Source organism: Schistocerca gregaria, chromosome 5 (genome assembly GCF_023897955.1).
Source record: "Schistocerca gregaria isolate iqSchGreg1 chromosome 5, iqSchGreg1.2, whole genome shotgun sequence".
Classification (NCBI taxonomy): Eukaryota; Metazoa; Arthropoda; class Insecta; order Orthoptera; family Acrididae; genus Schistocerca; species Schistocerca gregaria.
The window spans coordinates 471683199-471827377 of NC_064924.1; the positions used below are offsets into that span (position 1 = coordinate 471683199).

At 44.4% G+C, this 144179-nt stretch overlaps 1 long non-coding RNA gene across 1 annotated transcript; it reads right to left on the bottom strand.

Moving 5' to 3' along the window:
- Window positions 1–7259: 7259 nt before the first annotated feature.
- Window positions 7260–58358, bottom strand: LOC126272097 (uncharacterized). The gene is made up of 2 exons (XR_007549178.1): window positions 58124–58358; window positions 7260–8054 (listed from the first exon to the last, which is right to left on the bottom strand). It is a non-coding gene; the product is annotated as an uncharacterized LOC126272097 (long non-coding RNA).
- Between the last annotated feature and the right edge of the window lie 85821 nt (window positions 58359–144179).

The following is a 144179-nucleotide window of genomic DNA, read 5'->3' on the forward strand; positions in this document are numbered from 1 at the left end:
GGCGGTTTTTTGGATTAGAGAGTCTCAGACAACCACAGAACGGGCGTCTAAAAGGGGCAGGTAAAACACAGTAAGGTAGTCGTAGAAACAATCGATAGTGCAGTTGTAAATCGATGTAGCTGTGTTAGGAAAGAACAATTACTTAGTGAGCCCACTCGACGCGTAAATTGTTGCGAAACCTTACTTGACGTCTTAGCAACAAATAATCCTGGACAAATAGGAAGTATCATGGCGAAGACAGGCAGTATAGCGTGAGAGCCTACTTACCAAGTTTGAAAAACTGGCTGGGAATATACAACGCTCTTAGTATCGCACTCCTAGGGATCGTGAGGACAAGATTAGGTTAATTAAAGCACACACACAGGCATTTAAATAAAAACTCTTCCCGAGCTCCGTACATGAATTGGATGGGACGTAACTGGTACAGCATACCGGTCTGTCATGGACTTAAAAGTGGTTTCCGAAATATATATATGTGCAGCTGTAGCTGTAGACTGCCTTTTGCAGGCACACCTCGGACATCCTCTACTGTCTGGAGGCACTTTGGTCTACCTCGTCATCATATGAACGAAGAGCGCCCGAAGCTGGGGGCCAACGCCTCCTGACAACCTGCAAGACAACTCTCACCACCCAGGAGGAGGAATTGCACTCACCAACCCGCTAGATATTGGTTTCAGGAGTGGAATGGAATGGAATGCAGACAAAGGAGGAGGTAAGCTTCCCTCTGATAACGGAAGCAGCTGGAGACTACAGTGGTGATTCGACAGACAGCAACGTTTGTAGGTAGCAGCTCAAATTTTTGCTTTTGACTTATAGGATCCTTCTTTCCTGTTTGTCACTGTGTTGGAGTTAGATACTTTGATAGTATATTGTTAGGATCCGAGGGCCGAATCAGCAACTCTGATAACGTATACTCTGCAATTTACCACAGCATGGAGCCCTGTGCGCAAGTTGAAGCATTTAATTTGCCCTATTCGGCACCAAAAAGAGCATTACGCCAGCCAGTGCTGGGAGTGGGACTGGTTTAGACGTGGGAGACAGTGGGTGCCTAGAAAGCTTATAAACAGGTGTAAATAAGAATTTTATGGAGTGAGGAACTGTCAGGTCGGACTACCAGCACGTGTAGCAACATGAACAACAAAAATTGAGTTTGTAATTAAGTAGGAAATATCTAGCACAGATATATTTCGAATACTTAGTACATTATTTACTAGGACGTAGGAAAACCTGCTAGTATGACCTCCACATGAATACTAGTTAGCTACCAAATTTAACTTATGTACGAACAGTGCAAGTAGAGTGATCCACATGTTACAACGGTACCGAATTTTAAGGATATTCTTTCTTTGCATCAGGCGACACTAACTCATAGCTCCAATACGCTGAGATACCACAGATATACGGGATGGTTTTAATGAAAATTTCGCTCCTTGACAGGGGCCCCATGAAAAATGAGTGGTCGAAGAACAACGAAACTTTGTGCTAAGATTTATAAGGACATATGGAAGTGAAATGACGGATAATCCTTTGAATGAAACATTTGTGCGACTTATAATTTGTTAACGGCGTACTATGTTTCCGTCAAAGTTACTAACGTTGCTCACTGTAACGACTATCTGCATCCATGACAGCCTGGAACCGCACGAGAAATACCATTTCGCAACTTTAGCACCACTTTCCTTACAATGGACCATGGAATGTTCAACTGTCGTGACACAGCTCGTGCACTGCATGAAGATAGCACACTGCGTCCGGCATTCTCAGCAAATGCAACAGTAACTATTTCAAATATGTGGCGCAACTGACTCCTAGAAGCAGTTCCCAAATCGCCAGTAAGTTCGAGATTCCCAATCATGTTCTTCAACCCGGTGCAGGAGGAGGACCTCTCTGTATTCCTTCAATGCGTCGATACCCGCGAAGAACTGCGGCACAACTGCTGTTGTCTTGATAAAACAGTTTTACGAATGATGTCCTACGTAACCCCTTCAGACATGTTTACTACCTGCAGTTGTTTCAGACCTATGTCGTCGCACCAGTACCGGCGCCTAACGGCAACTCATGACAGTAATCATTCTAGGAACGAACCTCACGTTAAAACACACATGCGAGTGCGCGGCGATTGGTCAGTGCTCGTAGCACACGATCACGGGTATTATTGGGCACTGGAAGTAGATATTAACTATGTATTAGAAATTTTAAGCTAAATTACGGCTTATGAGACAGACGTTCTAAGCATTAACTGACAGCTATGGTCTTGCTGATCACTATGCTAAATGCTTACGTCATGTACTTCTCATTCCGAATCTCAGTGTACAGTCGCTTTCACTGAAAAGTTCTGTGCAGAACACTGTAGATAGTTCTTAACGGTACGTGTCCGTTTTCTTTGTACCTAAATACCATCAATTTCTTCGTTAAACATTAAATACCGAAACGTTTAATATTTTGTCTTTTTAATAAATGAAGAAATTGTATAGAATCATCATAAAACTATCAACAAAAAATGCAGTTGTGGTAGTGTAATGGACGGAGTAACTGACTTGCATATGCAAGATTCTGGGTTCTATACCACTAAGTGTTTTTTTTATATTTATCGGAATGACATTGATGATGTGCACATGAGAGTGAATGGAGTTTGCGGAGGAAACTCAACCTCTGTAACAATGCACTGCCCACTACTCGTCAGTTTGTAAGTGGGGATCTTCCTGTACAGGAACACTCAATTATACACGGGTTGAGAAACATACGGAGGGAAGGAGAGCGCCGCCAGGGATCCAAACCTACAAAAAGGAAAGGGAAAGAATAGTTACTTTTTATATACACTAGCATATATTGAGGTATGGGTTGTTACTATGAGTAATCCTGTTTTTAATTGTTTGGAGTATGTTGATTGTTTGGAGTATGTTGATTTGCCTGGAAAGTATTTGTTCCTTACGTACTGTGTTGGTTCAGTTTAAAGTCAAAATAGAACTTCCAGGTGGTATGTCTTGTCCGTTATGATATACAGAGTGAGTCACCTAATGTTACCACTGGATATATTTCGGAAACCACATCAAATACTGATGAACCGATTCCATAGACCGAACGTGAGGAGAGGGGCTAGTGTAATTGTTTAATACAAACCATACAAAATTGCACGGAAGTATGTTTTTTAACACAAACCTACGTTTTTTAATGGAGCCACGTTAGTTTTATTAGCACATCTGTACATATAAACAAATACGTAATCTGTGCCGTTTGTTGCATTGTAAAGTATTAATTACATCCGGAGATATTGTAACCTAAAATTGACGCTTGAAACCTCCGACGTTCAGTTGCGTGTTGTAACAAACACGGGCCACGGTCGGCGAGCAGCATCTGCAGGATCATGTTTACGAAGACGACCGTGTTTACGAGTGTGGCTGTAGTGCACTGTTGTGGTCTGGTCTAGCTGTTGCAGTGTCCGCATGTAGCGCTTGCTGCTATTGATATTCTGCATTCGTCTCCGCACGCAGAACAACTGTAGAACACCGTGTTACCAGACGTCTGCGATAGTATAGTGTTGTAGGAACTGTGACCATGGTGTATTCGAACTCTGAAAAGGCGGAGATGATACTCATCTATGGCGAGTGTCAAAGAAATGCAGCTGAAGCCAGCAGGGTGTATGCAGAACGGTACCCGGACAGAGAGTATCCAACTTGCCGCATATTGCAAAACATCTACCGCCAACTCTATGCAACAGGTATGGTCGTAGCACGCAAACGGGTACGTAACAGGCCCGTCACAGGAGAAGCGGGTGCAGTTAGTGTGTTAGCTGCTGTTGCCATGAACCCACACATGAGTACACGGGACATTGCGAGAGTCGGTGGACTGAGTCAAAGTAGTGTCATGCACATACTGCATCGTCACCGCTTTCACCCGTTTCATGTGTCGCTACATCAGCAACTACATGGTGATGTCTTTAATCATCGAGTGCAATTCTGTCAATGGGCATTAACAGAGAATGCGTTGCAGTTCTACCTGTTTACCGATGAAGCGGGTTTCCCAAACCACGGGGCAGTGAATCTACGGAACATGCATTACTGGTCCGTGGACAATCGTCGCTGGCTCAGACAGGTAGAGCGACAGCGACCGTGGACTTTAAATGTATGGTGCGGAATCATTGGCGACCACCTCATTGGTCCTCACTTCATTGCAGGGGCCCAACAGCTGGAACATACATCGCGTTTCTACAGAATGATCTGCCAACGTTGCTCCAAAATGTCCCACTGGAAACGCGTCGACGTATGTGGTATCAGCATGATGGTGCACCTGCACATTCCGCAATTAACACCAGGCGGACCCTTGACAGGATGTTCGACGGGCGTTTCATAGGACGTGGAGGACGCATAAATTGGCCAGCCCGTTCTCCTGATCGTACACCTCTGGACTTCTTTCTGTGGGGTACATTAAAGGAAAATGTGTACCGTGATGTGCCTACAACCCCACAGGATATGAAACAACGTATTGTGGCAGCCTGCGGCGACATTACACCAGATGTACTGCGGCATGTACGACATTCATTACGCCAGAGATTGCAGCTGTGTGCAGCAAATTATGGCCACCACATTGTACATCTATTGGCCTGACTTGTCGGGACACACTATTCCACTTCGTAATTGTAAACGGAAACCACGTGTGTACGTGTACCTCACCCCTCATGGTAATGTACATGTGAGAAAGACCAATAAAAAGGTGTTAGCATGTGGACGTAATGTGCTGTTCCAGTCTCTTCTGTACCTAAGGTCCATCACCGTTCCCTTTGGATCCCTCCGTAATTCGGTGCTCTCCGATACACATGATCGAACAGCGGAAGAGTGGTACTCATGCGTCAACTTTTGGTTACAAAATCTCCGGATGTAATTAACATTTTACAACGCAACAAACGGCACTGATTACGTATTTGTTTATATGTTAAGATGTGCTAACAAAACTAACGGGGTTCCATTTAAAAAACGTAGGTTTGTGTTAAAAACACACTTCGGTTCATTTTTATGGTTTGTATTAACCAATTACACTAGCCCCCTCTCCTCACGTTCGGTCTGTGGAATCGATTCGTCAGTATTTGATGTGGTTTACGAAATATATCCAGCGGTAATGTTAGGTGACTCACCCTGTGTACCTTGCGCTGGACAGGACGAAGCGTAGTGGTTAATTTTTTATACGTCGTGTAATCTAAGATGTGTGGCTTATATTCTACTTCGTAGATTATTTTGGGTGGGGTTAATTATTGATATAACTGCGGGTGGAGCTCCAATATTTTGCCGAAACTGATGTAAATGTTACTAAGATTAAGGGAATCCCTCTTCCTGATTATGTATATATATATATATATGAGAAGACTCGTCTGTTGTCTTTGGTGGGTTGTGCACATGATAGCTTACTTGTGTAAAAAATTGATTTTGAAACGTCAATGAACTCAGTCGAATGCTCCATTCGCATTCATGTCCGATGTCTTAACTCTCTTCAGGTTGTACTAACTGAAATTTTCAACATTAGTGCAGGATCGATTGCAAAAATTATGAAAGTGCAATAGTAGATTAACTGCTCATGTACACTATCTAATCAGTACTAACCGGACACGCCTGCGTAATGCAGAATCGAGCACTACATGTCACGAGTTGTGGATATCTCAGAGTTGCCCGCCCGCCAGCACAAAATGTGGCAAGGAGTATTATTGTGTTAGAAAAGAAGCTGAAACAGCAGAATGGTTCAACCAGGAGAACTCAATAACTTTGAAAAGGGTCTAGTTATTGGTTGTCAACTGAGTCACAAATCCATCGGATATTAAAACCCTTACAAATGTGCCTAAGTCGGCTGTTGTCTGCGTGTTTGTGAAGTGGAAACGTGAAGGACCAAACAGACTTAATGAAGACGCAAGCCAACATCGTGTACTGATGGAGAGGGACCGTTGAGTGAGTGAGTGAGTGAGTGAGTGAGTGAGTGAGTGAGTGAGTGAGTGAGTGAGTGAGTGATTGTAAAGTGCACGGTAAAGAACGACGCCACTGGACAGTGGCTAAATGGAAACAAGTGGTGTGGAAAGATGGATCACTCTATACTCTGTGGCAATACAATGAAAGGGTTGGAGTTCGGCCAATGCTAGGAGAACGTACGTAGTAGGGCGCGGAACCTACGAGGACAGGTAAACCATCGGCGACGCATCAGTTCCGGTGGTAAGCAGAAACTGTATGGCACTGTGGGTATGAACTCAGGTCATGTTCTTATCTCAACGTCACTGAAATGGTAAGACTTTGGTACCATTTAATATCTGAGGCAATTGTTTGATATATCAAGATCAGCCATCAACCCATCCACGCACCAGAAGCAGTTCTATACAGTACATTTTAGGTCAGCATGCAAGCTGATGTCGCGTCATCCACGCATGTATGGCAGTTTGGGTTACGTTTGAAAGGATGTCACTTATTATCCCGCCCAAGCATCGTTGTCACTTGTGTGAGTAAAAATTAACAGGAAAACGAATGTCACCTTGTCTCCCCCTCCCCCCTACATCTGAGCACATTAAAATGGCGAGAAACCCCTCCTGATCACTTCTCTCTGTATTATAGTTGCATGAGCCTCGTCAGAGGATCAGGTTAGTTACAAATAGTAACAAATTACTTTCTGGAATATTAAGAATAATTTTCACCCTTTACTGTCTATGGTTTATTTGTATGATCCTAGTCATTTTCTACTCTTGTGAAAGTATCAGATAAATTTGTAAATAATAACACTGGTATAATTAACTGATGATTTATTGACAATAACTTTTAAACAAGTCTTTGTAAATTTATTAGAAATGCTTTTTCAAATTTGTTTTAATTTATGCTTATTTACAATTTTTGCAACTTTAGCTTACAACACTTTTTCTTGTACTTTTAGAGGTTGCCTATATACTTTGTTTTAAACTAATAGTAATAGGTACAGGGAGGGATATATACATACAGAGATGATAGTCACACTAAAACTAGCAGAAAGTCTTCACTGTGTTCCTATATACAGTTACCACTTTTTATACATTTACCCACAATCATTACTTTCTGACTTTTTTTGTAATTCAATTTTATTTTCTGTATAGTGTTCTCATTGTATTATTCAGTATATATACACACTGTTAAACACAGTAACTGTTCTGTAAGTTGCTCTTTAGATAATAAGATCTGGAAGTGAGTGGCACATCGTATCTGAGCACACTGTCTCCCGCAGTTTCCAACACACGATCCTTTCTGTAGTTGTATATTGTAGCCTCCAGTCTGTTAATACCGTGTTGTATATGTACTCTAGTAGGGCGTATAAGTTTCTTGTAAACTCATGTATGGGAATTCTGAAAGAGCGTCAGCGTGAAAACTTATCTTCGTTCATTCCTGGACAACGAGGATCTTTGTAAGTGGATCTCATCCATGTTCAACAGTCTACTCCAACCGACTTTTCGTTATTTACGTTCATATTGCTGTTTCCTTGATAGTCTACTTCAACAAATATGTCGATTTGGCATTAGGCAGGTACACACTTCCAATATTAAAAATTTCTGCTAAATTTTGCGTTAAATCGGGGTACATAGCGTAATAATCACCTACACGAAGCTGCAGCAATATCCCAAGCAACTCTTCTTTTAGTGCAACTGCTTTAGCTTAAGAGACTCCACTTTATATGGTATAGCCAAAGGATATTTATACGTTCTTAAAATAGTTTCCAGTGTCGAATCTGCATTCCTTGTAGAGGTGAGCTTTCTGGGTGGTGCAGGGACAATAAGAATGAGCCGCAAGCCTTAGAGCCATTTTGCAGATGGCCTCTAGAGGGAGGGGGGGCGAGCGTCAGTAGCCCACAGCGAACAGTTCTTCGTAACACCATCCTGGGGTGTCTAGAGCTTCGTGGACACACAGATAGGACCTCCTGTAGTGCGAGCTCTCGCTACCAACCCAGGAACAGCGTAATGTTTTAACAAAAAGCACTATTACGAACAAAACTAGAAAGCTGAGTTTCTCCAGATGGTATCCACAGTTTTGGACCTCTATCTTCAGACACACCGCTGAACATGTTCACTGAAAAAAAAAACGTTTTTAAGATATAAAAGTGACTGGGATTGGATCACTTAAATACAGTCGCCATAATCAGCAACTTTATTAGATTGCATATTTGGATTACTCTAGATTATCTTCAGATCCAAGTAGTTACGTCAACAATCCGTAGTGTCTGCTCACAACCACCTATCAGAGTGCAATGGTATGTGGTTCTGAGTAGACAGGAACAACTTAGTTTTGAAGATGATCCAGAGTGAACGAAACGTTTACTTTAATTAAAAATGTGCAACTGAGGTAGAACAATAAATGAGAATTATTTTAAATTAAATAAACTACGTGTCAGACAGGTAAGTTCGTCTGTGCTGTCGAAGACCGCATCATTGTTTACAGGAAGAGCTATAGACAACGAAGCGACTTTTTTCCGTCTAAGATGGCAGGACAAATGTTATTGGTTAACCAAACTGGGGAGAGCCCAGGGAATAGGACTAACGTGTCCAAGGAGTCTTTTTATTGGTTGGCACTTTGAAGATCTGGAGCCCAGCCAATATGAATTCATACAGAAACGCAAAAGGCAACAATGTAGTTTCCCTTTAGTAAACATTCTATCAGAAATCACTTCGTCTTCTGCGTCATCGTCAACTTCATTAGAGCCTCTGTCTTCGACTTGGTTGCTACGAAGTGCAGCCGTCAAAACTACTGTATCGAGAGGTTTAGAAACATTTCGGGTTGATTTGTACTTTTCCATAGACGAGGTCTTTGGTGTCAACGATGAGTGATTTTGACGCCACTTCAGTCTCCACCTGCAACGCTGTGGTGAGATCGAGGTGCAACCACGTGATGACATGTTGAGAAGATCACTTCAGACTTCACTTTGAAGACTTATTTCGAGCTAGTGAACAGTCTGCTTTCAACTCCAGCCACAAGTCTGCAGTACTATCTGCACGCAATTATCACCATGAGAGTCACTGAGAACTTCACGATTGCAATTAATTCACTTGTGCAATTATTCGTATCGGTCCCATGGCCTTGTGTCATATATACCAAAACCTAATATTAATGTTGCCACTGTCATTTGTTTGGTCTATAATTTTATCGGAATAAATCAAAATGTTTGTGATTCGTATCTCATTTAGTAGTCTTCGGTTTCTTCATTCATTTTTTACGATAACCAACAAGACTTACAATTCTTTTAAACACGGGTAACCTAGCAGTCGTTTCACTGGGAATGATGTCTACCTGTCCTCTTAGGTACCCCACCCTACGACTAACTTTGCCTGCTAGCAGCAGTGATGTATGGAGGAGACAGTGTTACGGTATGAGGGTGTTTCTCGTGGTTAGAACGTGCTCCACTCATTGCAATTAAGACATTGCTGAATGCGGAAGGATATCAACATTTACGGCATGGTGTACTGTGTACAGCAGGGGAACATTACGAAGAAGTAGTAGTTTGTATCAGTACGACAGTGCCCCTTGTCATAAACTAGCATTTACGAGGCAATTTGTGGACAATAGCATTTGGGAAGAAGATTAGTTGCCAAGAGTCCTGATCTAATCCAATGCTGCAGATAGGTTAATTTTACATTAATGTAAAATCGATGGAAGAGAGAGATGATGGGAGGAGGGAAATTGAAGTTCCAGTAACTGGCTTAGCGCCTGTGTCGACTTCAGTAGTGTCTCCTTGACAAGAAACTGAAACCCTCTGTGTCTCTCTTGACGTTTCGAGAGAGTGCAACACATCTCCAACGCCGTCTTACATGCTGCTTCGGTGTCTTACTAGCATTAGTTCCCCACAGACATCCAGATACCTTGTTGAAAGTGTCACCCAACAAAGTTCAGGCCATTATAAGTCAAAGGATGGACGCATCAAATGTTAACGCCCAGTAATACATGTCGATATGTTTTTGAACACAGTGTATACTGATGATATTATTGACTTGTGGGAAAAGCAGAAAGTCGTAAATCTATCAGTCATTTAGGCTGAAAATGGCAGTGTCGCTGGCACTACCTAGGTAGTAAAAAACATTCTTCAACCGCAATAGACGTGTCAAATTATTAGACTAAACGATTATTTTTGATGCTCTTACGTTTCCTTGTGTAATAATATGAGGAAAGTGTAATAATAGATTTGTTTTACTGGTTTGATTGATAGCACGAAATTTCCCTTCCTGGAAACTCACAGATCACTGAATTTTTCACAGTTGGTAACATTTGTCATCTTTCCTCCAAATCATGTTGGTGTTAGTTGTCTGTGTTTACCATTGAAACTGTGTTTACAGTAATGTTTTGTGTTTCTGTAGTGTACGTCAGCTTAGAATAAATTACATCAACGTCTTGCTACCTTAACAAGACATTATATAGATTGCATGTTGTTAGCTATAGGAACAAATTGTCAAGTTTCCGAATGAAGTGAGGTTATGAGGGAGACAAAAGATGTTTCACGTCGGGAAGCTTCGGCTGTGGTAACACTTCCTGCTGAAAACCATTCTACACAGCAAGAAATTGCTGGCAGAATGAGAACATCACAGAAAACTGTTAGCAGAATCAAACTTTCAGTGCAGAAAGGTGGCGAATACAAGCGAAACAGGGAAGGAAAATGTGGACATAAAGGAAAAACCAGTCCTAAGACAATGAGAAGAGTTACAAACATGGCAACAAGAAACCGTAAACTTACTTCTACATATATGAGTCACCAGCTGAAAGGTTTGGGTGTTGCAGTTTCTCATGTGACAGAGGCTGTGTGAACGTGTTTTAAAGACATGCCGACCAACGAAAAAACGAATTCCCACTGCCATGAAAACCAAAGATAGCAGTGGGCTAAATAACTTCATAAATGGACAAGTGAGGACTGGGCTAAGTTAAGGGCAAATACACTCCTGGAAATTGAAATAAGAACACCGTGAATTCATTGTCCCAGGAAGGGGAAACTTTATTGACACATTCCTGGGGTCAGATACATCACATGATCACACTGACAGAACCACAGGCACATAGACACAGGCAACAGAGCATGCACAATGTCGGCACTAGTACAGTGTATATCCACCTTTCGCAGCAATGCAGGCTGCTATTCTCCCATGGAGACGATCGTAGAGATGCTGGATGTAGTCCTGTGGAACGGCTTGCCATGCCATTTCCACCTCCCGCCTCAGTTGGACCAGCGTTCGTGCTGGACGTGCAGACCGCGTGAGACGACACTTCATCCAGTCCCAAACATGCTCAATGGGGGACAGATCCGGAGATCTTGCTGGCCAGGGTAGTTGACTTACACCTTCTAGAGCACGTTGGGTGGCACGGGATACATGCGGACGTGCATTGTCCTGTTGGAACAGCAAGTTCCCTTGCCGGTCTAGGAATGGTAGAACGATGGGTTCGATGACGGTTTGGATGTACCGTGCACTATTCAGTGTCCCCTCGACGATCACCAGAGGTGTACGGCCAGTGTAGGAGATCGCTCCCCACACCATGATGCCGGGTGTTGGCCCTGTGTTCCTCGGTCGTATGCAGTCCTGATTGAGGCGCTCACCTGCACGGCGCCAAACACGCATACGACCATCATTGGCACCAAGGCAGAAGCGACTCTCATCGCTGAAGACGACACGTCTCCATTCGTCCCTCCATTCACGCCTGTCGCGACACCACTGGAGGCGGGCTGCACCATGTTGGGGCGTGAGCGGAAGACGGCCTAACGGTGTGCGGGACCTTAGCCCAGCTTCATGGAGACGGTTGCGAATGGTCCTCGCCGATACCCCAGGAGCAACACTGTCCCTAATTTGCTGGGAAGTGGCGGTGCGGTCCCCTACGGCACTGCGTAGGATCCTACGGTCTTGGCGTGCATCCGTGCGTCGCTGCGGTCCGGTCCCAGGTCGACGGGCACGTGCACCTTCCGCCGACCACTGGCGACAACATCGATGTACTGTGGAGACCTCACGCCGCACGTGTTGAGCAATTCGGCGGTACGTCCACCCGGCCTCCCGCATGCCCACTATACGCCCTCGCTCAAAGTCCATCAACTGCACATACGGTTCACGTCCACGCTGTCGCGGCAAGCTACCAGTGTTAAAGACTGCGATGGAGCTCCGTATGCCACGGCAAACTGGCTGACACTGACGGCGGCGGTGCACAAATGCTGCGCAGCTAGCGCCATTCGACGGCCAACACCGCGGTTCCTGGTGTGTCCGCTGTGCCGTGCGTGTGATCATTGCTTGTACAGCCCTCTCGCAGTGTCCGGAGCAAGTATGGTGGGTCTGACACACACCGGTTTCAGTGTGTTCTTTTTTCCATATCCAGGAATGTATATTGTAAATTAAGTGGGTCTCATACGTAAATTTAGGAGTTATAGCTTGAAATTGTGATGTTTTATTGATACTGAAGAAATGCACATTTGAATTTTTGGACTGTTGTGGTCTCCTATGCTACTATTTCCAATTTTTCTAACTTGCAAATTTTGTACACATGCATCAGGTATGCTTCAGTGATGAATCTGTATTCATTGAGATGAAAGAAAGCAGCCAGTATGTTTGTCGAAGACTTGGAGAACAGTTCAAAGCTGAGTGTGTGTAGCAATGTGTGAAGCATCAAAATTCCGTTATGGTATGGAGTGTGATATCCGTGAAAAGTCCTGCCAGATTACAAATTTTTGAAGGGACAATGAGGCAAGAACAATATTAAGAACTCATTTTAAGGAACTTTTCCTCTAAATAAATGATGAGTTTCCTAATAAAAATGACACTTTTATGCATGATGGATCATCTCGCCACAAAGTTTGAAGTGTTTACAAGTACTCGGAAGAAAAGCAATAAAGTGTTGCCCTGGCCAGGGAATAGCCCTGATATGAACCCAACGGAAAATTTATCGCTGTTGTGAAACAGAGGATAAGGAAATTTACAATAACCACTAAGCAAGATCTCACTGAGAAACTAGAGGAAATCTGGTACCATGACAATGATATTAAGTGTCCTGTTATGGGGCGGCAGGTGGAGTAATTGTATAAATGTTTTGTACTTATGCTGTTTGCCGTTCTCAACACTGCCTCTCTAACTACAATATTGGTAACCAGAAAGTTATTAGCAAAATGTGAAGCCTGTAATTAGAATTCCTTGTGCTTACTCCATCTGAGAAACATTTATAGCTACAGATTATAGCTCTGAGGAATTAGGAGATTGTCTGGGATTCATAATCAAAAACCATTCTCTCTAAAATGTTCACTATATTCTGAAAGTCACAGACCAAAAAGAATCCACACAATCCAACTACCAGAGCAGTTCAGAGTATAATGCGCTGATGCAACTGTAACTGTTCAAATTAAATGGTTAAGTAAATGCTCGCCATAATTTGATGATAATGTTCATCAAAAGCCACACTAACAATGGTAGAATGTGTCCTGCGGCGGCACGTGAAAATATGACATACGCAAACTGAAGATACATCATTAACGTCATCCCAAAAATAACACTTCACTCGAAAACTATTTCATGGTTACGCATATCCCGAGTAACTTATTACTGCATCCTAGGCTGTTTATATCAACGATACCGACGTGACGCGACTCCCGGCACAGGCGGTGCGCTAATCAGCGTCTGGAGAGAACTGGGGCCTTCCTTCTCTCGCGCAGCGTTCTTATATATAAAGCCGCGGTGCGGACGGCTAAGGGAACGCCTGATCAAATCTGCTCTCCCTACTAGCCGCTGGGCTAGTAATGCGCCACTTTAAGTTTTCGAATAAATCATTGCTTCCTTTGCTGATGGCCGATGAAGCTTTCAATTTAATTGTGCAATCAGCACACAAGTAAGTAATCATAATAAAAGTCTGAAGTGGCTAAGTCAAATATTTTGGGCGAGAGAATTAATTACACTACACGCAGTAGACGAGCTCTGAACTTGCCCTTTGGAGATACGCTATCGCTGTAGTTTTATAGTTATTCAGTTTTAACTTCTCACATCTTTATGATTATAGTGGCTCTCCCTTCTACTTAAGTTTGAACATCCTAGCTTTATTTATTCGCCTATTTTATCTTGCTTCCTTAATTTCTAAGACAAAAGCCAGAAAATCATGAATTTCAACTAAAATTTTAATTTGTGAGATCCAGAATACTGTTTCTACTAAATTATGCAAAAGGAATCTAAATATAATTTTTGAAGTCTCTAGCTCTTTTCTGTTGCGCCAATGATTTTTACAGAAAAAACGTCCAAATTTCGAAAAGGGTTAAAGTTATTGAACTGATATTCAACACATTGATTTAGTATTGCTCCTGACATGCTAGAAACGTTTCAGTTTATTTACTTGACTTTTGAAGTATTGCGCAACATTTATGACGTCAGAGCTAGTTACAGCGGACTGGCTGGCACACAATGGAAACACTGATGTGAATTTTATAAGGCGTGAGTAGGCTGCTTCCCTACAATGTGAAAAGTTAATAAAAGCTATGCCAAACAGGATAAAAGTACTGATAAAAACAGAAGGCCTGAATAAAAAGTATTGAATGTACAAATATAATCTATTATTGTGGATGTAAATGTGTAACAAATGTAAAGTTTTGGAAAAAATGTCTAATAACTTTAACACGTCTGTATACAGAAGATATAGTTATGGAGCAACTTTGAATGAGCTTGTGTAAAAATCGCATACAGAAATGCATCCCACAATTTTAATACACAATTGTTGCGGTTTTAGTCCTCAGTCTCAAGACTTATTTGCTGCTACCCTCCACTCAACTCACTCTGCAAGCCTCAATTTTCATGTAATTACTGCCACCTACATCCATTTGAACATGCTTACTGTATTCATCTCTTGGTCTCTCTCTGCAATTTTATCTTGCCTCCCCCTCACCATTACGCTCCTACCGCACTTCCCTTCTATATTAAATTCGTGATCTCCGTCAAGAATGTTTCCCATTGACATACCCTTGTTTAGCCGAGTTATGTCACTGATTTCTTTTCTACCTAATACTGTTCGGTACTTTCTCATTCTATGATTTACCCATTCAATCTTCAGCATTCCTCTGTAGCACCATATTTCAGTAGCTTATGTTCTTCTCTTGTCGTCCACACTTTTCTTCCATACAAGGCTACACTCCAGACAAATAGCTTTAGAAAAGATTTTCTAACATTTAAATCTATATTTTATGTTAAATATCTTTTCTTCAGAAACGCTTTCATTGCCACAGCCAGTATACATTTTATATCCTCTCTGTTTCGTCAATCAGTTACATGAGTGGTAAAATAACCAAGCTTCTACTTCTTTGAGAGTCGTTTCGTAATGTTAGTATTGCCTGATTTGATTCGGCTTCATTCCATGGCCACTGTTTGACTTCTGTTAATATTAATCTTATAACGTTGCCATTTCGTTCAAATGCTTTTCCAACTCCTTTGCTGTCACTGACAGATTTGCAGTGTTATCGACAAACTGTAACGTTTTTATTTCTTCTCCCTGAACTGTAATTCCTTCTCGAAATTTTTCTTTTGTTCCCTTTCATGCCTATCGACTGTTATAATTGTTGTCTGGTTTCTATACAGTTTTTATGTAACCTTTCTGTCCCTTTATCTTACCGCGGTTAAGTTCAAAATTTCAAACAGTGATTTCTAGTCGACATTGTCAGAAGTTTTCTCCAAATCTGCAGAATCTATTAACATAGATCTCCCGTTCTTTAATCTGTCTTAAGGTAAGTTGTAGGATCAGTACTGCCGCACTTGTATCTACGTTTCTCCGGTAACAATTTATCTTGCCCGTGTCGATGTCTACCAGTTTATCCAGTCTTCTGTAACTAATTCGTGCTAGTGTTTACTAAACCGATGGTTCCGTAATATTCACTCTTGACATAAGGTGCTTTCTTTGGAACTGGAATCATTACATCCTTCTTGAAGTGAGAGTGGCTTGGTTGTTTAGATGCTTGAAGGGACCAAACTACTAGATCCTCAGTCCCTTTGTCCTCTGATAGGTCTATGTGACTATGTATCAGAACCTACCATGCAAAAGCCAGGTTACGAAGATTGTTGTCGTTTCCGTAATCTCTGGCCGTTTGCAATGTCTGGTCAAGTATATATCTTTATATTAAGAATAGTATTTCACACACAGAGAATGAAACGGAAATTCACATTCCTTACAGCATTAAGACATCCTTATTGATATATAATTATTTTACGATCTATAGTAGAGCCTCACGTTCGACAGTGTGCGCCTAACTGTGAGCTCTGAAAACGCTTCTACCAGCACCAGCATTGTACTCTGTCGTTGAAATCCGTCACGAATCGTCCCCTATCATGTATCACAGAACCTCGAACCTCCGACCAACACGTTCTTAGATGCATGGATATCCAAGACCTTATCTGCTCGTGGTACCACCTCTTTCAGTCACTTTCCACGCTAACACGTGAAATATCTACGAGTTTTGCCGTAACCAGCATGCTCGTTTCCAGGCTCAGGTTCACAACATTTGGCTCTTAGTCAAAACCACTTATATCAGTGTATTTCCTACATGTTGAGGCCATTTCTCTTTAGAATGATTCCTTATCCGCTTCTTCTCTGGTTATTTACTTCCATTACCGCGTCATGTGCCTGTATCGCCGCAATGTGAGACCTGCTGTATCAGCTGTCAGACTGAAAATTTCAGATCTGCCTGTCTTTATCGTTGTGTCAATATATCTGGAGAGAAAGACGTGCCATTAAATATCCTTTCTTTTGGTTAGTGATTTCTGTGGACTTCTTTTCTGTAGCTTTTTGGTATTTTATGATTTGGAACTTCCTGGTAGATTAAAACTGTGTGCCCGACCGAGACTCGAACTCGGGACCTTTGCCTTTCGCGGGCAAGTGCTCTACCAACTGAGCTACCGAAGCACGACTCACGCCCGGTACTCACAGCTTTACTTCTGCCAGTATCCGTCTCCTACCTTCCAAACTTTACAGAAGCCCTTCTGCGAACCTGCAGAACTAGCACTCCTGAAAGTTGTTGTTGGGATGTTTAAGGGGGGACTAAACAGCTAAGGTCATCAGTCCCCCTTTCCAAAAAACCGGCGAAACAAAATTTACAGAACAGGTAAAACCCCAAGGGGGGAGGAGACGCCCCTCCCCCCAGTCACTGAAAGAACACCAATGTGGCAGCGAACACTAGAGACAAGAAGAGTACAGACGAACACTGGACAGAAAGAAACGGAAGAAAATAAGAGGGTCGGAGACTGGTTGACTGACCATGGGAACAAAAATTGGGAAAGAGTCAACCACCCGAATACACACATTAAAATCTGCGACCAATGGGACATTCGAGGACAAGATACACAGAAAGGGAAAGGGACAGGTCCCCCCTAAATGGAACCATAAAAAGGACTACCACGGATAAAATTTAAAACGTCGTCAGCCATGGAGGCATCGTCGCATAAAACCAAAGGCAACGTGCCCGGGAGATTAAAAGTCTGCCGGAGGGTGCGCAGGCGGGGACACTCCAACAAAATATGGGCGACCGTCAACCGGGACCCACACTGACACAGGGGGGGATCCTCCTGACGCAAAAGATGTCCGTGCGTCAGGTAGGTATGGCCGATGCGGAGCCGACACAGGATGACAGAGTCCCTGCGAGAAGCCCGCAGGGAGGACTGCCACACATCGGTCGTCTCCTTAACAGCCCGCAGTTTATTCGGAGAAGTCAGGCTACGCCACTCGTCACGCCACATCTGAAGCACCTTACGGCGCAACGCCAGCTGCAAATCACGAGCCGGGAGGCCGATCGCCAAAGTGGGGGCGTCGACCGCCCCTTTGGCCAGCCTGTCGACACGTTCATTCCCCGGGATGCCAACGTGACCTGGCGTCCAAACAAAGACCACCGAACGGCCAGAGCGGGTAATGGCAAAAACAGACTCCTTAATAAAGGATACCAGAGGAGAAGAGGTATAGCAGCGGTCGATAGCCTGGAGGCTGCTCAGGGAGTCACTGCAGATGACAATGGACGTACCTGAGCAGGAACGCATATGCTTAAGAGCGCGCAATATGGCCACCAGCTCTGCAGTAAAAATACTGCAGCCAGCCGGCAAGGAGCGCTGTTCAACATGGGCAGCGTGAGCAAAAGCGTAGGCAGGACGACCATCCACCAGGGAACCATCAGTGTAGACAGGCTCACAGCCTGAAAATGAGGCGACGAGCGCAAGAAAACGGTGACGGAGGGCCACATGCGGAACCGAGTCCTTCGGTTCCTGTGCCAAGTCCAGGCGGACGGACAGACGGGTCATACACCAGGGAGGCGTGGGTGCACAGGCCCGGAAGGGCGGCAGAAGAGGGAACGACCCCAGTTCAGACAGCAGGGACTGGACGCGGACAGCAATGGAAAGCCCAGACCTAGGTCGCCGGTCGGGCAGAGGGAGAACCCTGGCAGGGAAAAGCAGGCGATGATTGGGATGGCCCGGTGAGCAATGCACGTGGACAGCATAGTCGGCGAGCAGTCGGTGGCGGCGAATCCGCAGCGGGGGAACCCCGGCCTCCACCAGCAGACTATCCACGGGGCTCGTACGGAAAGCGCCAGTTGCAAGCCGAACCCCACAGTGGTGTATGGGGTCCAACAACGTCAACACTGAGGGCGATGCAGACCCATAGGCCAGGCTCCCATAATCAAGCCTGGACTGCACAAGGGCTCTGTACAATCGCAACAGCGTGCTGCGATCTACACCCCAAGACGCATGGCTCAGGCAGCGGAGGGCGTTGACGTGCTGCCAGCACTTTTGCTTCAGCTGAGTAATATGAGGAACCCACGTGAGCCGGGCATCAAAGACGAGTCCTAAGAAGCGGCTAGTGTCCACCACTTCAAGTAGTTGACCGTCGAGGTAAAGTTCCGGATGAGGGTGGACCGTCCGACGCCTGCAGAAGTGTATAACTCGAGTCTTGGCCGCAGAGAACTGAAATCCATGAGTCAGAGCCCATGATGCCGCCTTGCGAACGGCTGCTTACAGCCTGCGTTCGGTGACTCCCGTAGTCGTTGAGCTAAATGAGATGCAGAAGTCGTCGGCATACAAAGAAGGAGACACCGACGACCCCATGGCTGCAGCCAGACCATTAATGGCCACTAGAAATAAGGAAACGCTCAACACCGAGCCCTGCGGGACCCCATTTTCCTGTATATAAGATGAACTAGAGGCGGCACCGACTTGCACCCGGAAAGAGCGGCGCAATAAAAAGTTTTGAAGAAAAGCTGGGAGCTGACCACGAAGACCCCGCTCGCGCAACGTAGCAAGGATGTGATGCCTCCATGTTGTGTCATATGCCTTCCGCAGATCAAAAAATACAGCAACGAGATGCTGACGGCGGGAAAAGGCCGTACGGATAGCAGATTCCAGCCGCACCAAATTGTCCGCAGCAGACCGGCCCTGACGGAAGCCACCCTGGGGTGGAGCGAGGAGACCGCGCGACTCAAGGACCCAACACAAACGCCGCGACTCAAGGACCCAACACAAACGCCGCCCCACCATACGTTCGAGCAATTTGCACAAAACGTTGGTTAGTGTAATGGGACGATAGCCGTCCACCGCCAGAGGGTCCGCACCGGGCTTCAAGATGGGAACGATAACACCCTCTCGCCATTGCGACGGGAACACGCCCTCGCTCCAAATGCGGTTAAAGATGGTAAGGATGTGTCTCTGGCAGTCCCTGGAGAGATGCTTCAGCATCTGCGCGTGGATGCAGTCCGGTCCTGGCGCTGTATCAGGGCAATTGGCGAGGGCAGCGAGGAATTCCCTCTCGCTGAAAGGAGCATTGTATTTTTCAGAACGACGTGTGTGGAACGATAACGGCGTCCGCTCGGCGCGCTCCTTTAGAGAGCGAAAGGCAGGAGGGTAAGTTGCAGTCGCAGAGCTCGTAGCAAAGTGCGTGGCAAGGTGGTCAGCAATGGTGGCAGCGTCCGTGCAGACAGCGCCGTCCAGGGAGATTCCAGGGACACCCATAGGGGTCTGGTATCCATAAATCCGCCGAATGCGGATCCACACGAGCGACGGGGAGACACGGGAGCCCAAGGATGAAATGTACCTCTCCCAGCATTCCTGCTTACGCCGTGCAATAAGACGACGGGCCAAGGCACGGAGCTTCTTAAAGGCGATGAGGGTCTCCAGAGACGGGTGCCGCTTATGACGCTGGAGAGCCCGCCTACGGTCGCGAATAGCCTCAGCAATCTCCGGCGACCACCAGGGGACAGACTTCCTCCGAGGGAGTCCAGAAGAGCGAGGGATGGCAGTCTCGGCTGCAGAAATAATTGACAAGGTCAAGACACGGACCACCTCGTCAATGTCACCCTGTGGGAGAGAAGCAATGGTGGCAGCGGAAGTAAAAGCCGGCCAGTCAGCCCTGTTGAGAGCCCAGCGGGGCAGGCGCCCAGAAGAATGACACTGGGGCAGTGACAAATAGATGGGAAAATGGTCACTACCACACAGATCAGGATGCACTCTCCAGTGAAGGGATGGGACAAGTCCGGGGCTGCAAAGAGAGAGATCGATGGCCGAGAACGAGCCATGGGCCACACTGAAATGCGTGGGAGCACCGGTGTTCAAGAGGCTAAGGTCGAGCTGAGCCAACACATGCTCCACAGCGCGACCGCGGTCATCGGAGACAGTCCCACCCCAGAGAGGGTTGTGGGCATTGAAATCGCCCAGAAGCAGCAATGGCGGCGGGAGTTGATCCAGCAGCGCAGCCAAGACATGTCGGGGGAGTTGCCCATACAGAGGAACGTAGACAGAGCAAACAGTAATAGCCGGCGAGAGATCAATCCTGACAGCGACTGCCTCTAAAGGCGTCAGAAGGGGTACTGATGAGCTACAGACAGAGTGGTGAACAAAGAGGCAAACTCCACCTGAAGCTCGTTGACAGTCAGCGCGGTTCTTATAGTATCCCCGATAACCGCGAAGGGCAGGGGTCCGCATTGCTGGAAACCAAGTTTCCTGAAGAGCTATGCACAGAACAGGGGAAACACTCAGAAGCATCCGGAGCTCAGGCAGGTGGCGGAAATAACCGCTGCAATTCCACTGGAGAATGGAAGCAGGAAGGGACTGGGAGGGCATGAAGGCGACTAAGAGGCAGACGGCGCCGCAGAGTCAACGGCCGCCACTGAGCGAGAGTCAGCTGTGTCCATAGGAGAGGTCCCCGAGGGTTCCATGAGGGCGAGATCCGCGGCAGAGGCGAGGATCTCCACCGCATCCCCAGAGCCAGAGCTATTGACAGCAGGCGGTATTGAAACTGCCGGAGCGTCCTTCTTGGACACGTTCCGGTCCTTCTCGCGTCTGTCCTTTGGCTTAGAGGGCTGGGAGAGTTTCTCTGAAGGAGCGTCGGAGGCTGACGACGACGCAGAAGCCCTACGACCAGCAGGTGGATGAACCTTCAGCCACTGGCTGACTTCCGGCGGGGTAGCAGAAGAAACGGAAGAAGGGAGGGCCCCGAGGGACCCCTTCCGCGAGAGAGGAGCCGGCGGAGACGACGCCGGCAGAGAAGGGGGAGGGGGAGGGATCGAGCCCCCTGGTTTTGGAGCAGATGTCACTCCTGAAGCATGTGCGGGGGGAGTGACAGAAGGGGGTTTGCCCCCAACTGCTAAGGGGGCAACAGAGGAAGGCTTGCCCCCAGACACGAGGGAGGCAGACAGAGATGGATGGCCCCGAGGGCCAACTGAAGGCGGCACAGAGGAGGCGACAACTGCCGCCCGCGAGGGCGACGATAACGTAGCTGCAGCATAAGAAGTTTGAAGAGGGACAGGATGCAACGTTTCAAATTTCAGTTTTGCCTCGCGATAAGTAAGCCGGTCCAGGGTCTTAAATTCCATAATCTTCCGCTCCTTATGAAGAACGGGGCAGTCCGGCGAGCATGGAGAGTGGTGTTCCCCACAGTTGACACAGACAGGCGGAGGCGCACATGGAGAATCGGGATGAGAGGGGCGTCCGCAATCTCGACATGTGGCGCTGGATGGGCAACGGGAGGACATATGCCCAAACTTCCAGCACTGGAAGCATCGCATTGGGGGAGGGACGTATGGCTTGACGTCACAACGGTAAACCATTACCTTGACCTTCTCAGGCAATACAGCACCCTCGAAGGCCAAGATAAAGGCACCGGTGGCCACCCTGTTGGTCTTGGGTCCTCTGTGCACACGACGGACAAAATGCACACCACGTCGTTCCAAGTCAGTTCTCAGCTCGTCATCGGACTGTAACAAGAGGTCGCAATGGTAAATAATCCCCTGGACCATATTTAAGCTACTGTGGGGAGTGACGGTAACAGGGACGTCTCCCAGCTTATCACACAAGAGCAACGCCCGTGACTGGGCTGGGGAGGACGTCTTGAGGAGGATGGACCCATTCCTCATTTTAGACAAACCCGCCACTTCCCCAAACTTATCCTCCAGGTGTTCCACAAAAAACATAGGCTTTGTCGAAAGAAAGGAGTCGACATCAGTCCTGCTGCAGACAAGGTATTGTGGTACATAAGGCTCCTGCTTGGCACTAGATCTGCGTCCCTCCCATGGCGCAGCCAACGAGGGGAACGACTGAGGATCATATTGTGCCGCATCGAATTCAATTTTGCCTCGCTTAGAGACGCTGGTGGCAGTGCGACCACCAGCTTGGTGAGATTTATTGCGCTTCATTGCGCCACATCCGCCCAGATGCCACCTACTCCGAACAAGGGCTCTCCCCAAGGGCGCCACCCAGCCAAAGCAACGGGTACCTGGCCGATATCCCATTGCTCGGAGTCCCCGTGCCCCAGACAAGATGGGCACATACTCCTTGGCATGCATGGGGAGGAAACAGCTCTGGCATCTGTAGTGCTATCCCTGCGTGGTCAGGGGGCTACCACCAAGAGGGTACATGACGACCCCACCACAACGGACTGGCTACCATGCTGGATTTTAGTTGTTGAAAGGGTCCACAGTTGCCATGGGCGCTAAGAAGGGGATTGCGCACAAGACGAGGAGGCAACCCAGAAGACATAGGGTGTAAATCCCTCCACACGACAATAGATAGCATGCAAGATGGAGGTGCACGATGGACCAATAGAAAAACACCACGTAAGGCGTCCTTCCCCAAATGGCACCCACTAACAACGGAAATTTTGAAAATGGCAGGTCAAACCCAAGTGGGGACCATCACATAAAGCCGAAACTTTGAAGACTCCTTTTAGTCGCCTCTTACGACAGGCAGGAATACCGCGGGCCTATTCGTACCCCCGAACCCGCAGGGGGGGCACTCCTGAAAGAAAGGATACTGCGGAGACATGGCTTAGCCACAGCCTGGGGGATGTTTCCAGAATGAGATTTTCACTCTGCAGCGGAGTGTGCGCTGATATGAAACTTCCTGGCAGATTAAAACTGTGTGCCCGACCGAGACTCGAACTCGGGACCTTTGCCTTTCGCGGGCAAGTGCTCTACCAACTGAGCTACCGAAGCACAACTCACGCCCGGTACACTCAGCTTTACTTCTGCTTGATATTGTGCACGAACTGTCCTCTCAGTTATGTCCTATAAACATTCGATGGAATTCATGTCTCACAATCTGGGTTGCCTTATCATTCGCTTGAACTGTGCAGGACGTTCTTCAAATCTATCACTAACACTTGTAGCTCAATGACATGGCGCATTGTCATCCATAATTAAAGTTCATAAATGGCTCCATATGGTCTCCAAACAGCCAACTGTATTTCCTGTCAATGATCGGTTCTGTTGGACCGGAGGACTCAGTCCATTCCACATAAACACAGCCCACACTATTACGAAGTCACCACCAGCTTTCACAGTGCCTTGTTGGCAACCTGGGTCTGCAGCGCACTAACCTTACCACCACCTCCTACGAACTTAAATCTTGACTTACCTGACTAGGCCACGGTTTTCCAGTCTAGGGTCCAACAGGGTCCAACAGGGTCCAACAGGGTCCCGTGACAAAGTAAATGTGCTCGAACCTCGTGTGTTTTACCGACCGCAAAGGCAGCGTAAAGTTTCTGTTGTACAGTACATATTGAATTTAATCTTAGTATCAAGGAGTTAACTCCTTGAATACAATAACTTCTACATCTACATCTATACATCTACATGACTACTTTGCAATTCACATTTAAGTGCTTGGCAGAGGGTTCATCGAACCACAAACATACTATCTCTCTACTATTCCACTCCCGAACAGCGAGCGGGAAAAACGAACACCTAAACCTTTCTGTTCGAGCTCTGATTTCTCTTATTTTATTTTGATGATCATTCCTACCTATGTAGGTTGGGCTCAACAAAATATTTTCGCATTCGGAAGAGAAAGCTGGTGACTGAAATTTCGTAAAAAGATCTCGCCGCGACGAAAAACGTCTTTGCTGTAATGACTTCCATCCCAATTCGCGTATCATATCTGCCACACTCTCTCCCCTATTACGTGATAATCTAGAAATACGGAATCAACTTGAGATCCCCTATCGATAGCGACCATTACTTCGTGTGAATAAAGAGCTAGCTGCGTTGCACAAGAGCGATGTTTTCTAAAGCTATGCTGATTACGTGTTAATAGATCGTTCCCTTCGAGGTGATTCAAAATGTTTGAATACAGTATATGCTCCAAACCCTACTGCAAACCAACGTCAATGATATAGGTCTGTAGTTAAATGGATTACTCCTACTACCCTTCTTGAACACTGGTGCGACCTGCGCAATTTTCCAATCTGTAGGTACAGATCTATCGGTGAGCGAGCGGTTGTATATGAGTGCTAAGTAGGGAGCTATACTATCAGCGTAATCTGAAAGGAACCTAATCGGTATACAATCTGGACCTGAAGACTTGCCCGTATCAAGCGATTTGAGTTGCTTCGCAACCCCTAAGGTATCTACTTCTAAGAAATTCATGCTAGCAGATGTTCGTGTTTCAAATTCTGGAATATTCCATTCGTCTTCCCTGGTGAAGGAATTTCGGAAAACTGCCTTCAATAACTCTGCTTTAGCGGCACAGTCGTCGATAACAGTACCATCGGCACTGCGCAGCGAAGGTATTGACTGCGTCTTGCCGCTTGTGTACTTTACATACGACCAGAATTTCTTCGGATTTTCTACCAAATTTCGAGACAATGTTTCTATGTTATTAATAGGCTGGAAGAATGCTTCTAGATTGTTCTTTTCCTCTCTCTTCTCTTGTTTCTATTAATAGGAAGCAGACATACTGTACCACGAAAATAATGTAAGCATTTTTACCGTTAACTTTTTTAATGTAGTACGTTAAAGTTTATATGTGAGTTACTTCGGTGAACAGTGAGCCTTCCGTCATGTTAGTTTCATTGAAATAAATTTTCTTAGAACGTTTACAGATCAACATTTTTAGGGGGCCACTGCTTCAACGGACACCACTTCTCGTCGACCTAAAAGGTGAAATCATAGTGGAAGGGCAGGTATTACCCGCTTCAACATTGAACACATTTTTTCACAGCAAAGAACCGCAGCAGAGAACATTATTTTTAAGATTTCACTTTTCAACTTACGCGGAGAGTTAGGATTCGACTAACACAGCCTGAATATGATGGTAAGAGCAGCAGTCGTCGAGTATTGTATGGGCCCACAATTATTTCAATATTTGAGTCCATGCTAATTATAATACTCATATTTTCGTTTTCAAGTAATATTCTTGGAAGCAAGTCAGTGCATAATTTTCTGAAACAAATAACTCTAAAGTCAAAAATCCAAGTTTATATTTACATCTTCCAATTATCGGCTTCAAGTAATCATAACAATTTCTGCATATAGGACCATACAATTACACTCACGCGTGTTTTGAAAGGCACCGAACAAATGAAAAAATATAAATAAATATATGCCTCCAGAAGGGCCACTTCAGAGGCTATAGTAACGTTGACACTTCTTCAAATGAGTCACCTGAGAACAAATGAAAGCTTCGCCGATGCACTGTCCTTTATTGCTTGCGTACGCATAACGATATCCAGTGGCTTGTCACCTCAATGTATACATGTGCATTTCCTAAAGTGGAGGCCTTATTGTCGGTAAAATCATTCGTCATTTGCCTCGGCTCTGGTTGTATATTTACCTTGCCAAATCGTGTGCCTGCATCACACCCGTGTGGAATCAGTGGCCAAAACGTTTCAGCTGATAAGTTTATTTCAGACATGTCTTCCTCACAAATTCAACTGTGCGGTTCTTCATTACCCCGTAAGTGAAGAGATGAGACACTTATCGTACCCTTTCTTTTAGTTAGTTGTAATGGTACAGTAGTTTCCGCTCTATAAGCAGCAGGTTTCGGTGCTCGCTCGCACCGGGAAATATGAACAGAGGCGGCTCCGCAGCCAATTTTATTACATGACGCGGCCGGTGGCGTGTGCAATAGAACCCATGTGGATGGGTGGAAAGAAATGTGTCATGCTTCATCATACGTATTTATATGTGTCGTACTCGTATTATGCACTTCTTGTATGTGAATGTGAATCTGCACATGAACTTCCCTAATCCTCCTCACACCTTTCCGTAAAGCGTGGTCAAATCTTTGTTGGGAAGTAGTTCTGTAGTATAGTAGCGCCAACCTTACTCCCGGGTAGGGGAGCAGAGAGAGAGCACAGGCAGGAAAAAGTCAAAGACTTTCCAGTGTCACAAGATTTGGGGTGGAGAGGTTGTTCACGGCCCCTCCACTGGGGCCCAGGAAGACTTCCGGGTGCCCGCCAGATTCGAGGAGTGTTACAGAAGACGGGTAAGTGAGCAGACGTGCCCTCAGTGCGTTTGTCTCAATGTTCAAGCATGGAAGAGGAGGTATTTGAATATTTGTACTAATTCTTTTATTTTCAGCTTCGGATTGTGTAAGGAAATGAATGCTCTCGTTTAATTTCGGAAATTTGACCCCCTGCGTTAATGTATCTGGTCCCCAGATTGCCTGTTATCCCCCTCACGTAGTGGATGTCCTATGTAAAATATTGGGAGGCTTTGGTGGTATACATTTGGCCAACGCAATTCCGTCTTGCCCGTAGAAAAGTGCGTGCAGATTGGTATATAATATACCCGAGCTATAAGTTGTAAAATTGTAATATCTGTAAACTGAAACAATTCCTGCAATCGCTGTAAAATCGTGTGATAACATTTAATATAAATACGTAATCAATTGTCATCTATCTTTTTTATACCTTAAAAATCACAAAGAAGTTAAAGGAATTCATTTAAAATAAAAGATATAGAATGTAGGGGCCCACACAGCGTGTGAGCCCTCCAGCCCCTTGCCTAGTATCGTACAGAAAGGGCACGCTCTCTAGGTAGCGCTCTCAAGCTCCCCTCCTCAGTTATCCGTTGTGCAATTTTGATTCAGGGCTTGACGACATCAACTTCCATCTGGCGTCCCTAGGCAAGGAGGTTAGACGGTAAACTTTCATAGTGATTACCGTAGAACTATTTCCTTTCCGTTGCGTTTTATTATCGTCCTACTTAAAGAATTTTTATCTCCGTTATTAGCAATAACTTTCACCTGTATCCAGTCCATTCTCCCATGGAGTTAGTATTGCCCATATTTCCACACAATGCGATGCTATTGCTGTACCCAACCGGAAACTTTCTCAGTTCTGTTTACACATTTACAGTATTTAATTTTACCGCGAGTAAATGTTTCTTTGCTCTCACTAGATTATTCCCGATTTCATTTTTTCGCTTAGGGCACCTTGTGTAATGCTACACGTTTTGGCTACAACAGAATTTTATCATTATTGTTAGGGAATATCTGGGTTAAGTGCATTTGTCACAGTGTGTAGTACAAAATACAAAGCTGAGTCAGTATGTATTCGGAGAGAAATTGCACGCCACCAAACGCAGTGAACAGCCGCAACACAGAGGTGCAGCGCGCCGCGCTACCCCTGGCCGACTGCCTGGGGTTACCACCCCGTGTGAGCGGCTGACGCCAGACCTAATATCAGGCCCCGACACACGGAGGCAGAGGCCGCTTTGAAGGCGTGGAAACGCCTAGCTGCCTCCATCATTACGCTGGGTAATTTGAATGCCGCCGTGACTTCTGAAGCTCGCGAAATTTCAGTTCTGAGCACATATACAATTGCCGAGTCCCACTTGTACATGCCAATATTGCTTCCACAGCGATGAACACAGAACGGCCCGCATACGGCGCAGCGTGAGCTCTGAGCCCCAGTTTACTCCATTCCAGACGGTAACCGCAAGAGCACATGAACACGTCTCTTGATATAATGTACATATTAACATTTGTTTTCGCGGTGTAATATCAAGTGTCTTGAACTGTGCTTAAACCACGTTGCGAGCTACTACGGACGAGAAATTCCCATTTGCGAGCTTCGCCGCGTCGAGGAAACCATTTGCCACCATTTCTCCCTATGCGCGAGATCGGGAGAAACACATTGGTTGCACTAGGTGATCACAAGAATTTTAGTTTAAAGTCAGTTATCTAGTAAAACTAGATGGCTCGAACCCCCACGAGCTTCTGCACGAAAAAACAAACACTTGTCACCCAAGCACCTACATAGCATGCATCCCTTGGGGTTCCATAAAATGTGGCTGGACTTATTAACTAAATTGCCTACGTTATGTCTGAGGGGTGCCAACCACATCCGCTGCAATTACCCCCAGGTATCTTAACGGCAAGTTTATATAAACAAACGTTAGCAGGCAGGAGTAATTTTTAGTCAACAACAGTTTTAACAAATTGGAGTTCATTTTAACTTGTTCAGGACAGGTTTGACTGAAATACTGTTGAGTGTTCTTGATTTGGCCTCAGATATATACCGAGTTAGATCAACAGCGCCCCTGAAACATTAACCACAATAATTCAGCAATTATTCAGTTGTTTCTTTTAAAATAGCTGATACCCAAAGCCGAACAAACTTCCGAGCGGAGAATATTTCTCGATAAAATAATAAACGAGCCGAAGTCCAACCGCAAGCTGAAATCACAATGTCCCACGGCGGTTGTTCAGAGTTAAAGTTCGATGCGACTTCACGGTCAGAAAATATTCTAAGTACAGTTCGTGCACAGACTTTTGCCAGTCACACGTGCTGAATGACTGCCCCCCAACCACAGAAGATGGCCGCCATTAAAAGCCCTCGGTTTGAATACACTGAACTCAAATCAAGTTTGAACATAACAGTTACTTTTACACTTAATATAGGTACAATGAAATACATGTAAAACTTCTGTTCAGACGGAAATTTTCCGCTGATTTCAGATTCATCAGAATTTCTGTACGGGACCTTATTCTCTTCTTAAAATTTGTGTGTTCATATAGAACTTTTCATTGTTAAAATACTTTCAGTGCATAAATAACTGATATTATTGTATTACCGATTTCCTTATGTCTACTTTTCCGTACTGGTGCTACCTTTATAGTCCGTATTTTTATTTATCAAAATTATGCAGCTTTGATCACGAAAACAATATTCCGGCTCCTCATTTCAATTTTTAAAACATGTAAAAAGTTATAGATACCTTAATACTGCTCATTCAGACCTTTCATTTGACACCGCGTTCGCAAAATGGCGTGAAAGTGTCTAAGATTTCCAATTTACAATCTTATTTAGTTATTACAGTATTCAATTTATTATAATTCAGAAACTACCAGGGCGACTTGGGGTGCGTTTATACGAGCACAACCAGCTAGTTTTCTGCTTTTAAATGTGTCTACAAGCTCCTTTGTGCCACATTGGGATCAGTTTTTATTTATTTCTACATCATTCACTTCCGCCAAGATATCAGTTCAAAGGAAAAGAAAAATACTACCATAAATTTACTGTGCTGTAAGAAATGCTGATGATTTGTAAGTCCCATTGTAGACGAGGACATTGGAAAAAGAACAAGTTTGGACAGGATTCGGTCGGACATTTGCCATGTCATTGCGAAACATGTAGTTTGTCAGACCATTAGGGTATAAATTAAAAGAAACCCCACCTCTAGATTTTGTGTGTTTCTTCGACAAGAGGAAGATGGAACTCACATACCATCATTCTCTCCTTATAGGAGTAGTTTTGAGCCAAGTTAATTGTAATGCAGCGCCTTTCGAGTTGTAATTGATGGTTGTCAACGAGATGATAGTGACCATCAGATAGTCTCACTAGTTTGAAGAACGTTAGCACAAGGATGCCTTCCCGGAAAGTAGCTGATGGTTGGAACCAGTCAGTTAATGATAAACATCTGTAGAGTTCCCTCAGAGCTAGCTTGTAAAGGCAGGCAGCTTTTCGGATGCACAGTCATTTTAAGGTGACAATAGAGGATAGGGTCTACGCTGACAGTCTTCTGTTACCTTTGTGGGACCGAATATTTAAATAAGACTCAGTAGGGGCAGACAGATTCACTTATAGGTGCTACATGTAGTGCCTGCATCGTCACTGAATTACAGAAGACCTCGCGGTAGGCGGCATGTTAGCGAAATTCTGGCACTTAACTGCAGTACTGCGATTCGTTGAAAATCGGATATATTTACTATTGTGGAAACGAAATATGTATGTGATACAAGACTGGTAGGCAGCCACTGGCCACACACAGCTTAGCAAGGTGAGATGCTACAGCCAACAGGCTAGATAACATGCAGTTATGCTTCACTGTTGCTTCTCTACAGTCCACAACATCGTTAAGGCCTCTGGGCCAGGGATGCACAGAAAGCTGCGCAGCTAGCCTATCAGTGCTCAGATTTTTTGAAGTTCCATACTGTACTCGCATTTAACCCACCCAGCTAACCACACAGTAACGCGCTGCTTCCCAAGCAGGAAGGCGTGCCTGTCACCAGCACGAATCCGCCAGACGGATTAGTGTTAGGTCCAGTGTGTCAGCCAGCCTATGGATGGTTTTAAGGCAGTTTTCCATCTGCCTCGGCGAATGCGGGCTGGTACCCTTTATTCCGCCTCAGTTACACTACGTAGGCGATTGCTGCGCAAATACTATCTCCACGTACACCGTGATTACTTTATCACGCAAACATTTGGGGGTTAAACTCGTCTGGTATGAGACTTCCCAGGGGTGGGGAGGGAGGAAGAGGTCCACTAGGGGGCTGAACTGCACACTAAACCTTTGTGCGGTGTGTGTGTGTGGGGGGGGGGGGGGGACGGCGGAGGTTGGGTGGGTGGACTGCTGTGGGCTGTAGTGGGGTTGTGAACCACTGAGGGCTACAGCAGAACGAAGCCTCTCCGTTTCTAAAGCCATTCTTCAAACGTGAGAGATTCAGGTGAGCCAGTCTGCGAGGTCACCAAAGTGCAGCCATGCACTGCAGTGGCCTGTGGCGGTATTGGTGCACTTTCAGTTGAGTTGACAAGGCAGCATTCTATGTGAGCTACACAGCCAGAGGCCATTAATGCTGCCGCCGAATTTACATTTCATAGTATAACATGCACATACCAATAGTTAATGTAATCGGTCCTTGAATGCTACATCATAATAGACCATATTCTATACTGCCAATGATTGTACGTCTAGTTAATTGTCTTCTTTTTGTTGCAGTTGGTGGGGCGGCATTTTCTGCGACTTTCGAGAGCTCTTTCCAGCTAGCTCACATAACAGATGTTTACTTAGCACGAACAGGAGGGATCAAACATGTTCAGAGTTGAAAGCTGTCCACCAAAGCAAGTAAGAGATGTATAATTCGCTATGTACCATCTCAGCACAGCGCGTGCTAATCTGTCAAATACTGTACGAGTCATCTGAAGCACTCCAGATGGAAAAAAAAGTCTAAAGCCAGAATAGTGAGAGTGGCGGTTTCTCTATGGTCTCACCATGGACTCTTAGTAAAAGTATCTGGTTGGGTCCAATTAATTGTTTCTGTAGTATATGAACCAACCCATGTATGAATATGTGGAAGCCCTTCAGTTGGTTGAGATCAGAAACCTGTTATAAGTGGCATAGATTTTCTGCTGTCCTCCCAGTGCCGGAATATTACTGGTTAAGCATGACAAAAACCGCAAATCAAGGGTTTGTTAATCCTATATATAACATTATTACTGTTCAAAATCCACAAGGTCTGCTGCAGTTGTGTGAGACGTACACTCGCTAAGCAGCCTAGTGTTGAAGCGCTAAGTCAGCTACCAGACTGTCAATGGGTAAACACTTGCTGCTAGACAACCAGTGAGAATACTTGGTGCTAAGACATGGCATACATGTTTGTATTAGAACTTAGTACAGTGGTCAAGCTAGAATCAGCATTTCCAGCCATTACTGTCGCCATCATCTGCACTCAACCACATTACAGTTTTAAGAATTAACCAGTGGTGCAGTCACCAAGCCAACGGGGACACGAGGCTAGTCGACCCAATTTGTTTTAATTGCACTGTTTTAACGTTCGCAGACAGTTCATTGCTTCCATCATACACTTTGGCGATTTTGCTGGTGTCTGTAATCATTTTTCTGTGTCCTATCTTTAACCACTGTTGCAATTACTGGCTGTATCCACGATGTTTCCCATTATGCTTTCATGTGATCACTCACCTGTGCCAAGGCTACATTTCACAATATAATCCTCTTCCACTTATTAAATGATTAACAATTAATTCAGTGGGCAATAAGTTTGTAGTTTTGTTGTAATAAATGGTTTTAGTGACTGCTAGTTTTGTAGACAAATGAGCCCTTCATTAATATATTCACGTGAGGTGTGGTAGTCGTTCTTTTACACAAACCTGAGGCACCCTATAGTTTTGCTTAGTTAAGATTGTTTCCATTGGGCGACATTGTTTTAAATTTGGATGGTCTCATGGGGAGCTTCCCATCCCCATTGGAAACTAGGGATCAAACTTTGAGCGTAATTTCGGAAGCTTAAATCTATTGGTACAAGTAAACCAAACTATTTGACTCATTTGTTTATCAATCATATTAGCTGAAGTGGTAGAGGTAAACAACGTAAAAACTAAAGAACTTCAATAACCTAAAATAGTGCTAAGGTATTTGCGATGTACTAATTGGTATTTCTCTTAAGGGAAATGTTGGTGTGAGTAAAACCGTCATTATCCTAAGTGTCGATACTGCAATTGTGGGAAATAATGTATTTTTTTCCTAGGCGCCCGCAGAAACCCCACGTGTAAAGAGTAAGGAGAATGCAAGTTCTCCAGCAGGTGTCTTAGGCGTTCTCCAAATCGAAAAACACGGGCAGCGTAGGATTTCCGCAGAAAAACATTCATGACGTGGGTAGAAAAAGTAACGAGATGGTCAACTGTAGAATACCGCACTCTAAATCCACACTGTGCATTCGTTAGTAAATGACGAGACTCGAGCCACCACACCCACCATCAGCTTGCAAACGCAGCTGGTAAGAGATGGGGTAGTAGCTAGATGGAAGGTTTTTGTCCTTGGGTAGGATGGTGGCTTCCACTCAGCGTCCAGAAAATGTGCCCTCTGCCCAGATGCGGTTGTATGTGTTAAGCAGAAAGTGCTTGCCCGTAAGAGAGAGGTGCTGCAACATCTGAATGTGGATGGCGTTTGGCCCTGGGGCGGACGATCGGGATTATCTGAAAGCATGATCTAGCTCCCTCATAGTAAAGGCGGCGTTGTAACGCTCACGGTTCGGAGAAGATAAGGGTATCACCCGAGCCGTCTACACAGGTTTCCGATGGAAGAAGGCAGGGTGATAGTGGGAAGAGCTCTAAACTTGCGCAAAATGGTGGCCCAAGGTGTTGGAGATAGCAATAGGGTCCACAATAACATCGTCTGTTATTGCCAGGCCGAAAATTGGGGAATAGATCTTGGTTCCGGAGAGCCGTCCCTTCTTGGCCCACACGACAGAGGAAGGTGTGGAACTGTTAAAAGAACTAGTGAACTAAATCCAGCTAGCTCTTTTGCTATCCCGAAGAACGCAACGACACTTTGTACGCATCTGTTCATAATGAATGCAGTTTGCCAGCATAGGGGCGCGGTTAAAAATGCGGAGAGCACGCCTAAGTGCATGACTTGCGTCGCGGCATGCCTCAGTCCACCAAGGGACTCGGACACGACGTGGTAGAGTACGGGATGGAACGTTCTGCAGCAGTAAGGATAACGTTTGAGAGATATTCGACCTGGTCATCACAACTGGGGAAATCTTTTTCTTCGAAGGTCGCCAGGGAGAAGTAAAGCTGCCAGTCAGCCTTAGGAAACTGCCATCTAGCCGTGCACGTGGATGGGATAGGAGTCAAAACAGATAGCACACAGGAAATGCTCGCTCGAGTGGTTGTCAAAAAGAACGGACCACTCAAGACGACGGGCAAGCTCGGCAGTGCAGAAGGATAGGTCCAAATGGGAATAGGTGTGCAAGGAGTCATGAAGAGCAGTGGGTGATCCAGTGCCCCCCATAGGATGGAATGCCCTCTTCAGTGGGAAGGTTAAAACAAATCGCTAAGAAATTTGAAAGCTCAAAGCGGTCGTGAGGGCGCAATTCCGTTTCCTGAAGGCAGAGTACAAGGGGACGCTGCGACGCTAAAAGGAGCCATAAATTCTCTTCGTGGCACCAAAGGTCACGAACGTTGCATTGGAGGAGAGTCATGGTGAAGAGACGTAGGTGTGTCACCTTGGTAGCTGCCGAGTGACAGCTGGGGAAGAGATGATGCTACTACAGGGCACAGAGCAGAAGGATCCTGCTCCAAGGGGTCCATAGAAGCATCAGATTGCTTGTGCGGTCGGTCTGTGCAGCCCAACGCTGAGAAACTGTTGGTGCACACCAGCGACATGGACGCTGACCAGGCTAAGGCATTACGTGCCGACTCCATCGAAGAGGATCTTCGAGGTGGCGAAGGAGAAGACCATTTGCCTTTGGTGGACTACTTCGGACCTTTCTGGTTGGATGAAGACTCGGGCGTTGTTTGGCTGGAGGGATGGAGGAAGTCTTCATGGGAGTACTACTACTGTCCTTTCTGGCCGACCAGTTGTGTAGCTGGTGGTTTTGCCCGTTGAGGCGAGAGTTTGACGGTTTGTTGCACAGCTGGATGAGAGTATGGCGATGCTACCTTGATACTGGTCGATTTGACAACCTCAGAGCTCAGAGTTTAATTGGAGGTTGCATGTCTGCGGGTAACAAGAATAGAGCTATAAGAACCTGACAGGAGAATGCAGGGTTTGCGACTAGCCAGTAACTTGTGAGCGACTGGACAAGGCACCTTTTCCTTTACCCAGATATCTTGAACAGCCCATTCATCAAGATACACTTGACACTCGTGAGAGGCTGTGGCATGGCCGCCGTTGCGGTTGACGCAGAGGGGAGAAGGAGATGAACAACTGCCCTCGTCCACATCCCTACCACAGGTGACATTTGGCTTGGTGTCAAGACGTTCTAGTGCGGTTGAAACGATGACACTGGTAGCAGCGCATCAGATTCAGTATGTATGGCAGGATGGTGATAATTTCCTAGATGGTTTTGAGCTTTGACGGAAGCGACACTATCAAAAGGTGACGAAGAGAGAGTGGGTGGACACTGAGGAGGAAACTATCTTTTTCATAACACGGTGGATGGCAAAGACACCATGATCGGAAAAGTAAGACTGGTCTTCCGCCTTGGTTAGACCATCGAGCAGCCTGGCGTAAATGACACCACAGGAAGAATTTTGAGTTCTATGGGCCTCGACACAAACAGGTAACTGTGGAGAAGTGAGGCAGCAAGCAGTTGTGCTTTAGAATCAGAAGTGGTCTCCAAAAGCAAAGTCCCATTCTGTAAACGAGAGCAGGATTTCACGTGGCCAATAATTGCATGTACATCTTTCAGAATAATAAACGGATTTACCGTTGTGAAGGACTGACCAATTTCAGTACGTGAGACCAGGAGGAACCGTTGTGCAGCGGGAAGGGCTTGGCCTGTACCACAGGGTACATTCGAACCCTACCTGTCGACCTGGGGCTGGGAATTATGCGTTACACAGTCACCTGTAACACGTCAGACGCATGGGCCAACCTTCAAGGGCACACAGGGAGGAAGGAGGAAAACAGAGGATCCTCAAACGCCAAATAGGAGGAACGAGAGAAGGGAAACAAAGAAAGGAAAAGGGAGCAAAAAACTGCAGCAGGATGCAGAACATTCCCAATAATACCCCACACATGTTTCCCAATGGAGGGAAAAAGAAAACCAAGAGGATAAACATGCTGCACAGAAGGGAAAAAATGCTGCAAAGGCAGGTGGCGCCGTGGTAGTCAAGCATGAATCCGCCAAAGAGTGGCGAGCCCCCTGAGGGGGAGATCGTCAAGATGCTGGCCACTACGTGATGCTAAACTTTTATAGATTACTCAACAGGCAACTGATTTAAACTATCACATGATTATCCATTTAAACATTGAGGTCTGAGATTGAGAAGTATTCATGTTGAAGTTGCAGATGACACCACATTTCTTCATTGCTTGATGTTTGAGAATAAATATTATAACATTACCCACAATATCAAATTATGTGCGAGACAAAAATGCAACATCTGTCACTCGCTATTTGGAGATTGGTCAGACATTGTAACAGACAACTCATGAACTTTATAATGGATGTGTATAACATAAACTGTAACAAACATATCAAGAGCAGGTTACAGAGATGACCTTTATGCCAGCCAACTCAATTACAGTTTAGATGTATCAGTAGTTACATCGACAAGACACTAACTTGGACCTGTTACTAGTGTTGCAATTCTACGAGAAGAACTACAGAAACTATGACCACTAACTTATTTCCATGTTTTCTTGTGTGTTTAACCTTTCATAAAATCGATTTGTATGATGAACATGTGTAGACCAGCCTATAGGCCCAACCTGTGTTCAAGAATGTTGCACACCATAGGCAGTGCTGCAAATTGTTTACAGTTATTACTGATACTAGTCTTCATACCTACACAGTAATTCTAATGCACACCAACAGCTGTCAGTTTGCTCCTATCTGTAATTTTATGACTCTTATTATGAAGATATTCTGTAATTATGTTACTAATTTGCTTGATACAGTCAGTCATTGATTCACAATTACGACATTTACCAGTATGTACATCTGTACAGATGCTACCACAGGGCTGACACAGTTCCAACATTATGCCTGATAGCAACGAAATGTTGCAGAGCACTCATCATAGAAGGGCATTTCTTGAAGAGCAAGACAGAAGACAATAGGAGGAAACAAGACGTTCTATTTCCGGTAGATGGCGATAGTATTCGTTGTAATACCACTGGATGACCATGTAGCTGGAGTCCAGGTTAGACAAAGAAACCAGGAGGTCATGTCACTGTCAATTGTCATCACCAACAAGGATGGGTATGACATCCATAAGTAAGATTTCTGACTAAGGTGCAACGGGGGATATGGCACCTCTGGGGGCACCAGATGGGGGCCTTGTCTTGGGATATTTTTTTCTTCTTCTCTTTCAGAGATAGACGAGGGCAGGGCACAGAGGGAGTACAGGCATCTATAGATCCAGAACCAAAAGAATGAACAACCTTGAGGTGTACAGATGGTGCATCTCATGGCCGAGTTGTAGTAGTAGGCATCTAGCCTGAGAGATGCCAGTGAGAGGGGTTTTGGGGTGTAGCCTTCTCACCAGAAGGTGAGAAATTTTTTTTGTGGTTTTAGGGCGCACAACTACTATGGTCATTAGCGCCCTGACTAATTTAGGAATGTACCGCGAGGCACAAGGTTAAAACAGCAACTAACAGGGACAACACTATAAAAGACGTATTAACAGACATAGGATTAAGAAACTACAGCATAATCAAACGTCCTTAGGTGTTTGAAGTTGATAAAACGAATAACGCGAGCAGCAGCTCCTGTGTCATTCGCTAAAATGGCATCCAGAGTAAATGGCAGGCCAAGATCAAGACGCAGCGTAGTAAAATCCGGACAGGACGTTAAAATGTGGCGAACCGTCAGCAATTGCCCACATGTACAGAACGGCGCCGGCGCTGCCGTCAGCAGATGGCGATGGCTGAACTGGCAGTGTCCAATTCGTAGCCGGGCCAAAACGACCTCCTCCCGCCGAGAAGGACGTGAGGAGGACGTCCAAGCTACGGGAAGAGGCAGAAGGTGAGAAAGAAAGGGGGGGGGACTTCGTTGGCTGTGGAGGGGTCTGGCTCTCAGAGGTGAGGTCAAGATAACTGCAGGGGAGAGGGGAGGTGAGAGCGGGACAGGGCTGGAGTACGGAAGAGAGAGGAGGGGGGAAAGGATGTAATAGGAGCAAAAGTTGATGGAAGTGATACTGGAAGGAAATACTTTTTCGGCCAGCCTCAGCTGAATACAGGCAATCCAGAGTCTTTTACTCTTTGATCTTTTCTCTTTTGTGAGCTGGGTGAGCTGGGTGACCTGGTGACATGTGCGGCAGTCATGATAATTGACACACAGGTGGCGGAACACAGTGATTTCCCTCATGGAGTGCGTGTCCAGTCACCATACACAGGATCTGCCGTACAGCGGAAAGACATGACCAAAACACAAGCACCGAAAGAATCTCATGGGTGGTGGGATGTACAGCTTCACGTAACATCCGTAGCACATAACCATGATCTCAGAGGATATCCCCTCGAAAGCCAGAATGAAGAAACCAGTACCTGTATGGTTGTCTTTGCAACCCTTCTGAGCATGTCGATGGAAGTGAACACCATGTCACTGCACATTAGTCTGGAGCTCATCAGTTGGCAGGATGAGGTCCCTATGAAATATCACTCCCTGGACCTTATTCAGAGATTGGTGAGGGGTAACAGACACTGGAACTATGCCAAGACGATCAATCTCAAAGAGCTGCACATTGGGTGGCGAGAACAGTTTTTATCAATAGAGAGCCCGACTATCTTACTGGAAGACTCCACTTCAAACTTGTCGCAGATAGTCTTCGCAAAAAACAATGGCTTTGTGGCAATGAACGTGTCCCCATCCATACTAGTAGACAACGTAGCAGAATAATGTTTCCCAAGATGGCGAGCCTGACCCTCCTCCCATGGGGTAGCCACAGAAGGGAAGGCTGCTGGGTCATATGAAACAGCATTCAATGACCCTTTATCATTAAAAGATATGGACATTTCAGAATGGACAGATTTTTCCAGCTTGATATGGTTCATGTGCCAAGTATTCACCCAGATACCACCCACTCCAATCAGGAGCTTTCCCTCTGCACGCTACCCAGGCAGCAAGGGCCAATTGGCAGTGATCGTTGACAGGTGTTCTGACGCTCCAGGGAGACAAGCAATCGCTCCTTGGCATACATGAGGATGGAACAGCTTAACTGTTAACAGTGTGATCCCAGTGTTATCAGGGGACTCAGTCAGATCGGTACATAACAGCTCCACCACATGAACTAGCCACATGTGCGGGTGACGCACCAGAGTGAAGGGTCTATGGTGGAGAAGAAAGGGGGAAAGGAATCCACGTCATAGACACTAGGGAGGGAGTTCTTCCCCAAATTGCCTACACAAAAAATTTAGGAATGGAGGTCAAACCTCAAGTGGGGACCAAAACATCAAAGGATGAAGGAACAGGCATAAAGAACAAAGTTGCAAATATAGAGGAGCAGGGTGACAGGCAGTTCGATATTAATCACAACAGTGAGAACAGGGAAGGAGGCGAGAACAGGGAAGGAGGGGCAGGTGATTGAAAGCAGCCAGGGAAAGAAGAATGGGCTGCAAGAGCTCAAGGCCCAATGTGCACCACTCACGAACTCACGAAAGAACTGTGATCCCCACAGGGGTCTCTGGCCTGGGAGAATGGGGGGTGATACACCAATGTCCAGGGAAGAGAGCTGCAAGGGAATCACAGGGGAAGGGCGAGGAGTGTGGTGGGACTGGGATAAGGAGGGAGGAAGGCAATGGAGGTGAAGTTGGGTGTCATGACACAGGATGAAGCCTGATCTGTCTACTGAGTTTTAGGGACTCTTACACCTGTATCTTTCTTTCCCTCTTACAAACTGGGCTAGATGGAGAGTGTGGAAGGTTACTATCATAACACACACAGGTGGCAGAACAGCTCTAATTGACTGTGTGGCCACACACTGCATAGTGTCTGCTGTAGAGTGGGATGATGTGGCCAAACCAAGCACCGAAAACACTTCAAGGGTGACAGGACATACAGCCTCAACTCACAGCGAAACAATCTTGACCCTCTCCATGACGGTATCACCTTAAAATGCTGGAGTAAGATTCCTGTATCCAATTGTCCTCATGGCCTTTCTGAACACTTCATCTTACAGACAGGCCTGGAGTTCATCATTTTAAAGGATGATGTCCCTATAAGAAGTGGCTTCCTGAAGCATATTCAAAGACTGGTGAAGAGTAATGGACACTGCGATGTCAGTAAGTTTGTCACAAGCACTAAGGGCTGCAGACTGGGTGGCAGTAGTATATCAATAGCAGACCTGACTGCATCTTACTGAATGACTCCATCCAACTTATCTTCAATAAGTTCCAAAAAAAATAACAGCTTGTTGGAGATGAACATGTCGTCATTGTTCAGACAAGGTAGCAGAGAAAGAGTTTCACCTCGAGCTAGCGAGCCTTATTTTCCTCCCAGGGTGCAGCCAAGGAAGGAGCATTAAGTGATCCAGTACCACCTGAAGATACAGCCATGGAACAACCAGAATTTTTGAAACTTAATATATTTCATCCACCCAAGGTGCCATTCAGTCACAGCATGGGCCATCTGACACAGCTTTCATTGTTCCCAGGGTACAGCATTACAAGTAACCACTCCTAGCCATAAATGGGGAGGCAACACCTGTGGTGTCTAGTGTTATCATCATATTGTCAGGAGGCTCAGCCAGATGGGAACATAACCCCAACAGACACACTGGCTACACATTCAGGTGAGAGAGAGGGGGGGGCCGTCCGATGAGACAGAGGGGGGGGCCGTCCGATGAGACAGAGGGGGGGGCCGTCCGATGAGACAGAGGGGGGGGCCGTCCGATGAGACAGAGGGGGGGGCCGTCCGATGAGACAGAGGGGGGGGCCGTCCGATGAGACAGGGGGGGGCCGTCCGATGAGAGAGGGGGGGGGCGTCCGATGAGAGAGGGGGGGGGCGTCCGATGAGAGAGGGGGGGGGCGTCCGATGAGAGAGGGGGGGGGGCGTCCGATGAGAGAGGGGGGGGGCGTCCGATGAGAGAGGGGGGGGCGTCCGATGAGAGAGGGGGGGGGCGTCCGATGAGAGAGAGGGGGGGGGCGTCCGATGAGAGAGAGCCTGGGGCGTCCGATGAGAGAGGGGGGGGGCGTCCGATGAGAGAGGGGGGGGGCGTCCGATGAGAGAGAGCCTGGGGCGTCCGATGAGAGAGGGGGGGGGCGTCCGATGAGAGAGAGCCTGGGGCGTCCGATGAGAGAGAGCCTGGGGCGTCCGATGAGAGAGAGCCTGGGGCGTCCGATGAGAGAGAGCCTGGGGCGTCCGATGAGAGAGAGCCTGGGGCGTCCGATGAGAGAGAGCCTGGGGCGTCCGATGAGAGAGAGCCTGGGGCGTCCGATGAGAGAGAGCCTGGGGCGTCCGATGAGAGAGAGCCTGGGGCGTCCGATGAGAGAGAGCCTGGGGCGTCCGATGAGAGAGAGCCTGGGGCGTCCGATGAGAGAGAGCCTGGGGCGTCCGATGAGAGAGAGCCTGGGGCGTCCGATGAGAGAGAGCCTGGGGCGTCCGATGAGAGAGAGCCTGGGGCGTCCGATGAGAGAGAGCCTGGGGCGTCCGATGAGAGAGAGCCTGGGGCGTCCGATGAGAGAGAGCCTGGGGCGTCCGATGAGAGAGAGCCTGGGGCGTCCGATGAGAGAGAGCCTGGGGCGTCCGATGAGAGAGAGCCTGGGGCGTCCGATGAGAGAGAGCCTGGGGCGTCCGATGAGAGAGAGCCTGGGGCGTCCGATGAGAGAGAGCCTGGGGCGTCCGATGAGAGAGAGCCTGGGGCGTCCGATGAGAGAGAGCCTGGGGCGTCCGATGAGAGAGAGCCTGGGGCGTCCGATGAGAGAGAGCCTGGGGCGTCCGATGAGAGAGAGCCTGGGGCGTCCGATGAGAGAGAGCCTGGGGCGTCCGATGAGAGAGAGCCTGGGGCGTCCGATGAGAGAGAGCCTGGGGCGTCCGATGAGAGAGAGCCTGGGGCGTCCGATGAGAGAGAGCCTGGGGCGTCCGATGAGAGAGAGCCTGGGGCGTCCGATGAGAGAGAGCCTGGGGCGTCCGATGAGAGAGAGCCTGGGGCGTCCGATGAGAGAGAGCCTGGGGCGTCCGATGAGAGAGAGCCTGGGGCGTCCGATGAGAGAGAGCCTGGGGCGTCCGATGAGAGAGAGCCTGGGGCGTCCGATGAGAGAGAGCCTGGGGCGTCCGATGAGAGAGAGCCTGGGGCGTCCGATGAGAGAGAGCCTGGGGCGTCCGATGAGAGAGAGCCTGGGGCGTCCGATGAGAGAGAGCCTGGGGCGTCCGATGAGAGAGAGCCTGGGGCGTCCGATGAGAGAGAGCCTGGGGCGTCCGATGAGAGAGAGCCTGGGGCGTCCGATGAGAGAGAGCCTGGGGCGTCCGATGAGAGAGAGCCTGGGGCGTCCGATGAGAGAGAGCCTGGGGCGTCCGATGAGAGAGAGCCTGGGGCGTCCGATGAGAGAGAGCCTGGGGCGTCCGATGAGAGAGAGCCTGGGGCGTCCGATGAGAGAGAGCCTGGGGCGTCCGATGAGAGAGAGCCTGGGGCGTCCGATGAGAGAGAGCCTGGGGCGTCCGATGAGAGAGAGCCTGGGGCGTCCGATGAGAGAGAGCCTGGGGCGTCCGATGAGAGAGAGCCTGGGGCGTCCGATGAGAGAGAGCCTGGGGCGTCCGATGAGAGAGAGCCTGGGGCGTCCGATGAGAGAGAGCCTGGGGCGTCCGATGAGAGAGAGCCTGGGGCGTCCGATGAGAGAGAGCCTGGGGCGTCCGATGAGAGAGAGCCTGGGGCGTCCGATGAGAGAGAGCCTGGGGCGTCCGATGAGAGAGAGCCTGGGGCGTCCGATGAGAGAGAGCCTGGGGCGTCCGATGAGAGAGAGCCTGGGGCGTCCGATGAGAGAGAGCCTGGGGCGTCCGATGAGAGAGAGCCTGGGGCGTCCGATGAGAGAGAGCCTGGGGCGTCCGATGAGAGAGAGCCTGGGGCGTCCGATGAGAGAGAGCCTGGGGCGTCCGATGAGAGAGAGCCTGGGGCGTCCGATGAGAGAGAGCCTGGGGCGTCCGATGAGAGAGAGCCTGGGGCGTCCGATGAGAGAGAGCCTGGGGCGTCCGATGAGAGAGAGCCTGGGGCGTCCGATGAGAGAGAGCCTGGGGCGTCCGATGAGAGAGAGCCTGGGGCGTCCGATGAGAGAGAGCCTGGGGCGTCCGATGAGAGAGAGCCTGGGGCGTCCGATGAGAGAGAGCCTGGGGCGTCCGATGAGAGAGAGCCTGGGGCGTCCGATGAGAGAGAGCCTGGGGCGTCCGATGAGAGAGAGCCTGGGGCGTCCGATGAGAGAGAGCCTGGGGCGTCCGATGAGAGAGAGCCTGGGGCGTCCGATGAGAGAGAGCCTGGGGCGTCCGATGAGAGAGAGCCTGGGGCGTCCGATGAGAGAGAGCCTGGGGCGTCCGATGAGAGAGAGCCTGGGGCGTCCGATGAGAGAGAGCCTGGGGCGTCCGATGAGAGAGAGCCTGGGGCGTCCGATGAGAGAGAGCCTGGGGCGTCCGATGAGAGAGAGCCTGGGGCGTCCGATGAGAGAGAGCCTGGGGCGTCCGATGAGAGAGAGCCTGGGGCGTCCGATGAGAGAGAGCCTGGGGCGTCCGATGAGAGAGAGCCTGGGGCGTCCGATGAGAGAGAGCCTGGGGCGTCCGATGAGAGAGAGCCTGGGGCGTCCGATGAGAGAGAGCCTGGGGCGTCCGATGAGAGAGAGCCTGGGGCGTCCGATGAGAGAGAGCCTGGGGCGTCCGATGAGAGAGAGCCTGGGGCGTCCGATGAGAGAGAGCCTGGGGCGTCCGATGAGAGAGAGCCTGGGGCGTCCGATGAGAGAGAGCCTGGGGCGTCCGATGAGAGAGAGCCTGGGGCGTCCGATGAGAGAGAGCCTGGGGCGTCCGATGAGAGAGAGCCTGGGGCGTCCGATGAGAGAGAGCCTGGGGCGTCCGATGAGAGAGAGCCTGGGGCGTCCGATGAGAGAGAGCCTGGGGCGTCCGATGAGAGAGAGCCTGGGGCGTCCGATGAGAGAGAGCCTGGGGCGTCCGATGAGAGAGAGCCTGGGGCGTCCGATGAGAGAGAGCCTGGGGCGTCCGATGAGAGAGAGCCTGGGGCGTCCGATGAGAGAGAGCCTGGGGCGTCCGATGAGAGAGAGCCTGGGGCGTCCGATGAGAGAGAGCCTGGGGCGTCCGATGAGAGAGAGCCTGGGGCGTCCGATGAGAGAGAGCCTGGGGCGTCCGATGAGAGAGAGCCTGGGGCGTCCGATGAGAGAGAGCCTGGGGCGTCCGATGAGAGAGAGCCTGGGGCGTCCGATGAGAGAGAGCCTGGGGCGTCCGATGAGAGAGAGCCTGGGGCGTCCGATGAGAGAGAGCCTGGGGCGTCCGATGAGAGAGAGCCTGGGGCGTCCGATGAGAGAGAGCCTGGGGCGTCCGATGAGAGAGAGCCTGGGGCGTCCGATGAGAGAGAGCCTGGGGCGTCCGATGAGAGAGAGCCTGGGGCGTCCGATGAGAGAGAGCCTGGGGCGTCCGATGAGAGAGAGCCTGGGGCGTCCGATGAGAGAGAGCCTGGGGCGTCCGATGAGAGAGAGCCTGGGGCGTCCGATGAGAGAGAGCCTGGGGCGTCCGATGAGAGAGAGCCTGGGGCGTCCGATGAGAGAGAGCCTGGGGCGTCCGATGAGAGAGAGCCTGGGGCGTCCGATGAGAGAGAGCCTGGGGCGTCCGATGAGAGAGAGCCTGGGGCGTCCGATGAGAGAGAGCCTGGGGCGTCCGATGAGAGAGAGCCTGGGGCGTCCGATGAGAGAGAGCCTGGGGCGTCCGATGAGAGAGAGCCTGGGGCGTCCGATGAGAGAGAGCCTGGGGCGTCCGATGAGAGAGAGCCTGGGGCGTCCGATGAGAGAGAGCCTGGGGCGTCCGATGAGAGAGAGCCTGGGGCGTCCGATGAGAGAGAGCCTGGGGCGTCCGATGAGAGAGAGCCTGGGGCGTCCGATGAGAGAGAGCCTGGGGCGTCCGATGAGAGAGAGCCTGGGGCGTCCGATGAGAGAGAGCCTGGGGCGTCCGATGAGAGAGAGCCTGGGGCGTCCGATGAGAGAGAGCCTGGGGCGTCCGATGAGAGAGAGCCTGGGGCGTCCGATGAGAGAGAGCCTGGGGCGTCCGATGAGAGAGAGCCTGGGGCGTCCGATGAGAGAGAGCCTGGGGCGTCCGATGAGAGAGAGCCTGGGGCGTCCGATGAGAGAGAGCCTGGGGCGTCCGATGAGAGAGAGCCTGGGGCGTCCGATGAGAGAGAGCCTGGGGCGTCCGATGAGAGAGAGCCTGGGGCGTCCGATGAGAGAGAGCCTGGGGCGTCCGATGAGAGAGAGCCTGGGGCGTCCGATGAGAGAGAGCCTGGGGCGTCCGATGAGAGAGAGCCTGGGGCGTCCGATGAGAGAGAGCCTGGGGCGTCCGATGAGAGAGAGCCTGGGGCGTCCGATGAGAGAGAGCCTGGGGCGTCCGATGAGAGAGAGCCTGGGGCGTCCGATGAGAGAGAGCCTGGGGCGTCCGATGAGAGAGAGCCTGGGGCGTCCGATGAGAGAGAGCCTGGGGCGTCCGATGAGAGAGAGCCTGGGGCGTCCGATGAGAGAGAGCCTGGGGCGTCCGATGAGAGAGAGCCTGGGGCGTCCGATGAGAGAGAGCCTGGGGCGTCCGATGAGAGAGAGCCTGGGGCGTCCGATGAGAGAGAGCCTGGGGCGTCCGATGAGAGAGAGCCTGGGGCGTCCGATGAGAGAGAGCCTGGGGCGTCCGATGAGAGAGAGCCTGGGGCGTCCGATGAGAGAGAGCCTGGGGCGTCCGATGAGAGAGAGCCTGGGGCGTCCGATGAGAGAGAGCCTGGGGCGTCCGATGAGAGAGAGCCTGGGGCGTCCGATGAGAGAGAGCCTGGGGCGTCCGATGAGAGAGAGCCTGGGGCGTCCGATGAGAGAGAGCCTGGGGCGTCCGATGAGAGAGAGCCTGGGGCGTCCGATGAGAGAGAGCCTGGGGCGTCCGATGAGAGAGAGCCTGGGGCGTCCGATGAGAGAGAGCCTGGGGCGTCCGATGAGAGAGAGCCTGGGGCGTCCGATGAGAGAGAGCCTGGGGCGTCCGATGAGAGAGAGCCTGGGGCGTCCGATGAGAGAGAGCCTGGGGCGTCCGATGAGAGAGAGCCTGGGGCGTCCGATGAGAGAGAGCCTGGGGCGTCCGATGAGAGAGAGCCTGGGGCGTCCGATGAGAGAGAGCCTGGGGCGTCCGATGAGAGAGAGCCTGGGGCGTCCGATGAGAGAGAGCCTGGGGCGTCCGATGAGAGAGAGCCTGGGGCGTCCGATGAGAGAGAGCCTGGGGCGTCCGATGAGAGAGAGCCTGGGGCGTCCGATGAGAGAGAGCCTGGGGCGTCCGATGAGAGAGAGCCTGGGGCGTCCGATGAGAGAGAGCCTGGGGCGTCCGATGAGAGAGAGCCTGGGGCGTCCGATGAGAGAGAGCCTGGGGCGTCCGATGAGAGAGAGCCTGGGGCGTCCGATGAGAGAGAGCCTGGGGCGTCCGATGAGAGAGAGCCTGGGGCGTCCGATGAGAGAGAGCCTGGGGCGTCCGATGAGAGAGAGCCTGGGGCGTCCGATGAGAGAGAGCCTGGGGCGTCCGATGAGAGAGAGCCTGGGGCGTCCGATGAGAGAGAGCCTGGGGCGTCCGATGAGAGAGAGCCTGGGGCGTCCGATGAGAGAGAGCCTGGGGCGTCCGATGAGAGAGAGCCTGGGGCGTCCGATGAGAGAGAGCCTGGGGCGTCCGATGAGAGAGAGCCTGGGGCGTCCGATGAGAGAGAGCCTGGGGCGTCCGATGAGAGAGAGCCTGGGGCGTCCGATGAGAGAGAGCCTGGGGCGTCCGATGAGAGAGAGCCTGGGGCGTCCGATGAGAGAGAGCCTGGGGCGTCCGATGAGAGAGAGCCTGGGGCGTCCGATGAGAGAGAGCCTGGGGCGTCCGATGAGAGAGAGCCTGGGGCGTCCGATGAGAGAGAGCCTGGGGCGTCCGATGAGAGAGAGCCTGGGGCGTCCGATGAGAGAGAGCCTGGGGCGTCCGATGAGAGAGAGCCTGGGGCGTCCGATGAGAGAGAGCCTGGGGCGTCCGATGAGAGAGAGCCTGGGGCGTCCGATGAGAGAGAGCCTGGGGCGTCCGATGAGAGAGAGCCTGGGGCGTCCGATGAGAGAGAGCCTGGGGCGTCCGATGAGAGAGAGCCTGGGGCGTCCGATGAGAGAGAGCCTGGGGCGTCCGATGAGAGAGAGCCTGGGGCGTCCGATGAGAGAGAGCCTGGGGCGTCCGATGAGAGAGAGCCTGGGGCGTCCGATGAGAGAGAGCCTGGGGCGTCCGATGAGAGAGAGCCTGGGGCGTCCGATGAGAGAGAGCCTGGGGCGTCCGATGAGAGAGAGCCTGGGGCGTCCGATGAGAGAGAGCCTGGGGCGTCCGATGAGAGAGAGCCTGGGGCGTCCGATGAGAGAGAGCCTGGGGCGTCCGATGAGAGAGAGCCTGGGGCGTCCGATGAGAGAGAGCCTGGGGCGTCCGATGAGAGAGAGCCTGGGGCGTCCGATGAGAGAGAGCCTGGGGCGTCCGATGAGAGAGAGCCTGGGGCGTCCGATGAGAGAGAGCCTGGGGCGTCCGATGAGAGAGAGCCTGGGGCGTCCGATGAGAGAGAGCCTGGGGCGTCCGATGAGAGAGAGCCTGGGGCGTCCGATGAGAGAGAGCCTGGGGCGTCCGATGAGAGAGAGCCTGGGGCGTCCGATGAGAGAGAGCCTGGGGCGTCCGATGAGAGAGAGCCTGGGGCGTCCGATGAGAGAGAGCCTGGGGCGTCCGATGAGAGAGAGCCTGGGGCGTCCGATGAGAGAGAGCCTGGGGCGTCCGATGAGAGAGAGCCTGGGGCGTCCGATGAGAGAGAGCCTGGGGCGTCCGATGAGAGAGAGCCTGGGGCGTCCGATGAGAGAGAGCCTGGGGCGTCCGATGAGAGAGAGCCTGGGGCGTCCGATGAGAGAGAGCCTGGGGCGTCCGATGAGAGAGAGCCTGGGGCGTCCGATGAGAGAGAGCCTGGGGCGTCCGATGAGAGAGAGCCTGGGGCGTCCGATGAGAGAGAGCCTGGGGCGTCCGATGAGAGAGAGCCTGGGGCGTCCGATGAGAGAGAGCCTGGGGCGTCCGATGAGAGAGAGCCTGGGGCGTCCGATGAGAGAGAGCCTGGGGCGTCCGATGAGAGAGAGCCTGGGGCGTCCGATGAGAGAGAGCCTGGGGCGTCCGATGAGAGAGAGCCTGGGGCGTCCGATGAGAGAGAGCCTGGGGCGTCCGATGAGAGAGAGCCTGGGGCGTCCGATGAGAGAGAGCCTGGGGCGTCCGATGAGAGAGAGCCTGGGGCGTCCGATGAGAGAGAGCCTGGGGCGTCCGATGAGAGAGAGGGGGGGGCGTCCGATGAGTGAGAGGGGGGGGCGTCCGATGAGAGAGAGGGGGGGGCGTCCGATGAGAGAGAGGGGGGGGCGTCCGATGAGAGAGAGGGGGGGGCGTCCGATGAGAGAGAGGGGGGGGCGTCCGATGAGAGAGAGGGGGGGGCGTCCGATGAGAGAGAGGGGGGGGGCGTCCGATGAGAGAGAGGGGGGGGGCGTCCGATGAGAGAGAGGGGGGGGGCGTCCGATGAGAGAGAGGGGGGGGGCGTCCGATGAGAGAGGGGGGGGCGTCCGATGAGAGAGAGGGGGGGGCGTCCGATGAGAGAGAGGGGGGGGCGTCCGATGAGAGAGTGGGGGGGGCGTCCGATGAGAGAGTGGGGGGGCGTCCGATGAGAGAGAGTGGGGTGCGTCCGATGAGAGAGAGTGGGGGGGCGTCCGATGAGAGAGAGTGGGGGGGCGTCCGATGAGAGAGAGTGGGGGGGCGTCCGATGAGAGAGAGAGGAGAAGATTGTTTGAACCTTACCTCTCTATGCCAGTAATATCTCTTAACGGCAAGTCATTACTTTGCAAATCCTGCAGAGAAGTCTCAATATAATTCCTGTATGGTTGGGGACCCACACAGTAAATAGTTCATCTACACTAGCTGAGGTAACAAAAGTTTACTTACAACCACTCTACAGTAATTGTGAAAATTCTAATTATTGGTGTAGTGCACACACAGGTAGCTTGGCCACAAGACCTGTAAGCACCGATGTAGAGCAATTTAAATAGCAAAAACAATACAAACGCAATTTGTAGCAAACAAATATCTGCACCTGTTTTTCGCCGTTGACAATACTTTTTGCAAAGGTCCGTTACAATTCCTAGTTTCTTATATTTGCTAGTAGCCATTCAAACTGTGTGAAGCAATAATTCACTATCATATAAACGAATAAAACTACAAATCATACTGAATTTAGAAAACGCAGAAGTCTAAGTAGGGATAGCTAGAGAGTAAGTGCAACGATGTAGGCGTACACGTAACTAAACACTAGATGGACGCCGCCTATAAGCAATGCAAAGAGGGTTATGCAGTAAAAGAAGCGTCAGTATGAATTTTAAGCTCTCGGGTGGCAAGCCTGTACTAAGCAAACAAGGGAAAACTGAATTTTGAATGGACGATAAATGTAGAAGTGCTGTACAGGGGAAACCAATTTGAAATCAATATTATAGAGTGAGGAGGAAATGAGTGAAGGTGAGATTGGAGATATACTGGGAAACAAAACTTTTCTTCTCAAATATCGTTTGTGATTTTACTTTGAGTTTAAAACGTAACATGTTATAAGATGATACTGTTAAGAAGAACTCAATTGCTTTCGGTTGAAGGTGCTGGTATTATAACAAGCTCAGTAAGCTCGTCACTTGAGTGATACAAACGGCATGTAAACTCAATTCCCTACTGAACTGATCAGAGTGGAACTGATTTGATTTTTTAACGTAGTAGACGTCATTGTGAGGAATATTGCTATCTTCAATGTCATAACATACCGATATTTTTCTGCTTATTGCAGGCTACTAGAATATTCTACGCTGAGCGTGCCTTTTCCATGGAGGTCTTTCTGTTCAGTGACAATGACCCAGCGCTGGTGGTCACGCGCAGTCTTGGTGTGGATAGCATAGTTGCCAACCGTGGGGACATTTACCTGTATATAGAGACTTTCGGCTCTTTTCTCCAAATTTTGGGGACAAAGGGACCTATTTCCGACACCTCTGTAAAACAGAGACCTTTTGTCCACGGAAAACGAATTAAAAAGAGAAAGTTGCCAAACTATACATTTTAAACACTGTATACATTATCACCATTGCATAAAGAAAGTTGACTTATAAGGGCCTACCACTGGGGTGAAACGAGGTGTAGAAGGAAAGTAATTTTGTCACTGTCTGAAGAAATACTGACGTACACTATGCGATCAATGGTATCCCGACACCTAATTAAAAATGACTTACAAGTTCGTGGCGCCCTTCATCAGTAATGCTGGAATTCACTATGGTGTTGGCACACTCTTAGCTCTTATGACAGCTTACACTCTTGGAGGCATACGTTCAATTAGGTACTGGAAGGATTCTTGGGGAACGGCAGCCCATACTTTACGGAGTGCTGCACTAAGGAGACGTATCGATGTCGGTCGGTTAGGCCTGGCAAGAAATCAGCCTTCCAAAATATCGCAAAGGTTTTCTATGAGATTCAGGTCTGGAGTCTCTACGGGCCAGTTCAATGCAGGTGTTTTACTGTCGTCTAACCACTCCGCCACAGGCCGTGCATTATGACCAGGTGCTCTATCGTGTTGAAAGATGCAATCACCATCCCCGAATTGCTGTGGGAAGCAAGAAGGTGCCTAAAACATCAATGTAGGCGTGTGCTGTGATAGTGCCACGCAAAACAAGGTGTGCAAGCCCCCTCCATGAAAAACACGACCACGCTGTAACGCCGCCGCCTCCGAATTTTGCTGTTGGCACTACACACGCTGGTAGACAACGTTCACGGGGCATGCGTCATACCCACACCCTGCCATCGAATTGCTACATCGTGTTTCGTCACTCCACACAACGTGTTTCCACTGTTCAATCGTCCAGTGTTTACCCTTCTTACAGCAAGCAAGGCGTCGTTTGGCATTTACTGGCGTGATGTGTGGCTTATGAGCAGCCGCTCGACCATCCCGCCTAACTGTCCTAGTACTAGCAGTGGATCCTGATGCAGTTGGAATTAATGTGTGATGGTCTGGATAGATGTCTGCCTATTACACATTACGACTTTCAACTGTTGGCGGTCTGTCAGTCAACAGACGATGTGAGCCTGTACTCTTTTGTGCTCTACGTGTCCCTTCACGTTTACACTTGACTATCACATCGGAAACAGAGGACCTAGGGATGTTTTGGAGTGTGGAAATCCCGCGTACACACATGACGAGTGACACCCAATCACCTGACCACATTCGAAGTCTGAGTTCCGCGGAGCGTCCCATTCTGCTTTCAGGATGTGTAATGACTACTGAGGTCGCTGATACGGAGTACCTGGCAGCACAATGTACCTAATACGAGAAAGGTATGTTTTTTGGGTGTCTCAGTACAATTGTTGCTTAGCGCACCTCGTGGCGATGAGTAGCTGCTTCTTAAAACGAGCCTTTTAGTTTCAGACTTCTCCAGTGGAAAATGTACGTCATTCCCAAAAAGAGACCATGTCGCTACGTATGTTGGCACCTTTAGCAGGAAGCACAAACTGATTTACTGCTGCGCGCGGCGTAGAGACTTACAGCAGCAAGCTTCGCAAGTAACCTTTAGAATATTTTGTTTGGAAACATTGTGCAGTGCACAAAACATTAATGGAGAAACCAAAAAGGTTATCTTTTATAGTCATCACTCTAGAATCTGGGTCTGTAGGTAATTTAAAGGTGAACGTATAGCCTTTTCAGATACGGTGCAGGTAAACGGTGGAAAATAAGTTGGCAACACTGGTGAGCAGTGAATCTTCTAGTTTCAGCACGGAGCGATAGCACACAGGTAAGTTGCGGTTAAGTAGGAAGAATCTGCTAGAAATCATAATTAAAGTGTTACGTCAGTTAGTGCGAGACAAGCATTAGAGTTACTGCTATTTCGTGAGGTTAGTTATCAGTATTAGGGTTGAAATGGTACCGCGTTTGTGAATCAGTAACTTTCGTGGTGGAACGTATTCGAAGTAGCAGGTAAGTGAATATGCTTCGAATATCAGTGATTACTTGTTTCATTAATGTGGAAGTGCAACGTTGCAACGGTTACTTCAATATCAATGCGAAAGAAGCTTTAACTGGTAACACAATACAGGACGAATTTAATCATTTTTCGCGAAGTGTCTTGCGTGCTAAAGGGACAAACAGTAATTTCACTTCTACACTTATTTCAAAGTGACTTTCCATTTTTGGACTGAAAATATTTATCCGAAAAAGACACGTTTCCTATTAGGCACTACGCCAGCTTTATTTCGTAACCAATCGTTTTCTATATAAGCCTCCCCTACTCTAGTCACATAATCCGACTGGTTCAAAAATTATTCAAACAACCGGAAGACAGGCCCTTTACAGAACATTCATAGTTTAAAAAATTAAAAGTTCACAACTAGAATTTTCGAGACCTGTTCATTACAAATACTAAGACGAGAACAATATCACTATTAGCTAGGAAAATTATTGAAGGGTTAATGTGAGATTTCTATTTCTGGTCGTCTCTGCACACTAATATGCATCCGAGTAAATTAAGTGATAGAAACGAGCGACGCAAGACAGCTTTGGAGTGGAGGGCTGAGCGAAGTAAACATACGAAGGCAGCAGCGTTCATAATTCTCACCGTCCTTTATTGGTCTAACATTTCAATGACTGAAAATTTAAATCAACCCCAGTGACAAAATTCGGTGAGATAAGACCAACCAATTCTAAATAAGTAAATAAAATTCATATGGCTGAAAATTCTGAAGCAACTACAGTACAAAACAGACTAACCCATGTACAGAAGTAATTAATAAGACACAGAAACAGCAGTGTTAAATAATTTCGGCGCAAAAAGTCAGATAGCAATTGCAGAATAATTACCCTTGTGGAAATAGAACATATTCGCCTAAATGGAGATAATAGTAAGACGCAAACTTCCTTTAAACAGTAATGATCTTAAATTTTGGACATTCAACCAACAAGAATATAAGAGATATTAGGATATCCGGCAGAAAACCACACTCAAGGTGTGGCCAAACGCTTCGACAGCAGAACGATCCTCTGGCACTGCCCCACGAGTGTTCCCAACATGAAACGAGGCAGCTATCGTACCAGGGGGAGTAAAATTATCGTAAATGGACCAAATTTAACCAAAATTATCTTGTCAGCATAATAACAGTAACACATAATACCAGTGTCAAATATTCGTGTGTATACTTTATAGCCTGTATCTTGTAAAATATACTACTGTTTTCAAATCAACACATTCTTTAGAGCTAAAATTAACGTTTTTTTGCATGATAAAACCGTTCCATGGAAAGTCGGCGTCCACTCTCCCATTCCGACCACTGCCAGCGACGTAACAATTGACAATAGTCCTCGACGTAACTTTTCTATTCTATTCCTTGCTACTGAGTACATATTTCCAGATGATCGTTTGGAAAAAGCGTTTTCACGAGTTAATGTTAGTTCAATGTAAATATAAATGTTAGTTGGTCGGTGCGAGTCATACGCATGATGTAGATTGGCAGCGCCGAGCCTAGAATACATTAGCATTTGCTCTCACACGTTTCCCCAAACGCAGCGACTAATATTAGACGTGACCACTTTACCTAGAGTCTTCGGTTACAGTGAAAGACGAGATGGAAAGTAAACATCGGCAAGAGGCTTGGCACATGGAGGGAAGAATTCTATCCGCCTTCAGAACAAATTCTGTTCCACGTCGCACTGGACATTTTCTGTGTTCTGAGCCCTGAAGTTTGAAGAAATTGAGCAACTATTTTATTTTAAAAGCTTTACTCATTTTCTTCAAATGTTACATCCAGAAGATACAAATATTTATAGGTACAACATAAGCTACGAAGCTTGGTAACAATAGGAACATTACAGAATAAACATTTTTCTTTGATGTACCAGTCATTCTTATTACGACATAGTCTCGCTTATTTCATAACTTAAAAGCCGTTACAATTAAAATGTTATTAAATTCTTCCACATCTATGCTACCGAACAAAATGTGTATTTTATTGAAGCTGCGTTGAACTAGTTCTCTTTCTGCACGAGTATTAGGTTCATCAGATTATTCGTTCTCAAGGCTCGTAAGCTGTTCAATTCGTGTTTGTCTTTCACTGGTTTGGGTAAGAGTTCACTGTTCACAACAAATTCACTATGTTATTTCTTGTTTTCGTTTTTGTTAAACTGATTAGGCTAAATACACGTTCACAATCAGCATTGGGCTGCAGAAATGAAATAGCGTCCGACAAATTTAGACCAATTTTTAGGTATCTCTTCGTCATCGTCTTCGAAAGCCTTCAATTTCGACTAAAAAATATCCACTGAACTTTTTATTTCATTACTTACCGGAAGCTCAAACGATTGTAAATAGCGCCACTCATCTACGGAGTGTTCAAGAAGTCTCTCCGCAGTACCGTATGATTGTCAGCCGCGCGTGTCGTATGTTTGTTCGCCTGCCTGAGTTTTTCAATGAAACAAACGCATAAAGATACTGCAGTGGTATTCTGTACCCATTCATACGGGAACTTGTGTTAAGTGAAATACTGGACGGTTATTTTCAACAAGATGGTGCAACCGCGCATACAGCTCGCGTTTCAATGTCACTGCTTGCTGATGTTTTGGGTGATAGCATAATTTCACAGGGACTTTGGCCTCCACCAGCACCAGTCCTAACACCACCTGACTTCTGGGATGCAGCGAAAGCAACTGACTATAAAAACCGTCCAAAATCGATCGATGAATTGAAAACTGCAATATCCACTTTAATTCTGTTACAGAAGAAATTTTACAGCTTGTGTTTGGAAACAGACGAATTGAATTGTTTAAGTAAAAATTTACAAGTAAAAATGAATATTCAATAAATTAATAACTTATTTCACCGAGTTTCATGTCGGGGTATTCACTGCGGCATACGGCACTCGTGGCTAACAATCACAGGGCACTGCGGAGAGACTTTTTGAATACCCCATTATTTGTTATTTGTCAGTGGAAACAACACGACGCAAGTTTTTCAACAACGACAGCTAACATGGCACGGTATCTATTGTCTTTAGTAACACTGCATTCGCAGGTTTCATATATGTCACTAGTTTAAGAACATGATTCGAAAAATTGAAGCGTTTCTCAATTTCCTTACAGCCTTCCATTAGAAATTAGACAGGTTGTTAAAATTTGATTTCATTACTGCGAATCTCAATCTAGTCTAACATTTTCCTAACTTAAACTCCAAAGTACACATTTTCCGGGCGTAAACGATGCGTCCATTATTAACCTAGTTCTAATGTTCGGTAAATATAATCCAACGTGTACGGGTGTAACAACTCTAGACAGTTTTTAGAGATTGTCATGGAGGTTCTTGAAGATAATAGATGCCCGGAAGAGTTCGTTCAGGCTCATGAATTTAAGCAGAATAAAGTCAACAAAAATTAGCAATTTAAACTTTATAGCATGGCTAATCTGAACCGACTGTCAGCATTTGGTCTGAAATACGTTCCAAGAGCATCCTACTGTTCAGTTATCCTAGAAGAAATTTTTTTAGAGATAAATAACGAGTTTGCTGGGGTAGCATTTTGAGGACGTCTTTGAGTAAAAATGTTAGGAACTTTTCAAAAATGAGCTGTTCGTAAATTCAGCGTAGACGTTTCGTGCTAGATCTTCGCAAATCCTTGGTGATTTCTTACACGCATTATTAGCGCTAAGATACAGTACCATATGCACTTTAAAATGTATATGCCAGGGCAGTTTTCGAGGAATCTGAGCTTCAGAAGTATAGTTTTCCACCACTGTACTAGCTAAGTACGATGTTCTCCCAGTAGAATTTCATTATCTTTAAAGAGTTGTCAGTATAACGATATGTTGCGCCGTAGCAAATTCCACGTCAGAATTTTGTGCAAACACTTCGAACTGACCACTCGACCCTCTTGAGCATCGAGAAACTTGTTTCACACGGTGAAAGATATAAGAAAATCCATAATTAGTATCAATAAGTGCAGCGAAACAATTGTCCCAATGGTAACCATCGTTTGCACGCCCCAATATCAGTGGATTCGTCTTCAGACGCTAAACCGACTTTTCTGCCACTTGTTTTCTCGGCGGTGGTCGTTTTTATTCCTGTAGTTGCTGTTCCTTCAGCTGCATGTCTAATTCAAAAACACGCCCAGCACTCTTCAACAGTATCGTCAGACAAATCAACTTAGTGAAAGAAGTAGTTTTCAACTAGGAAACCAGAATTTTATTTCAAGAGTGAGTTGACTTTCTGTGCTGATTTCATCAGTTATTGAGAACGAAGAAATCGTCGATTGTACTGGTACCAGACTGCGAACATGACATCGATGTCTTACCATTTTTAATCACAGTGTTCTGCTATCATTATGTTGCTCTCACAGCAGTTAGCTTTGTACTAATCCTCAGGCATCTTTCTAAGCCATTGCTTGTAATCATTTTTGAGCCAAGCATCAGATTTTTTGTTGATGTTCAAATTTTGGTGGTTTTTCAGTCAAGTGAATCAATTAGCTGATCGTCACTATCTTCGCATGAAGGCTTCATGTTTGTTTCTGCAAGGAAAATAGTGTAACGATGTATGTATATACAACACGCAGTCCGAAGGAATACATTTGAGAGATATACGTATCAATACAAAAGCAATCACGTGTTCAGTCACAAAGCTGTGCTCTCGGAATAAGCGCCACCAACCAGTCGATAAGATCGCACACTTCAAACACGTTTAACGGAACTGCAGACACTCCAATAGAAAATGTGGGAAGTGCGCAAGATTCAACAATGAAATTTATTTCTGACAATGTCATTCTCGCTCACTGATCGGTAGGCGTTTGAGCCACTGAAATGATTAAAGCGACTAATTTTCTTAAGTTATCAGCCAGTAGGGCTGTAAGGAAAAAAAAAACTTATTTAACTGTCGATCAATTTAAGATTAGTCTGTATTTTCAAATTTTTCACTACTCTAGGAATTATCGTAAACCTGGGTACGATAGTTAACATGCCCTCATTACAGAACGTACGATAATTATCGTACGGTTGTGTACACCGTGTTCCACGGTTAGCAAGGCCAGACATGTGCAGTAAGTACATCAGCATTACGGTTGAGAAAGTTCCTTGAAGATTAAAACTGTGTGCCGGCCCGAGACTCGAACTTGTGACCTTTGCCTCGAGTCTCGGGCCGGCACACAGTTTTAGTCTGCCAGGAAGTTTCATATCAGTGCACACTCTGCTGCAGAGCGAAAATTTCATTCTGGATTACGGTTGCGCATTATCGACCAATAATGACCACGATACCACAGAAAATCACACCGATACAGTTCCATGTAAGAACAAGTTATCACATGAAACGGAACAAATTAACAAGCCCGGGGAACGAATCTTACAAGCCACAGTAAAGGCAGCTGCGTAACAGAAACCTAGAGCAACTAACCCGGCTCGTAAGTCTAGCGTGAGCGCGCGAGAGGCTAGAAATAACGAACCCGCGACAGACAGACCTTCGTTAAACGCAAACGGAGCGGCCCAGGTAAACTGTACAGTTGCAAACTAGCTAACGGTTGTGCGCAACCAGTGCCGGCCGAAATATGCATCGAGTACGCCCAACCAATTCAACAAATATAGCATTTCATTTAAGACATTACAGAAATCACTGCAATGTACCCTTGCATAACATAATTGAATTATGCGAAAATGCTGCAAACCGTTACAGGGCAGCTGGATGTTTACTACAATATACTTTCATCGGGCTTTTTAAGGAATCAACGGACATTCAATCCGTCTTGCGGCACCCATAATCTCAAGTTGCTTAAAAGAAACTGTCGCGAAACTATAATTTGGACTGAACAAGAAGGACCAAGAGAACACTAAATGTTCATAGTGACGTATCTATTCCAGCGCCAAAACAGTGCCGCTAAAGCAGAAAATTCACTGCGTTGCACTGAACAAAACTAGATCGGTTGTAACCTTCAAAATAGTTTTCTTACCTGCACTCAGTTGACACAACCAGTGTCCAGCAACGCCGGGAGGACCCGAAACTATCTCCTTCCAACAGGTCCTTGTAAGCGCTCTGTTGAAAACCCAGGGTCGCGCCACACCTGCTTTCCAAGCGACTGAGATACAAGGAAGAGCTGTTCGCGCAACAGGCTTCTCACAGATTCCCACCTCAGAGCAGCGGCAAGAAGGCGAGGTGTTGTTTCAGCTGCCCACTCCAATCGTCGGCTCCGGGCCACCTCCCTGCTGCGCGAAACGGTCGGCAGATGGCGCTGCAAACCCATCAAAGCGTCCAACGGAGATACATACCACGAAGTCGAATCGATACATCGCGGCGAGACACACGGTTCACACACATCTGCAGTAGCGTATCAGTCTAAAATTATTTGAAATGTGATGTTTTACGACTCTGGTCTAGCAGCGTATGTCAGCTACGTCACGGAAGCAGAGCGATTAAATCAAATCACGCGTTATTTTACGTCCGGTTACCTTCCATTAGGAACGGGCGTGCACTCAAAGACTATGATTACTTTAAAATGATGCAGCACATCAATCAATCGCCCTTTTCTAGCAGGTTTTACACGGCAAATCTAGATTTCGGCTAGTACCTAGCCATTATCAATGCTAAAAAATACAAGAAGTACATAGTCAGGCGAGAGTATAAAAGTTTAAACTCGTGGCATAACCTATATGTGGTATACATTAGATTCATCGTCATGAGTTTTCTGTTATATTAGCAGGTCCTTTACCTATCCATTTTCATCGAACCATTGCTTCCTGCTTAAGGCTGCTGTATGCTGTACCGTCCATCATGTCATCCAGTATCTGAAATCTCTTCCTTCCTTTCCAAAATGGTTCAAATGGCTCTGAGCACTATGGGACTTAACATCTGAGGTCATCAGTCCCCTAGAACTTAGAACCACTTAAACCTAACTAACCTAAGGAGATCACACACATCCATGCCCGAGGCAGGTTTCGAACCTGCGACCGTAGCGGTCGCGCGGTTCCAGACTGACGCGCCTAGAACCGCTCGGCCACACGGGCCGGCGCTTCCTTTTCCCGTCTACATAACCTTCTAAAACTGTTTTTATCAGTCCGTCATTCTTTGTAAATATATCACCAATCCAATTTATTTTTCTTCTTTTTATTACATCTAATAACTGTCTTTTCTCTCTCACTCTTCTCGGTACCTCTTCATTTTTTACTATGTCCATCCAACTTATTCTTCCCATCCTCCGCCATGACCACATCTCAAAAGCCTCGAGCCTTTCTCTGCCCTTTTTCCTCAAAGCCCATGTTTCAGCGCCATAGAGTAGAACACTCCATACAAAATATTTTATGAGTATTTTCCTCAGTTCTCTGTCCATACTGCTACAGAAAATTCTCCCTTTCTTTTGCCGTTGCTATCCTTGTTTACATTTCTGCCCTGCACTTCCAGTCGGTATCTATCCTGCTTCTAAGATCCTTAAAATTTTGCATCCGTTCTAATATTTAACCATTGAGCATAATTTTTATTTCTTTATTTCCTTCTAGTGCCAATACTTTTGTTTTGTTTGCGTTCATTTTCATTCAACAATTTTTTCCGTTAGCTTCAATGGTGTCCAATAAACCCTGTAATTCCTTTTCCCCTGTGGCTAGAAGGACCAAGTCATCGACAAACCTCTAACGCCCTAATCTTCTTCCTCCAGTTTCAACTCCTTTGCCATCTAATGAGCACTGGTCAATCATTTTCCAAGTAAAGGTTTAAAAGGGTTGGCGTTAGACCACATCCTTGTCTTACTCCTTTTCCTAGTCCGATCCAGTTTGTACTTTCTCCTCTCACTTTAAATGAGGCTTTTTGATTAAGATATAATGAGTTTACTAGTCTTCTGTTTTTCCAGTCCCCTCTCTTCTCTCTCAATATAGTCGCCAGCTTGTAGCAAGTTACATTGTCAAATGCCGTTTTAAGATCGATGAAGCACATGTGAAGGTCTCTTTCTTTTTCAATAAACCTTTGTCACAAGATTCGTGTACTACGTACCACTATTTCATACTATCAATGCATCTTCCAGTACGTCAGTTCCCTGTTGTTTGGGCTTCTATCAAACGTATTTCAAGACTACTGTATAATTATGGTAGGCTTTGCGGAGTACACATCGATTGGTTGTATGGCGCCCTCTATATGAACTACGTCATATATTACGGCAGCTATGGTCTCTAGTAGAAGACTTCAAATTTGCATAGGAGTAACACAAAATAAAACACAAGTAAAATTATTTACGTTGCTGTCCGACTTATTTTCACATTTAACCGTAAACGCAGAATATGTAAAAAAAATCTAGATTCATTCCTTGAGTCAATTGTTTTGTTATTTTTTAAAAAACATATATATAACATTAGATTGGAAAAACATTAAAAAAACATTTGCAAAACACAAGGGAGTACATCCTATATGCTGCAAGAATTACAACTGATTTGATTAAAATTTTTTTAATCTTTTGTAGTATATTTCTCTTCATGTAGTCATCATTAACCTCTCTGCCACTTCAAACAGATTTTAATTATAAATACAATAAAACCAATTTACTGAATTGCTGTTATTATCAATATACACGCATCTAAACTAACGTGTCATAGAGAGAGTTCTGTAGGTTCAATGTTATAACCATCGTACTCGTACAGTATTATGTTATTGGGTGCTACATATTGGAACAACGACAGGAACTACTTCGTACCTCCTGGGTCAAACACTTTACCGCTTTCATGCAAGAAGGTTTCGAACAGTTCCCAAACTGCGCATTTTTAATAATATCCAGATCATTAATCAAGTCCCAGTTGACATTTTTTGATGACAAAATATCTCTAGCTTTTCTAGAAAGACAAGGAACCTTCCCAAATACTTATGCAGCAACCTCACAGTAGACGTCAAAGTTGGCAATGTAATGCTTCATTGTAAGGAAAAGAGCAGTAGTAATCGATTTCTCCGTGGTATCCCCTCTGCCCAACGCGACGTGTTCCCTAAATGCAGTTTCCAGCCTCTTTCCTACTGGGCCAAAGTAGCAGGCCCCCACACTCCGGGAAACCATTTTTATAAACTCCAGAAGCATTAAATACGTTCTTTGTATCTGCAGCATGCTGCAAAGCGCATCATAAGTTATTTTGGGTTACAAAGAACACTGACACATTGTACTTTCTAAAGACAGTTGCTATCCTTGTACTCATTTTTCCATAGTAAGGTAAACTAACAAACTTAGTATTTTCTTTAGAAGCCTTATTATTGTAAAGCGTCATCTTATTTTTGTATTTATTATCTATGCCCTTACATATACAAAATCATGTGGATAGTTATTCACTTTTGCAGTGTGCCTTGTTGTTCCCATTTCATCATCACGTTCGTCTTTCGACAACAGAATTTTGAAAGCCGATTGACAGCAAAACTGAAAAATCCCTTTTTTATATTGAACTGGGTGGTTTCAAGTAAAATCTACAATACCATCATTGCAAGTTTTTTTTTTGCAAAAGATACCAAATGTGTGCTTGCCATTTTCATTCCGAACTGATAGATCTAGAAAAGTGATAGATCTATTTGTTTCAATCTCAAATGTAAATTCTACATTTACATCCATACTCCGCAAGCCACCTGACGGTGTGTGGCGGAGGGTGCCTTGAGTACCTCTATCGGTTCTCCCTTCTATTCCAGTCTCGAATTGTTCGTGGAAAGAAGGATTGTCGGTATGCCTCTGTGTGGGCTCTAATCTCTCTGATTTTATCCTCTTGGTCTCTTCGCGAGACATACGTAGGAGGGAGCAATATACTGATTGATTCTTCGGTGAAGGTATGTCCTCGAAACTTCAACAAAAGCCCGTACCGAGCTACTGAGCGTCTCTCCTGCAGAGTCTTCCACTGGAGTTTACCTATCATCTCCGTAACGCTTTCTCGACTACTAAATGATCCTGTAACGAAGCGCGCTGCTCTCCATTGGATCTTCTCTGTCTCTTCTATCAACCCTATCTGGTACGGATCCCACACTGCTGAGCAGTATTCAAGCAGTGGGCGAACAAGCGTACTGTAACCTACTTCCTTTGTTTTCGGATTGCATTTCCTTAGGATTCTTCCAATGAATCTCAGTCAGGCATCTTCTTTACCGACGATCAACTTAATATGATCATTCCATTTTAAATCACTGCTACTGCGTACTCTCAGATAATTTATGGAATTAACTGCTTCCAGTTGCTGACCTGCTATATTGTAGCTAAATGATAAGGGATCTTTCTTTCTATGTATTCGCAGCACATTACACTTGTCTACATTGAGATTCAATTGCCATTCCATGCACCGTGCGTCAGTTCGCTGCAGATCCCCCTGCATTTCAGTACAATTTTCCATTGTTACAACCTCTCGATATACCACAGCATCATCCGCAGAAAGCCTCAGTGAACTTCCGATGTCATCCACAAGTTCATTTATGTATATTGTGAATAGCAACGGTCCTACGACACTCCCCTGCGGGGAATTGTTTGATGCAAGTTATGAGATGTGGCTACTATAGTGTTGATGACTTATCGTTACCCTTTATTAACAGCAGCCAATAAGGGATTTTCAGAAAAGAATCTGTTTTATAGATAATTGATAAATATATCAGCGAACATTCCGTGTATTGAGCTCCAGACCCGTAGACCGTCTTATTGGGAATAAATGTCTCCATTAAATTTAAAATTGTTAAATTTCAAAATTATGATAAGCAGACCAATGAATTCATCTATTTCCCTCTTAGAAAGCTTGTTTTGTTCCATTAAATTACACCGAATTACCTGAACACTGCACTGCGCTTTATCATTTGAAATTAATATTACGTGCTGGCTCTAACTGCGTGAAGACAAATAATTTTTAATTGTTCTTTCGACATTGGCATCTAAAGACAAAACCTTCTATTCTGATCTAATGAAATACGGTTTTGTGTATTGAGGTCAAGGAAAATAAATCTTAGTGTCCTTTTGTCAGCATTACAGCAAACACTGATTACCTATTTTACTTGCTGTGGCATTGTTATTAATTAAAAAGTGAACTAGAAAGAATGTGAATCAGTTTGCTATCCTTTCCGAAACAGTTCCTGTCTATCGCTTCCGGTACTTTATTAATTTTTACCCCCTGTGAACATAGCGATTTATTTGCTTCTTTCCGTTTCGTGAAAGACAAAATCTCGTCTCAGAATTAATTACGTATTTAACAAATAGGAAGTAATAAAGAAAGAAATAGCAATATTAGACTACATAGTTAAGTTGAATTCCTACTGCATTTTGAATTTAACCATTATTTCTGTTAATTAGTATAAATTTTTCAAAAGACGTCGATTCACTTCTGGATCGTTTGTAGAACAAATCCGAGGTATATTTGTCCAGGGTACACCGAGTATATCACTGCAGAAGAGAGTAGAATATTCTTTACCGTGCAATTTTCAGATACGCCTGTGACTGAGGAGAAGAAAATGCTCTCGAAGGCAATGTTTCAACATCACAAGCTAGGCTGTTTTCTCCTACTCATTTTGCATGCTTAGGCTATAACACCATACAGATCGAGATACCGCATCTTTTTGTTGGATCTCTGGAATTATTGTATCAGTTGATACTGTCCTGAACACAGTGCAGATTGTGAGTAAATTTCTTACGTGTCTCTGCATAAGACTGACTGATTCAGTAACCATATGTAGGTACAAGTCCAAAACAATCGGTCAGGATAATTTCCTTTCCTGGATCAGTGTAAGTCGTTCACTGGATGGTTGAAAGCAACAGGCGCTTATAAAAGGATCAGCTATATTTCGGGAGTAGTTTCAGTGTGTCATCAACAAAAATAGTTGAAATGGCTCTGAGCACTGTGGGACTTAACATCTGAGGTCATCAGTCCCCTAGAACTTAGAACTACTTAAACCTAACTAACCTAAGGACATCACACACATCCATGCCCGAGGCAGGATTCGAACCTACGACCGTAGCAGTCGCGCGGTTCCGGACTGAGCGCTTAGAACCGCTAGACCACCACGGCCGGCATGTGTCATCAACAGACGGGACAACAACTTATTAGTCCTTAGACAGGTGTTACCTGTCGAACGTCCACTCAAAACACACACTGTTCACACACACAACATGACCATTTTTATTCTACAGCATAACACATTGGTGTTAGTTGGAGAAACCATTACTCGCTCATTTAATTTTGTAACATTACACTGTTAGGAGCAAAGATTCCTAATACAAAATCTCTGGTTAAGCGCTAGCTCTCAAACCGAATGATGTATTCGTCTTTTCATAAGTCAAACAACTGTTTTTCCTATCTCTCTTTAACTTATTTGTAGCGTTTCTAGCTCTTCCTGTGGGCGTTAAATTACGTTTCTGGAACAATCGCGCCTGCCAGCAGTAGATGTATTCTGATGTCTCATCTGCTTAAGATCCAGGATATAAATTCACAGGTGCCAAATTTTCGTAAACATTAAAACATGTGCCAAGTCTCATCGCAGAGTAATGTCAGAAGGTGGGTCATCGGTTAAAACTTGGACATATTTTTCGGCAGAGTCATCATTATAGCTCCGTCCTGCCTTCCTGATGTTCGTTTTGCATAGCGCACCTGTACAACTTAAGATGAGAGTGCAGATGTAGTTCTTTGAAGCGAGACCGTGATTGCCTCCTCCGCAAACAACAGGAGAAAGGTATCACTTGTAGGAATCGGCATACATTAATAACGAAGAAGCACATTCTTCATTTCATGCAAATAAAACAAGCATCGCCAACGCTTTAGCGAAAATGGTATAAAACGTAATAATGTAACTAGGAGCAGGAAGTATGGATTGGAAGCACTTCTTTACTAAACGATAGGGGCAGTGATCCATAAGGAGAATTCTTTATCATAGGATAGTACCCATCATATCTAATAGCAATGTGTGTATGGGTAACTTATGACAATGAGTTGGCAACCGTAACCAAAAGTTGGCGGCCTGTCAGCTGATAGAACATGGCTCATTCTCTTAAATATCTATTCATTCAGAGTCACTACAAGGACTACAAGATAGATATTTTCACTTAATTTTGCAAGAAGGAGAGTGTAATGTGAGATTGAAATGAAGTAAATAATAATTATGCAAGCAGGAGAGTGTGATGTGAGATTAAAATGAAGTAAATAATAATTGTCATAATAATTGCATAATGGTATGTGACGTATAGAGTATATAACCAGGAGAAATTATACGCATTATGTATATTCAATACATAATAACAACATTGTATTAGTAATAGCAACGTCATGCATTAGGAATGCGGTTAACGAAGCTGTCGAAACAGCTATAGCAGGACACAAATGCCAAGCAGACACAGTAAAATGAGACAATGAAGGCCTAAAGGTCAGATGGAACGATGATCCAGAGAAAAGCAAATGGAAAATGTTGGTTATCTATGATAAACAGATTCATGATAGGATGTGAAATTAGTTAGTTGTCGTCTACAAATAACAATATAATGGTATATAAAATGCGAACAGAAGAAAGAGCGAGCAATGTTAACTATAAATGAGTCAAGTACCAAATTCAAGCAAAAACAGCGTTTTGACTATATGGTTTGCAGTATGGAAAAAAAAAACTGTAAGTCTTACTACTCACCTAAGATATTATTCCACTTGGCTTTATCGAAAACACGCTGTGACGTAACTGTAAACAAGTACAGTGGAGGCCAACGAAAACGTATCGAGCTGTCAATAATTTCAGGTCAGTTGTGCGTACGAGGTCTGGTCAGAAATTTCGGAACTTAATCCACAAATTTTTTCTGTACTTACCTTTCACTTATTATGTATGGTCTATTTCGAAATCCTCTCCTCCACAACTGATACACCGCTCCCAACGTCTTTTTCCCTTCCGGAAGCACTTTTCGTACGCCTCTTGCTCGATCGCGCAAAGTGTCGCCTGCGAATTATCATTTCTCTCGTCAATCGTTGCAAATCTTCGTCTTTTCAACAGGGTTTTCTAGTTTGGAAATAAAAAAATACTCCGGAGGAACCAGGTCTGCAGAGTAAGGAGGACGATGCAGCATAGTGATTTCATTTTTTGTGCGATAGTCACGCACCAACAGGGATGAACGTGCCATCTTGATGCAAGAGTCAAGAATTGTCTCGCCACATTTCAGGCCGTTTCTTTCTCACGTTTTCTCGCAAGCGTCACATTAACAGTGTCCTTGCGGCACGAATTCATGATGAACCAATCCTTCAAAGTCAAAGAAAACTATCAGCATGACTTCTACATTTGACCTGACTTGACGAGATTTTTTCGGTGATGGAGAACCTTTCCCGATCCATTATGAAGATTGAACCTTGGTCTCAACATCATAATCGTGGACCTCGTCCCATAACCAATTTTCATGTTCTTAAGGAATATCTCTTTCTCATTTGCACGATCCACAAGGCCTTTACTGACTGCGGGGCGAAGGTCTTTCTGGTCTTGATCGTGAGCCTTGCGACAAATTTGGCGGAAACACAATGCATTCCAAGATCCTGTGTCGGGATTTCATGACATGATCCAACCGAAATGTTACATGCTTCTGCTGACTCTCGGACAGTCAGTCTTCGATTGCCACACACAATTTCGTTGGAGTTCCTGACATGAGCGTCGTCGGTAGACGTCGAAGGGCGTCCTGGGCGACGGACGTCATTAACTTCCGTGCGGCCGGTTTTAAATCATGTGAACCATTCGTAACGTAGAGAGTACGGTTTAAGTACTCATCACCGTAGGCTTCCTGCATCATTTGGTGTGTATCTGTAAAGGCTTTCTTGAGTTTCACGCAAAATTTAGTGCAGACGCGTTGCCCCACTAAGTTTGCCATCTCGACATTTCGAAACCGTGCGACACAGCGTTTTACTCAGTACAGCACTGAATAATAACTAACTGACATACAAAAATGGAGCTAACGGCCGTGACACATTAAACACAAGCGTGTGCAGGCATGCCAACCGCATTTCGCTCCAACACACCATCGGCGCGAAATTACGAATATTCCGGAGTTTTTTGAGCAGACCTCGAATACTATCGACCCGATTACGCGCCTACTTGCGATAAGCGAGTGGAATCGCCTTCATTCCCAGGTGCAATAATATTGCAGTCGTCTGACAGTTAATTTGCAATCCCTTTTCATTAGGAGAAAGTCGGGTAAGCTGACGACATTAAGGTACGTCATGAATTTTCTGGTCGTTATTTTATAGTCAAAAGTTTATTTATGAAAAATGTATTGCTTCATATTTCCCCTTTATATTCAAGCTCTTAAACATTCCCTAAAATTGCAGATTTCTTAGACAGACTTGTTTTTTGTTAATATAGTACCATTCGTCAACTTACCCTGCAGGTAGGGTAAGATTATTTTGGGGTATGGGTAACATGACGAAATGAACATCATATTTAGAAAACAAATGGTTATCTATTTAATACAAAAGACACAAATATAACATTTCACCTTGGCTTTTCTGTAATTTACACCCGTACAATGAGCTTAAGCCCGCTCTTTGCATTGAGAACATCGATACCGCATTTATGTCTTTCCAACCTCACCACAGGGGGCACAGTGTCTTTCATCGACCTAATCGGAGACACTGTCGAGGCACTGAGTTTCGATGGATGAGCTTGAAAATAAATCGCCTAACTCTGTTTCAGGATCCTTCGTTTGTTTCATTCCAAAACCTCCGCCGAATGGAAATTTACATTTAATACCTGTGTTCTTTCTTTTTGCCTTAGTATTCGGATTCTCTTTCAATTTTTTACGTCTCTTCATTTTTCCTTCTTGTTTCTTCTTCTCATTGCCTTATTTTCTTTGTCTCTTTTCTTCCAGAGCTGTTGGCAACTTATTTCCCTGTTTTCCTCGATCTCTTGTTATGTGCAGTTTGAGTTAAAGACGGAAGTAAGGCATTTGTTCCCTCTCAGCAGCCGAAACTTGTATTACCTTTCTTCTTGCAATACCACTTAACTACTGATGGTACCCTTGTGGGAACACTTGAACATCCTGTCTTAACAACATTACAAATCTGGTGGGCTCAGATCTGTATTTTGTTCTTATTTCTCTATACACATGAAAGAGTCCATCTACATTCACTTTACCAATTGCGATCAATCTGGCTGATGAATCGTGACAAAATTTTGAGTACAATCTTTCTCTGCCATCTTTTTAGCTTTCCAGAATCTATGCTCTATATTTTAAGTTCAACACAATCGTAGGCAATTCGAGCGAAGTCAAATCTTGTCACTTCTAAAGCTCTTCTATGCAAATCGATAAAGTATTGCTCCAGTTCTTGTAATTGGTCATCATTAAATGTATTTTTAAACCTGCTTGCATTTGATAGGAAATCCTGAAGTAAAGTAAACACTGATTTGTCAGATCCGCAGTGAGATTTTCGATAAACTAAAAGCCAAAGATTTTATTTTAATTTTACTTTTAATCAAAAATAAAAACATAAAATATTAGTTTAAAATGAGATTTTCAAATATATTTAAATATGAAAAAGGCACAGTTTACTTCATCAGTATGATTTTTTTACGTAGAGACGTAAAGTAGGATCGGGGAGTTTGAACTCTGTAGCGGCAGCAGTAACAGGATCTCCATTTCTTACATGCCGCACTCCCTCTTAAACTGATTCCTTGCTCAATTTCTGCCGATCTGCCTACCATATATATACTCTCTACATGTTTATAACATAGCCTGTAACCAGAACGACACGAGTATAAAGTAACAATGAAATTAGAAGCATAGAAACAGAGAGAGGTGAGTAAGATGATGAATTCGCCATCCTACCTTCAGCATAATTCGCCACCTTAACCGCAGTCACCATTTTAGATACAGACTTAAACATGCACAAAGTCTTACAGAACAATTTAATTAAAGTTTTATTAAAGCATCGGTAAATCTATAAGGCCTAAGAGGAATTAATTAGCACTCATTTATGTAAAAGTATTACTTACACGGAACTTATTTAAACTGCAGGAAAAACTAACAAAAATAGCACCCACTTCCAGGACTCAGTTCTCAACAAAGTAAAATGACCAACCAGATAAGAAACACACGTGCCTGAAGAGCCCGTTAAGTGTAAGGAAGCACGATCTGTAGAGTTATTGGAGAAATTCAAATCTTAGACTCGTATTCAACTTACCCCTACAAGTGACATATGTTTTGACTCTGGGAAATTGTGTCAAAATGATCCTCATAGGACATTACTTGTTTGTTAGCTATATTTCGTCATCTTTCAAATGGTTCAAATGGCTCTGAGCACTATGGGACTTAACATATGAGGTCATCAGTCCCCTAGAACTTAGAACTACTTAAACCTAACTAACCTAAGGATATCACACACTTCCATGCCCGAGGCAGAATTCGAACCTGGGACCGTAGCGGTTGCGCGGTTCCAGACTGAAGCGCCTAGAACCGCTCGGCCACACCGGTCGGCCGTCATCTTTCTCCAGGTACTCTGACATCTTCAAGAGAGCTTTTTTCCCAAACTGCTAACATTTAACGGACGTAGTTACGAGTACACATTTATAATAACGTTATATGTACTGACGAAAAAGGGAAAAAAAACGCGACACCAAGAAGGAGTTGTGCGATATAAACGCAAGTTGATAGGCGAGTTTCTGCATGGAAGGATGATTTCTATTCAAATTTCACGCTAGTCGCACAAGACTTGCTTGGTAGTGGCGCTACTTACACGGAACTTATTTAAACTGCAGGAAAAACTAACAAAAATAAGGACGCTCTAACGCTCATGACCGTTAGCTGCCTTTGAGATCGGACACGGTTAGTTGACGTTAGTCAAGAATGCCTTGAAGACGACAAAGAAGCCATAATCAACAACTGAGTTCGAACGAGGTCTTGTTATAGAGCTACGAGAAGCTGGATGCTCCTTCTGCGATACTTCAAAAAGACTTGGCAGGACTGTAGCCACGGTACGTGAGTGCTGCCAGCGGTGGTCGTGAGAAGACCGTGCTCCGGAGAGCCATGTGGCACTACCGAGAGGGAAGGCCATCGTGTTCAGCGTGGTAGCAGTTGGAACCACAGTGACGTAACGAAGTGTTGCAAATAGGTTACTTGAAGGACAGATCCGAGACAGACAGCCTACAGCGTGCCTTCCACTGACACAAACCTCCGCCATTTGCAACTACAATGGTGTCAAACGAGAGATAATTGGAGGAAGGGATGGAGGTCTGCTGTATTTCTAATGATATCCAGTTCTGTCTCGGTGTCAGTGATGGCCGTGTATTGGTTAGAAGGAAGCCAGTTGGGTGGCTGCAACCAACCGGTCTCCGTGCTACATACACTGCACCTACACCTGGAGTGCATAACAGCAGGCGCACTCTCGTTGATACCCCACGCACCCTGACTGTAAATTTGTACGTCAGTCTGGTGGTTCGACCTGTTGTATTGCTATCACGAACAGCGTTCCTGGGGATGTTTACAAGTGGATAACGCTCGCCCACACAGCACTGTTGTAACCTAATATGCTCTTCGCATTGTCTATATGTTATCTTGGCCTGCTCGATCACCAGATCCGTCTCCAATCAAGGACATTTAAAACTTCATTAGATGAAAATTCCAGCGTCACCCACAACCACCATTAACTATACTGCACTGACCATGTGCAACAGGAGCTTGCGTTCAACATTCCGGTGAAACACCGGTTATAAATGTAACAGCCTTTCACATTTGTAATAACTTATCTCGCATTTAAATTAACCTGTTATCTTGCAATGTTATTAGTTGGACATGATACGAAGACAAACGTATCCCCGAAATTTCATTGTCCTATATTGACTACCCGTTTGTGTTGCGATTTCAAATTATGTATCTTTAGGATACACAGGTAAAGGCTATCCCATGACTTTTATCCCTCCACGTTTTCAGATGTTATTGGCTTTGTGTGTCATCTTGTTGATATGGCCGTGTGTCACTGCTAATTTGACCGTGCGACGTCGTTTCCCCAACAACCAGCGTCCTCAGAACATTATCTAAACAGACAACCAACAGTGAACCTAAATTGTTAGAAACGACTCTGAGCATCATTGTTTCAAGCCGCGCTCGTTTAATTATTACTGTGCCGTTATGCGTGGGTATTGAAAACGTCTCTCCGCTGTGCCGTATGATTGTTAGCAGCACGTGCCGTATTACTGTTCGCCTGCCCTGGGTTACTTCCCTTCAAGTGGACTCTTCCAACATTCCACTGTTTCGTTTATCTCAGGCAGCGTCAGTAGTATCTTTGGTGTGTGTCGTTACGTGTTGATGTGAACGTTTAATTCCTTTGGTCGTTTGTTTCGTTAATGTCACTGTTAAAAAGTCTAACTATTGAAGAACGTGTGTTTTTAGTGTTCAAAGCTGGCGGTAAATACACAGTTTCAATTCGTTAAACATTTAATTCATTTTTTCTGGAGACAGCACTCCTAAATCGCGATTTGATTAACAAATTTCGAAGTACGGGTTTAGTGACAGATGCAATAAGAAGTGGTCGACCTGGCGTTTTGTCTGGGGATAAACTACTCGACATTTCCGATAAAATGTTCATGAGTCCGAACAAGTCAGTAAGAAAACTAACCCAGGAAATCGATGTTAGTGACGGAACGGCTCACACAGCTGTAAGGAAAAAAATTATGACTTTTCCCATACAAAATGACAATCGTGCAGGAACTGAAAAATACTGAACATGGCAAGAGACTCCATTATTGTCACTGGTTCAAAAATTTCATTCAACAAAATGGAAGGGATATTCTTAATGAAACGTTCTTCACTGATGAGGCGTTTCATTTATCCAGGTACATAACCCGCAAAAATTATCCTATGTGGACTACTACAAATCCATTGTGTATTCATGAGGAGCCACTTCGTTCTGTGAGAATAGGAGTTTACATTGCTATTTCTAGACGTTGGACTGTGACTCCCATATTTTTCAACGAAACAATAAACGCACAATGATACTGCAGTGCTATTCTGTAGCCATTCATAGGAGAACCTGCCTTAAGTGAAATATTGAACGGTTATTTTCAACAAGAGGGTGCAACCGCGCTTACAGCTCGCGTTTTAATGTCACTGCTTGCTGATGATTTTGGTGATCGCGTAATTTCACAGGAACGTTGGCCTCCACGATCGCCTGGCTAACACCACCTGGCTTTTTTTTCTGGGGTGCGGCGAAAGCAACTGTCTATAAAATCCGTCAAAATCCATCGATGATATTAATGTTACTTATAATCCGTCTTGATTGCAATTTTGTTTATTCATATGACCGGTTTCTCTTCATCCACAACCATCTTCAGATCTGATATTTCAGTTACTGTAACTGTTACTGAAATATCAGATATGAAGATGGTTCTGGATGAACCGAAACCGGTCATATGAATAAAAAAAATTGCAGTCAAGACGGATTATAAGTAACGTTATACACTCCTGGAAATGGAAAAAAGAACACATTGACACCGGTGTGTCAGACCCACCATACTTGCTCCGGACACTGCGAGAGGGCTGTACAAGCAATGATCACACGCACGGCACAGCGGACACACCAGGAACCGCGGTGTTAGCCGTCGAATGACGCTAGCTGTGCAGCATTTGTGCACCGCCGCCGTCAGTGTCAGCCAGTTTGCCGTGGCATACGGAGCTCCATCGCAGTCTTTAACACTGGTAGCATGCCGCGACAGCGTCGACGTGAACCGTATGTGCAGTTGACGGACTTTGAGCGAGGGGGTATAGTGGGCATGCGGGAGGCCGGGTGGACGTACCGCCGAATTGCCCAACACGTGGGGCGTGAGGTCTCCACAGTACATCGATGTTGTCGCCAGTGGTCGGCGGAAGGTGTACGTGCCCGTCGACCTGGGACCGGACCGCAGCGACGCACGGATGCACGCCAAGACCGTAGGATCCTACGCAGTGCCGTAGGAGACCGCACCGCCACTTCCCAGCAAATTAGGGACACTGTTGCTCCTGGGGAATCGGCGAGGACCATTCGCAACCGTCTCCATGAAGCTGGGCTACGGTCCCGCACACCGTTAGGCCGTCTTCCGCTCACGCCCCAACATCGTGCAGCCCGCCTTCAGTGGTGTCGCGACAGGCGTGAATGGAGGGACGAATGGAGACGTGTCGTCTTCAGCGATGAGAGTCGCTTCGGCCTTGGTGCCAATGATGGTCGTATGCGTGTTTGGCGCCATGCAGGTGAGCGCCACAATCAGGACTGCATACGACCGAGGCACACAGGGCCAACACCCGGCATCATGGTGTGGGGAGCGATCTCCTACACTGGCCGTACACCTCTGGTGATCGTCGAGGGGACACTGAATAGTGCACGGTACATCCAAACCTTCATCGAACCCATCGTTCTACCATTCCTTGCTGTTCCAACAGGAAAATGCACGTCCGCATGTATCCCGTGCCACCCAACGTGCTCTAGAAGGTGTAAGTCAACTACCCTGGCCAGCAAGATCTCCGGATCTGTCCCCCATTGAGCATGTTTGGGACTGGATGAAGCGTCGTCTCACGCGGTCTGCACGTCCAGCACGAACGCTGGTCCAACTGAGGCGCCAGGTGGAAATGGCATGGCAAGCCGTTCCACAGGACTACATCCAGCATCTCTACGATCGTCTCCATGGGAGAATAGCAGCCTGCATTGCTGCGAAAGGTGGATACACTCTGTACTAGTGCCGACATTGTGCATACTCTGTTGCCTGTGTCTATGTGCCTGTGGTTCTGTCAGTGTGATCATGTGATGTATCTGACCCCAGGAATGTGTCAATAAAGTTTCCCCTTCCTGGGACAATGAATTCACGCTGTTCTTATTCCAATTTCCAGGGGTGTACAATCACTGATTGCTGCTATCCCATCAGACATTATGTCTGTTTTTGCATAATCTATCGATGAACTGAAAAGTGAAATATCCACTTCCACTGTTTCTCTTACAGAATAGCCGGCTGGAGTGGCCGTGCGGTTCTAGGCGCTACAGTCTGGAGCCGAGCAACCGCTACGGTCGCAGGTTCGAATCCTTCCTCGGGCATGGATGTGTGTGATGTCCTTAGATTAGTTAGTTTTAATTAGTTCTAAGTTCTAGGTGACTGATGACCTCAGATGTTACGTCGCATAGTGCTCAGAGCCATTTGAACCATTTGTTACAGAATAAATGTTAGAGCTTGTGTTTGGAAACATGATTAGACGAATTGGATTGTGTATTCAATCATAGGGGGAACACTTTCAACATATGATTTGAAAATTTGTAAGTAAAAATGAATATTCAATTAGTTAATAACTTGTATTTCACTGAGTTTCATTTCGGCGTATTCACTGCGGCATACGGCACGCTCGGCTGGCAATCATACAGCACTGCAGAGAAACTTTTTGAACACCCCGATGTGGTGACATTTGCAACGTAATTTATACGCGCAGATTTGTAGCCGCACAAGCCACAGAGTATCGGTGCCGTTCTGTGCTCGCTGTCGCTTGGTCACGGGGTCGGCCTACGTGACCCGCGTGACCTCGCCAGCACTTCTTGCTGTGACTTTCGTAGCGCTCGCCTGGGCAGCGGAGTGAGCCGCGCTGTCGCCGCCAACTGTATTGGGTTGATCTTCATATGTTACGGTGGTAATTCGAATTTATATAATAATATCACTTCATTCACTTTGAATTATCTATGAATGAATACTAGGGAAGGTTCTTCTCACTGACGTATACCAACTCAGCCTATACCGTTGACACACTGCCTGTTTTTCGTCTGACCAACACTCGCAACACTCGGTCATCCCCTTCACACAGACACACACACACATCACTGCTCTATCATCGGTGTTTTAAAGCAGAGAAAAATTATCAGATTGACAACACTGCGAGCGAGCTGCCAACGCTGCATTGTTCTACTTGTGTAGGCCGCTGTGTACACCCTTTTTTAGATGCTAAGTCCAATTTTCAGCCTCATACGGCCATCAAGTGAGTTTTGAGAGTGACAATCACTGAAGTTGCGTTTTTGTTGTAGTAGCAGTAGTAGTATGGTATTCTGCCTTCCGGCAGGTCTTGTCATGGTCTAAACATTCATGGTGGTGTCTGTTTGTTCTATATTGTGTCTCCCTACCACTTTCGCGCAACGACGCTCTGAGCGTGTTTTTTGGGAAATTGACTAGTTTGAACCTGGGACCTGTTGCTGGTAAGGAGACGCCAGACCACACATGACATGTAGAATTCAGAAGAGTTCAGTGAGACTAGCGATGATATAACCAAATACTAAATGATCTCAGCGTCAGCTCCACAGCACTCCCTGTAAAAGAATCTTAATACTACCTAATATATTGAAAAGGGTTCAAGGTTTTCCTATTTATAGTTAGCTCGTAAAATAACGTAGAAAAAGCAATTAAGTTTACCATTGGAAATTTTATTCTACTCACAAAACATTGTTTATAAATTGCACTATTGATAAAAGGAAGTGTTTTAATACAGGACGGTAAAAACCAACAGCGTTCAACAAAAATGTGAACGAATATTCCCTGAATGGGTTTCCAAGTTCTACAATGGATCGAAGGATGACCTATGCCATATCACATCTATAATCTAGGTTTAATTTAAGTTTCACAAGAGAGAAAACTATCAAAATGGTCTACAGTGACCCTCAATTATCTTTAATTACTTATCTAACTTGTCGTAAATTACAGTGGCTGATGTGGCTTCTCAATAACTATATAAAAGAAAAATCATCGCGTTTCAGATCTGTTCTTCAAGTGGCAAATGTGAACACCATGAGTTTTAATTAACGATTGACACTAGTATTACGCAAAAAATGGGTGTAACAGATGAGTCTTCTGCAGTTCTGAGTGAAGCCTTATGCGCTCAAAAATGCGGCATCGCGTGCGTTCATTACCTTGTCGGTGTTTAGGCAGCGTCAGGGCAGCGGCGGGCAGCACAGCTCCGCTCACATCGCCATCTCGGAATCAACTCCTCTAACTTCTCCTTACTACAATTTACGGAAGTTAGTTTAAAAAAAACTATCTGGCTGTGTTTTCATCTGACCAATCAGGGTCTCAATGATAATCTTAAGCTCCGCCTACAAAGATTCTGTCTATCCAATGAGAAACGTTATACTTTTCGTGGTGGGGCAATGTTTTTAAAGTTTGCAACATAACAGAGACGCTAAAAAGTCTCACGCTAAAACCTGCAGCTGGTGTGGTCCTTTTATCGTAAGATCTATACTGTTCTTCTGGAGGGCTCTATCTTTTAACATGGGCTGGGGGGTGGTCCTTGACGTAACAGAGACGCGAAAAAGTCTCACGCTAAAACGTGCGGGTGGTGAGCCCTAGTGGTTAGCTGGCAACGTGGGTGTCCAGTCCTACCCTTATCGTAGGGCCTTCTACCTTAACACGGTTCTGCTCTCGGCTTCTGTTCTCGTTTCTCCCCTCAGAACTGCGTTGGTCTCACGGTGGGAAGGTACAACATGCATTTAGGTATTCTTGTGTTAGTCTGTGGTATTCCATTTGCTCACTCGTTACTCGTATTACTTTGGTTAATTTAATGTCACGATTTATTCGGAGCTATGTGACATACTAGTAGATTTGCTTATTATGTTAGGGTTTTCATGGAAGGTGTTGGATGTGCCTGACACCTTACAATGGTTTCAACCCCTTCCACTTTTGTCTGTCCATAGTCTTTTCATTCCTGAATATTTGTCTCCTTTGATTCTGTCCAGATTTGATATCTTGTTTTTCCTCTTCCCCTTTTGCCCTTCACCATTCCTTCTATTCCTTCCTTCAATAAACAGTCCCTCCTCAAACAATGTTCAATGCAAATGAACTGGGAGATGACTGTGGGGAGTCGCAGCTACAAACTTGTGACTCTGGCTGAAAATGGCAGTGAGATGCGAATACAAGAACTCAACAAGAAAGTTCTCTTAGCCTCTCTCCCATCAGTTCTCCAGAATCCTACCCACATGTGGTGCCCCTGATAAGCTGAGCAACCCACTGGAAGGTTGGGTAACCAACCCCAGCAGGAAACTGGGCCAGCGAGCCGACAAAATGTGGACGACAGTGGAAGACAACGGGAAACCTCCACTGGAATTACTTCCCTAGACGTTCATGGGATGGACCTTTTTGTACAATATTCCTGAGGAAAAGCGTTTTGTTGTGTGATAAGGAAGGAACGGCGGAACTTAGAGAAACGCTATGCAATCAAGCTTTGCATTAAACTTGGGAATTCCGCGAGTGTGACCGTTGAAAATTTGATAAGCACACATATTACTGCTTCTCTTTAAGAAATGAAAAAAATTGTACGCAAAACGAGATGTCTATTAAGGCAACAAAAAAATGTCGGATGAAAATTACTATTTTCCTGAAACATTAAAGGTGCTATTGGACTGGAAAAGCAGCGATATTTTATGGCGGATTCCGAAAATATACACTCGTGTCGAAAGGAAAAACTGAGTTTAACACAATAAGGCAGTTATAATATGTGTTACAGTAACTAAATCACAGAAGTCGATTTACTAGTAAATGCGTTATGCACAAAACTGAGCCACCATTTATCATCCAGATCACAAGTTTTTCTGTGGTACAAATCATATTTGGAACCGCGTGAATACGTTGAAGATGAATCTCGCTCAAGGAGACTTTCAACTTAAAAAACCAATGAAATCCTCAAACGTGTGCGAGCCTTGTGAGATCAGACCGACGTTAAAAAATAAGGATGATGAGTGACCCGTTAAATACTTTCACCGTACTTGGTGAATTGTGCCGATAAACCTTAAAACTGACCGGGAAGACACTCGAGGAAACGTTTGCATTCATTTTCTTGAGAGAATTGCCAGTGACCACGAATGGTGCAGTTTTGTGATCATAGGTGATGAATCCTGGATTTTTCAGTACGATCCTCAGAGAAAGTGGCAAAGTGAGGAGCGGCACACTTAGAAATCTCCATGACCGAAAAAAGATCAAAACAATGCTGAGTTTCCCTTTTCTGACAGTAGGGGCACCACGCATAAAGAATTTTTTCCTGAAGGAGAAACTGTCAACTAAATGTTTTACAAAAATGTCCTTGAAAGACTCGGGACAAGGATGAATCAAGTGAGACTGGACATTGCAGACAAGTGGATGGTGCATCATGACAATGCCACCTGTCACACAGCCACTTCCATCACGGAATTTTTGACCTCAGAAAGCGTTCCTGTTGTTGCACAATCTCCCTCCTCTCCCCCCTGTTCACCTGATCTGAGCCCATGTGACTTTCTTCTTTTCCCAAAATTGAAAAATATGTTAAACGGACGTCATTTTGGGACTCTGGAGAAAATTCGAAAGAATATGTCCGACATATTAAAGACCCTGAAAGTTGGGGCGTTTCAGCGCTGCTACGAAGACTGGTAACAGCGATTCCGCCGGTGTACAGCTGCCGAAGGGAACTACTTTGAAGGGGACTATATCTTTTTGGTAAAAATAAAACTTCGGTACATAAAAAATCTTTCTCATTACTTTTCTCACATAGCCCGTTTTTGTTGTTACAGATTAGTAGCCGTTGTTTGGTAAACACAGGTGCGTGCTGCTTCCAGTTCGCTTATGTGATTACACTATTTTCTTTTAACTAATAAAAATATCTCACCAGAGCCAATTCTCTGAAAACACGTAAGTTCTTACTTGTTACATCCTCTTTAAAAATGTTTTGCCAAGCTGATTCGTGTATGAATATCCACGATGTAAATTTCAGTAATAAATTCACATTCGAATGAAATACTAACATTTCTATGTGAGCTCCTTGTTTTAAACGAAAATTTAAAATCCATTCAGGGTGATCTTCAATCCTGTAGTACATTGTCCCGTATTGAAAATGCAATGAATAGATTGTGAGAGCAGTAGACGGGTATATTTGCAGCCCTTCAAAAACGGGACTTCACGGTTACAATTTTTCCTATTGGAGACTGTGGGTGTCGTAGCCTAGCTCAAATGTGGACTACGTCGAAAATATTACTGTAATTTAACATGAAAAGCGTGTAAGCGATAATTTTCTTCTTTTCGCTAGTGCATTTTGGAAAAGAATCACAAATATAGGAACTGCTATTGACACACGTCCTTTGTCTACATTACTAGGTCGCGGTACTCGCTAAAACAGTAATTCAAATAGTTGTCATTATACGGGTTGCGTGATCTAAGCTGGTAGTCTCAACTACTTCTGGAGCTATTTAAGGTAACAAAATACGGTTATTAGAAGAATTGTGAGACAGAACTTACAGGATAAACTACTGTCGGTTGTCAGAGCGATATTTATTAAAGGTAAGCATCAATGTCGTTTTTCTTTTCTTCTTTTTTAAATTGAACCACAGCAATTTCTGCTCGTAGCGACCAGATCTGAAGAGTACTAATTCTACAACGTTTCACGATAACGAGTTTCCGAGAGAATACGGTATGAAAGCGAACCATCACTCTAACTTGAGCGTCAAATAAAGTAGTGTAATATTCTTTCATATTTAGCTACAGTAAAACATTAAAGCGTATGAACTTCAAGTGTTTCTGTGGGTCTTGCAGAGTATGAACATCAGGTACATTATATTTTTGTCGGATGGAGTGAAATAAAAAAAAAAAAATAGTGAGGGCTTTTAATTCGTCAACAACGCTAAAAGTGTAACAGATTACAAAGACAGTAGCCCACATTATCGTTTGTTTGACAGCAAAAAGTTCTATATTACGGTATTATGAATTTCGTTTTGTGGAGTCACTCATATTTTTAAAAGCGTCTGGTCGAGAACTTTTATGTGTTGTAAAAGCGGGCATGGAAGAGGCCCTCCTAATTTGATTCGGCAGCCAGACATAGTCGGAACGACGTCACCAGGGAGTCACAGGCCGCGGTGACGGATTAAAAGGGCGGAGGCGCGGGAGATTAAAGGCAGAAAGAAACTGGACAGCCACCAGCTGCTGCCCAGGAGAATTCGGGTCAACGTCGCTTTGCTGTGCCTGTTTATGAAGCCATCTGTCAGTAGGCCCATCCTGTACAAGATGCAGCAACTACCTCCCACTTAGTTATGTTATTTTTAGTATGGCAAGTAGAACAAATATTAGGAAACTGAACTTCATCGAATTGTCAACAAGAAGACTAACTCTTAAATGTTTGATTTCAAGTACGCAGACCGTTCAAAAAGTATCTGACCTTATATTCTATTGTTGAAACCAACAATGGTATCGGTACACGAGAGCTCTATATGTTATCAGGCATACGTAGTGCGCATGCCTGATTATTATTTTCTCACGACTGCGGAAACAACCAGTCGCTGACTGTCGGCTGACAAGTGAAGTGGTGTGACCGGTAGGGTCGGATTTTGTGTTAAGGGCAAAATGACAGACAAGGTGGCACAACGTTATTGCAACATATTTTGTTTTAAGCTTGGCGTTTCTCCCGCAAGACTTGGGGACAAAGCAATGGTACCACGCTGATAAAGAAATAGTACAACAGCTCCAAAGATGGCAGCTCATCAGAGAAGAGTGAAGCATGTCCAGATAGGCCGTCAACACCTGCAAATGAAGTTGCTACTGATGACATAAGGTCGTGATAAACGAATCACGATCAGAGAAATTGCAGGCGAGGTTAAAATTGGTGTAGGATCCATTCATTCCATTTTAACGGAACATTTGGACTTCAGGAGCATCTCAGAATTATTTGTGCCAATGTTTGCTAACAAATGAGCAGCAGCAACTTCGTTCTGCTGTCGCACAGGACATGCTGGACGTTGTGATCAGTATTCGCAACTTTCTTAACACAAAGACCACTGATAATGAGTCCTGGGTTAATGGGTACGACCCACAAACAAAGTATCAGCCATCTACATCTACACCTACACCTACATCCATACTCCGCAAGCCACCTGACGGTGTGTGGCGGAGGGTACCCTGAGTACCTCTATCGGTTTTCCCTTCTATTCCAGTCTCGTATTGAACGTGGAAAGAAGGATTGTCGGTATGCTTCTGTGTGGGCTCTAATCTCTCTGGTTTTATCCTCATGGTCTCTTCGCGAGATATACGTAGGAGGGAGCAATATACTGATTGACTGTTCGGTGAAGGTATGTTCTCGGAACTTTAACAAAAGCCCGTACCGAGCTACTTAGCGTCTCTCCTGCAGAGTCTTCCACTGGAGTATATCTATCATCTCGGTAACGCTTTCGCGATTACTAAATGATCCTGTAACGAAGCGCGCTGCTCTCCGTTGGATCTTCTCTATCTCTTCTATCAACCCTATCTGGTGCGGATCCCACACTGCTGAGCAGTATTCAAGCAGCGGGCGAACAAGCGTACTGTAACCTACTTCCTTTGTTGTCGGATTGCATTTCCTTAGGATTCTTCCAAAGAATCTCAGTCTGGCATCTGCTTTACCGACGATCAACTTTATATGATCATTCCATTTTAAATCACTCCTAATGCGTACTCCCATATAATTTATGGAATTAACTGCTTCCAGTTGCTGACCTGCTATTTTGTAGCTAAATGATAAGGAACCTATCTTTCTATGTATTCGCATCACATTACACTTGTCTACATTGAGATTCAATTGCCATTCCGTGCACCATGCGTCAATTCGCTGCAGATCCTCCTGCATTTCAGTACAATTTTCCTTTGTTGCAACCTCTCGATACACCACAGCATCATCTGCAAAAAGTCTCAGTGAACTTCCGATGTCATCCACCAGGTCATTTATGTATATGTGAATAGCAACGGTCCTATGACACCCCCCTGCGGCACACCTGAAATCACTCTTACTTCGGAAGACTTCTCTCCATTGAGAATGACATGCTGCGTTCTGTTATCTAGGAACTCCTCAATCCAATCACACAATTGATCTGATAGTCCGTATGCTCTTACTTTGTTCATTAAACGACTGTGGGGAACTGTGTCAAACGCCTTGCGGAAGTCAAGAAACACGGCATCTACCTGTGAGCCCGTGTCTAAGGCCCTCTGAGTCTCGTGGACGAATAGCGCGAGCTGGGTTTCACACGACCGTCTTTTTCGAAACCCATGCTGATTCCTACAGAGTAGATTTCTAGTCTCCAGAAAAGACATTATACTCGAACATAATACGTGTTCCAAAATTCTACAACTGATCGACGTTAGAGATATAGGTCTATAGTTCTGCACATCTGTTCGACGTCCCTTCTTGAAAAGGGGGATGACCTGTGCCCTTTTCCAATCCTTTGGAACGCTTTGCTCTTCTAGAGACCTACGGTACACCGCTGCAAGAAGGGGGGCAAGTTCCTTCGCGTACTCTGTCTGTGGAAGCATCCATCATCCCCGAGATTCAAACGAGCAAAGCAGGTCTGCAGCAAAATGAAAGTCATGGTGATTGTCGTTTTTGATTAGAATAGCGTGGCCCATCTAGAGTACGTACTAATCTCAATAAGGAGTATTATCGAGAGGTACTACGTCGCCTTCGTGAAGCTGTATCCTTCTCCATTGGGGTTTTCGGCGAAACACAACATGACTGTGATTTGTCAGCCTCCATATTCCCCTGACCTAGCACAGAGTGACCTCTGCTGTTTTCGTGATCTGAAAGAGACTCTGAAAAGAACCAGATTTCATAACAGAGAGTCCATTATGCCAAATCCGACGGCGCAGCTGCACACCATACCAAAGAAGGCTTTCTAGAGATGTTTCCAGCAGAGGTAGCACGGTTGGTAGTGTAGAAGCTGGAGGAGAGTACTTTGACCATAACTAGTGTAAAACAATTGTATCTGAATAAAGACTGATAATGTAAATAAAAGCGGGATACTTTTTGAACATCCCTCGCATCATCTACTCCTTTACTCGTGATAGTACCATACCACGTAATATCTTACTCACACTGTACATTATGTATTCATTCTTCCAATTAATGCTACCGCAAAAAACTCAGTTTTTTTTACACTTTCCATGCCTCATGTAATATATATATTATGAGGCGGCAAATTGTATATACGAGATGTGATAAGAAAAACATTGTGAATTTTGCCTTTCTGGTAAGAATGTTGTTTATTTTATAGTCCCCATAAAATATTATACACTTATGCCAGCGCTTTTTCCAGTCCCCGAAACACTTCTGGACCTCTTTAACTTTGGGACAGCTTTTGGCTCTCTCATCGATACGCTTCTCATTTCATCTACGCTTGTAAAATGACAGTCATTTAAGACTTATTTTATTGTTGTGAACCAGAAGAAGTGACTTCGAGCCTTGTCTGGTGAATATGGAGGTGAAGACATCATTACATTATTGTTTTTGGCCAAAAGTTCACAAACAATCAATGAAATGTTAGCAGACGCATTAATGTGGAGTAAAAGCCATGAATGGATTCACCACAAATGAGTGTTCTTTTTCCGATTTATTCTTATTAAAGGCACTGAAATTTTAAGTAGTACTCCTTACTGATGGTTCGACCTTGTGGCAAGAACTTGTGCTGCACTACACCGTTGGAAGTCGATGATCGCAATGAACATAAACTTCACGTGTGCCCCATTTGTCAAGACTTTTCGCTCTTGACGATCGATTACCCTTCCACTGGGACGACTGTGCTTAAGTTTCGAAGTCGTATCCGTAAGCGCATGTATCATCACCTGCTTATTCTGTGGCGTTATTAACTTCATCCAGCGGTGCTTGAGCGACTAGCATTCGCTGCTGATTTTACCGAAATTCATCGGTTTGGAACAGTTTCATACCCAAAACATCCAAACATATTTCATAGTATGAGTCAGTCTATATGCTGACATTATTAGAAATTTCTCCGATTTTATTCAGAGGCCCTTAATTGTATTTTTTTCACTTTCTCCACGATTTCATCGGTTGCTTAAGTGCTGGAACGTAGAGGGCGGTTGCCGTCTTCGTCTTCGCGACCTCCTTTGAAACGTATATACCACGTTTTGTAAATCCTCGGTTTACTCATAATGGGCTCATCAAAAGAAACATTCAACGTTTTTAAAACTTTGCTTCACTTTATTCCAATATTACAGAAAAACATAATACAACATTTCTGATCATTTTTATACAAAACAAATAGTCGCCGATACTACCATAAAACATACGCTATATCCTGTTTGACAGCTGACAACAGCCTGGATATCCTTTATGACCGACACTGTATACATACCCGTCAGACACGCTTACCATCACAAATGAATAAAGTGCGCGTATCGGATTAATACAACACGCGAAATTTAGAAATTCCCTTCACTGTATGAATCCACTTTATAGGTTACAGGAAAGAGGAAAATTGTATTACTGGTCCGTAAGCTGGTGCATGTTCTTAACAGCGTGCCAGTAGTCACTAGGTGGCAGCATATTGCAGAAACATAGTCTCAGCATAGATATAATGTAAAGATAGTCGTACGGCATGCTACTTGAACTAAGTGCAAAGAGCGTTCTGTTACTCCCTTTGCTGTGCAGCAGTGTGAAATAGTTTTAAATTAACTAAGAATGATGGTCCAGTTCTGCGGGTATCGTGTATCTCCGTAAATCAACGTTTGTAATTTAGTTACTGCAATACATATTACAACTATCTTATTGCGTTACATTCAGTTTTCCCTTTCAGTGGGAGACTATACTGTCAGAATTTGTCATAAAATAACTCTGTTTTCAAGTCCATTATCACCTATCGCTTCAAAAAATTTTAACGCAATTAGTAACTTTATTCCCTGATTCTCCTGTTGCCTTAATAGACATCTCGAATCGCGTACTAATTTTCTTCATTTCTTAAAGGGGAACAGTAACGTTGTTGGTTGATCAGATCCGGAAATTAAAAGGGAATCAAAAATTTATTCTGAAGTTGTTTGCTTACTATTGTCTAAAACATCGCGTCTGTCACGACGCAGTCCCACTGTGAGTGCTATTCTCGAACGATATGAGTTAGTTCATGTTCGTAAGCAGCTGGAAATCACCCTGACTACCTTAAAACGGTTGGGAGTTGCTGCGAATGGGTTGTTGGAGGGCTACCGAATACTGCACAGTAGATAACAAACGTACTTCTAGCCTATCCTCTCCTGAGATTGCTGTCTCCTTTACAGGAAGTACAGGATCTACACTCCTGGAAATTGAAATAAGAACACCGTGAATTCATTGTCCCAGGAAGGGGAAACTTCATTGACACATTCCTGGGGTCAGATACATCACATGATCACACTGACAGAACCACAGGCACATAGACACAGGCAACAGAGCATGCACAATGTCGGCACTAGTACAGTGTATATCCACCTTTCGCAGCAATGCAGGCTGCTATTCTCCCATGGAGACGATCGTAGAGATGCTGGATGTAGTCCTGTGGAACCGCTTGCCATGCCATTTCCACCTGGCGCCTCAGTTGGACCAGCGATCGTGCTGGACGTGCAGACCGCGTGAGACGACGCTTCATCCAGCCTAAACATGCTCAATGGGCGACAGATCCGGAGATATTGCTGGCCAGGGTAGTTGATTTACACCTTCTAGAGCACGTTGGGTGGCGCGGGATACATGCGGACGTGCATTGTCCTGTTGGAACAGCAAGTTCCCTTGCCGGTCTAGGAATGGTAGAACGATGGGTTCGATGACGGTTTGGATGTACCGTGCACTATTCAGTGTCCCCTCGACGATCACCAGAGGTGTACGGCCAGTGTAGGAGATCGCTCCCCACACCATGATGCCGGGTGTTGGCCCTGTGTGCCTCGATCGTATGCATTCCTGATTGTGGCGCTCACCTGCACGGCGCCAAACACGCATACGACCATCATTGGCACCAAGGCCGAAGCGACTCTCATCGCTGAAGACGACACGTCTCCATTCGTCCCTCCATTCACGCCTGTTGCGACACCACTGGAGGCGGGCTGCACGATGTTGGGGCGTGAGCGGAAGACGGCCTAACGGTGTGCGGGACCGTAGCCCAGCTTCATGGAGACGGTTGCGAATGGTCCTCGCCGATACCCCAGGAGCAACAGTGACCCTAATTTGCTGGGAAGTGGCGGTGCGGTCCCCTACGGCACTGCGTAGGATCCTACGGTCTTGGCGTGCATTCGTGCGTCGCTGCGGTCCGATCCCAGGTCGACGGGCACGTGCACCTTCCGCCGACCACTGGCGACAACATCGATGTACTGTGGAGAACTCACGCCCCACGTGTTGAGCAATTCGGCGGTACGTCCACCCGGCCTCCCGCATGCCCACTATACGCCCTCGCTCAAAGTCCGTCAACTGCACATACGGTTCACGTCCACGCTGTCGTGGCATGCTACCAGTGTTAAGGACTGGGATGGAGCTCCGTATGCCACGGCAAACTGGCTGACACTGACGGCGGCGGTGCACAAATGCTGCACAGCTAGCGCCATTCGACGGCTAACAGACTGTGATTTTCTTTTAAATTCCGTGAACAAGGCTAATTTTCTCAGTTTCTCTGCTAGTGTCAGGTATGGCCTCTTTAGCGCGTTGATTTTGGATCCCCAGGCATAGCTACTGAGCGTACGCGGTAATCCTTCCTATCACTTTTCCCATTTCCTTAAGGTGTAGCTTCTGCAAGTGCTATCTACTGACATAGGACACAGGCTCAGTTGCAGGCAGCACCGTAATCGTGCTGGTGAGGTGTATTTGTGTGGTATCCCGAGTGCTGAGGGTCCATGCCTCCTCTGTACATCACTCATTCACACTCATTCTGACGAGTGTTTATAGTTCGTTTATTGCATATAGTGTCCCATTTATCTTGACCACCCTAAATAACTGGTTGTCCAGAGGCAAATTACAAAATGTATTAAACAAATCTTCAGTCCTGAGACTGGTTTGATGCAGCTCTCCATGCTGCTCTATCCTGTGCGAGCTTCTTCATCTCCCAGTACGTACTGAAACCTACTTCCTTCTGAATCTGCTTATTGTATTCATCTCTTGGTCTTCCTCTACGATTTTTACCCTCCACCCTGCCCTCCATTACTAAATTGGTGATCCCTTGATGCCTCAGAACATGTCCTACCAACCGATCCCTTCTTCTGGTCAAGTTGTGCCACAAACGTCTCTTCTCCCCAATCCTATTCAATAATTCCTCATTAGTTATGTGATCTACCCATCTAATCTTCAGCATTCTTCTGTAGCAAAACTTTTCGAAAGCTTCTAATCTCTTCTTGTCCAAACTACTTATCGTCCATGTTTCACTTCCATACATGGCTACACTCCATACAAATACTTTCAGAAAAGACTTCCTGACACTTAAATCTATGCTCGATGTTAACAAATTTCTCTTCTTCAGAAACGCTTTCCTTGCCATTGCCAGTCTACATTTTATATCCTCTCTGCTTCGACCATCATCAGTTATTTTGCTCCCCAAATAGCAAAAGTCATTTACTACTTTAAGTGTCTCATTTCCTAATCTAATTCCCTCAGCATCACCCGACTTAATTCGACTACATTCCATTATTCACCTCTTTATTTTGTCGATGTTCATCTTATATCCTCCTTTCAAGACACTGTCCATTCCATTCAACTGCTCTTCCAAGTCCTTTGCTGTCTCTGACAGAATTACAATGTCACCGGCGAACATCAAAGTTTTTATTTTTTCTCCATGGATTTTAATACCTACTCCGAATTTTTCTTTTGTTTCCTTTACTTCTTGCTCAATATACAAATTGAATAACATTGGGGAGAGGGCTACAACCCTGTCTCACTCCCTTCCCAGCCACTGCTTCGCTTTCATGCCCCTCGACTCTTATAACTGGCATCTGGTTTCTGTACAAATTGTAATTAGCCTTTCGCTCCCTGTATTTTACCCCTGCCACCATTAGAATTTGAAAGAGAGTATTCCAGTCAACGCTGTCAAAAGCTTTCTCTAAGTCTACAAATGCTAGGAACGTAGGTTTGCCTTTCCTTAATCTTTCTTCTAAGATAAGTCGTAAGGTCAGTATTGCCTCACCTGTTACAGTGTTTCTACGGAATCCAAACTGATCTTCCCCGAGGTCGGCTTCTACACGTTTTACCATCCGTCTGTAAAGAATTCGTGTTAGTATTTTGCATCTGTGGCTTATTAAACAACAACAACAACACATTAAGCAAATGTTCTTAAGCCGTCAGCTGGTCATCAATCAGCTCTTCTAAAGACCTATTCAAAAATGTATCTCAGTGTACCGCTCACTGAAACACAACGCCATTAATCACATAACGCATCGTTGACATCGACGCTCCCAGCGCTTAGTGCCGGTACTCGTGGTAATGGCGCACATCCACGTGCTGACGTTAACAGAGGACAAATGTAAACGTAAGTAGAATGCACATCCTCGTTCCGTCAGCCATCGTCAGTTGAAGAGTTGTGTGAGTAGAATGTATACCAACGAAGAGAAAGTAGAAGTGCTACTCATCTATTGGGAATGTAAGTTAGCAGAACAGTAATTGCAACACTGTTTTCTTATGTATGGGTACAGTAAAGGCTGCAGAACACTAACTGCAACACTGTTTCATTTACGGGTACAATAGTGTTGTGTAGAGTAGGCGTACAGTAAAGGCTGTCGTACCTATAAACTGCATCGACATTACGTTTCTTTTATTATTGTTGTTGTTGTTGTTGTTGTTGAAGGCAGGCGAAATGCTACGCAGGCAGCGGAACTGTATAGAGATCGATATCGTGACAAGAACCCCTACTCTCGACGGATGTTGCGACGCTTCGGGAAGAGGGAAGTCAACCCACGACAACGCAATCGTCGTAGCACTCGCACAGGCGAAGCTGCTGAAGTTACTGTTCCCTTTTCCGTTGCTATGAATCCGCATGTGAGCACACGACAGCTTGAACACAAGATTGGCATTCCTAAAACCAATGTACATCGTATTCCTACACGTCACCGCTTCCATCACTACCATGTACACCTACAATATGAATTGCATGGTAGTGATTTCCAGAATAGTGTACAGTTCTGTCAGTGGGCACAGCAGCAAATCCTCGCCATTCCGAACTTCTACTCCAGTGTTCTATTTACCGATGAATGTTCCTTCTCAAACAAAGAACAGGTAAATACAAGGAACATACATTATTGGTCCAACAACAAAAATGGTTCAAACGGCTCTGAGCACTATGGGACTTAACATCTGAGGTAATCAGTCCCCTATAACTTAGAACTACTTAAACCTAACTAACCAAAGGACATTACATACATCCATGCCCGAGGCAGGATTCGAACCTGCGACCGTAGCGGTCGCGCGGTTCCACACTGAAGCGCCTATAACCGCTCGGTCACACCGGCCGGTGGTCAAACCACAACCCACGATGGCTTAGACAGGTGGAACATCTGCGTCAATGGAGAGTTAACGTCTGGTGTGGGATTGGCCCTTATTTCATCAATGGTAGCATAAACGCCACTGCGTATGCCGACTTTCTCAGACGAATTATTCCTCCTCATCTGGATGAAGCTCCGCTGAGAACCAGAATGCTTGTGTGGTATCAACACGATGGATGTCCAGCACATAATGCCTTGCGTGCACGTCGTGTTCTGAACCGAAGGTATCCTGCCAGACTGATTGGTCGAGGAGAAACAGTTACTTGGTCTGCTAGGCCTCCTGATTTAAATCCTCCGGACTTTTTTCTTCGGAGATGCGTTAAAGACGTTGTCTATCGCGATAGTCCAATAACTCCAGAGGACATGCAGGAACGTACCGTGCTTGCTTGTAATTCTCTTCAGCAGGCAACGCTGGAAGCAGTAAATAATTCTTTCATTCAACGAGTACACCAGTGTATCGGTGTCCAGGGTCACCACTATGAGCACCTTTGAATGTTCTACACCTGAGCAATGGTACAGGCAAGTCAAAGTCAATTTTGTGTTACGTTTTTACTTCGTTTTGATTTGTTTTCTGACAACTCCGGCAAGTGCACTAGTTCGTGAACCCGCGCTCAAAGTCAGTGTTGTGTTAAGTAATTAATAACGTTGTGTTTCAGTGAATGGTATGTTATGATACATTTTTGAATAGGTCTTTAGAAGAGGAAATATATTACCGACTAAAAAAAGCAGGCTGCCATTTAAAAAAATTATACCATTGTTCATATCTTTGTAAAAAACAAAGCTACAATGAAGGTAATCATGCTGACTGATGTCACCCTGACGACTAAATAATATTTCCTTGAAACATTTTATAATATGCATCTGGGCAAACAGTTATTTAGGGTGGTCAAGATAAATGGGACACCCAGTATATTCCCTATGTGATCAAAAGTATCCGGACACCTGGGTAAAAATGACTTACAAGCTCGTGGCGCCTTCCATCGATGATGCTGGAATAAAATATGGTGGTGGTCCTCCCTTAGCCTTGACGACAGATTTTACTCTCGCAGGCATACGTCCAGTCAGGTGCTGGAGGGTTTCTTGGAGAACGTCAGCCCATTCTTCACGCAGTGATGCACTGAGGAGATGTATCGATGTCGGTCAGTGGGGCCTGGCACGAAGTCGGCGCTTCAAAACATCTCAAAGGTGTTCTATAGCATTCAGGTCAGGACTGTGCAGGCCAGTCCGTTACAGGGATGTTACTGTCGTGTAACCACTCCGCCACAGGCCGTGCATTATGAACAGGTGCTCGAACGTGTTGAAAGATGCAATCGCCATCCCCGAATTGCTCTTCAACAGTGGGAAGTAAAAATGTGCTTAAAACATCAATGTACTTGTGTGCTGTGATACTGCTATCCAAAACAACAAGGGGTGCATGCCACCTCTATGAAAAACATCCACATCAAAACACCACCGCCACCTTATTTTACTGTTGGTACTACACACGCTGGCAGACGACATTCACTGGGCATTCGCCATACCCACACCCTGCCATCGGATCCCCACATTGTGTACCGTGATTCGCCACTACAGACAACTTTTTCTCCAGTATTCAGTCGTCCAATGTTTCCACTCCTTACACCAAGCAAGGCGTCTTTTTTTCATTTACCGGCGTGATGTGAGGCTTATGAGCAGCCGCTCGACCATGAAATCTAAGTTCTCTCAACTCTCGCCTAATTTTCATAGTACTTGTAGTGGATCTTGATACAGTTTGGAACGCCTGTGTGATAGTTTGGATAGACGTCTGCATATTACACTACTGGCGATTAAAATTGCTTCACCACGAAGAGTACGTGCTACAGACGCGAAATTTAACCGACAGGAAGAAGATGCTGAGATATGCAAATAATTAGCCTTTCAGAGCATTCACAAATGGTTGGCGCCGGTGGTGACAGCAACAACGTGCTGACATGAGGAAAGTTTCCGATCGATTTCTCATACACAAACAGCAGTTGACCGGTGTTGCCTGGTGAAACGTTGTTGTGATGCCTCGTGTAAGGAGGAGAAATGCTACCATCCCGTTTCCGACTTTTATAAAGGTCGGTATTTAACCGATCGCGATTGCGGCTTTATCATATCGCAACATTGCTGCTTGCATTGGTCGAGATCCAATAACTGTTAGCATAATATGGAATCGGTGGGTTAAGCAGGGTAATACGGAACGCCATCCCGGGTCCCAACGGCCTCGTATCACTAGCAGTCGAGATGACAGGCATCTTATCCGCATGGCTGTAACGGATCGTGCAGACATGTCTCGATCCCTGAGTCAACAGATGGGGACGTTTGCAAGACAACAACCATCCGCACGAACAGTTCGACGACGTTTGAAGCAGCACGGACTATCAGCTTGGAGACCATGGCTGCGGTTACCTTTGACGCTGCATCAAAGGAGCGCCTGCGATGGTGTACTCAACGACGAACCTGGGTGCACGAATGGGAAAACGTCATTTTTTTGGATGAATCCAAGTTCTGTTAGCGGTGAACGCACATTGGAAGAGTGTATTCGTCATCGCCATACCGGCGTATCACCCGGCGTGATGGTATGGGGTGCCATTGGTTACACGTCTCGGTCACCTCTTGTTCGCATTGACGGCACTTTGAACAGTTGACGTTATATTTCAGATGTGTTACTACCCGTTTCTCTACCCTTCATTCGATCCCTGCGAAACCCTACATTTCGGCAGGATAATGCACGACCGCATGTTGCAGGTCCTGTGCGGGCGTTTCTGGATAAAGAAAATGTTCGACTGCCGCTCTGGCCAGCATATTCTCCAGATCTCTCACCAACTGAAAACATCTCGTCCATGGTGGCCGAGCAACTGGCTCGTCACAATACGCCAGTCACTACTCTTGCTGAACTATTGTATCGTGTTGAAGCCGCATGGGCAGCTGTACCTGTACACTCCATCCAAGCTCTGTTTGACTCAATGCCCAGGCGTATCAAAGGCCGTCGTTACGGCCAGAGGTGGTTGTTCTGGGTACTGATTTGTCAGACTCCATGCACCCAAATTGCGTGAAAATGTAATCACATATCAGTTCTAGTATAACATATTTGTCCAATGAATACCCGTTTATCATCTGCATTTCTTTTTGGTGTTGCAATTTTAATGGCCAGTAGTGTACGCATTACGACTGTCGCCGGTCTCTGTCAGTTAACAGACGAGGTCGCCCTGTACGCTTTTGTGCTTAAATCTCGCGTACAGACGTATGACACAAATGACACACAATCACGTGACACCTTGCAGATTCTGACAATGGGAATAAAGCGCTTCAGGACCCATGTTCATATAACATACGGACGACTTTAGCATCTACCTATGTGGGGTAGCGTATTTTGTTTGTAGGCCACTGGGCAGAATTGTTTATGAATTTTTGAGAAAATCGTTAACTCTTTCACATTTGAATTTTTCCTGAAGGAAGGAAAAGTTTTCATTGTGTAGTAATGCTCTTAGGTGTTTTTTTAATGATTTTAGATGCAAGGTTTATACAAAAATATGTGCCCATTGCCAAAATATACTTCGTACACTTGGCTTCATTTTATGGACCTTAATAACTAATTATGAACTACTCTCTAATGTAACAAACAGTAAAATGATCGTTCAATAATTACCACACAGAATAATAATATCCAATTATACAGTGGAATATAGCGAACCAAGCGCATCCGTGTATTCTGGTGGCTACGAGCTGCTGCTCACTGCTACATCGACTTGCTGATATTTTCGTAGCGAAGCTCAACAGCTGACAGCACTTGCGAATGATAAAAGGGTAGCAGATTCACAAATACGTACTTCAATTTCCATCCGGAAAAAATACTTCTGTTGCAACTAAGACACAGTAAAAGCTAATGTACACAGTTGGAGCCAGTGGGTCTGAAAGGATTAAGTCACTGAATATCGTCGCGTTTATACAACTTGCGTGATTAAGCAGCGCACGACAAGAACGTTGTCTGGAGACATGAATGATGTTTTTCGTATTGAATTATGGTTTGGAGTGAAAGCTCATGGCAATGACGGGAGCATATCGTGGTGTAAGTAATATGTCTATCAACAATATAAATGTACGCGAATTACTGGCGAATGTGTGTGTGAGAGATTCAATATGTATCGGAGGCTGGCTGAAGTAGCACAAGAAAGGAAAATGAGAAAGGACATACATGATGTACGTGTTCAACTCATGTTACAGCACTCCTCTTATGAAGTATAGTGGTCCATTGTTGAGACCCATTGCTGCAATTCTTTGTCATGGAATGTTTATGGCAGACTTACTCACCGTGTCACACAAAGAATCGTGTCCACACAAAGGTTTTATTCAAGAAAGGGAACTGATTTGTCGTCTGCTGCGCTGCAGGAAAAAACTTAATGTATTTAAACGAAGCAACCTTGCAGAAGCTGCTGAAGTAGCTTTTCGGAAAACATTTTAAGTGTAGCATAAAATACAGAACACCACATGCTTTAGATTTGCAATTTTTTTCGCTATGCAACTGTTCTCATGCGATTGCAGGGAAACTTTTGAATTAATAATATTTTATTATTTCAAATTGTAAGTCTCACATCACAGACTGATGATGAAGTGGTTATCTTTTCGTTACTAGTCATATTTATTACCATACTCCAAAGCCGAGTAACACATTGTCCATTGTTCAAAGAATTTGCAGTTAACTAAGGGTAAGAATTCCGATCGCTAATCTGAGGGAAACAGAAATTCGCAGTCTGAAGTTGTCGTCATGTGTCGCAATGCATGTCTGCATGTCAGTTAGAGGAGAATGCTAGATAAAAGGTAGAGTGAAAAGAATGGCACAGCTGAGATAGGTCCCATAACCTTTCGATTTCCACTCACACACTCTAACGGTAAGCCATCACCCAACATACGAGTTTGTTTAAGCTTTCTGCTGTCTCGAGTCACTGCTGATCTCTCGAGTATTGGCGGCAATGACATAGACGTTTTCACAGTGACGAGGAACATTAGGTCAACATAATTCCGACAATTTCCACGAAACAATTATAAATGGTATACAAAAGCCTTACTCGTAGGTAAGTGAATGTAGCTTGCAAGAGGTCCATGATTAAAGAATTTGTTGCTAGCGCAGTCGAGCAGATGTAATTTCGATGGATTGCTCACGCGTTGACTGCGATATGTAAGCTAGAAGAGAATCTGAGACCAAAGAGCAGTGTTGACTGCAGTAGGAACTTGTGTAGCAGTAGCAGTAAGTAGTTGCTAGCGAGCAGTCTGGTGTATTGTGTTGGCTGGTCTGGTCGTGTGCAGCGATGGCGGAGCCTGAGCGTTGTAGTATAAGGTAAAAGCAGCCTCGCGCATATGTAGTATTGTTATATCAAGTCCCATGTAAATGTTTTTAAAAAAATCGCTTAATAAGAATCTTTCTCATAAAAAGTAACTTTTGACAATAATTCATTTCAATTTAAAGAATTTACTAATTTCTCCGATCCTTGGTCATCCCGATTATTGAAAAGAAAAATCAGTTCTTTCCTTTTATATAATTAAGGTAAGATTTTTCAGTTTATTCAGAATGATGTATCAGGGCCATGACGCAGCACTGCTGATGTCCAAAATTTACCAGGTTAAATTGACAGTCAATTATTGAAAGGTTATAAGTGAGTCGCAATTTTATTGAGAGATTAGTCGCATTGTATTATTGGTAGGTTACGGAATTTATCTGTGGGATGTTACGCTGAATGCTATAAATAATTATATTTCTTACTGTTGGGAGGTTACGGAAATTATTTTGTGGGGAGGTTACACTTGTCGACAACCGGCCAGGATCGTATTTTTGTGAATTTCTGAGAAGTAGTCAGTTATATATCTGCTCTTATTTACACTATTGTTAAAGGTAGTTTGCATCTGGCGCAAAGCATTTACTAACTTGTCACTCTTTCTTTCACAGATCATCGGCAATTTATTGCTCTTTGTTGTAACTGTATTTGTTCCATTTTTGCTTTGTCTTTGTTTAAATTTGTGCTTAACTATAAGTACATCGCGATCCGTAATGAGTGAAAAAGCCGAGTTGAATAATTTGACTGATAATACTAGCGGCACTCAATGTCTTGATGATAATCCTCCAGTTACAGACAATCAGTGCGTACCGATCACTAGTAATGATTTTAATGCTAATGATGAGCAAACAAATTGAATTGTGTCCTCTGTTAATTTAACGGCAATTGATGACGTGGGACGTTCTGTTACAATGAACGCTGCCCAGTTTAACATACCTGATTTGCAAAATTTACACAGTAAACGGATAAATTTTTCTCACGAAGATGAACAATGTAGTAAAATACGTCAGATTTATTTGATTCCGAGGTAGTGACCCTCAGTGCACATCCAATTAGCAAACCTTTCCGTGAATCAGACAATGGCCAAATGGTTTCACAAAACGTGACAAATGCAGACACCCCATCACACAGTACAGAGAATAGAGTCGGTAATTTTGGCTTGGATCAAGTTGTAGCATTATTGCTACAATTCAATAAAAAACAAGTCGTCAATTTCAATCGACTTAATGAATCGAACTAACAACTTAGTGAAGAACTAGACAACAATTCCAAACAACTTAGTGAACAGATTACAGCCGTTGCCGTGCAATGTCATGATACTAAAGAACAATTGCGTGAGGAAATTAAGGCTTGTGCTAGGAATAGTAGTGAACAAATTAGATCCGTTGCACAAGAATTAAGTAATACACATGCAGCCTCAACTAAATTACTTAGAGATGAAATTAGTGCAGTCGCTAAACAATGTTCTGAAAACGCAACACAGTTACGCGACGAGTTTAAATTAATGTCATCAGAACTTTCACGCACGCTGGATGCGAAAGTAGACACGAAATTTGAACAACAAAACAGCCAAATTGACGAACGTTTTAATCTCTACCTACAAAACAGTGAAACGCGTTACCGTAAATTTATACAAGAACAGAACAAAGTAAAGAAACAAGTCATGGAAAAATTACTGCACAGAGACAGGAAGATAAGCGTAAATTATTTACGAAAGCAAAAACATACGTAGACAATAACATTGCTATAGTATCAGACGAAATCAAACAGTTGAACACGGAATTGCATGATGAAATCTCCGATCTTAAAACAAAAACAGACACACACACAGTAGACTTTCAGACAGTGACCAACAGACTTGAACAATTAGAATTAATACAGGTTCCCGATGCCATTAAAGCAGACGTTAAGAAATTGAACAAAACCACCCGTAAAATCCAAAAACAAATTAATGTTTGTGACACTAAAAATGACGATCAGGTAAAAGCACTGACTGAAAAATTTGATGAATTGGCCAATCGTATTGACGTTATCGAAAATAACAATGATACCAAATCATACGATACGTCACCAATTTCTTTGAATCAAACACCCGAATTCCAAAATTTACCGCAGACAATCAGTGAGATAGGTTCGTCCAATAATACATTGCGTAGAAAATTGTCATCGTTACAGCAAGAAGTGACAGAGATGAAAATTGTTTCAGTCTGTAACACGACACAGCATACGCCACTCTCCGAACATTTCTCACACTCTCACAGCCAGTACAATTTAGGTAATTTACAGAGAGTACGTGACTTAGATTCCGAACAGTCACAGACAAACGGATTATCATACAATCTGAACCAGTTCACACACTCAGAGACGATAACGTTGATTATAAGCAATTTTTATCTGTGAAAAAATCTAAGGTATTTAAAAATGACAGAACACAAATACATCCTTTGGACTGGATACGACAATTTGCTTTTGTATTTTCATCAGCTTGGCCTGTAATGCAGAAACTAGAATTGGCCTGGATACAACAATTTGTTTTTGAATTTTCACCGGCATTGCCTGTAACGCAGAAACTAAAATTTATTTGCAGCGCGTAAGAGACCTCAGGGGATTCATTACACTTCGATGAATATGTGCCGTAGCGTGCACAGGTCTCCGAGCCGCAGTAGTGCTATTTCATCTTTAGTTTTCTGCACTGTTGCCTTCTCTTCTACTATCCTTTATATCTATCAGAAAAGCTCTTCAGCTATCCATCTATCTAGAATTAAGAATGAGTAAAGAGATGAGAAGTTTTACCGAAAGTGACAGTTTTCATTAGAGACTCCCGAAATGACAGGAACTACCAGCGTAATTTTAATAACAGACAAAATTTTAATCATTAGTATGTACAAAATTTTCAGCTATCGCAAACATATTTTGGCAACAATAAATGGTTTTCTCCGCAACAGCATCAAAACCAGCCGGTTAGCATACCTAACCAACAATATAGTCTGCAACGTCAACCAAGCTTTAATGTTTCGTCGCCTACACGTATAGCGTCGGCTCCACCAAATAGTAACGCACAGCAACAAGGAAATCACTACGTACAGAAAACACACCATTTCAACTCATATGCAATGCGCCGTATAGCAACAATTATTATGACAGACGTAAAAGTAATGAGCACAGTTTTCAGCATAACAGTCGGTCTTACCAGCGGCAGAATCATCCGCAACAACAGATTATTATGAAAGAACCAGACAATCGGTATCATCCCGAACCTACTACGTCAGGACGAAATATCAGAACAGTACAAATAGTCGAAATGCCGCAGCATCCTCCCGCAAATAACAGCACGTCACAAAGAATTTGACTAGATACAGTACAGGTTGCATCTTCCAACAACGTAAGCACTACTTTTGACTCGCAGAATGTTATTCAACGAGAATGTTATTACGTTTGACGACATCCGAGATACTCTTTTGCAGGAAAAACCAGTTATTCAAAAAACCGTTTCCCACCCTGTGATTGAAGTAAAGATTGGATCAGCCACATTTTCAGCAGTAATCGACTCTCGATCACCTATGTCAGTTATAAATGAGGAAACTTTCAACGAATGTAACGAAGAGAATACTTATCCTACGTTACCATTAGGCAAAACTAAAGTAAAAGGAGCAGTATCTGGTAAAGGAGGAGATGTAAAATTACAGACACACTTATCATTTTGTATTGCAGGTCATACGTTCCATTCACATTTTTGGATTGTTCCCTTATTTACAACAGACGTACTTTTAGGTACGAATTTTTTGGTACAACACGACGCAATTGTTGACTTTCAAAATTCCTGTTTAATGTTAAAGGATGCAAATGTACAATTGGCATTAGAATTTCAGCACTCTTTATCAGCAGAAGATCAAACAATTAATCGGACAGAGGTCATTTCTGCATCACGTAACATACACTGTCATTCCACATTGTTCACAGATACGTTCGTACACAACTACAATACACCAGACGAAGCCGACTACGACGTTATGCAAATGAATTCTGAGAAAGTAAAACAAGGCAGTGCAAATACAGACGTTGAACGTACTGAACTATGCAATATCCTTTTACAGCAAGCTCCAGTTTTTGACAACATCCCTGGTAATATGTCCGGTTTCATGTATGAATTTCAAGTTAAACAGCACGACACGTTTAAAGCCAAACATTATCCCATTCCATATGTTCACAGAGAACAAGTTAAGAAAGAATTGCAAGCTATGCTTGACCAAGGTATTATTGAACCGGCAGTTAGTCCGTACATAAACCTGCTCCATGTTGTTAAGAAAAAGGATGGATCACTTACGCTCGTACTTGGATCGCGTCACATCAATGACGTTATTACTAATGAAACAGATCGCTCTCAAACACTAGAAGAACTTCTACAGAAATTTCATGGTACTGCTGTTTATTCCACATTAGATTTGAAATCGGGATTTTGGCAAATTCAGTTCCACCCGAACTGCAGAGAGTAAACAGCATTTCTCTGTTTTGGTGACTGTTATCAATTTTGTAAATTACCGGTCTGTTTAACAATTTCTTCAGCAGCGTTTATTCGCGGTTTGAATACTATACTTCCGACAGAGTTAAAAAACAGAATCACAACGTATGTAGACGACATTCTTATTGCAGAAGCTAACTGGTCTGAACAGAATCTGATTCTGGAACAACTGTCCCAAACTTTTCGTGCACAAGGACTCACAGTTAATCTTAACAAATCGCACTTTGGCAGAACTTCCATAAAATTTCTTGGACATGTAATTTCAGCAGAAGGCATTGCGCCTGACCCGGAAAAACTTCAAGCTTTACGTGACATTACTGTTCCAGCGACGAAGAAACAACTACGCAGCTTTCTGGGTTTAATTAACTTTTTCCGTAAATTTATTCATTACTCTGCTTTAGACACCCCTAGATTGTGCCAAATGACGGGTAGAAACGCTATTTGGTCCTGGGATAGCCAAGCGCAATCTGAATTTGTCAATCTGAAACAAGCTTTGTTGAACGCACCACTTTTATCACACCCAGATCTCACTAGAATTTTTTCCATTGCCACCGACAGTTCTAACACAGCTTTAGGCGTACACATTTTTCAGGAAATTGAAGAAGACGGTAATACAGTAATTAAAAACATCGCCTTTGCAAGTTGCATTCTGTCACCTGCTGAACGCAATTATTCTGTTACAGAACTTGAAACACTATGTGTTGTATGGGCATTTACCCGATTTAGGAATTTTCTTTATGGAAGACATCCTACCGTATGTAAAATCTGCCAGAAAGCTAAATCAGACACGACTTCACATATTCCTCCGTTACATCCCATTGTACCTGTTAAATTGAGACACATGGCCGCTGTAGACATTTTTGGACCGATTCCCAGAACTAATAGAGGTTTTGGCTACATCTTTCTTGCTGTTGAACTCACTTCGAAATTTGTTACCTTCACTCCGTTGCGCAAAGCTACTGCTAAATCTGTTTCGAATGCATTTGTAAAACATTTTTTATTTCATGTAGGGCATGTATTGAAAGTAATTTCCGACAATGGACCACAATTTCGATCTGCGATATGGACACGTATGTTACGAGCTAGAAACATTTCTCCGATCTATAAATCGAAGTATCACGCTTCTTCGAACCCTTGTGAACGATTGATGAAAGAAATTGGTAAACTGTGTAGAATGTACTGCCATAAAAGACATATTGATTGGGTTACACACATACTCTCATTCCAGGATGTAATTAACTCCATACCAAATGAATCTACGATGCTATCTTTGCTTGTTATATTGAAAAATGTTGAACCACCTAACAAAATTAAAGAATTAGTATCCTTTCCTACATCTCGTCGACTACGCCATCGTGAAATAATTGAGATTGCGCTCAACAACATCAAACGTGCTGCAGAGCGCCGGAGAAGACAGCAAAAACAGGTTTGTACACGCCGTGACTTTCACATTGGACAGGAGATATTAGTACGCACACACTATTTATCCAACAGAGGAAGGAGTAGATGCAGTAAATGTGAACTTCTATACGCTGGTCCATACAGAATTCGCAGCATTCCTCACCCTAATGTGGTACATGTTGAAACTTTGAGAACCAGAAAAAGCAAAGGCAATCACCATGTCTCCAATATTAAACCCTTTATTGAATGAACATACTTCATGATTTATCACATTGTAATGCCTTTTCCGGTTATTGAGATGAACACTTACTGATGATTATCATATTTTTTCCTGGCGAGTGCCCGGTAAGGTAAGGTTAGCAGGTCGCTTTTCTTGTCGTTATGTATCAGACCGTGCACATTTTTGATTTTTTGTGTATGCATGATTGTTTTCCTATCGAAAGTAGAATTTTGTCTGTATGCACTATCAAATGTTGAAGATGTAACAAACATCAGTTGACTTTGACGGTTATCCTTATGATATCTCAATATCTTGACTATTCTACATTTTTTGCTACTACATTATGATACTGTGGGTACAGTTTTGCACTTGGAAACTGACTATGTTTTTGACCTAAAACGTTTTCTGTCATTCTATGCTGTATGATTAATTATATTACTAGAAATGGGTATATGAATTAAATGCAAGATATTAATTCATATTCATCATTTTTCAGAAAGCAATACCGTGTAAAAGAAATGAATTAAACAACCACAGTGGTTTACTATGAAATGGAAATTTTACCATCAGAATGAAGGAAAGAAAATGCAATATCTTGTAATGAAGAGTAAATGGATCAGAATTAACAAGTATTGACCAGAATATACTGTACACATCGTATGATAGCAGTCTTGACTAATTTTTTTTCTTTCAGAATACAAGGCGATTGATGCAGACTCAGACAGAACTACAGATGTTAATTTTAGTGATGAAATATGCTAGAAGTAGGAAACTCTATACTATGAATAGTTGTATGAAGTAAATGGTAATATTAATATGAATAATGAAGTGTCTATTTTTTGCAGATGATAATAAATGATGTTGAATAGTTATATGAAGAATATGCTAATATGAATAATGAAGTTTTTCTTTGCTGGTGATGATAGTGATGAAGTTATGGTAATATGAATAATGAAGTTTTTCTTTGCAGATGATGATAATGATGACGTTTATATTTTTACTGTTAGTTAAGAAATGCTATGTGCTTATTTAAGTATTTTTTGCAGTTCCTTTTCACAGTATATCTTATGTCACATAGTATAATGACTGAATGTTTTGCAAAAGACATACATATTAAGTACACGTTTCATTACCTGTTAATTCGAAGTTAACTACTTTTCAGCATAATACACATTTTTTTCTTTCAGATCAATAATCCATTTTGTATATTTTCCAGGAGAGGCTTTTCACGATATTAATACGCTATAAGCACTTAGTTATGAAACCTATTCTAATACTTGCATTTTTTTACCTATTTGTGTGTATGATTCATGAATGTGATCACATATACTCTACTTGTTCATAACCTTGCTACAACTGACTCATGACGAATGACGTTATTAATCCTTATTTCCAGCAATAAGTCAAAAGCAAATATTTTCATGCCCCAGCAATTATCGATCTTAACACAATGCATTGCTAGCACAAAAAAAAAAAAACAATCCCAATTATTACCAGTATACAACTAAATAATGCTATCAGTTTAAGATATATTTTAGTCTTAAATGAAATTCAAATTTTTCTTGTATTGATTCCATTGTGTCTATGTATTATTGGACTACCAACCTTGAGTAATAGTTCCAATGTCTTATATTTTAAATATGTCTTATGTCACTTACATGATATCGTATATAAACACCAGTAGCTTGATGCTACAATCAGTAGCTCCTGTTTTAAATGATGACTTGTGAATAACACTGAATAATGTTTTGTAACACTATATGGATACTTTGTAACTAGCCAATGAATGTCAATAATGCAATAGCTCCTGTTTTAAATGATGACTTGTGAATAATGTTTTGTAACACTATATGAATACTTTGTAACTAGTCAATGACTGTCAATAACTCAATATCTCCTGTTTTAAATGATAATTTGTGAATAACACTGAATAATGTTTTGTAACACTATATGAATACTTTGTAACTAGCCAATGAATGTCAATAATTCAATAGCTCCTGTTTTAAATGATGACTTGTGAATAATGTTTTGTAACACTATATGAATACTTTGTAACTAGCCAATGAATGTCAATAATTCAATAGCGCCTGTTTTAAATGATGACTTGTGAATAATGTTTTGTAACACTATATGAATACTTTGTAACTAGCCAATGAATATCAATAATTCAATAGCTCCTGTTTTAAATGATGAGTTGTGAATAACACTGAATAATGTTTTGTAACACTATATGAATACTTTGTAAGTGGACAATGAGTGCCAATAATTACTGCAGTCAGATGAGTTATGAATAGTGTTTTGTAATACTCAGTACTTGCTACATCTTTAGTAAGTAGCCAATGAGTGCCAATAATTGTTCATATCGGTTGATACACTAGTGTAATTCTATGATGACTAGCATAAGAGTTAATGTCCTTCACCTTCTGATCGAATTACCAGCAATTACTGCAATATCCGTATGTCCTGTCCATCCTCATGATCATGGAGCACTATATTTGGTTTTTGCACTAATTCTCTGTTGATGTGAGACTATGGATTCTATAAGAATGTGGTGTTGACATATCAAGTTGTCCACCACTCTGACCGAAGGAGATGTTATTAAGGTCCTACTGTTTGGTGTACCTAATGTAATACCAAAATGATAACATTGAATATTAATATAACATTTCAGTGTCTTGGCTACACTGATAAATACTTCAGGGAAGAGAACTTCAGATTGTCTCACTTGGTGTTCTGCTTCTGTAGAAAGATATGGACTTTCAGTGCAGCTATGTGCAACCTACTGTGCTACAACCGTGATGCAATCCTTCCCATTCCCTTCCTAGTTCTTGTAAAATGGTAAAGACTTATACAGTGCTTCAAAATTCTTGTAAAATGCTAAATTTTTACAGTGAGTGTGCACTTTATTTCATATGTTAATGTATTCAGTTTTTGTAAAAAATGCTAAGACTTATACAGTGCCTGTGCACTTCATTTCATTTGTTAATATGATCAGTTCTCCTAAATATGCTAAAGATTTTTATAGTGTGTGTGCACTTTATTTCTTTTCTTAAATGAATTCAACACTTACAAAATGCTAAAAACTTTTATAGTGCGTCTGCACTTTATTTCATTTGTTAATGTATTCGGTTTTTGTAGAAAATGCTTAATACTTATACAGTGCATGTGCACTTCATTTCATTTGTTAATATGATCAGTTGCCCTAAATATGCTGAAGATTTTTATCGTGCGTGTGCACTTTATTTCTTTTCTTAATGAATTCAGCACTTACAAAATGTTAAAAACTTTTATAGTGCGTGGGCACTTTATTTCATTTGTTAATGTATTCAGTTCATGTAAATATGTTAAAGACCTCTACAGTGCGTGTGCACTTTATGTCATTTGTTAATATATTTTGTACTCATTGCGTATATACTTTGTCATTTCTGAATATGTTTTGTACTTAGTGCATGTGCACTCTATTTAATTTCTTGATATGTTCTGCACTTATCAATGATGTATATACTCTGTGACTGTAGACAAAGTAACTAAATAGATTATAGAAAAATTTGTTGCTCATGGCAAGTCCACTTGACTCACCATCGCTGCCAAATTTTTGTCCCCCAGTGGAGGGTTACGAAGAGGTCCATGATTAAAGAATTTGTTGCTAGCGCAGTCGAGCAGATGTAATTTCGATGGATTGCTCACGCGTTGACTGCGATATGAAAGCTAGAAGAGAATCTGAGACCAAAGAGCAGTGTTGACTGCAGTAGGAACTTGTGTAGCAGTAGCAGTAAGTAGTTGCTAGCGAGCAGTCTGGTGTATTGTGTTGGCTGGTCTGGTCGTGTGCAGCGATGGCGGAGCCTGAGCGTTGTAGTATAAGGTAAAAGCAGCCTCGCGCATATGTAGTATTGTTATATCAAGTCCCATGTAAATGTTTTTAAAAAATCGCTTAATAAGAATCTTTCTCATAAAAAGTAACTTTTGACAATAATTCATTTCAATTTAAAGAATTTACTAATTTCTCCGATCCTTGGTCATCCCGATTATTGAAAAGAAAAATCAGTTCTTTCCTTTTATATAAGACAAATCTATCGGCCAGCATTGCACTTAGCTGCGCCAGAAAAATTTCTTATAGAAGCAGATATATACGCGTTATCCGGCGACCTAATTAAGGTAAGATTTTTCAGTTTATTCAGAATGATGTATCAGGGCCATGACGCAGCACTGCTGACGTCCAAAATTTACCAGGTTAAATTGACAGTCAGTTATTGAAAGGTTATAAGTGAGTCACAATTTTATTGAGAGATTAGTCGCATAGTATTATTGGTAGGTTACGGAATTTATCTGTGGGATGTTACGCTGAATGCTATAAATAATTATATTTCTTGCTGTTGGGAGGTTACGGAAATTATTTTGTGGGGAGGTTACAAGCTATGTGTGAAAACCAGATACAAATCTCTACAGAAATATCTGAGAATAGCCTGGATATCCAGACGCAGCGAACAGACGACAACAATTTTCGTACACTGCATGACAATTGCGAAGGAACAGAGGCATTGTTGCTCAGGAATAATGACAGGCAATGAAGGACACGAAACACAGTACATACGTAATAATGGTAAATAAATCACCACGTGGAAAAACAGGATAACAGACATAAATTACGTTTATGTAGTTTCACTGGTCATACTCCCAGCGTAACGATCGGTAACGGACTCTCAGTAAGAAATATGCCCTCCTCGACCACTAATGCACATTTTGTATCTGTTGTTCATGCTTGCTACCAACTGATGAGGAGTCCTTGGCAATTATACGAGGGCTGTCCAGAAAGTAAGTTACGATCTGTCGCGAAACGGAAACCACAGTGAAAACCAGAAACATTTTATTTGCAACAGTTAGGTACATCTTCCACCTACTTCTCTACATAGTTGCCTCTCCAGCTTCGGGTTTTGTCGTAGTGTTGTATTAACTTTCCAATATCCTCGTCATAGAAAGCAGCCGCCTGTACTTTCGGCCAGGTCTGCAGCTCGTTGTCTGTTGAAAAATTTTGTCTTCATGGCCAGCGGTTTTTGTGAGCAGAAATTAGACTCAGAGAGAGCCAATTACGGACTGTATTGTGGGTGATCAAACACTTCTTATCGGAAACGCTGCAGGAGCGTCATCATTGCCCCTGCAGTGTGCGGCCGAGAGTTGGCTTGAAGGAGGAACTGCTTGACAGATGTGTTATGTGGGCTGCATGACACAGGCGAAATCTCTAACCGGGCCCTCATGCTTGGCGTGAGACGCTATTCCCTACGCATCTTTACGTGCTCACTGTTCACTCAAAACTGAAAAGAGCGTCGCGACACGATTGACGGGCATACTAGAGACACTGACCCACATATCTGCGCGAAGCGTTACCGGATTTTCCCAGTGGTTTCCATTTCGCGGCCGATCGTATCTTACTTTCTGTACAGCCCTCGTAGTTCCGTTCCTCTCTCAAAGTGGTTTCCGCTTCTTGCAGAGCTCGGGGAGGGGTGTTTGTTGAGATACACTTCTGCCAAGAACATCCCATTCAGTCCCTATACGGTTTAGGATCGGAGAGTTTAAAGGCCATTGAATTCGCTCAGTATCTTTATTTTTCAATGTGTCCGACATCTCAGTGGTCCTGTGTGGGTGGGCATTGTCGTTCATAAACAGAAAGTCGGGACCTAGTGCACTCCTAAATAGACGGAGATGATCCATTATAATCTCCCTGCAATACCGTTGCGCTGTAACGCTACCTCTGGCAAAGATATGCAGTGGTGTTTGGCCATTGCGCCATAGCGCCTGGGCCATAACGATGACGTTCATGAAGACTCTGGTGAGTAACGCCTGTTTTTCTCACTCCACACTAACTGATGGCGAGAATCACTTGCCAATGTGAGGTGGAATTCGTTGGGGAACGTCATTACGACCACTGTTGCTGACTCCAACCAACGTGCTCCAAAGCACAAACTTATTCTTTGTTGGCGAAGGCTTGGTTGAAGTGAGATGCGCTTAACAGAATTCCGAGCATACAAACCAGCCTGATTTAATGGTTCTGGCAGAGACACATGTGCCGTGAGCGGTTGCAGGTTTTGCAGCGATCTCCCTAGGAATGAGATTTTTGTTCCTTTTCGCCAGTATGGCTAGGTGTCGATCTTCTCGCGGTGTGGCAGTGCGTCTACAGGCATAATTTGGCATAGCATCTCCACCTTCAGCAGCCTTTCTGAATCGCAGGATGGCAATTTCGGACATATCCATTACTTTAATAAACGTAAACATGGCCCGTAGTTGGCTGTAATGCGATTTTTATTTAATCGTGCGATTAGCTAATTTCGACTACTTGTCATTGTCAAGCACCTACAAAACCAAATTGGAAAGGCTCTACATTGTCTGCATACATCGTCATGTATAAATAACACTATCACACCTCGCATTAAGATAAAACATTACTGTACACATTTCTTACAACCACATGGTAACTGACAGTGGTCGAAATGTCATTGTCAGGCACCTGTGAAACCAACTTTGAAAGCACTGCATCGTCTGCATACATCGCCATGTATAAATAACAGTCGGCCTTTGTGGCCCAGCGGTTCTAGGCACTTAGGTTTAAGTACTTCTACCTTATAGGGGACTGATGACCTCAGGTGTTAAGTCCCAGCAAGCCGATGTGGATGAGCGGCTCTAGGCGCTTTAGTCTGGAACCGCGCGACCGCTACGATCGCAGGTTCGAATCCTGTCTGGGGCATGATTGTGTGTGATGTCCTTAGGCTAGTTAGGTTTAAGTAGTTCTAAGTTCTTGGGGACTGATGTTAGTCTACATGGTAGCTCAGCGTGTTCCGTCAGAGGGTTAGATGCCCTCTGTAATAAAAAAAAAAACTGAGTTAATCGATCAACAAACGAACCTCAACGGATGTCTTACGACGTCCGGCCCAAGCAGAAGCAACGAACAAAAGCGAACAAAATGAGATTTAAAAAAAATGGGTAGGGGGGGGGGGGGGGGACTGATGACCTCAGATGTTAAGTCCCATAGTGCTCAGAGCCATTTGAACCATTTTTTTTTGTTAACTCCCTTAGTACTCGGAGCCCTTAAATAACACTTTCACTCCTCACATTAAGATAAAACACTGGTGCACAAATTCCTTACAACCAAATAGTAACTGACAGTAGTCGAAGTTAGGTAATCGAACGATTAAATAAAAATCACATTACAGCCTACTACATACCATGTTTACGTTTATTAAACATATGGTGGCTGTGGATCCCGACAAATACAAAAAATTTATATCCATTACTGTTGCCACAGTAGTGACCCTTTGACTGGTTTCGAGTCGTCTAACTGCTCGTCGACGATCGTAACCACTCATGATGTCTTGTAGGCATATTATCGTACCACACGGAATGTCACACTAATCGGTTCCACAACAACCTCCGTCAGAAACCACACTGCAAGAGCGGTCGAATGCACACAGAGCGTTCGTGCACAGGCTTCGCTGCAGTTAACACTTCCCACCCTCTGCATTTCCTTTTAGTATAATTGGTCTCGTGTTCCGTAGCAAATGTCGGTTGTTCCGTAGCAATTGGCAGTTGTTCCGTAGCAAGTGTCAGTTGTTCCTTATCAGTTGTCAACCAGTGTATACTGATATTTACTTCTGCTACATGTGAGGAATGTCTCCTGAAAGTTTCACCATACATTTGTGTTGCACCCTGTATCATCACGTAAGTAACGTCGATGGAAAAAGCGGTAAACGATTTTCTGAACAAGTTATTAGTATCAAAATTTGCCGAATACGTATCTGTAAACCACATCAGTTGACTTACTGCGCAATGCGTACCGCACATTACTTATAAACTTCCAAAATCTCCCATAAATGCATCTTTAATTACATGAATGCACATGGGGGAATGGTCGTCTGAATGAGGATACAGCTGCCAAAATATATAGAAAGCGTTAACATAGTTTACAAATGGCGACGTACACTGAAGAACCAAAATTTTATGAGCACTTGTTGGTGACACTGAGTGCACAAGACGCGGTACGGAAAGGATACGAGCGGAACAGAGATGAATGAAAATTCATTCCAGCGGTAATACGGGTCGTAAATAAGGAAATCCACTGACATGAGCGAATTTAACAAAGGGCAGAATGTTATAACTCAGCTCCTGGGATCGAGCATTTCCGAAACGGGTACTGTGGTGAGCATATATCGAAAGTGACTGATGAGCAGTTAAAATACAAGTTGGCAACAAGGTGTTCGATGCCTCATAAGAGAATGTGGAGGCTTCACCAGTATATGCGGCTATCTGTGGCAGATATGGCAACGATGCCGGAGAAGCAGGAATGTTTCGGAACATACCTCCATCGCATGTCGTTGAACATGCAGCTCCGCAGCAGACGATCCCTACGTGTTCACATGTTGATCAAACGACACCATCAGTCAAGATTACAGCAGGTACGTGACCATCACGTCATACCAGGAGGATGGCAGTGTACGGAGATGGCATCATCGAGTGTAAGATTGCTTGAAACATGCAGTGCGCTACAGGCGCAAACCGGTGGGGGCATTATTACGCTATGTGACACATTCACCTGGGCTCCTTGAAAGGCCTGTGGTTGCATCACGGCGGCCGTAAACTATGTGTCATTACTGCGGATCACTTACGGCCCTTCATACATGATGCCTTCACTGATGGCTCAAAAAAATGGTTCAAATGGCTCTGAGCACTATGGGACTTAACATCTGAGGTCATCAGTCCCCAAGAACTTAGAACTACTTAAACCTAACTAACCTAAGGACATCACACACATGCATGTTCGAGGCAGGATTCGAACCTGCGACCGTAGCGGTCACGCGGTTCTAGATTGCAGCGCGTAGAACCGCTCGGCCACAGCGGCCGGCTCCCTGATGGCGGTGGCATCTTTCAGGAGGAAATGGGTCCGCGTCGCAGGAACAGAAGCGCCTACATTAGTTTTAGGAACACGATAATGAACTCTCGGAGATTGTTTGCCATCAAATTCGCCTGATCCGTACCCGATGTAACACGTCTGAAACGCTATTAGGCACCAGCTCCGCACTCACCTCCAGATACCGACCAAGGAGTTGCCGAATCCATGCCGTGCAGAATCTGTGCTGTATTGCTTTCCCAAGCCGGACCAAAGACACTATTAAGGAGCAGATGATAATATTTTGGCTCATCAATTGAGGAGCAATTTTGTACGGTGCGTTCGAAAATACGCACTTTACGCCACTCGAAGAGGCGAAAATCTTAAGAGCACCAACAAATCCACATGTTCTGCTTGGAGCTGTCAACAGCAGAGTTACCAAAATTACAAATATTTTAAGTTCGCTGCACTGTTACTGAAAGAATATTCTATATTTTCAAACTTTTAAATTAAGGAAAAAGTAGCGCTATATATATGTATCCCTTTAGGAGAGCGATTGGATTTGAATTCATAATTTCATCTCTGGACTTTTTCTTCTTTGCTTCCCTAAACTGTTCATCCTCTCAGAATGCTCCTTCATCCATTCTTCTTCCTGTCCATTTTTTACCAGGGTGGCGGCATGTTCTTTCGTCAAACTTCACACTGGTGATTTTATTCCGGCACTCAGAGCGGTCTTCGTGATTTTTTATGTTTATCTGCTGCAGATCCCTCTGGTTTTCTTTCAGCCATACTGTGCCGCATTTACTCTTTGTTATAATATTGAAAAGTTTCCTTGCTGTTCTGGAGTCTTCCGTCCTGTAGATATGTGTATAAAATTTGGCTCGGCGTTTTCTGATTTCGCCTGTTACTGTGTTGGTCTTTATATAGAGCTCGTTTTGTGGTATCTACATCCAAATGACGTTTTTTTTATTGCCCCGTAAATCTTCCTGAGAATTTTTCTTTCTTGCTTTTCTATTTCCCTAATTTCTGAATGACCATCAATCACCATTGTTTCAGCTGCGTAGATGGCTTCTGGAAGAATCACTGTTCTATAATGCTTTAATTTTACGTCTGTCGAAATGCACTTCTTGTCGTAATGTATCCATGTATGCTAGTAGGACTTCTGGAGCTTGGTGATTCTTTATTCAATGGCGATTCGGTTTAATCCTCAGAACTGTATAGTTTTTCCTAGGTATTTAAAATGGCAGACTTCTGCAATTTTACAACGTTTTGTGATTAAAGGAGATTTATTTTCTGGCTGTCTTTCCATATACTTGGTGTTTTCGTAAGATATCTGTAGCCTGGATTTTTGTGAAATTCCATGTAGTTTTTCCACTGCGTGAAACGCTTTTGCTCTGTTATTGATGATAATTGCAATGTCGTCAGCGAAAGAAAGGAACTTGATTTTAATTCGTTTCTCTTTTTTGATACCAATTTGAGAGCCCTTTATATGAGATTCTCATTCTTTTCTAGAACTATACTGAAAAGCATAGAGAATAGTCCGTCCCCCTGTCGGACTCCGGTGTTGATTTCGAAGGGTTCTGATATTTCGCCTATGAACTTCACTTTGAATGTTGTTCCTAAGTGTTTGTCATGTGATATTTCGTGTCTTTCGGTCGATCCCAAATTCTTCCATGATTTTAAACAGGGTTTCACGGTACACTGATTCGTATGCTTTCCTGAAGTCGATGAATGTAATTCCTGTGTTTCTGCATTTCCTCATTTGTAATACCGTCTTTAAGCACCAGATCTGTTCCACACATGATCGTCCTTTTCTGAATCTGGCATTGTATTCACAAATCAGTGGATATGCTTGGGTTCTATCCTGTTTAAGAGTGCTTTGGAAATGATTTTGTAAGCGACTGAGGGCAGGGAAATTCCTCTGTAATTGTTGCTGTCTGTCTTGTTGCTCTTTTTGTGCAGCGGGTGAATTAGAGCACATTTCCAGTCCTCTGGTATTTGTTCCGTCATCCATATGTCTGATATTATATTATGTAGTTTCTGCATAAGTATAGGATCGTTTGGTTTCCTGAATTCAGCAATGATCCCATCTTCTCCTGGTGCTTTGTTATTTTTCAACTGTTTGACTATCTCCATAATTTCCTCGAGATCTGGGGCATGTGAGTCTGGGTGTCTGAATACTGGAGAAGAGAAGTTTTTCTTGGGGTGGTTCGCAGTTGAGCAGGGAAGTGAAATATTGGGCCAAGATTTTGCAGTTATTTTAAAAAAGTTTTGCATCATCCCAGTTCCCAGAACTCCTGAAGACAGACGTCGACTGTGGATATGGTATCACAGACATAGTCCCTTTGACTGTTCAGAGATGTCACTAAACCCATCCAAACACGTATACAACCAAGCACGAGCAGCGCATACCAGACGGAGTGGTCCGACAGTCGATCAGTTCCAGTCATTCCCCATGAAGAAGGTACACGGCTCGTGTTGTCCGTAGTTCAACCATGCCTATACGGTCAATACTGCATTGTAACTTTGCGTCAGGAAGGGCTCTCAACAAGAGAAGTGTCTAGGTGTCTCGGAGTGAACCAAAGCGATGTTCGGACGTGGAGGAGATACAGAGAGGCGGGAACTGTCGATGTTATGCCTCGCTCTGTCCACCCAAGGACTACTGCTGTAGTGGATGACCGCTACCTACGGATTAAGGCTCAGAGGGACCCTGACACCAACGCCACCACCTTAAATAATGATTTTCGGCAGCCATAGGATCTCGCGTTACGACTGAAACTGTGCGCAATAGTCTGCACGATGCACAGCTTCACTCCCGACGTCCATGGCGAGGTCCATCTTTGCAACCACGACACCATGCAGCTCGGTACAGATTGATCCAACAACATGCCGTATGGACCGTTCACAGCTGGCATCACATTCTCTTCACCGATGAGTGTCGCATATGCCTTCAACCAGAGGATCGTCGGAGACTTGTTTTGAGGCAACTCGGTCAGGCTGAACGTCTTAGACACGCTGTCCAGCGAGTGCAGCAAGGTGGAGGTTTCCTGCTGTTTTGGGGTGGCATTATGTGGGACCGACGTACGCCACTGGAGGTCATTGAAGGCGCCATAACGTCTGTACGATGCATGAATGCCATCCTCCGACCTATAGTTGTGGTACAACTTGCAATGTGAGGTTTTTATGACAAATGAAAAGGGCGGAAATGATGTTTATGTTAATCTCTATTCCAGTTTTCTGTACAGGTTCCGCAAATCTCGGAACCGAGGTAATGCAAAACTTTTTTTGATGTGTGTATATAGCTGAAAATTATCTCAAACAACATATAAAAATAAAGCAATATAGATGTGAGTCTTACCGTCCGATTTCATTGTTGTATCTCTACCAAAGCTACTCAGGAACATAATATCATAAACCACGCGCACAATACAGGATTTGCAATATCACGGAATAATTCATAGACATTAAGAGTCGCCTTCCATCGAGCCAGTATCGTATGCTTGCCACTCACGTATACCATATTTAAAAATGTTAATAATACTAAAAAGACACAACTTTATAAAGTAGCCTAATGTCTTCCTCGGTGCTCAAGCTGTCCCCATACCAAATACCATTGGAATTGGTTCAGCGGCAGAGTCGTGAAAACGTAACCGAGTTACTTACTTTCGCAATTAATAATACCGGTATTAGTGTGGAAGTATGGATTAAACAAGTTGAGAACTGAATAAGCATTGTATTGATTACGCTCAATAATTTTCACAAATATGATAAAGTTAATGGATTTCGATTCAGCTGTTTAGTCATTAAAACGTAGCAGACAGAGTTACTTTTGCATTTACAATATTAATGTGGAAGTATGGATTGCCACGGATTAAACACGCTGAGGATTGTATGAGCATTGTGTAGTAGCTGTTACCCACGGCTGCGTTCGCATTTCGTAAAATGAAATGGAATATGTGTATGGCCGGGAGACCCCGCATGGGATGTTCGGGAGTTTGATGTAAATGTTGAAAATTAGATGCCAGCCTCTCCATATCAGAGTAGCACCTGCAACCTAGGTCCTCAGTTATTTGCTTCATGTATTCCAATCTCTGTCTTCCTCTATTGTTTTTCCCCTCTACAGGCCACTCTAGTGCCATGGAACTCATTCCCTCATATCTTAACACATGTCCTATCATCCTGTCCCTTCTCCTTATTAGTGTTTTCCACATATTCCTTTCCTCTCTGCTCAGAACCTCCTCATTCGTTACCTTATCAGTCCACCTAATATTCAACATTCGTCTGCAGCACCAGATGATTCAATTCTATTCTGCTCCAATTTTTCCGCAGTCCATGTTTGACTGTTATAGAACGCTCTACTCCACCTGTACATTCTCAGATATCTCCTTCTCAAATTAAGGCTAACTTTGATACTAGTAGATTCCTCTTGGCCAGTACTGCCGTCTTTGCCATCGTTAGTCTGCTTTTTATGTCCTCCTTGCGCCGTCCGTAATTGGTTATTTTACTGCCTACGTAGCAGAATTCTTTAATTTCATCTACTTTGTGACCACTGATACTGATGTTAAGTTTCTCGCTGTTCTCATTCCTGATTACTTCTCATTACATTCGTCTTTCTCCGGTTTACTCTCAATCCCTATTCTGTACTTATTAGACGGTTCATTTCATCCAGCAAATCATGTAATTCTTCTTCACTTTCACTCAGGACAGCAATGTCATCAGGGAATCGGATCATTGAAATCCTTTCACCTTGAATTTTAATTCCGCTCCTGAACTTTTATTTTATTTCCATCATTGCTTCTTCGATGTACGGATTGAACAGTAGGGGGGAAAAGCTACATCCCTGTCTTATGCCCTTTTTAATCCGAGCGCTTCGTTCTTGGCCGTCCACTCTTATTATTCCCTCTTGGTTCTTGTACGTATCGTATATTAGACGTCTCTCCCTATAGCTTACCCCCATAATTTCGAACACCTTGCACCATTTTACATTGTCGAACGCTTTTTCCAGGTCGAGAGATCCTATGAACGTGTCTTGATTTTTGTGTAGTCTTGCTTCCATTACCAACCGCAACATCAGAATTGTTTCTGTCGTGCCTTTACCTTTTCTAAAGCCAAACTGATCGTCATCCAGGACATCCTCGATTTTCTTTTCCATTCTTCTGTATATTATTCTTGTCAGCAACTTGGATGCATGAGCTGTTAAGCTAATTCTCGCACTTGTCAGCTCTTGCAGTCTCCGGTATTGTGTGGATGATATTTTTCCGAAAGTCAGATGGTATGTCGCCAGACTCTTTTAAATTCTCTTTTAAATTCTGATTTTAATACTGTATCCCCTACCTCTTCTAAACCGACTCCTGTTTCTTCTCTTATCTCGTCAGACAAATCTTCCCCGCAATAGAGGCTTTCAAAGTATTCTTTCTACCTGCCATCCCTCTCCTCTGCTTTTAACAGTGCAACTCCTGTTGCAGTCTTAATATTACCAGCCTCGCTTATAATGTCAGCGAAGGTTGTTTTGACTTTCATGTATGCTGAGTTTGTCCCTCCGACAATCGTTTCTTTTTCGATTTCATCACATTTTTCACGCACCCATTTCGTCTTAGCTTCCCTGTGCTTCCTATTTATTTCATTCCTCAGCAACTTGTATTTCTGTATTCCTGAGTTTCCCGGAATATTTTAGTACTTTCTCCTTTCATCGATGAATTGAAGTATTTCTTCTGTTATCCATGGTTTTTTCGCAGTTACCTTCTTTGTACCTATGTTTTCCTTCCTAACTTCTGTTATGGTCCTTTTTAGAGATATCTATTCTTGTTCAATTGTACTGCCTACTGAGCTATTCCTTATTGCTGTATCTATACCCTTAGAGAAGTTCCACCGTATTTCGTCATTCCTTTGTACTTCTTTATCCCTTTTCTTTGCGTATTGATTATTCTTCACTAATGTCTTGAACTTCAGGTTATTCTTCATCACTACTATATGGTGATCTGCTCCTCGGTATGCCTTAAAATCCAGTATCTGATTTCGGCTTCTCTGTCTGACCATGATGCAATCTAAATGAAATCTTCCCGTATCACCAGGCTTTTTCCAAGTATGCCTCTTCCTCTTGTGATTGTTGAACAAAGTACTTGCTATTACTAGGTGAAATTTATTACAGACCTCAATCGCCGCGCGGGATTAGTCGAGTTGTCTAACGCGCTGCAGTCACGGACTGTGCGGCTGGTCCCGGCGGAGGTTCGAATCCTCCCTCGGGCATGGGCGTGTGTGTTTGTCCTTAGGTTAATTTAGGTTAAGTAGAGTGTAATCTTAGGGACTGATGACCTTAGCAGTTAAGTCCCATAAGATTTCACACACTTTTGAACAGACCTCAATTAGTCTTTTTCCTCCCTCATTCCTTGTCCCAAGCCCATATTTTCCTGTAACATTTTTTTTGCACCTCTGCCCCTACAACTGCATTCCAGTTCACCCATGACTATTAGATTTTCGTCTCGCTTGTCTGCCACAATAGCTGAACGGTCAGCGCGTTGGAATGCCACACACAGGGACGCGGGTTCCGTTCCCTGCTGGGATGACAGATTTTCTTCCCTCAGAGACTGGGTGTTGAGCTGTCCTCATCATCACTTCATTCACATTGTCGACGCGCAAGTTGCCCAATGTGGCGTCGCACTCAATCAGATTTGCACTTGGCGGCCGAACTTCTCGCCTGGGAACTCCCAGCCACTGACACCATTCAATCAGTTCCATTTTTCATCTTCCTGTACGTACTGTATTACCCTTTCAACATCCTCATATGCTTTCTCTATCTCACCATCTTCGGCTTGCTACGTCGGCACGTATACCTGAACTATGGTTGTCGGTGTTGGTTTGCTATCGATTCTGATAAGAACAACCCTATCATTGAACTGTTCACAGTAACACACTCTCTGCATTACCTGTCTTTTCATAACGAATTCTACTTCCGTTATACCATTATCTACTGCTGTTGATATTACCCTATATCATCTGACCAGAAATCCTTGTCTTGCTTTCAACTTCACTGACCGCTACTACATCTAGATTGGGCCTTTGCATTTCCCTTTTCAGTTTTTCCAGTTTCCCTACCACGTTCAAGTTTCTGATTTTCCACACCCCGACTCGAACAACGTTATCCTTTCGTTAGTCATCCAATCTTTTTGTCATGGTTACCTCCACCTTGGCAGTCCCCTCCTGCAGATCCGAACGGGGTACTATTCCGGAATCTCTTGCGAATGGAGAGATCATCATGACACTTTTTCAGTTACAGTCCTGTGGATACACGTTATGTGTGTTTAATCCAGTGGTTTCCATTGCCTTCTGCATCCTCAAGCCGTTGACCATTCCTGATTCTTCCACCTTTAGGGGCAGTTTCCCACCGCTAGAACAAGAGAATGACATGAACCTCTGTCCGCTCCTCCGCCCTCTTCGACAAGACCGTTGGCAGAATGATGGTGATTCATTATGCCGGCAGTCTTCGGCCGCAAATGCTGATTACTAATCAAACTTTAAGCAGCGGCGGAATTCGCACTAGGGACCGAGGACGTTTTTTCAGTAATCAATGACGTCCCCCCCCCCCCCCCCCCCCGTTTTTTGTTGTTGATCTCATTTTGTTAGTTCTACTTCTTAGGGACGGACCTCCCACGACGTTTGTTCAAGTTCATCGTCGGTTCATTAAACACACGTATTAGAGGACCCTTCGACTTGATGGTGGCTAGAGCTCTGATGAGGGCACCTCCAGTGAGGTGTCTGAATATCTGTGGAGGAATAGCGACCCATTTCTCCTCAAGAGCCGGACCCAGAGAAGGTACTGATGTTGGACATTGGGTCTTCGGCGAAGTCGACGTTTTGACTCGCTTTTAAGCGTGAGTTCAGGTCGAGGCTCTACGCAGACCAACCCCTTTCCGAAATGCTACTGTACATACTATTGCCTCAGACGCAATGCTGATAGTCATAGTCTTCGAAATGTTCTTTTGGTGTACGCAGTGCACAATGCTGTAAATTGTGTTCGTATTGAAACATCCCCTTAGAAAAATTAAGAATTACTGTGCTGGAAAAACTCTTACGTTATTTGATTTTGAAACAGCTGAGCAAAACTCAACGTACTGAGACAGTTTTCTCTCTACTTATTCTGATCATCACTAAACTGACACACAATATATTTAGCGCAACCCCATCTGACTTTCAATAATCCCTACAAAAGAATGGCCCTGACTAACGATAACCTATACCTTTCATGAATCACTTACCTCACAATAATCTTCGTTACTTGAACTACTGCAATACAGCGAGGGCCAATAATGATAGCTAAATAAAAGATTCTAACTACTGAAGTCACTAGCTACTGATAGGCATGGTTAGCAAATGAAAGATTGTGATAAATAAGAAACAATGTATTTACCTTAATAGCGTTCAAAAGTCATTATATATATATATATATATATATATATATATATATATATATATATATATATATATATATATATATACTTTTGTGACATCCAATTAAACAAATTTCCTTTTTCTAGCGGACACACATCCAGATCCTCCTCTCAAAACTCTGGCACCTCTCCCCTACATCCACCACTGCTGGCAACTCCCCTCCAACTGTCCAACGCTATGCGCTGTTCACATCCGACTGCCCAACACTACAATAGCGAATATTCCAACAATAAGTGCAGCCAGCCACAGGCTGCACACGGCGCAGTCACCGATTTTCATACAGAGCGCTACGTGGCGTTACCAACATTAAAAACCTAAACAGTCTACTTACAGTATTCGCCGGCCGGTGTGTGGCCGAGCGGTTCTAGGAGCCCCAATCTGGAACCGCGAGACCGCTACGGTCGCAGGTTCGAATCCTGCCTCGGGCATGGATGTGTGTGATGTCTTTAGGTTAGTTAGGTTTAAGTAGTTCTAAGTTCTAGGGGACTGATGACCACAGATGTTAAGTCCCATAGTGCTCAGAGCCATTTGAACCATCTTACAGTATTCTTCCCTGTTGCTTATAAACTATTTGTAACACCATAGCTCTAATAGTCCAATGATTTATTTTGGCTTTTGTTTCATTTAATATTACATCGTTAAGCTTCTGTAAATGTGCTTGTTTGAATCGATAACATAAAATTGTTTACTCTTTTCTTTGTTTAAAACTTTGATGTCATGATTTCATTCTATGCAATATTGTGTATCTGTTATTTGAATTCTTTGTCTCATTTGGAGGGAACAAAACTTACTGTATATGATTGTAATTTTGTGTGAATAATTTTTGGTAGAAATGTCAATATGTGCAAATGTTTTGTTTTATTTAATGTATTTGATTATTGTTATGTAAACTGCTGATCCTCACTTAGGGTTCTTAGTTCTTTAGTATATAAAAGGTGTAGTAGTTCCCCTCGGAAACGGAACTGTGTAGCGCGCGCAAATTGTGGTTGGCCTAGGTAGAAAAGGTGGAGCAAGAGTCAGTAGTGGACGAGCTACGAGTCGGGGACGAGCTACCAAACTGTGCATTGCCATGTAAAAGATGCATATTGTGCTGGTTCCGAGAGAGGATATTTTCTGCTACTTTCCAATGCCTCGGATGGATGGAATAATAGCTGGAACGACTCTGGAATTGATATTCATCATCGCCACCACGAAAGGCCAGAATCCAGCAATTCTGTCTGCAAATCCGCCTACCGACTTGCAGTTGCCTTCACATTGCGCAATCACTGTAAAGAAGTACTATAATAATGTAGAGTGAAGGATCAGCTAAATGGATGTGTTAGTGTGGTCAAATATAAGGTAACTTATAACTGAATTTGTGTACCTACCTTGATTTTTTCCTTATCATAACACCTCTCAGGTTCCTCTCCGTTTGAACTAAAGTGATTACCGAGTGTCCCTACTGAAATAACATTAAAGATCAGTGTTTTTGCTAATTGATGCCTCTTGAACATAATAAAAAGAAAATTAAAGTTAATAATACTGCTTATTAATGTATTGTTGCCAACTTCAAATTAAGAGTTCGTAAGACTGAGGCTTATAAAGTTTTGCTTAGTAAATGATCACATTACAGCCTGTTGTAAATCGCAGAAGGTGAGTCAGTATCTTACATATATGTTAATTTTGTCTTTCAATGTAGTAAAAGTGGAAAACTGCAGTGTGTAACGTTATATACTCATGTTTGCTAAGTGTTTGTCTCTCTTGTGTATTGGAAGTGCATATTATTATTATAACAGGATCCACAGTTTGCCGATTGTGTTAATGCTAGGTAACAAGTAATGGGAAGACCACTAATTATGAAAAACATTATTTCTTTATTCTAATGGTAGTGAGAAGCAACCTGTTAGTGGATCCCAATTAACTTTCATTTTAAATAGTAAAGTAATTAACTGAGAGAGACTTAACCTATATCCAATTAATGATTCTGCAGTGAATAGTAATAATAACGTTATAAAGACCATTCAGTTTGTGTAAGCCCTGAAAGTAATATTGTGTTTCGGTATCTGTTATAATTTTGCAAATACTTTGTGCTGCTTTAACTGTTAGTTTCAATCTTACCGTACACATTTGTATGTGTCAAGAGTTCACTGCACTCGCGTGTGACAAAGTATAGGTTGCGTTTATCCATTCAAGTTACTAATAACTATTTTCTTGAACGAGAATGTTAATCATTCTCTTGCCTAGTTAGACTGACGACCGTTTTCTTTACCCGTTAAACAGTGCAGATAGGCAAAATTGTGTTTGTTACTGTTCAAATATTTCCGTAATTCTGACTTTCACTTCCGATAAGCCACCTCCGTTAGGTACAACACGGTCAACACAACAAAATTCCTCTCAGAGGGTAACACTGCTCTGTTGCGTTGTACTATAATTGCTTTAATAAAATAGTTTTATCACACAACCTGCTTCCAGCTTTAAGGTTATGGTACAGCGGTAGCAGACGGAAGTGTTATATATTCCCTCATAGATGCTAGCTTATGTCCGGGCGCACTGTTATGCTAATACGAACAATTATCGTCTTCGAAACGTTCCTCCGGCATAGACAATACGCAGTACTGTAAATTGTGCATGTCCTTCCGCACTTCAGCGTTTTCTTAATGGCAATGAGGGGGTCATACCCTGACCACCAGAAACACCCAATACCATATCACCAACTCCTCTGTACTTCACTATTGGCACTACACATCACGGAAGGTAACGTTCTCCAGGCATTCGCCAAACCCAAACCCTTCATCGGATTGCAACAGGGTATAGCGCGATTCATCGCTCCAGTTCATTCGTTTCGATCTTTTCGAGTCACCCGTCACCCACTGTCGAGTAGTGTCACTCTTTGCATCTCAAGACTCGCTTAGCACTAATACAGAAATGCCTGGCTTTTGATGAGCTGCTGGACCATTGTATCCCATCCTTTTTAACTTCTGTCCAGAATCCCTGGATTAGCTGGACTGCTGGTAGTGCTTTGGAGCTCACGAATGATTTGCCCCGCTGATTTCTTGCGACATTTTACACCACCCTCCGCAATGCTCGATGGTCTCTGCCTATCAGTACGTGAGGTATAGCTGGGCTTCGTTTAGCTGTGGTTATTCCTTCGTATTTTCACTTCGCAGTGACATTACAGACAGTCGACTTACGCAGCTTTAGAAGGCTTGAAACGTCTCTACACATTTCTTACTCAGGTGACATGGAGCGATTACACCACGATAGATGTCACTGAGCTCTCATGACACACCCATCCTGCTGTTACTCTTTATCTACCGACAACGCACTACTCCCCGCCATCTGTTACACTGTATTCATGACCTCTAGGGATTATTTCCGCATTATGTAGCGTTGTCCGCATAATTTTTAACGAGTTGCAGGAAAGATATGATGATTAATAGAAAGAGAAAGGTAGCTCTTTTTCGCAACAAGACCTGCTTGGACGAAGCAGCTCATTCCACTTGGAATTTTCGTGGGTCGCTGTGGTAGGTAAATATCAGCTCTCCCTCTAAACAGCACAGGCAGTAAGCAAGGCACAAGGGAGAATGGTGCGCGCGAATATTTCCCGTCCATGTTAGCGGTCAGCAGACCGTGGCTCCAGCCGGTAGTAGCTAGTGCGTTTGCTGGGAATGGCGGCTGCTGTTTGTGCTGCAGTGCTGTGGAGAGCTTTTAGCGTTACATTACAGGAGAGGGGTCGCCGCGCATGTCATACGCTGCAGTGAGAACATGTGAACTAAAATAAGAGTTGCATTGAGGTTAAAGAAGGTGTTGCAGGAGCACAGGGTATGGAGAAAAACACTCCAATAATACGGTCTGATGTGAGTGGGGAACGACGAGTGAAGCAAAGTTTGCCATTAAATGAAACAACAAGTTTACTGTTACCAGTCACTGTTTATTTATCCCCACGAAGCGTTTCAAAGGTTTAAACCTCCATCATCAGGTGGATTTACATTTGTTAGTATGACATTTGTGTGTGTGTTGTGTTACGATTTTTTTGGAGGAACTTGTGGCACTGTCTCCAGTGGTCACAGGTTCCTTTCGCTGTCGTAACACATCACTGTGATACTTTGTAAAAATATTTGTTTACAAAGTATGACAGCATACATGTGATGTGTTACGACAGGGAAAGGAACCTGTGACCACTGGAGACAGTATACATCACATGCATACTGCCATATTTTGTAAACAAATATATTTACAAAGTATGACAGTGTACACGTGATGTTTTACGACAGCGAAGGAACCTGTGACCACTCCAGACAGTGCTGCAAGTTCCTCCAAAAAATTGTAATGCAACACACACACAAATGTCATACTAACAAATGTAAATCCATCTGTTGATGGAGGTTTAAACCTTTGAAACGCGTCGTGGAGATAAATAAACAGTGATTGGTAACAGTAAACTCGTTGTTCATTTAATGTCTGTAACAGTCACGGTAAAGCCTACCCTAAAATGTTCGCATTCAAAGTTTACTAAATAACTATTGGACGGCGATGCTGTGTTGTGCAGCTATGGCCATAAAGCGATAGCCAATCAGCGACGAGCGCGCGGAAATGTGTACATCTAAGCTAACTTGCCTCAGCTAGTGCCTGTAATGCTAAAGAATACAGTTGCTGATTAAATAGATGAAGACAATGGTTTCAGTTGAACGGTAAAGACTAGGCAAACTTTAAATTCCTATCCCTGGATGGTGACGTTAGACATGTAGCCTATGTTCCTTGAGCGGCATGGGGTAGATCTTCATTATTTAATCAACTACGCTGAAGGTACCATAATTACATTAATTTGTTAATATAACGAACTGTTCTGTAGATACGGCAGTGTCGTGAGATAGTCGACACGTGGTACTGTACAATTCAGCGATATTAATAGCGAAATCTGAAGGCCACGTGTTTCAAGAGTTGCTGATGTACAGAGATTAATAGCAAATGCAGCGGACGACAGCAAACACAGAATAACAGTGGCAGCTCAGGCGGACAAACACATTCGCATATCGACACACCTCCGGGCACTCGTCTTTGACTGGCTGTCGTTTTGTGGGCGTAGCGCCACAACCATGCGTTTCCCACCCGCGGTTACCAGGAAAATTTCGCTCGATTCGAAGTCTGCTGCCATGGACCTTATCAGGGTAATGTCAAATTTTGGAACGCCATACTTTTAAACGCAAATACTATTTGCTGATATTTAATATCTGACTTTATACTGTTTTGCAAGTTGATTGCAGTGCAGTTTGTTCGATTTGCTCTAATCGTTTGCTAATTATCATTTAAAGATTTTCTGCACACACAGAAACAAATTTAGCTGGAGGGCACTTACGGGCTTCGCTGATTTAACATTTTAAATCATCATTAACGCCTAAACAATGTGACGTTCGGCTTAGAAATGCATTTGGCGAAGAAGCCCCATCTAAGACTACTATTTGTAGCTGGCACAGTGAATTCAAAATAAACCGTTTTTTCCTAAGTGATGGATTTCGTGAAGGACACCCAAGATCTACTGTTACTGGCGAAAATATTGCCGCTATTCGAGCAGTGCTTGGAGGACGTCGGCAGAAATCTTACTAATTTATTTGGGCGACATTGTACATTGGTACGAGTCAAATCCAAAATATTTAACAGCAACAGTTAGGCTTCAGAATACTTTGTTGCCCACGGATTTCATATAAAATGACTCCCGGGCAAAACAGCAACTCACTGATTGGTGCACAAAAGCTCGGGAAAAATTCGAAGGCGGCACTTCAGATTTAGTCTGGAATACAGCTACTTGTGATGAGTCTTGGACTTATATTTGTGATACTGCAAAGAATAGTCAATCGGTTCAGTGAGTTTGTCGAACAGAAACTGTGCCTACAAAAGTCCGATGAATTCACAGGGCTGGTAAGATGTTCGCTAGTTTTTTTGTACAAGGTGTACAACTTTGCTTCCGCCGTTTATTTCCCAACATTTGAGACTTTATTAAAACAAAAGGTTACACATGTTTTATTCAAAGTATTTTTCATCGCTGGCCACTACTTTCGCCCATCTTTCGGGCAATCTACGAATCCTGCGTCGAAAAAGTTGTTCATCATTTGAAGCGATCCACGAAACTATCCAATTTGTGACCTTCTTCATGAGATCGGAAGTGTTGGTCAGCCAGGCCATGCGCCATTGATCTAAACAGGTGATAGTCAGAGAGAGCAATGTCTGGAGAACAAGGCTGGTGGGGTACGATTTCCCATTTTAACGTTTCCAAGTACGTTTTGATCTCTTTTGCAACTTGCACTTTATCGTGCCTCTCGCTGTATTGCGGCCGTTTGTCTTTTAATGCTGTGTTCAGACGCATTCATTGCGTTCGATAATGAGCACCTGTGGTTGTTTCACTCGGTTTTAACACCTCATAGTACACGACGCCGAGATCCCACCAAATGCAGAGCATGATCTTGGAGCCATGAATATTCGGTTTGGCCGTCGACGTGGAAGCATGGCCGGGATATCCCCTTGATTTTTTACGTTTAGGGTTATCGTAATGAACCCATTTTTCGTCCCCGGTCACAATCCGATGCAGAAATCCCTTCCATTTCTGCCTCTGAAGCAACTGTTCACAAACACACGAACGCCGCTCAACGTCTTGGTTTCAGCTCACACGGGACCCACGTTCCTTCTTTCTGAATCATGCCCATAGCCTTCAGACGTTTTGAAATGGCTTGCTGTGTCACTCCCGCTAATTGTGCCAATTGGTCTTGAGTTTGACGCTAGTCTTCACTCAGCAATGTCTCCAATACGGCATCCTCGAAAACATTCTCTCTGCCACCACTATGCCGGTCTACGACGTTAAAATCACCGTTCTTGAAGCAGTGATACCATTCACGACCCTTCTTTCACTAATAGCGTCCTTACCATACGTACTTGAGAGCGTTCTATGAGACTCAGCCGGTGTTTTCTTCACATTGAAACAAAACAGTAACACCTGCCGCAAACGACGAGAATTTGGCTCGTAAACTGACATTTTCAATCAAGAACAACTTTATGATGCAGACACAAATCGACCAATGTTTGAATGAGATTATGTTGACCGAGGTCCAAGGTAACTGCCTGACATCTGCGATCTATTTCTTCCGACCGCTACTTACCGTTGTCGCCATCTATCGGAAAACAGCGAAAACAAAGTTGTACGCCTTGTAATTTATGACCTTTTGTTACTGTAGCATTAAAAGATAGACTTACCGTCACTGCCGATTGGTACACGAATGCCTCTTTCGAGCAAATTCGTCAAAAGGTTGGTCAGCACCGCCAAAAAGTAAAAATAATTTAACATCAATAGAACCCATTCCTTGCAAATTGCAAAACAAACAAATGAGTAACTCGGTGACCTAAAGGTCATCATCATCAACAATCCACCTGGCCTAGCATTTCTAATTTCTTTTTGTTTCCTAAAATTAAAGGTGAAGTGTGTAGAATCACTTTTTCGTCCTCGAATGAAACAGTGGAACATCATTAAATATTGATTTTTCTAGTGCAAGGAAGGCATCAGTGCTTTAAGAACTAGTTTCATTGAGTACAAAAATTTATTGCTCTTAAAGAGTAATATCTTCAAAACGACAAAATAGTTCAAATTTAAAAAAATCCTTATCTGATTTTCTAAACGTTTTGACAGTCGTCATCGTATCAGATTGATTTTTTCCACCTTGCATGATGCGAAAATTTGTAGCGCCATTGTTGGTGGAAGGACAATATTGTGATATGAAGATGGGAAAAATCTATGCAAGATACCGACTAAAGGATTCAATCTAATGCAAAATATGAGACTTCTTTTTTAATAATATAGTCTTACCCGAAGAAGCTTCGACATTTGTGCCCGAGCTACAGAAGGTCTTCTTTCTTATTTTTTTTTCATGAAAAATGCAAAGGTGAGACCGCGTGGGATAGCTGTGCGGTCTAAGGCGTCATGCCGCGGTTCGCGCAGCTCCCCTGTCGGAGGTTTGAGTCCTCCCTTGTGCATGGGTGTGTGTGTTTTGTCCTTAGGGTAAGTTAGTTTAAGGTAGGTTAAATAGTGTGTAAGCCTAGGGACTTATGACCTCAGAAGTTTTGTCCTATAGAACTTACCACAAATTTCCAATTGCAAAGGTGACTGTGATGGACTACTTTTGGACAAGGTGTGACTGATGAAAATTTTTACCAGTCTAGAACTCGAATATCGATTGACTGTTTATCGTAAACAGTCGCCTTAGCCAAAAACTACAACCGAGAAAGTTTTCACGACTCACGACGTGTTCATTACCCCGGAGTTTAGCGTCATGTGGGCGCACTTGAGTGATAACATTTAACCTTATTGCAGTTGTTCAAGTCATTCTTTAGATTCAATGACTCTCACACCACTGAATTTAGTTCAGTTGGTATATATTCCAATGGCAGGGCAAGACGCCGTTCTCCAGCACATTAGAAGTGGGCTTAAAAAGAGTTTCGCGAAACTGAATGTAAGGACGGAGAAACGTATTTTGAGGAACGGTCATTAATCATTCCGTTCAGATCGGTCTCGTTCCGACCTCGGCCCCGTTCGGTCGGTATCCTGTTTCTTTTTTTTTTTGGTCGACTTGTCTCTTGTTACAGTTCCACTCTTCTTCCTTGAGTACCGAGTTGTAGTTCCCTTCGTTCATTGTGCACACTCGTTCTTTTTCAATTTCGAATATTGATCGAAATCTAGGTTTCTAGTTCTTTGTGACCGCATTTCAGCGTCCACGACCGATAATTTACTACTTTGTTGTAGTAATATATTGAAATTAAAACAAAAAGTCCCGATTAGCTGGAACTCGGTTCTAATAAGTTTCTCCATTTTTTTATAGCACAGTGCCCAAATTACGACTTAGACATTCAAAAATAACATTTGTCATTATTGTTGTTTAAGATTGTTTATGTGTACGGGGTGAACAAAAATACGGAAACACAGCGACAAATGCACGCTAAAACATACCAATAAATGGAGATGATAGCCAAGCCTGCAGGTTGCGCTGTTGTATTTGACCGCAAACGTCACACGTGAAAAAAGCGCTGAATACGTCCTGTTGTGTCGACTTCTTGGACACTGAGGTGGCTAGTGATAATAAAGTTAACTGTAACATTCTGAATAAGTAATACTTTGTTAATTACAACAAAACTTATCTTTGATTATCAGGCCCGGCTGTGGCTATGAAACTGTACATGTGGACTTGCGGTTCAGAACACACTAAAGGAGCCACGACTACTAAGTGGCGAATCGATACGAGTCCAGAATGACGGTACAGCCACTAGAAAACACAAGTTCGTGAACACAGTTCAGACATCGTTGGTACGTAGCCACAGTTCACAAGAGATGGAAGTCTCTTCACTCCCCGACGGTTGACACAGGCTGTGTCACGGCGAATAGACAGTACAACGGCGTTAGCTCGACTGGAGATTCCTGAAAGCCTGCAGGATTTGACCTCGAACAGAACTACCCTTTAGCCTTTGGCGGCGCTATTTTAGGGGAGAGGCGCGGCAGTGGCCCTTCGGAACTACGGGAGGTACGGCTTCTTCCTCGCACCTCATTGGCGCCTCGTGATACCGCTTTGCTGTGCAGTGCCTCTACAGTGGTTAACGTTTCTTACACCATTCTCGATACTCGACGACACTGCACGTTGAAAGTATCATTCTTGGTCAGAATAGCGTTCTGTGTAGTCTTGAGTGCATTACGTCGGAGCTGACTGAATTCGTACCATGGCAAATTGTTGGTGCTCATATGTTGGGTCTTCTGTATGCAAGCTAGTCCAAGTGTTTGGTGTTTCAAGAGGCACCGCATTGATAACCTATACCGCATACAGGTAATGCGGAGAAACACCGTCTGCTAGGTCATCAAAGTGAGTGTGATGACCCTCGTGACGGACGGTTCTTGAAAAGGATTGTCACGGAAAATAAGAGGACGATAGGCGCTGCAGAACTGAATGTCACACTTTTGAACCCTGATAGCACCAAAGCTACACGAAGGGAGCCCAATAAGCAAGGAATTGCAGGGCGAGCTCATCTGTGACACAAATGTCTGTAACAGGAAAATGTGGCGCCGAAGCCCTAAAACCTGGACTAGGGAGCAATGGAAGAAAGTTGTTTTGTTGAATGAGTTTTTTTTTCACTCTGTTTCCAATTTCTGCCCGAGTTTACGTCTCAAGAGCGGAAATAGCTGTGGGTTCGGTGATGATTTAGGCAGCCAAGTCGTGGTAATCCACGGTCCCAATGGTTACTCTGTAAGACCGCATTACTGCCAAGGAGTATGTGTCCCTTTCGGGCGCTGAGATTCATCCATTGCTACGAAGTTTGTTCCCCAATTCTGACACTGTGTTCCGAGATGACGTGAGTGCTGTTCACACAGCTCGCATCATCCAGCACTGGTTTTGTAAACATGAGAATGTCATTTCTCCCCTGGCCACCACAGAGATCAGGTCCCAATATTATTGAGCCATTGTGGTCTTCATTGGAGAGAAATGGGTTAGATCACTATCTATATCCACCATCGTTACCTGGACTTGCTATTATTTTGTAGGGGTAATGGTATAAGTTTCCCTTGAAAACCATACAGGAGTTGCATCTGTCCATTCCGAGACGAACGGAAGCTGGTTTTCCTACACCATATTAAGCGTGGAAATGCTTTGTGTTTTGGTGTTCGCATGATTTTGTCCATACTTGCAAGTTCTACGAGTTGTAGAAAAATATTATTTTAAAGTGCAGTTCAATATACACTCCTGGAAATGGAAAAAAGAACACATTGACACCGGTGTGTCAGACCCACCATACTTGCTACGGACACTGCGAGAGGGCTGTACAAGCAATGATCACACGCACGGCACAGCGGACACACCAGGAACCGCGGTGTTGGCCGTCGAAGGGCGCTAGCTGCGCAGCATTTGTGCACCGCCGCCGTCAGTGTCAGCCAGTTTGCCGTGGCATACGGAGCTCCATCGCAGTCTTTAACACTGGTAGCATGCCGCGACAGCGTGGACGTGAACCGTATGTGCAGTTGACGGACTTTGAGCGAGGGCGTATAGTGGGCATGCGGGAGGCCGGGTGGACGTACCGCCGAATTGCTCAACACGTGGGGCGTGAGGTCTCCACAGTACATCGATGTTGTCGCCAGTGGTCGGCGGAAGGTGCACGTGCCCGTCGACCTGGGACCGGACCGCAGCGACGCACGGATGCACGCCAAGACCGTAGGATCCCACGCAGTGCCGTAGGGGACCGCACCGCCACTTCCCAGCAAATTAGGGACACTGTTGCTCCTGGGGTATCGGCAAGGACCATTGGCAACCGTCTCCATGAAGCTCGGCTTCGGTCCCGCACACCGTTAGGCCGTCTTCCGCTCACGCCCCAACATCGTGCAGCCCGCCTTCAGTGGTGTCGCGACAGGCGTGAATGGAGGGACGAATGGAGACGTGTCGTCTTCAGTGATGAGAGACGCTTCTGCCTTGGTGCCAATGATGGTCATATGCGTGTTTGGCGCCGTGCAGGTGAGCGCCACAATCAGGACTGCATACGACCGAGGCACACAGGGCCAACACCCGGCATCACGGTGTGGGGAGCGATCTCCTACACCGGCCGTACACCTCTGGTGATCGTCGAGGGGACACTGAATAGTGCACGGTACATCCAAACCGTCATCGAACCCATCGTTCTACCATTCCTAGACCGGCAAGGGAACTTGCTGTTCCAACAGGACAATGCACGTCCGCATGTATCCCGTGCCACCCAACGTGCTCTAGAAGGTGTAAGTCAACTACCCTGGCCAGCAAGATCTCCGGATCTGTCCCCCATTGAGCATGTTTGGGACTGGATGAAGCGTCGTCTCACGCGGTTTGCGCGTCCAGCACGAACGCTGGTCCAACTGAGGCGCGAGGTGGAAATGGCATGGCAAGCCGTTCCACAGGACTACATCGAGCATCTCTACGATCGTCTCCATGGGAGAATAGCAGCTTGCATTGCTGCGAAAGGTGGATATACACTGTACTAGTGCCGACATTGTGCATGCTCTGTTGCCTGTGTCTATGTGCCTGTGGTTCTGTCAGTGTGATCATGTGATGTATCTGACCCCAGGAATGTGTCAATAAAGTTTCCCCTTCCTGGGACAATGAATTCACGCTGTTCTTATTTCAATTTCCAGGAGTGTATTTATCAAAACAATTCCAGTGCTATTTTCAGTTTTAAGCATCTGAGGCATAGCAGGTAAATCTTTGATGTCATTAAAGGAGTACTTGGATTACCAGGAGCACATTCCAACGTCAGTTTCGTTTGCTCAAATCATAAACTATATTAGTTCAAATTTCGACAATTTCGTAGCCCACTGAAGTTTGACGCTTCGATAATAATTCAAATACGTATTTCAGTTGTTAAAATTAGAAATCTGTTATTACATAGATATACTTATTTTTATTGGAATGAACTACGTGTTATGAAAGGAAGTACAAATGTCACTGGAAACATTTCATGAATTTTCATTAAAAATTTCTGCTTTGTTTTTTATTAGCTATTCTAAAATGTGGTTATAATAGAGAATAGAAGTACCCAGCGGGTTGGGGTGGGGAGGGCGATGGAGAAGGAGGCAAATAGGTGGGAGAGGGGTGGTGTGAGGGGAGGATTCGAAACTGCTCCGACCCATGAAAAATGGTCTTCACAAAGCGAACTTTCATCACCTCCAACTCCATACACAGACTTATCAATTGCGTACGACGTTGAAGTGAGGCAGAGTAGTAGTAAATGCACCCAGAACCTTTTGTCGTGGAATCACAAAACTATTTCTTTTTTAACAACGAAGATGAGTTTCCTCTCCTTCTTCTCCCCACTCATGCTCCCCATCTAACTCGATTTCTGGGCATGCTGTTGTTACTGAGTACAGAACTTCTAATATTTAAAGCACATACAGCACTACACTGTCAGATAAAAAAAGGAAAGAAGATTAGGATTTAACGTCCCATCTACAACTAGGTCATCAGAGAAGGAGCACAAGCTCTGTATGTTTCAAAGATGGGAAGGAAAACGTCGGAGCCCTTTATAGTAGCCATCCTGTAATTTGCCTGTAGCGACTTAGGAAAATCACGAAACACCTAAATCTGGATGCTGGACGTGGATTTGAACCGTCGTGCTTCCGAGTACTAGTCCAGTGTCCTAACCACTGTGCCACCTCGCTCGGTAATTAGATACAAAAGAAACAAGGAACAAGTAGAAATGAAGAGGTCCCAAAAACGACCGATCATTGGCGAACTACTTACCAAATATGAACTAGTTTTTTCGTCTCTACGCCGTATTTTTTCCTTTGGTGACTCTGCGCATGAAAGCATCTTTCAAAATAACAGGAGCAATGCTCGCGTTAAACAGGAAATTAGGTACCAACGTTTTTTCGGGGACCGACATGTTCATTACAATAGAGATCAGAATTTTGTGAGTGTGTGTCACTGATATTATTTCATTAAATTCGTTCTTATCGTCCAGTCGGTTCCATTTTAGTAAATTTGTATGTCACTAATATTATTTCATTAAATTCGTTCTTATCGTTCCAGTCGGTTCCATTTTAGTAAATTTGATTTCATTGGATGATTCAAATAGAAACGTGTTGCAAAAAACAAAGTATTAGAGTGGAAATTATTTCTGCTACATGAAATGCTTTCTGCAGCGAGTTTCACGTTTAATATCAGATCATGCAAACAGTTTTGTCATCTGTGACAAACCTCATTTTATTCTTCATAATGCTACCGCAAAATGAATTTGCCATCTAACGTGATTTTGTGCAGTAATTACGTTATTCTGCGCCGTTTTCCACTTTCGAATGACTGACTCGTTTGAAATTATTCAACATGCACACAATACAAACTTCCGATGCAATTTAAACGGAAGAACATTTCTTACACTGTCTGCCTTCAAAAAAAAAAGAGACGTACAAACAACAGCATTCAAACATAGAAAATGAGATGTGGAGCGTACAATCTGCATCACTATTTAACAGTAGGTGGAAACTTTCATATACAAGCTATTATACTGCTGTATGCAATTTATTTGTGTTGAAAAAACAAAAATATGTACGTAAAGAACAGTAACACAAATAAAAAATCAGCATGAAATCCCGACCACACAACAAGTTTCCGCTTCTCTCAGTTTCTAATCTCAAACAGTGATGTTTATGCTTTGGTTTCATGTAATGTTACATCGCTGTTTTATACCAAGTTACAGAAGATCAGATAATGACAGCATAAGACTGTTGAAACCGGCCATTTATTTATTTATATTTATTTTGGGTTCGATTTGCCAGATGCCTTACAGTACTACACACATTCAACATGGGAAAGTTAATTAACATGCAAATGTAACAAAACATTATTAATTATAAATTTCGTTATACATATTACAGTAGTTATAAGCCTATAGTGTATAAATGTTGTAATATGTCAAAAAAATTAACAAATAAACAGAAACACTTAAATTACGAAGACAAGAAATGGCACAGTCTGTGAGTCTATGCAAATCCGCTAATGAACCACCCTGAAAACCGTGAATTTCACACTAGATTATGTGCTGCACCGTCTGTATTTCGCCACAGTCAAAGTGAGGATCGTCCACGTAGCCCCATTTGGCCATCAACTAGCACCGTGCAAAATCTGTTCTCATTCTGTTTAGTGCCCACCAGGTTCTTTGAGGGATGTTGAGACCAGGAACACGATCATTCTGGTTCTTAATGGGGTGTCCATTGTTAACATTTGCTTGTTGCCATAGGTGTTTCCATTCTGCTATGGTTTCCCGATTGTTCGAGGAGCGATTCCAGAAGAGATTTCTTGACTTTAATCGTGTCGGGCCATGCAAATCAGCGTGCATTGGGAGTGTGGCGTCGGCAGCCATTTTTTGCATTTTTCTTTGGATTGCGTGTTGCCTGTGGAGTGAGGCAGTTTCAATGTTTGCCAGCACAGAGGACCATGGTGTTGGGATAGGTCTCACTGTTCGCAAGGTGTCATTTAGGCGATCATCTACTTTATTGACGTGCGAACTGTTGGCCCATACAGGCGCAACGGCCATCTTGGAGCAATAAAAGTGTCTCTATTGTGATCGTGGCGTACGAAGTGTGTCATTTTGTCGACCCTATCGTAGCTCCTCCTCCATCATTAGCGCATGTCTACTACCATCTTCCGAAGTAAATAATTCACTGCGGATCCTCATTTACTCAAATTTTACAAGAACCCCCCACTTCACTGAGTATTCGTGGATGTTGTCACACTTAAACTGTACATGTCTCCCTATTACTGAGAATCAGGTTAGAACATAAAATCATGCTCGCTCAGTTTTCACTGCTACCAGTGCTATGTGGTGGAAGAAGGGTAGTTTTCGTCTACTGTTCAGGTGACAAAAAGATTAACATACCGTTATCCATGCAACTCGTACCGTATGGTTTCATGCAGGTTTCATACTAACTCTCGTATGACCCATATACTATCCGCTAATGCTTGTAACGGAGTTATCACTGTAATTCCCCTTCCAAATACTTCTATCCGTGGTTGCAGCAATCTCAGATTCTCATTCACCACTTCCACTACTTGCCTTATTTGTTCTCGTAGTTGCCCTTAGGATCTGTGCAGTTCATCACACTACCGTGACACCTCCTTGCGTGCTCTCATACTGTTGGCATTTTGACCAAGTTTGACGAAAGATTCCTCCAACCTCTTCACCTCATTCCATCTTCAACACCAACTGATACTGGTAAAAACCATATCCTCTTGCTCTGAGAGCAACACTCCTCCTTCCACTTTGGCGAAGTTTGTCAATAGTTTCCTCTAACCTCTTCACCTCATTCCGCATTTCTCATGCGTCAAAACCCACCTCCAACGCCGGCTGATGGCTGGTAACAATCGTATCGGCTAGCTTTGAGAGCAACACTCCTCCTTTCTGGTGCTGGTCGTGCAACACCTCTGTCCCGATCCAGGCGACGAAATGCAATACTGCTATGACTCACATTCTTTCCATTCTTGCCACCCACATGTAGCAACTTGAGGCAAGGGGCTCATAACAGCGTTCCTCCCTCCTCAGAAGGCTGCTGCTGCTAGCGGCCGGCCGGGGTGGCCGAGCGGTTCTAGGCGATACAGACTGGTACCGTGCGACCGCTACGGTCGCAGGTTCGAATCCTGCCTCGGGCAATGATGTGTGTGCTGTCCTTAGGTTAGTTAGGTTTAAGTAGTCCTAAGTTCTAGGGGACTGATGATCTCAGAAGTTAAGACCATTAGTGCTCGGAGCCATTTTGCTGCTAGCGAGCTCACACACAAACAACAAAATAAAATAAAATATCTCTACACTAACACAACTAATTCACTACAATCATATACATACACAAACTTATAAACAAAAGAATCCCTGACAAAAACCTCTCACCTTTTGATCGTCGTGTACATGTTTCACCACGTCTTCTTGTCTCTTACTACGATTCCTCCACCTCACATCCTCCTCTGCGTCTACCTTGACACTTCTGTAATCGTCTCTGGACTTCCTCGAACATGTAATAAACGCCAAAAATGTTCTATTGTCTTTGTTTTTGGTAACTGAAACTTCATGTTGAGTGACGAAGTAGTCCCTTGATACCTCGTGATGAACTTCTTCATCTTCTCTTTCGGCATGTAAGGACTAGATCCTATGACCCATTGTTCTATATTGTAAAAAACCTCCTCCCAAACAGGCCATGAAGGCCCAATAGTACCGACCGACCGACCGCCAACTCATCTTCAGCCCATAGGCATCACTGGATGCGGATATGGAGGGGTATGTGGTCAGCACACCGCTCTCCCGGCCGTTATGTCAGTTCCCGAGACCGCAGCCGCTACTTCTCAATCAAGTAGCTCCTCAGTCTGCCTCACAAGAGCTGAGAGCACCCCGCTTGCCAACAGCGCTCGGCAGTGCTAGCCCAGCCCGACAGCGCCTAACTTCGGTGATCTGTCAGGAACCGGTGTTACCACTGCGGCAAGGCCGTTGGCTTGTCCTATATTTCATAAAATTTTCGTACACCTCACGGATTTGTCCTGCTTCTCTAAAGCCTTAGCAGTCACCTTTTGTATTCTCGTACTGGTTTTGCAATTTGCGTACCGACTCTGCATCTTTATCTTTCTTTGTCGTTAACAAACCAAACGATGATGACATTTTCCGACCATACCGGAATTCATATGGGGACGACACAGTATTCGTGAGTGCTTTTGAATTATACGGTGACATGACATATCTTAGACGTGTATCCCACTCGGCGTTATGTGCATTCACGTAGTAACTTAACATTGTCCCAGTCGTTCTATGTATCTATTTCGTCCTACCATTGGCCTATGAATGAAAATCTTAAAGTAAGTACATGATCACGTGTTATTTGGTCGCAGAGGGTGCAGGGCAACAAACGGAGAGTGGCACCTTCACAAGCAACAGCCGACACAGCTTTTTCAGTCCTTCAGTAAGTCCGACATGTAATTCGTAGCCTGGCCTGTAAATAACACATCTAATGCTCCAGACTTCAACATCCAGTTGTGCAACTGTTACTAATGCTCCAGAGTTCAACATCCAGTTGTGCAACTGTTACAACTTGCTGGTTCGGAATAGCAAACATCTCCACATACTGAGAAAAGTGGTCTATTATGGTTAATACGAATCGGTTTTCTGCTGGCGTATGAATGAATAGTCCCAGTACATCGATTCCAAGCATTTAAGATGGTTTTGATACTTCCAGTAGCCACTGCAATTGCACTCGCTTACGATTCAAGTATGCCGGCAGTTACACATTGCACGCAATTTCTCAGTATTGATCCACATCCGCTTTCCTTCCTCTCCACCAATAACTCTCTTTCACTCTCGGTTTGTTGTCCTGCACCCTCTATGACCAGATAATATGTGATCATGTACTTCCTTTACAATCACCTCCTTCAACTCTGCTGGTACTACCATCCTCGGCCCCAGCCTCGTTTCCTTGGACAACAGTCCATCACATGCGCTAAATGGCGTCTGCGTCCTCTTCTGCTTACAGTCACTGTCAGCAATTTGTGCTGCCTGCCATTGTGCATTAGGAAGACACAGAGCGTTTTACACTGCAACCTTCCTGGTTAATGCATTTGAGTTACTGTACTTCTTCCCTGTCTTGCGAATTACTTCGTAGTCTGACTTGCTGAGTCTCAGCACCCATTTTGTCACCTTGCAAGACGGGAACTCCAGTCCCAACATTCACTTCAAAGCTGCATAGTCAGACTCTGCTTGAAATTCTCTCCCGTATGGATGACATTTCAAATAGCAACACCACAAATGAAACTCAATATCAGCCTGCCGCTGTGGCCGAGCGGTTCTAGGCGCTTCAGTCCGGAACCGCGCTGCTGCTACGGACGCAGGTTCGAATCCTGCCTCAGGCGTGGAAGTGTGTGATGTCCTTAAGTTAGTTTGGGGACTGATGACCTCAGATGTTAAGTCCCATAGTGGTCAGAGCCATTTGAACCATTTTTTAAGCTCAATATCTCCTTCTCTGCCGTTGAGTAGTTCTTCTCCACTGCATTCAGCTGTCTCGACAAATAGGCTACAGGATGCTATTCACCGTTAATATTAAAAAATATCCCAAAGCATGGGTAGAAATGACGCAATGAGGTAAACTCCTTCTGAAAGTCTGGAAATGCCGGAACCAAGCTGGATGTCAAGACTCTCATTAATTCTTCTAACTCATTCTACTCCTTCTGTCCACACGGATATCACAACTGTCCTTAGCAACTACGTGAGTAGTTTTTTCTGTAATTATTTGAGATCCCCGAAAAAGACTGCAGATTCTTAATCGACTTTGGTACTGGGAACTCTATAGCTTGCAGTAGCCTCTGGTCTGTCCTCACTCTATCTTTATTAATTGCATCATCTAAGTACCCTAATTATTGTAAAGCAAAATGCCACTCCTCTGTACTCAACACCAGATTCACAGCCCTCAATCTCTCAATCACTTCAACATTTCCTTCAGATTTAGTTTACGATGCTTCATGTTTTTGCGATTAACATGATATGACCTTAGTAAACAGGATGGTGACGCGGTTTCAGACTTCTCAGCACACCGTCTAATAACCTCTGAAGCGTTTCAGGAGCATTTTTTTAAATTTTATTCTTTTGAGCTGATAGTGCTGCCATGGCATCAAAAATGGTCTCTTCAGTTTGACTTCAGGAACAACCTTCAACTGATGGTAAGTCCTACTCAGGTCCATGTTCAGAAAGTACTGACATGGTTCCTTGCTATCTATGGTCTCAGTAATGTTGGGGATGAGATATGCAACTGTTATGGTCTCATTATTTGTATTTGGTGTTGAGACGCAACAGACTCTATGGAGAAATAAATCATCAGTTTCGAACAGTACTGGTCCCAACCGCTATCTCTCCCTCCTTCTCTCTCTCTATGCCCTTTAGACCTTTAGATACTACAATTTCCTACGTAATGCAATCTTAGTGGCATTTTGTGGTTACTTATAGCTCATACTCCTCCTCCTGGACAACTCGTGTGTACAACTCACATGCACAACATTTCTCTTAAAGAAACAAGTTGTTGTATTCAGTATACTATTCACTTTCAGAGAGTGTATAACACATTACGTACCTACAGGTACATCTGGCTCCACATGAACCCAGAGCCACTTCCCAGTACCACGTGGCACAGTCATGTGAACCTAGCCTTATTGCAATTGTACATGACTTCAAATAGTTGGTTGAATATGTTAGACGCACGTAGCAATATGTCTACACTGTCAACAGCTTTCACTATCTCGAATGTCATTCCACTAAATTTTAATTTTAGTACAATGTTGATTCAGAGAGTCTAACTCGATGATCCTGCTGTAGCCCTTGCTTACATCCGGTACTACCTCTGCCCACTATGTAAATTGAACAGATCCTATAAGAAAATCTAAAACTACTCACCCCATCGGTCTCACACTACCGTCTGTGACCACACATAACGTACAGTGTGGTTGGTGCACCATTTTCGACCCACTCAATCTCCTTGGGTAACTGATACATGTGACCCTGTGTCCAACAAAAACTTGTACTCCTATTAATACGCACCACACCTCTGCTTACATGTTGGTTGCATCCAGTTTTAATGCGGACATCTTTAGATAGACTTTCGGTGCTTCTGCTTCTGCTTACCACTTCCCCATCCACCCCCACATCCATTACCATAATTCTGCAGCTCATACCTTCCATTTTCTCTGGTTCCCTGTGGCTGGCGACATTGGCACTGTAAATGCCTCTTCTGTACACACAAGTCGCATTTAATGTTCACAAGAAATATCCAACATGTGTCTCATATCCCTGTTGATATGTCAGTTTCTTCGTATTCCACCGCTGACATAATAGCAGAATACAGATATTTTTGTGCACGTGCAAGCAAATCTCTTGACATGTCCGACAGCTATCCCCTCAGAAAAGCAAACAGCGAACTCAGCTCTCCTTCTTGCAGCAAAACTGCGTTTGCTTCATCACTAAGCCAGAATTCGTAAGTGTGTTCACTACATTTCTTTATCCTCTTCGTGAATCCCCACTCTTGAAAGCAATCAACGGCGCTCCCAAGTGTAGGGTGTGAGGGATAGCACGTAGGTTGCTGCCAGCGGGTTGTGGAGGCGAGATGAGAGCGCAGGAGGCCCAGACAAAGGCGTTTGTAACATGTTCCTTTACTGACGCATGTGCGCTGCTTGATGCACTGGGTCAGTGGACGGCTGGCTGCTGAATTCTGCTGGGCTGGCTGCCTGCACACCGCCACTGAGTGCCAGCGACCTTGTTAGGTAAGCCGGACGCGCGGACTCCACGCCAATTGCGTGCCCTCTATGGTGGTATATCTGTTCTGGAGCCAGGCGACTCCTCGTCTGCATCATGGTGAGGGATGCTCACCACGTGGAGACGCCAGTCCTGCGACTGTGGACGATAGCTAGTGTTCACAGAGTGCGACCTGCTGCCCCCTAGGCAGAAGTCGGTCTTGCTGCTGAAAATGACCTCAGAGGGTCAGCTGCGCCGTGACACTAAATCGGGATGGGGGTAGAGTGGTTGCTCTGCCGGGGCCTCGAACCAGTGACTTAAGAAAAACAAGTCTTCCGGTCCATATGGTATACCAGCCAGGTTCCTTTCAGAGTATGCAGACACAATAGCGCCTTTCTTAGCAATCATATACAACAGCTCACTTGACGAAAGGTCTGATCCTAAAGACTGGAAAATAGCATAGGTCACACCAATACTCAAGAAAGGAAATAGGAGTAACCCATTGAATTACAGACCCATATCACTGACCTCAATTTGCAGTAGGATTTTGGAGCGTATTGTAAGGGTTTCACCACCCTGCTGGAGCAAATGTAATTTCGATGTATTGCTCACGCGCTGCCTGAGACAGAAATATCTTTGCTGCAAAAGAGTCGCAGGTCAGAGCAGTCTCGGCAGGTGTAGCAACCGCTCACTTTTCTGAAGCAGCGAGCGATTGCAACAACTGCCGAGGCTGCTCTGACCTGCGACTCTATTGCAGCAAAGATATTTTTTGTCGCAGGCAGCGCGCGAGCAATACATCGAAATTACATTTTCTCCAGCAAGATGGTGAACCCTTTACAATATACTGAACTCGAACATTACGAATCACCTTGAAGAAAATGACTTATATAACCAACACGGACTAAGAAAATATCGTTCTTGTGCAACACAACTAGCTCTTTATTCCCATGAAGTAATGAGTGCTGTCGACAAGGGATCTCCGACTGAGTCCATATTCCTAGATTTGCAGAAAGCTTTTGATACCGTTCCTCACAAGTGATTATAAATTGCGTGCACATCGAGTATCGTCTCAGTTGTGTGACTGGATTCGTGATTTACTCTCAGAGAGGTCACAGTTCGTAGTGATAGACGGTAAATCATCGAGAAGAACAGAAGTGATATCTGGCGTTCAGCAAGGTAGTGTCATAGGCCCTTTGCTGTTCCTGATTTACATAAATGATCTAGGTGATAATCTGAGCAGCCCCCTTAGATTGTTTGCAGACGACGCTGTGATTTGGTGTCTAGTAAAATCATCAGACGATCAATTCCAATTACAAATTACCTAAAGAGAATTTCTGTATAGTGTGAAAAGTGGCAATTGCTACGAAACAAAGAAAAGTGCGAGCCCATCCACATGGTACTAAAATAAATCCGATAAATTTTGGGTATACGATAAATCGTACAAATCTAAGGGCTGCCAATTCGACTAAATACCTAGGAATTACAATTATGAGCAGTTTAAACTGGAAAGACCACCTAGATAATATTCTAGGGAAGGTGAAACAAAGACGGCGCTTTGTTGGCAGAACACTTAGAAGATGCGACAAACCCACTAAAGAGACTGCCTACATTACACCTGTCCGTCCTCTGCTGGTACATTGCTGCGCGGTATGGGATCCTTACCAGGTAGGGTTGACGGAGGCCATCGAAAAAGTGCAAAGAAGGGGTGAGAGTGTTACTGATATGATACGCGAGTTGAAGTGGCAGTCAATGAAACAAAGGCGGTTTTCTTTGAGGTGAGATCTATTTACGAAATTTCAATCAGTAACTTTCTCTTCTGAATGCGAAAATATTTTGTTGACACCCACCTACGCAGGGAGAAATGATCATCATAATAAAATAAGAGAAATAAGAGCTCGAACGGAAAGATTTAGCTGTTCCTCTTTCCCACGCGCCATTCGAAAGTGGAATGGTAGAGAAGTGGTATGAAAATGGTTCGATGAACCCTCTGCCAGGCACTTAAGTGTGAATTGCAGAGTAACCATGTAGATGTAGATGTACTGCCAGGTCCACGTGGCGTCCTCGTCCACTGCAACCCCATTCTCCCGTTTGGGCTGCGAGACTCAATACTTCTTTTCAGAAAAGACCGGTACTTACAGTCGGCAGCGGCGCGCTTGTTGTGCATACACACCACTACTAGTCAAGTATTCTAAAACACTAGAGCCACTCTCAGTGTGCAAAGCTGCCTTGAACCTTGCTCCACTACCGCTCAGCTACCGCTGAGTTTGCTGTTTCAGCAAGCTAACCTGCCTCGCAACACTGCGCTGGGCTTGAATTATTACAGTGACAACATACCGTACTCGAACGCTGTCAGCGCTGCTACCATACACAGCTCAGGCTCAAACTAATACTCCGATACATGATCGTTAACGGCTGAATCTCTCTCCTCTTGAAAGCGATTCCGATGTCCATAACCAATGTTGTTCTGGGGATCGATTAATACATACACGAAATGTATCTGCAGTTGCAAATAAGGATAACCATTGCCTGTATAATGGAATGGCGGCAGTGAAAATTTGTGCCGGACTGGGTCCCAGACCCGTATTTCCCACTTATCGCGATCAGCCGCCTTACCATTTGGCTACCAGTGCACGACTCACAGCCATATGTTTTCAGCTAAGTGTCTATAACCTGCACCTAAGTTCATAATGCATATTCCGGTACAGGGGTGAAATTTAACTGAAATACATTTGAGCAGTGTCCGGGGATAAGTACAATATTGCACTACCTGTATTGTTCAGGAGTACTATGGGCTGTTCCTTCTGATATGCATGTATACTTGAAGGAACAGGTCCTGCAGCGACTGCAGTCGTCACGAAGTGTATGAAATGTATTTGCAGTTGCGAAAAACCGTCAGCTGTATAACGGAATGACGACATTAGCCTATCCGAGCACAACCTTCACTATGTCGTCAACCAGTGTATACAGTACGCACTTGTACATTCATTATGTAAATTTCTATACATGGGAGATGTTTTAATTGCAAAGCGCTCGTCCAGTGTCGGCTAATAAATACGATATTTCAGTGCCTGTGATGTTCATGCAAGCTTGTCCCAAGGAACACTGCATCGCACTTTTGAACAACACAGCCACTGCAATATCGAATAATGTATTGAATAGCAGACGGTTGGGGTTTCTCTATATTCACAAAGAAACTACCGAAGACCTAGACAGGTACTGCAGTACGATAGAGAACTAATAACTGACACCTCAATACGGATCTCAGTGGGTCCAGAATTCTCAATTGGGGGATTTTCGTGCCACGAGAACGCGTGTTATATCATCTTCATGGACATCCTTCAGCATTGGATGATTCTAGGCTGAAACAATTATATTATTCCAAGAGACTATTTGATGTTTTAGAGGCTTATCTGTTATCTTTTAGCACTATGGTATTTTAATGTGTGAATACGTCATATGACTGCTAACAATGTAAACAAAGAGTCGTCGGGGTGTACTGTCTACTTCGAATTGATGGTAGACTTAAGATTCCACTTTCTATTCAACTTATTCGCAAGAAGTTGCGCAATAATAGCTGTACTTACCTACAATTATCTTATTCATTTCTCATTATACTGTTTTCGTTGAAACTGTGTCATATAGTCGCATATAGCCTGCTATCCTACCGTATCTTCTAATTCTGTAATGTGGTACTCTTTCCACAAGAAAGCTGACCTTTCATTTCAATGTTCTGTACAGCCAACGAAGTATTCCGAAGAGTTCTATTTATGGTAATAGCGAAACCCCATTATTTGGAAATGTGTAGGGCATTCCTCAGGTCGATAGTCTGCACATCGGATCCATGCTTTGTCACGAATACGGAAAGGTTTTAAGTTGCAGACGATGTACGGTCCTCCTATGCATCACATTAGTCTGGGAGTGGTCTTCGGACACGCTCGAGTCGGTTTCAGTCACTGCGTCTATATGTCATGAAGTAAACTAAAAAATAGCTGCAAAAAGGAAAAAAATAATACTTGGGATGAGGTATTTACACCAAGTCTCTCATGCATATCTGTAGAAGCTTGTGTCTTTGCAGTATTAGATAAGGATTAATTTCGCTGAATAAGATAACTGGTTTCATAGATTATATGGTAAATACTATAGATTTTTTAAAAAAATACAGACATATGCCCCTTTTCGAACCATCAGTCTTGCGCTGGGTTTGATGTTGCCTGTCATGAATTTCACTCCTGTGCCAACCTCTTCATCTCAGAATAGCATTTACTCTCAACGTACTCAGTCATTTGTTGAATGTATTCGTACATCTATCTTCCCCTACGGTTTTTACCCTCTACAGAGTATTCCTTGATATGTCAACACATGCTCTATGAAACTGTCCTTCTTCTTGTCAAAGTTATCCAAATGTTCCTCAACTCACCAATTCTGCGGAGAATCTCGTCCTCTCTCATCTTATCAGTCCATCTGATTTTCAACAACACAAACCATAGCATTACAAACCAAACGCTTTGATTGTCTTCCTTTCCTTTTTTCCAAAAGTCCATGATTCACTACTACGAAGTGATGTGCTCCAAATGTACGTTCGTAGAAATTTCTTCCTGTGATTAACGCCGATATTTGAACCTGGCGGACTTCTCTTGACCAGGAATGCCCTCTTTGCCTGTGATGATCTATTTTTTATATCCACTTCCTTCGTCTGTCATGTGTTATTTTGTTTCCAAGGTAACACAATGCCCTTACTTCGTCTACCGCTTGGGCCCCCAATTTTGATGTCAAGTTTCTTGGTAATCTCATTTCCGTTACTCTTTACTACTTTCGGCTTTCTTCTGTTTACGCCTAATCCAAATTTCGTACTCATTAGTCTATTCATTCAGTTCGATATCTCCTGTAATCTTTCTCACTTTCTTTGAGAATAGCTACGTCATCAGCGAATCCTATTATTGATATCCCTTCACCTTAAATTTTAATCTCATTCCTGAACCTTTCTTTTATTACCGTCATTATTCCACCGATGTACAGACTGAAAAGCAGGAGTGGTAGACTACATCCCTGTCTCATACCATTCCTAATGAGAGCATTCGTTCTTGGTCTTTCACTCTTATTTTCCCCTATTGATTCTTGTGCATGTTGAATATTCCTCGTTTTTCCCTATAGCTTACACCTATTTCCCTGAGAATTTCGGATATCTTACACAATTTTACATTACAGGACGCTATCTTCAAATCGACAACTCTTATAAGTTTAGCAATTCCATTCACAGCGAAGGGTAGTCAAGGCACCCTAAAAATAGTTGTCATTTTTCTTGTCTTTCTT